This window comes from Chlamydotis macqueenii, chromosome 1, assembly GCF_036417535.1.
Source record: "Chlamydotis macqueenii isolate bChlMac1 chromosome 1, bChlMac1.mat, whole genome shotgun sequence".
Lineage (NCBI taxonomy): Eukaryota > Metazoa > Chordata > Aves > Otidiformes > Otididae > Chlamydotis > Chlamydotis macqueenii.
Genome location: NC_141556.1, coordinates 204004519 through 204147287, shown reverse-complemented (window position 1 = coordinate 204147287; position 142769 = coordinate 204004519). Strand labels below are relative to the sequence as shown.

The window sequence follows — 142769 nt, the reverse complement described above, 5'->3', positions numbered from 1 at the left end:
CCTTTGTGAAGAATTTTGCAGCACAACAGAGATAGGAACATCTCGTTCATGCCAGCGGCTCCCTGTAAGCTTGACTGGGTTCAGTTAAAGGTGTCTGTTTACCCAAGTCTCACCAAAGCACAAGGGAAATCTCTCCAGAGACTTTCTTGGTGTATCACCCTACGTGCAAGTGCTGCATTTGCCTACATGGCCACAGAAATTGTTGCAGGGGACGCAGCAGTAGGACTGCTCCAGTACTAACCAGAGTGACTGTGCTGATGTGGTGTTTGTTCTGAAAGCAGCAGAAAGTGAAACAAGGTCAAACTGTTCTTTCCACGCGCGCTGTTTAGATTGTGTTAAGTTAGTAATATGTTTACGTACTCCCAGTGCTTTGCATCTCTTTGATCTTTGCAATCGCACAACTTAGAGCACAAACAGAACAAGGCCTGCAGGAAATAATACTGCGTTGTGTGCCTTTGTTTGCAGCGAGCATGACCTCATGGGTTGTGTTTCAGATGGGTCTGCAACATAAGAACTTGGCTGTGTTGAGAGATGGGTACTGCAGAATCAAAATAGTAAAACCAGTTGCTCTGCTGTTTTCCAGTGGAATGCCCCACAAAGGACATGTGGGTATTTTAGGTAAACTTTGAATCAGAAGAAAAAAATAATCAAAGTACTTAACATCACAAATGCAATACTGTGGGATTCTAGGCTGTAAAAGAAACTTTGTCCTGCCTTTAGAAGGCAGCTTTTCTTCGATACCTCAAGGTAATTCTTAACACAGGCAATATGGTTCTTATAGCAGAGGTTCTTAGCAAAATTTTAGGGAATTTTCCTTCAAGCTGATGAAGCAAAGAAGCTCAACAGTGCCAGAAAAGCCCATAGCCCCAGAGTAGAAGACAGGTTTCTATTCTTCACCACCGAGATAAACTCCATATAAAGAAAAAGTGTCAGTTGGTCATGTCTCATCATGTTCTGGTTTTCAGGGGACACACCAAGATTTTCAATGACCTGATGCTCTACTCATCGTCCCCTACATTTCATTTGCCACCCTGGGGACATACTCTGGCAATGGAGAACGTGTTTGTGTCTGCACACAGCAAAGCACCTACAATCTCAGGGGCCGTGGGGAAGAGGAGGTTCCGGATCAGGACAGCGAGCCATTGCCTCTTGGAGCAAACAGCGACGCAGCAAGCTGCTCGGTGCCAGTGGCAGCCATCGTCACCCATCCTTGCCCAGGCTACTATGTATGTTGGTTAAAATGAAGTTATTTTCTTCATCTTGGAAGATGGTGTTCCCTATTCTCTTCAAAGTTTAGTAGAGAATTAATTTGCTCTCTGATGCATGGGTATCCAGAGTAAAACTTCAAAATAATGGGCTAAAGTGAACACAAGAGACTTGACCTATGAAGTAAAGAACAACTTTCCTTAATCCTCAGCCCATCTTTGGAGATAAAAGTGCCCTGAAGAGTGACACATGTACTAGCTAAGGAAACTCACTGCTAGTCATGTCCTTCTCTTATAGGAAGAGTGGGGCTTCCAGCTCAAAAGCTACTACCAATTTTAGATAAGACAACATTGAACAAGAAGAATCACAGACTCCTTGGTAGCCCATACCAGGTCCCAAAGACCATTCTGGACATTTTGAGTTAAAATCAGCATCTTGGATTTTATCCATGACTTGAAACGGTCAGTGTCTCCTAGAACAGAGGGAGCAAAGACACAGGTGAAATTCAATTACAGAAGTGAAGTTCAGCCCCATGGAGTCACCTCAGTTAAGTTTGGGGACCACCCTAGATCTCAATAGACCTGTATTTCAAATAGTTGGCCTTATTTGGGAGCAGTTTTCTGGCCTGGCTATGTATTACCTTCTGTTACTGTGAACCAGTCCCAGTGTAAGAGAAGCACAGATAACTGAGAAAAAGTCTGCATAGAAAAAGGCACAATTGGAAAAATGCCTAGGTACACCGAACACTCCTCTTTCTCTAGGAGCAGGCCAGGCAATCGTGATACTTTTGGTTTGTTATGTACTTATATTACAAGTGACAGCTGAGTCCCATCAGTTTGCTACAGGGACTAAATTGTCACTTTTGCTTCTGGTTCCTTTCCAGAAATGAGGTCGGTTATCTCCATCCTCACCACGCCAAGGCATTCCCAGGTGGCCCTCACCCAAGGCCAGGACTCACCTGAACACTGAATCCTTTGTTCCACTGCTGGAACAGGACAAGGAACCAATAATCAGATTATATTCACTGACAACCTGTTTTCCTTAGAACATGCCCGGAGAGACTGAGATCAACAGGTTTTACAACTGATTTTTTTTTTTCCCCAAATCTTCATCTAGCGATCAATGTTTTTGGTGTAATTAAAGTGCTAAGCTCCTAATGGAGACAACCATATATGCAGTTAACTGCATGAGTGTTTGTCTCTAAATAGGGTACAAGTCCATGAATACACAGAAATATTGATTTCCGTTGTTTGGAAAACACTTTGCTTGTGGACTAGCAGCAGAATTGCTTTTCTTCTCACTTGTCGTAACCGTGAGGACAGCTGGAGTGTGCATACTCTCAAAACTGAATGGTTCCTATTAAAAGCCAAGCAATATGGCTCATTTCCTCTGTGGGTATTGAAATATGCACTTTACTTGCTTATCAGTTCTCTAGTGGTATAGCTGGTATCTTGTATTTTGCAGTCCTTTATGTTATCTCTGTGTTAAGAGTTATAAATGAACAAAGGACTTGTCTAGGGCTGCCTGTGCCTCACCTCTGTTAACAACATAATGATTGCATGTGTCAAAGAAGAATCCACTCAGACTTCCTGAAAGCTAAAATAAGAAAGAAAATGTCATATTAATAGCAGCCTTTCAGTACTGAGCTCAACTTGTTCAGTCATCCTTAAAAGCCCAACAAGCAGAGATGAGCATGGTGGCAGGCTGTGGATGCTGTCAGATTGGAGTCATTTGGGTTTCAGGAGGTGAGGAGCTGACTTCCAACCTCAGATTGTAAATTCCACACTGCTAGCACCTGCCAGAGCTGTAACTGTACCAAGATGACCCAGAGGTCTCAGGTTTCAGACATTTTGGACTCAGTAGAGAACAGCTCAAACTCAGCCCCCGAACTGGCATGTCCTTAATGTGCAGTGTGTGGTCTGGGGCTTTGTGCAGCACGGCGATGCTACGCATCCCTGTGGTCCAGCCTGATGTCCTCTGTGCCTACAGGTGTACAGATAGGATGCAGGTAGTGGAGTCCAAAATTGCTGCTCATAATGAAACCCTTGATGTTTCGGCTACAAGGAGTGGATGGGATTAGGTAAGAGCATGAGGTTCAGCAGGCTTTTGCAAGTGCAGAAGGGAGAGTGCAACAGCTTGGCGTCCTGCAAATAGTAATTAATGTCTGTAGGTAGCTGAGGACAGGCAGGGGAAGCGGGTTTAGCCTCTTCCCTCTCTTTATTGATTTCCTCTCTTTGAGCTTGCTGCTTTAGCTGAAGCATTGTGTATTGAACATCTGCTTTGTTGCCTCTTTCATGTCACTGCTTTTACACTCTCTTGGCTTTGGGGCATTAGAGCTTTCGGTGAAGAGCAAAGTAAAGCTGGGCTTTGATGTTCTTCTTCTGCATTGTTTCTTTAGTGTCCCATATCTATAGCTAGAGTGTGATAGTCCAGATGGGAGGATGGAATGAACACTCACATGTATTAGCAGAAGATGGCAGCAGAGCCAACCCTGCTTCCCTGCTTCTCCCTTGTACAGCAGAAGCCAGATCCAGACAGATAAAGCAAGAACAATATGAGTTAGGATGGTATTAATATATAAAAATTACAGTCCTAACTCACTGTCTTATATTACAGTCATAGAATCATAGAATCATAGAATGGTTAGGGTTGGAAGGGACCTTCAAAGGCCATCTAGTCCAACCCCCCTGCAAGGAGCAGGGACATCTCTCAGGTTGCTCAGAGCCCAGTCCAACCTGGCCTTGAACGTTTCCAGGGATGGGGCATCAACTGCCACCCCTCTGGGCAACCTGTGCCAGTGTTCCATCCTCCTTGTAAAAAACTAGACACTGACATTATGAAAAGGTCCATCCTACATTCCTCTAACTGCAAAAAAAAAAAAAAAGAAAAAAAAAGAAAATAGCTGTATTAATCTGGGGGAGACTTGCTCTTCTTGTAACTCTTGAAAGACATTACTATACTGACTATACAAAGAATGCTGTGTTTTGTCTATGCTGCACAAAAATGTATATGAAGAATGGATATTTCTCACCCTTTAGCATAACTTATCCATGCCCCTCTAGCCAGTTATATTTAGGATGAGATGAATCATGGCCTGTTCCTGCCCAGTGACTATAAAAGGAGCCTAAAATTACCATCTCAGATGCAGGTATCTTTTGTAACCATTTTTGTTGTCCTACTCTGCCTAAATTTAGTTTCACAGTTACACTTGGTTAGAAAAAACTGTTTGTAAACCTGAAGGCATCAAATCTGTTATGTCAAAACTAAACACAAAATTAATTTATTTTATATAATAAAATATAAACTGGAGAGTATTAAAAAAATGTGGGTGATAAACTAACCCACCCAAAGATCTCCAGAGTCGTGATTTCCTGAGGTGGATGCTCTGGGAGCTCTTGTGTGCAGTGGGTGGTCTGTGGGTAGCGAGGCTGTCCCTGCCCTTCATCTTGCCTGTGGTGAGCCTTTCCACTCCCAGGAGAAAAACCAGCATTTCTCAGACTCTCTTCTTCTGACCTATGTTAGACATCTGTGCTAGAGTGAGCTGAAGTTGCTTGGAGGGCTCATCTCCATCCCTCAGGGCTCCCCTCGCAGTCGGGGACCACTGCGGAGACAAGGTATCTGCAGCATCAGCATCCCTCTGCGGCGCGATAGACGGGGCTGCGTCCTGAAGGAGCTCACGTGGGGGGAAAAACACAAAGTGAAACATAGAATCATAGGATGATATTGAGGTGGTGCTGGCAGAAGGGCATGCGCCATCCAGCACAGATGTGGCCGGTTGTTATTTGTGGTTTCATGGATAAATGAATAGCCTCTTGCAAGATCACTGCAGAGGTGCAGAACCAGTGGCTGCTGGGGCTTTGCAGCCTGAGAAAGGAGCTTCCAGCAGGGCCGACCACAGGGGAGCATCAAAGCTGACGCCAAAATGTGAGCGTGCAACCAGCCACCCTGCTCCGCTTACACAAATTAGTGGTCACCTACGTTCTAATCTCATTTGGGCAGGAACCATCTCTTTTGTTCTCTGTCTTGTTCTCTGCTTTTTTCTGAGATTGATAGCAGAGATAATAATGCCTTTATTAAAACATATTACAAGATTGGTGTAAGGTATTTTCTGAATGAAGATAGGCATATCATGAGTGTTAGACACAGAATGATATAAATAAATTAATTTCAATGTGTATAAAAATAAAACACTGTTTTTGTTTTGTAAAATAATTTATTTTGTAAAATAATTTGTATTTTACATTTTTGAAAAAAAAGAATTAAGAGATTATAATGCCATACTCGTCATTAAGCTGACTGGGACAAGGTTAATAAGGTTGATTTTGTGTTCTCATGCTGTGTACTCTGCTGGCCAAATGAAAAGCAATTAACTAAAACAAACCTTCAGATTTGCTGTTCGTTTTGCAAAACTAGGAAAAACAGAAGACTGCAATACTATCTGCATCTAAACTTTGTTGATCCCACTGGACCCCTTAAGAATGAATAATTTTAGGCTTTTCTCCCTATTTCCATTTTCTCCATGCACTTTCTCCACACTGCAGGAGAGATTTGATTCGTGATGCCAGAGAGGGGGAGGAAGGTTCACTGTAAGGTTCAAGATTTGGAACAAATACCAGAAAGATGATATCAGATGTGAGAGATCATGAAACAGGTAGAATAACTTTTTTTTTTTTTCAATTGCATTACGCTGTTTTTCTGAGATCTGATTTGGACAATGGCTGAGCACTGGAAGGAGGAGACCTCGCTGGCTTTGCTGTGAGTGGTTCGTAATACTGAACCTTTAAATGAGCACTTGGAAAGACAAAAGCATGCTTGTGCAAAGTGCTCGTCTCTGGTTTTAGGTAGTTATTACCTCTGAGAGGGTGTGCAGAGCATGTGTAGGAGTTTCCCTCTGCCAAGAGAATATTTTGAGATGTCTGGGTTTTGACATCTCAATTTTCTTTGCATGCTTCAACTCCTTGGCTTCGCTTCCTGACGAGACAGTTCTGCCAAGCATTTGCAATCTTTTGGATTCAAAGGGATTGGTAAATCGAACTTGGGTGAAATCCTGCTAAAAGACAAATAGTCAAGGAGGCTTTCTACTTTTTTGAGCAAACACTCTTTGTATTTTTAAAATACAAATTTAAATACAATTTAAAAAAAATCCCACAGCTACATGTTGTCTTGGCCTTCTCCTAGCATTGCTCAGAACTGAGAACGAGGTACCAGGATTATTCAGACACACAGCACCAAAGTGGTCCCCCGTGCATCACCCGCCTCTCCCTGGCAAACACCAAGCACTTCCCAAATTCAAGAGGCACTTCACACTTTTAGCCCATCAGCAACCTCTTTGCTCCTTAAAAGCAGCATCTTAAAAGCAGGGGGGATGATAAATAGCTCTTTAGAGATGGTCCGAAGGTCTGAAGAAAGACGTTACTTTCCGCTGCTGCTGACATGCAGAGCGTTGCGCTCCTCTCACGGCTGCTCTCCCTCCTTTCCTCCAGCTTGCCTTCCTCTCAGCGCTGTGAATACCCATTTGTTCATCTCTCTTGTAAGAAATTTTAAATCTGCTCAAATTATTTGGTGATTTTTAGAAATACTGTGATTTTTTTCATATCAATATTGTGCAGGATGAAAATGTAGGGCCCATTGCTACCAGCAGCAGGAACCTGAAGGACATTTTGGTTTAGAGCTTTGCAGGAGGATATCTCTCAAAATCACTGTAGGGTGAAATGGGATCTTGTAAGGAAGCACATCAGGCTGGTTTCTGCTGCTTACTTTTCAGTGTGAGCTATTTGGACGGGGTGGTCCCTCTGCGCCTCTTCTATTCCCTCCTCAGGGGATTATGGCATCGTGCTTCGTGAGGGGTGCTGGCTGGTGTAATCCACTGCTACGTGAGGGATTTGCTGTAGGATGATGCTGAAATGCAAAGTAATATTTTTACTCCAGAGATGCTGTTATGTTTCAGCAAGCATGTTATGTTTGGGTCTATGAAAAATCAGTGCAGCACAACGATGTGCTGTACGTTACAATGAGCATCAGCTGGAATTTGACTTTTGTATTGCATAAGTTAAACCCCATTTCTCTGCTGTCTTTTAACAGTGTGACAATAAGCATTTTACAGCATCTGCCTCCTGTGACAGAGATTTGCAGGGCTCTTCGGATTTGCTTTCAGTGCAGTTGGTGAGGACCTCCCCGTGTTTTTGATTCGGAGTCTTGTTTCTATAGTCCATAGACCCCTGCAGGTCAGCTCAGTGTCCGTTTCTCATATTTACCTGTCATTTTAGAGTTAACTTTTTCTATTTCTTCACTTATTTTCACTATCATCTTCATAATTTCCATAAGATAATATATGCTTATAGTGGAAAATAAGTTTTTTGTTCTCACTTCAGGCATCTTGTATCTTCTTGTGCTTCACCAGAGAAGATACTGACAGCAAAGTCAATAAGAATGAAGATATTGTATCAATAATGTCCTAAAACTTTTTTTTTTTCATTTAAAACTGACTTCTGTAGTGGAATTGCAGGGAAAGTGGACACAAGCCGCTATGATTAAGGGTGGCTGAGGATGCTGCAGATGTATCAGTTCCATGTAATGACAGACTTAAAATTGGATTCAAGGTGCCTGCTGCTTGCTTCACTTTACAGCCTTGAGGAATTTCATGGAAAAGCTGAGCATTTGATGGAGTTACCCTTTTTCTGTCACAAAAAAAATCTAGAAACTTTTAAGGCAGCTGAGGTAGATAAATAGGCGTGCAATTTTGCACACATTTTGTATTTAAAAAAAAAAAAGACAACTCATCTGCATTGTGAGTGCCTTAAAAATTACATTTTCTGGGCCTGAGTGTGTCATGACGCTATTGGCCAAAATGCCCTGTCTGTCAAATCTCCTGTCCTGGCAAATTTTATAATGTGTCATTTTTTCCCCACTGTTCTTCCCCTTTCCAGAGCTGGCTGTGTTTTATAATAAATGGGCAAATTTTGAGTGTGCTTAATTAAATTAACTTTTTTCCTCTTTATGTTATAAGATAGACACATAAGCTTTAATTGTCAGGACTGTCTGTCTTGTGTTTTCATACATTTGAACATACCTCAGGGTATTTTTAAAAATAAAAAAGAATCTGCAAAGCTACAATAAATCAGAGGTCTATCTCATACTTCACTGTATCAGGTTGATATAGTTGCAGTGCGTGGCTGTTCTTGACAGGTTTGCAGGCCCTTCACTTGGGTGGCCTCTCCTCTGCAGGAGAAGACAACTGTCCCAGAGCTGTGGTGCAGGGCTTCCTGACACAGGTTTCTGGTCTGGAGGCACTGGTTAAGCTCCCTGTTTCCAGCAGCTCGCTGCTTCTCCTGCTTGCACGTGGACTTACTGAGGTTTCTGAGATACTTTGCTTCCTCACACATCCTCACGACATGGCAAGAGTAGCTCAGTAAATGGAATTAAAGGATACCACTCATCAATGACCTTGACTTGTGATTTTTTTTTGGCCCTAAGACACACTATGCAACTTCATAGATGCAGTTTTAAATTTAATCATTAATTAATCTCTTTTACATCTCTCTTTAGGATAATTTTGTTTAAATTTGAGCTGAGATACCCATTGATATTTAATGCATTGCCATCATTTTGGGCAGCGGTTTTCCAATTTTCAGTATCTTTTGATAATGGTATGTGGGAAGGTGTTGAAGAAATTCTCCAGATAGCAGATCGGAGAGAAATTATCCTCCCTCGGATCTGGTGGCAATTCTCTAACACAAGCCCATTTCTGTGTTTCCTTGTCTTTCTATTTATCTTCTTGCTCTTGCTATCTAGGAATTTGATATTCTTAATGAAACTGTAGAGTTTCAAAAGATTTTGCTCATTTTTTTCTTGCTTCAAATGAGCTTTATTGCTGAGTTTTATTTGAAAACAGACACACCCTCTCCCCCCCATACCAAACTCCAGCATTTTGTTACGGTATTTTGGATATTCCAGATTCTTGACAGAAATTCTTCTTCCCATCAGCAGTACCCCTAATGAAACGGAAAGAAATATAGAGAAAAAACTGATAGTGCAGCTGTTTTGTTGGTAAGAAAATTCAGGAAATCTGAATTTTGCTTACATGCTTGTTTCTGGAGATAATGATGTTCCATGTATTATAAGCACGACCAAGATTTTTAATGTTGGGATTGATGCACATGGAGACACATTAGCCAATGCATGACTATTTATTTATTTATTTATTTTTATTGCTGAGATGTGTATGATGAGTAAGGTTGGAAGGACCTTGTTGTTTTTGACATACGCTTGTCCAACTTAACAGTGATTTCACTGACCTACACAACCCACCTTACTTTTGGAAACTGCCTGGAGCATCCCAGACATCTGCAGGTGGCTCTTGGTCTGGCACAAGACTTTACAGGAGATCTGGTTCAGCAAGGGGAACCAGGTAGGATTGTCCTGTCCTTAAATGCAACCGAGGTCCACTGAAGTGCTTGGATCAGCTGCCCGCACTGGTGGCATCCTGTATCCTGACTGAGTGCTCTAGGGGGACCCTACCTGATTGACAGCTACTGCTTCAGAAAGCTGCATGCGTCCCGTGGATCTTATATTTGATCAACCCAGTAGAGTTTTGGAGGCTCCTGGGCATCTCAAACAGCACTTGGTGCCTGAAACAAGTCTTGAATTTCTCCTGCTGCCAGTTAAGCCAATTGACTTTTTTCCTTTTTTCCTGTGGATGTGGAAAGAAATTTTCTTCTGCCTTTTACGTATTTAATGATCATGGTCGTATCTTCTCCGTACCAGATAAATCCTATGTTTGAGATTACTTTCAATAACAGTTAAAAACATATCATGTTTTAGGACTAGGACTTGTAAAACATTTTGAGGATGAAAATGCTGTGTGTATGAAATATTATCAACATTTTCTATTGCGTTAGATCATCTGTGTAGTCAAGCAGCACTCAAAAATCTTCCCACTGTCTCAAAGTTTTATTAGGATGAAAAACTTTTTTAACAGCAGAAGTAGAGTGGAAATACTATGACAGTGAGAATACTGGCTAATGTACTGAAGTGGTGAGGCACTGGCACTGGTTGCCCAGAGAAGCTGTGGGTGCCCCATCACTGGAAGTGTTCAAGACCAGGTTGGATGGGGCTCTGAGCAACCTGATGTAGTGGAAGGTGTCCCTGCCCATGGCAGAGGGTTAAACTAGATGATCTTTAAGGTCCCTTCCAACCTAAACCATTCCATGATTCTATGATTATAAAGACTTAGCTTTATGTTAGACATAAGAAGTACTAGACCCCATGTTTGGAAGTGAATGCAACACCAACAGTTTCACTGTGCCAATACACTTTTTAAGGTAGCAAAAAAAAAGTCCACCCCCATTTGAGTCACTGTATTTCACCCTCTACTGATGAACATAGTTTCAAATATCTAAGTATGCTGTCTATATGTAGTTATTATCACATACAACATTCTAGGAAAAATCTCAATTTATTTTTAATTTTATTCAAAGGACATTAGTCCTAGTACAGACAGAAATTTAAATATCTATCATAAGTGGCTTTTAAACCACTGATCTCAGTGTGATAAGCACAGTCAGCACACAGTAGTAAAATGTCACTTTTATCCATTTTTGCACTTGTGGATAAATTTAAGAACAGACAAATATTTACTCTTACAGCAGACATTTGTTTCTAATCACATTTTTTACATAATAGAGAACAAGATTTTCCCTGGTTTATCATGAAAAAGGAGATTAGCACAATGTTTCCCAGTTTATTATTAGTACCAAGATAATTGGTACTTATTCATTTCAATGAAGTCTCCTCTAACTTACACTGATAAAACAGGTCAGAATCCTGACCAAATGTGGACATAAAGTATAGCTGGCTAGTAAGATATATCTGATTATATAAAAAAAAGAATAAAGGCGTATTTGAATCTTCAGTGAAGATTTCTGTCTGTATAATGAGCTTTGCTGAGGAGATGATAAATCGAACTTTTGCTTAACAAGTACCTGTAAACACAGGGAGAGTGTGGACCGGCCACATGCTGACAGAGGAGACAGCTCACGGTGCTCCCCTGGCCTGGAAATGAGTAATTTTCTATAATTGGAGTTAAATATAGGAATCATCAAGCAACAGTTGCCAACTGCCAGATCTTTTTTTTTTTTCTGAGGAAGTACAGCCTTGTCTCCAATGCAGCTGGTTAAAATTTAGAAAAAATAATTTTTTTTTTTTTTTGCAACCTTCAGCTTACTTGTTGAGAGTTGCCGGACGGTTACCTGCTGACAGCTACAAACCTGCCTGCCAAGTGTTCAGAACGTTGTAGTTGATAACAACGTGGGGAAATGCCCATCTGGTACCTAGCAACATCATATCGCACCTCTTTCCAACAGGCGGGAGTTAATTTTTTATCTAAAACTTCATGAAGCAGCTGTGTTGATGCTTGTCTGGCTTTGTGTTTGTGATAAAACAGAAGGTGGTACTCCCCAGTTGTACATACATTTTGGACTCTTATACATACCAGGTTTCCAAAACCAGCATGCCTGTTGCCGTAAGCCATGCCAAACATAAAGCAGACAATTCTGTGAGCACTTGGATCCCCTCCCCAGTGCTAAAAGACCATGTTCCTACAAACATGTAAAGAGTGTCAGAAAAAGAAGTAGGATATAGATTACATGATGAAAATCCTCCAGAGGATGCAAATGCATTAGTCTAAGCAAACACTCTGGAGTCAGAGCACAAAATGAATGCTTTATATTATTCATGAGGTCTAAAGAGTGGTCCCTTCCAGCAATATCATCTACAAAATCTATAGGCTTCAGCCTGCAGCTCCTAATAAGCTGCTATGCAAGGGGATGGGTGTAGGGCAGGAAATCCTAGCCCCTGCCCGACTGTCCATGACTAAATCACACTGTGATGTCTAAAAATGCAAATTTCTACATGAATGCAAAATAGTTGGATAAATTGATGTATTGCCCAGAGAAGTTTCTGATGCCCCATCCCTGGAAACATTCAAGGTCGGGTTGGACGGGGCTCTGAGCAACCTGATCTGGTTGGAGATGTCCCTGCTCACTGCAGGAGGGTTGGACTAGATGACCTTCAAAGGTCCCTTCCAACCCAAACCATTCCATGATTCTACCTTTTTCAGAAATAGTGAGACCCAGGGTGCCCATGCATCGTATGAACTGAGGACTTTGGCTGCAACTGCGCTCAGTAAAGTCTGGGATAAGCAGAAAGAAGAGGGAGATGCACTGTTCTCCTGTGCTAATCCTGATGTGAACGGAAGCTGAATGTTAATTTTCCAAACTCAGGTTTGATTTTACTTTTTCTTATTGTAGCAAATTGTTCCGCATTCATGGGTTTACCGGCTTTTAAAAATCATTTTTGTTTCAATTATGTTTAACCCGTCTAATCCCTCTTAAAGTATTTGATTTTGTGTAGCACGTACTTAGGTTTGTATATAACCAGTACTTGTTCGTTGCAACAGACAGGAAAATGAAGACTACGGTAGTACAATACATGTCAAAATTAGATGAAAACTGAAAAAAAAAAAGGCCAGAGAGATGTAGTGCAGGTAAAAACAAGAGGTTTTAAGAGCTGTGCGACAAATCAGTTGTATGGAACAGGGAAAGTGGGAGTCTGGGGCTGGGACAGTGCTGTTTTATTTAAAAGTGATGCCCTTCTCACCTAGCTCTGGGCTGCCAAGCGCATGTGCCTCTCTGAGGAGCCGAGACATGACCGGGTCCCTAGATGGAGTTGTAACACTGCAGTTCTTGGTTACCTCTGACTGCTTCTTCTGCACACTGGAGGGACCAGCTGATAAAACAGGCGATATCGTAAGGATGTCTTGACTTTGGAGGGGTCACATCATGTTGGTAAATGCCACTCCATCTAACCAGGTACTACTGGGTTGTTTCTCTCAAGTAATAGAGTGAGTCTTTGGAAACCTAAGTTTGCTTATTTGCTAGCTGTTTCTTTCTGGATTTTGTTAGTGTGTACTTAAATTCTTGTCTCTTCTATCAAACATAATGCTTCTGCAGAAACAGGGGCTTGTTTACATTGGAGATCTCACCATGCAGCTTGTGTGCCAGATTTCTTTGAGTGGATAAGTTCTTCCAGCCAAGAAGTCTTGATAAGAGCAGAGAGTAAGTTCATAAACTGCATTTTCATAATAAAATTTCTATTTCTATGTGTCTCCACAGTCTGGGACTGCCTGACAAATGTTCCTTGTGGTAACACATCTGGGCTTTCAAACCCTGGGGAGAAAAGCCTGCTACTGGAGAAAGGTAGCTATGTCCTTGTCTCAGTTATAAAGGGAAAAAAAAGACATTCTTTGAATGATCGTAGGGGATTACTATTTAATGTTATACTGTTTGTATCTGCAGTATACATTCCTATGAACAGAAGTTCCTTTGCTGCAGGAGGTGACATTTCCATGCTGGTATTTAGCTATCAGCATCCTACCTAGGGAGGGCAACACTTTTTAATGTGAAATGATTAATCCATATCGGGAAATTTCATTGTAAGCTGTTGATGTGAGAGAGTCAGCTGTGTGCCGTAATAATAAGAAAGGAAGAAAGACTTGAACATAAATTCCTTGTAAGTAACAGGTATCAGAGCCATACTCCCTCAAACACCATGGTGAGCTGCCACAGGCTGTCAAGTATGGGTCTGAGGAAATCTTGTGGTCCCAAGCCACAGATGGAGAAGCTGAATGAGGTGGGAAGCCACTGCGTTGGTGCCATCAGAGCACCCTCTGCACTGCCAAAGCCCTTCCCATTCATCCTTCCCAACCCTGCTCCAGGGCGCACCTCCACCTTGCTATGCAAAATGGCTATTTTTTCTGCTTTTCCCAGCTATTATTAATGTATTCTAGCTTTCCTTTGGAAGAAGGGGCTTCCTTTCTATCATTTAATATTAATTACTTACATGGCTATAGGAAAATTGTTCCTGAGCTCTTAACAAACATTACATCTCTGTCAAACCTGTGTATCCGTCAACTCCTCACTCCTCATTCCAGACACAGAGTTGGGGTTATCGTAGAATCATGGAATGGATTGGGTTGGAAGGGACCTTCAAAGGTCATCTAGTCCAACCCCCCTGCAAGGAGCAGGGACATCTCCAACCAGATCAGGTTGCTCAGAGCCCCGTCCAACCTGGCCTTGAATGTTTCCACGGATGGGGGGCATCTACCATCTCTCTGGTCAACCTGTTCCAGTGTTCTACCATCCTCAGTGTAAATTTTTTTTTCCTTATATCAAGTCTGAATGTACCTCCCTCTATTTTAAAACAATTACTCTTTGTCCTTTCACAACAGGCCCTGCTAAACAGTTTCTCCCTGTCTTCCCTGTAGGCCCCCTTTAGGTTCTGGAAGACCACTATAAAGTCTCCCCGGAGTCTTCTCTTCTCCAAGCTGAATAACCCCAACTCTGTCAGCCTGTCCTCATAGGTTAGATGCTCCAGCCCTCTGGGTCATCTTTGTGGCCTCCTGTGGACCTGCTTGATCATGTCCATGTTTGAACAAGGTGTGTATGTCTGCAGAGCCTCAGTTTCCAGGGTCAGTGATCAAAGTGACTGCTGCCACTTCAGGAAGCTGCTGTTGGGCACACTACAGCATGCAGGTATTATTGCAGCATCCTTTATATACTCATTCTGGAAGCAATTTATTCCTTTTAAGAACAAGTTGCCCCCCAAAATAAGGGTTTTTTAAAAAAAGAAAACTGGCAGATTTTTTAATATTACAGTTAATAGGTATGGTATCACGCTGGTGACTGGTCCTCATCTTGGAAAATGAGAAGCAAATTGATATTTGCAATCAGTGCACAGCTGAGTGTGTTCACTGCACATGTTTTTGCTCAGATGACAAGCGCCTGAGCGCCAGGTGGCATTCCCATGGGCAAGGCAGCAGCACGTGAATTTGGATGCGCAGCTGGGGTTGCTGCCTTTTATCAACTCCGGCACCCGTTTGCACTGGGTTTGAAGCAAATGCAGCCTGACTTCTGGCCCTTGGGGAGGAGAGACGAAGAAGGACGCGAGTGTTGACAGCTCAGAGATCGGAAGCCTTAAGGCAGTTATTTTGGACACTGGTAGTGGCACAACTACAAGGGAGGGGGGCTGCATTCTGCCCTGCAACCTGCGCTGGAGGCTTTGCTCCCATACTTAAATGGTGACTGGTACTTGGAACGAGCTGGTTGAAAGCTATATGAGGCATATTTGTGCAAGATGCAATAGTTTCTTTATTTTTTAAGGTACATGTGAAGAGGCTGTGGAGGGAGCGGGGTGGAAGTGCAGTAGGTGTAGGGGTGGCAGCTTGGGCAACACCACGTCCTGCTGCACATCTTCTAATGATTTATACTTGCTTTCCTACCCCCTCCACCCCAGAACTGGGCTAAATTAAGTGTGCTCTGTTTGCTCCCCAGTCTGGTAGTGTTGCCATCATGAGGGTCTCACCTTCGACTCATTTGAACCTGGTAGGATTTGGCCTGGAGCTGAGTCACAGGTTTATTCAGCACAGTCCGTTTAGGCAGATATCTTCAGCCCTGTTATAAGAATCTGATTTTCCAGCTGTCATCTTGTAGGAAAAAGAAGTTTGCAGGACAACTAAGTTAGTTAGACTTCATAAATTCTTCCCATTTTGTGGGAAAAACTGCATAGATGTTTAAAAAAGTCAAAAACCCTTAAGCACAAGGAGATGCGTGGAAGAGCAGCACTGCTGCATCACCTCTGTGCCTCCTGGGGAGGGACAGGGGTGCTGTGGAATTTATAGGTGGATCTAGTTATAATATTGCTTGAATGATAACACTGAAGGCATCTGAGACTACCAACATGAGGGAGAGTGTGTCCTAGGAAGGGACATGTGCCAGGGGCCAGCAGGGAGTGTCACCCCCAGGAGTACCTGGCCAGGGACACTGTCCTCCTGCGCAAGTAGGAGGTCCAAGTCCAAGACAACCTCTTCCTCTGCAAGCTGGATGCTGGAAATATTTTAGCATTTTCTTCACACAGATCTCAGAGATGTGGTCATCTGCCAAGTGATGCAGTACCATAACCGGTGCGAGGTGCCTGTTCCCTGGGGTCACCATGTGTCCTGCTCGTGCTTTGGCACTGCAGATCTTGAAACCAGAAGGGGCTGCAGGTGGGGTGAAGTAGCTGACATGAGAGAATTAACTTTTCTCATTCATCAATAGATTAGAAATTAATTCTATTTATTGGTCATTTAAGGGCGGATCAGCCATACATAAAAATGTTTCTTCATCTTCAGAAATAAGTGGGTGCTTAGTTATTTAGACAATGCATTGTACATTTTGTCAGTGTATTAGTAATAGGAAAAGTTTGCCCCTATGTATATCAACATTAAATCTTTCTTTACTGTTTTTCTCCCTATCTTCAACACACACACACAAAAAATTGTCAGCACTGTAGAAGTTCAAACACCGGTATAATTGGGTCACACCATTTGATTTGAAGTGACTCGTCACTGCGAAGCCTCATTATTGAAATCTGTCCATTTGGCTTGACTTCTGTGCATGGAGATGTCAGGGGCCGACTCCAGTAGGAGCCAGATTCCCACCTCGGTCATAGCCATGAAGCCAATTATTTTCTTCAAGCTCCTAACAGCACACAGGGATTGTGCAAGGTGTGGGAAATGGCAACAGGCATTATAAAAATTGCAGTGTATAAAATGTAATAATTCATTAGCAGTTCATCAAAACCAGTTTATCACTAAATCACTCCAAATTTAAATATGTTATTTCACAGTTCACATCACTCATGCTGATGAAAGCCGGTAAAGACCATGTCAACACAGAAGGCTGGGTAATGGGGTTGGTGGCCCACCCTAATTCCAGCATCATGAGGTAAGCCTTTGCTAACACTGCCACTATTATCGCCGTGTCTGCCTTCCCTATTAGGGCAGTCTGAGGTTTAATTTCTACTTGGACCGCCTCAGACAAATCAGGTCATCACTGAACTGGAAGACTGCAAAATCCTTGCTGGTAACACTGGCAGCTGACCCAAACTTCAGGACATGGGTAAAAGAGGAGGGAGGACAGCCTGCGGGTGCTGAATGGCCCAAATTACCTCTAGTCGTGGCCATATTCTTGCTGAAGAGCAGAAAATGGTGACTCATCTGATCAGACAGCGTGGGGCTTCTCTCCTGCCCGAAAGACTGAAGACTGAGAGTCAACTTTGATCCCTGGAGCTGTGTATTTGAGGAACAAATGCAATTATGGACTTTCCAGTGTATCAGATAAAGTCTCAGCAGAATCCAGTAGCTAAAGTCAAAGCTAGATGGGTTCAGGAGAGAGATCGCTGTTAATCATTAATAAATCATTTTAATAAGATATTTGATTTAAAAAAAATTGCAGCAGGTCCTGATCAGTCCTCTACTATGAGCCATCTTTAAATCAAATATTTATTTGACAGATATGATCTGCCTTAAAGGAGAACATGTTCAGGTGAGTCCCTTGCCCACCCTGATGCAAGCTCAGGTGATCGAATGGGTGAACCTGAGCACCCAGCACTAGACTTGTCCCCTGGACCAATGCCACCCAGGGAAGGCACGTAAAGCTGAGCTCGGGAGCCTGGCACAAAACCGCAGCTTTGTCTCTGATGCTGTGTTTAGTCACTTGGGCAGAGTTTCAGCAAAATACTGGGTTTTGCTGTAAGAGAATAAATACTTCCGTCATCAAAAAGCAGCTTAAATTACACTTAGTTCCCATGACCTGGTCGCATGGACAGTCTAGCCTTCCATGCTTCACTTTCTATAACCGTCAGACACATACGGTGACTCACTGAAATGCAGCATTTCATTATTCAACTCTATAATTCACAAAATGTGAAGCACTTTTGATGAAAGCTGCATATGAACACGTTGCAACTAATTGACAGTCACAGGCTTAACCTATTATTTCAAATAATGAAAACTTAATGTGAGTTCACAGTAGAAAATGTACACACTTTGTCCTCTGCATGTTTAACCAGCACTCACAGTGTACTCCACTTTGCAGAGCAATTTTCATCATGAGGTTTAAATGCATTTAAATATTAACTAATTGCCTGCCTAGCATTTTCATGAGAAGGATGGGCGCTAGTAAGGTAATTGTTTGATTTTAAGAGCACCTGGTGAGGACCAGCAGTACACTGAGCATAATTCCTGAAGCTAACACTGGTGTCTGCAGCCCTGGGCACCATCTTTTCAAGAGATTTTTTATTTAGAAAAATGTATTTACATTTTCATCCACCTGGCGTTGGCTATTGGCACAATAATTGCCAGCTAACAGTTGTCAGGGTGCTGCCAGCTGAGGTGTGAATGGGTATGGAGAAGCACAGATGGATAAATACAGCCATGAGAAATGACTCATCTGAAAGTTGTGGGAGCCAGGAATAGAGCCCTAACTGGGAATCAGACCTCCCAGACCCCCTGTTCTGTACGCTACATATCACCGCCTTCCATGCTGGTGGAGAAATGTAAAAACTTTTTCTTCTTTTAATCTACAAACAAATCCCATCATTGTTGCTGAGCAGTGGGAAGTGATTTATAATAAATTGAGAGCATGGCATCACCTGAAGTGATGAGAATGTCTATAATGTCTTATGTAAGAGTGGATAATCTCACATAGGTTATACACCCATTCTGTTCTTTATACTGGTAGTAAAATCAGCCAGAGATGGCCATGGGTGTTGAGGTTCCTCAGCTGGTAAACATCACGGCAGGATTCAGCACAGGGACAGGTACCTGAGATTTCTTCTTTTCTTTTTCACAGTCTAGGAGCCTGAGCAGGTTCAGTGCTTACCTGCTCTCTGAGGTTTTTTTTTTCCCAGAAAAAAAAAATACAAAAACATGAATGTTTTAATGTCTCTTATTTCTATAAGGAAATGGGATGTAGCGAGACACTGCCTAGTTTTATATTGGTGGATGTCTTTCACCTCTCAAGCCCAACAAATTGCTTAGATGCATTCGCAGTGAAGGGTCACAGTGTCACACACGTCCAGTGTCTCTATCTCTGCTGTTAGCTCCATGTTCACCTCCCCATCTCCTGACACATAGCTCAGAGACTTCTATGAGATGTGTGGTTGCTGTCTGCTCCACCATTAGACAGTGAAGAAGACTTTGCAGGTCCAGGAAGGTAAGCAGATCTTACAAGGACTGAGCTCATCTTCTTGTTGCTCAGCTCGTGCAGTGGCTGCGTAGGGATCTTAGGGCAGGAGAGCATGCTAGGGCTTAGCTGTTTCAAGAGCATCCTTAGGTGAGATAAATCTGAGCTTAAGTTCCTTTATATTTAGGAAATATATGTAAGTACCTGGGTATGTGCAGTTTTGTCTTCTCCGTTGTTCCAAGACCCAAAGTGTCACAGCTGTGGTTTGGGACAAACACATCCCTTGGTTCCTTGCATGTACCCTGAATGGCAAGGAGGGATTTACATCACAGTGAACAAATATTTGGCATCTGCATCCAGCCCAGTGAAGAGGGCCAAGCTAAGGGGGAGTAAGGCTGTTCAGAGGGTATCTGCCATCACTCAGCATTTTGTGAAGAAATTCAACTCAAAACTAAGCCGTATACCTGGACTAAATGAAGAAATACATAACTATTTTTAGCATTTCTCCATCTATTAAAACTTGCCTTGCCTTCACTATGTTACAGAAAATCAGACATTTTTAAAATTAGAGACGTATATTAAAATTCCAATATGGAACTTGCTGACAGAGTCATTACTTACATTGCAAAGGATGCATAGCAATCCATGTTAACTTTTTTATTGCTTTAGGATGATTTCAGCTCATTAAAAATAGAAGACATTGCATATAGACCAATTTCACCGGTGTAGTCTTAGATTTTAAAAGTAATTCCTAATATGTCCCTCCTGGAAAAGAAAAATACAACTGTATAATTTCTTTTAAAAAGTAATTCACATAAATCTGATTCCCCAGTTTCTTACAGCAGTTCTGTGTTGGTGCCAACACAATTTTAGAGGCAATATCCTGGAGCAAAGTGTAGTAATAACCTTAATGGCCAAGAAAATGTGTTAAATAGGCATTGCAACAGATAATACATTCTGAAGTCATACATAGAAGAAGTCTGCATTTAGATATTTCATAAGATACAAAATAGAATTGAAGGTGTCCTGGACAAGAAAGACTTCCCTAGAATGTAAACAAGAGGGTTTAATCCTCAAGTGCACGAAATGCTCTTCCACCTCTGTCAGCGCGGGTTCAGCAGGTGCGAGCAGTGCTGCCTGCGCAGAGGCTCCTTTCCGATCCCCACGGGGTCCAGGGGAGCCTCGGGGGAGCTGAGCAAGATGCAGCTTTCTCCATGAGGTTCCTGGTAAATAGGAGGGTTCATCTAGAGTATGGGATGGGATGCTTTGCCCAGGCTGGCATAGGACACAGGGAAGCCTTTCCCTTTCCAGAGCTGCCCTGAGGTCCTCAGGGGCATGGGGGACATTGCCAGGCACTGCAAAGTCTTCCTGAATAGCTTGTGGCTGCTGAAAAATTAATAAATGTGTTTGTGGCCTGAACCTGTTGTTAGTGTGTCTGTGTCAGGACTGCTGGTTGTGAAGAGCCTCACTGGCAGTTGCAGGAGAGGGACTAACAGCTCGTGTCTGCTCTTTCTCTGCTAGAATTTCAAGGTGAAAGCCTTGGTGAGGGCTGACTGGAAGTGTGGCTTTGGAGCCTGGACCGTCTGGGACCACTCCTTCTGGAACAAGACAGAGCCTGTATAAACAAATATTTAAATATATTTACATATCTGCACACAGCACACACACACATGCACTTTGATAAAGAAAAAATTACAAAAACGTAAATAGTTGGTCTCAATTGTCTTGAAAGATGACTAAATGTAGGAGGCATCACAGCAGGCATCCCACCACAGCGTCTCAGTGTGCATCGCCAGACATCCCACCAGTGTGCCTCAGCAGGCAGGAGAGCAGGCATCTCACCAGAAATCACTCCACATCATCTCACCAGGACATCGCAGCAAGCATCACAGCAAGAACCACAACAAGATGGAGCTTTGCTGCCAGCCCTGCTTTTTGGCTGGGTGGGGCAGACAGAGGAGGAAGGCAGGGCCCTGGTGCAGGCAGAAGCAGGTGGTGCAGGTCACTCCTGGAGTGGCCTGAGCAGGATGAGGAAGGGCTCAGGGAGAAGAGCAGCAGCCTTCAGGAACATGAAATTGTTGTGTTGGTGGAAAGAAGAGTACCTTCTCCCTGGCTGATTTTTAAGGAGCCTTACACAGGTTTAATCCGAAAATGGTTAAAAACATTACTTTCCTTCCACCAAGTATATATATCATGTCCCCAAAAATAGTTTTTATAGTGAAATCAAACCTCTGGCTGAACATACAGAATATCACCTTGGGCAGCCCATGCCCACCAGCAATGGGGAGGGCAATCCTGTGACAGCACTGTACAGGAATGGTCTTTCCCTGGGGCTTGTCTCTCAGAAAAAAAAAAAAACCAAAAACCAAAAAAAAACCAGTGATGCAGATAAGAATTGACCATCTACTTCCTTCAGCTGCTTTTTTCACAGGGGCTGGTTGGCCTGTGAGCACCCTGTCCCCACGAGTAAGGGGGATGGAGCAGCCACGGGGAGCCAAGCCTGGAGCTGCCCGGCCAGCTTCTCTGTCTAGTGAAGGGAATGACTTCATACCGTAAAAATGATTTTCAGAAATCTTGCTGGAATCTCAAGGCTGCCAATATAATCTTGCTCCAACTCTCTCTTGCATTAGAGAGGGGAAAATATTTGGGTTTATATTTTAAATGAGGAATAATCTGTTCTCTGAACTAGGACAGCTGAGGACTTTGTGTGCCTGGTGTAGCACAGCATCAGGAATTACATTTAAATTCACTTTCTGGTGTCCAGGAGCAAACCCCTCACTAATGCCCCAAGATGCGGGGTATAAATAAACCATGTCTTACTCTGCAGGCACGCACATTTAACTTCTGGGTTCTTTTTCAGGGTCACTTCTCCATTTATAGATTTTTTTTACTGTCTGTTTATAAGAGATTTCAAGTGATTATTTAAGAAATACATTTTCGTTGCATCCTAAGAGTATTTTTGCTGCATAATATGAACGTTGAATTACTAAAAATATATTATGCTTAACTTTTTTCTGAGCTCATTCTGCTCTTAATCTTGATACCGAGGTAATCCTGGTAAGGAAGCAGGCATTGGTACAGATGGTTTGGAAAATGAACCCTCATGTCGATACAGCCCAGTGCAGGAACAAATGAATACGTTAAAACGCACTGACATGTCAGCTGGAAATGGAGGAAATGCTCCAGGCCTTGCTCTGGGCTCAGCTTGTACAACTCAAGAGAGCAATTATACTCTTGCTGTCTCCCCATCATGATTACTTGAAGGAGGACTGTGCTCAGGCAGAGGCTGCAGCACAGATTTGGCTCCCAAAAGACGTAATTTGTTATGATGAACTAGGACTAAGCCTTTTTTACAAGGAGTTTATACAGTTGCAGTCCAGCCTCGCTGGACACCAGTGAGTTTCTGTCCAAACTATTTCCACACGGAGAGCACAGTGCTTGGCTGTGCGAATACGGCTCTAAGTAACCCTCCTACTGTAGTTTGAATTTTATGCACTGTAAGCATTGCTTTTCAGGTGATGAGTCCAAGGAGCTAAAAAGATCAGGTCACACATTTCAAATGGCAAGATTTTGTGGATTTCCTATTTATATTTTGAATATTAGGCAGCTAACAAGTTGGTCATTTCATTTATAGATGGTTTGGCTAATGCTGGCATCCAGCGTTTGTCCAGCCCCACTGTTTTTGCAGCAGCCGTGTCCTGTGTTTGACAATGTCCCTGTGTTTTATCCACATGCTGGACCAAACTCTTTCCTCAGCTCTTACCCACAATGCGGCTATGGGAGAACTGAGCCATGTGTGGCTGTGAGTTTAAATACTGGCACTTGAACAGCTGATGTGCTCTTAAACAGTAAGAAAACTTTCTGGAAATTATTTTCAAGAAGGAAAAAAGATGGCACGAGTCTATTTATTTGAGAGCGGGGAGAACTGTCAAGGCCGAGGAATACCTGTCTTTACAAAAATATCAGTAAGAGATCTCTCAATATCCAAACTCAATTCAGTTCATAGTATCTTGCCATACCCAATTGGATCAGAAGTTCTTTAAATCAATGCAATGGGCTACTAAACATGTGTACTTCATGCAAAGGTGATACTTGCACCTGTGTACTTTCTTTTCAAATTATTTTCAAAAGAATTTTGTTCAAAATAACTAAATTAATTTCAGAATAAGAGTGAGTGGGAGTTTTAACAAGATAAAACTGGGTTTGACTCAATGTTTTCATTCCTTGATAACATTGCAGCATAATAATTTGTGGATCAAGGAAAGCTATGGGATCTCCAAGCATCAGTATTCTGTACATTTTTATTGAAAGAACCTACTTTTACAGCAAATGGCTAACTCACAGAGGTGGTGAGGACCAGGAGATGGATGTCACCTTGCAATATCTCACCTTGCATTTTTTCCGTGGCCTGAAGGCCTGTGTGTGGCTCTGGGCTCTGCCCTGGCAATCCCATGACAAGAGCTGGGTCCAGCAGCATCTGACTTCCAGGGACCCTCACTCCCGCCTGGATCGAGCCCTGCAGCACGTGGGCTGTTGGAGCTGCGTGCGTGCACGGGCATGGCAGCCGCTCTGCTTCCAACAGCACGTTTCCCCACGCGGTAAATTGGTTAATAACAGTAAAGTTTCAAAAGCCTTTTTTTTTTTAACCACAGAGAATAAATAAAGCAAAAAAACTGAATGTGAGGATTATTTTATTCAGGAGAGGTTTGAAACCAGTGTCTAATTTAGCCAATATACTTTGAATTATATATAGATTTAACATTTACTCTTCAGAAGCTTAAGGCTCCTTAAAAGGTCATATTTCATTTTATGTTAGAACATGCTGTGTTGGCTTTCTGCTCATGGCTTTTTGCACGTATGAGTGCTTAAGGTAAAATGTTTTCTACTTCCAAAAGCAGCAAGTGTACAGACACTTAATAAAAAAATGTTCTTTTCATACCCATTTCAGGTCAGTAGGAATTTTTTCTCTCTCTACAGAGCAGCAAGGTAGAGGAATTCAGGCTGATTTCTTCAGATTTCCATCTCAGATTCTCCAGAGAACAATGAATATCATAATAATGCAAAATTATTCTTCATGTTCAGCACCATTCCCAAAAGATTTGCCTGTCTAACTCATCACGCCGATCTCAGTTGCCCGCTTGTTTTTGTGAGTTCTGGGAAATCAAAACACAAACCAATTTTGCTTTAGCAATCGTAACTTCAATCAGACAAGAAACAAAGCGTGTGCAAGTCCTTCTCCCTCCCCCATCAGGTTTAGAAGAAGTGTGACTGAAGTTAATGGAGTAACATCTACTGGAGTAAGCCAGAAGAGAATGACATCCATGATATTTGCTCAAAATTTTACAAGAGTGGTCTGGTGACCCTGTTACACTGAGTATGGACCCAGCTATGTCATGGCAAAAGTTAAGATATAAACTGAAAGATATATCTACTTAAAAGTGCAACATTGCACTGGTTTCATTAAACTGGCACAACTCTGGGTGTGCACACCTCTGACAAGAGTGGCTGTAATGTGGTTTGAGGGTGCACACCAATTTTCAGTTTATTCAGATTTAAACGGGCCAAACAGTAGCACTTTGCCAGTACCTGAGCTGTTTTTGTTCAAGAGGGCCGAGGATGTCGGCACGCAGGGCCCCAGCAGATGCAGGAGGCTGCGCTCCTCTGAGCAGGGTGCTCGCCTGCGCCGTCTCTCTGAAGGAGGTCGTCTGTTTGCAGCCGAGCTACAAAGCTGCAGCTCCTGCATTTGAAGCAGCCCTTAATGAAGCTCCAGAGTAAAGTGGCAGGAAAAACCAGTACAGTCCCTGCAAACATGGAGCTGTAAAGCCAACGCTGAAGCTGAGAAACTGTGATGTGTCTCTGAACTGAAACCGAAATCACTGTGAAGTGACTTACAATCGTGTAAAGTGATGTGCAGTCGTGCAAGGAAAGGAATTGGAGAATGGAGGAGAGAAAATATGTGTGTGTAAGAGAGAAACAGCTATGCTACAGAAGGAGATGCTGTCTTCCACCCTATCCATCAGCAGCAGATGACTTCAGGTTTATTAAAATAAACAGCACCTTCTGCTAATTGCAGTCCGGAGAATAGCCATTGTCTCCTACTTGCTTCTTTAGAAGTTTGTGGATGACTCCACTGAAACGTGATATTTTGGTTTAATGGCAGGCAAAGGAACATTGTTTTTCTGTCACACCAGGTTGTAGGGAAGCGTTTCTCTCTGGAGCTGGCTGCTGCCTTGTGCAGATGCAGCTACCGTGTGGAGCATCCCTCTGCCATGTTCACCGACACATCGGCCCACCTGAACACAACAGCAAAAATAGTCTGGGGGAGTACCCCAGAGGAAAACACAGAGCATCTAAAACACCAGGAGAAAACAAAGTTTGCAGAACACTATCTTTTCCTGGGAAAACCCTCGCAGCTCATCAGCAGGCTTGACCTAGCAGGCACTGGAGGGGCACACACGCGCCTGATTTAGCTTTGTGAATATGTCAGTGGGCATGGGATGGAAACATACCCAAAGTTTAAGAAATTGAAAGAATTTAGAAGATCCCAACTTTAAAACACAAGTAATTTAAACCAAAGTTGCCTGTAGGTGCCCCAGCTCCAGCCCTCTAACTCCTGGAGCATAGGGACTGCGGGCAGTGACCTTCTGCTACCAGCTATGGCTCATCTCACCTGGTCATCTGGTGCTGATGTTAGTGCAGTGAGAGAGAGACGCAGCTTTTGAGAGTGATCCAGCACATCCCAAGTCAGGAATTCGGTGTGATTCATCTCCTCCTGAAAGTGGGCACCTCCGTTCAAGTGGGATGAATTTTACAGCTTAAATCAGGTGAAGTTAATCCCCTCCATGTGCCCCTTCCAGGTTAGAAAGCTTTGAAAGTAGTTTGCAGCTGTAGGTCCATTTTGCATGGGAATCGTCTCCCCTCTTTAGGACATTCAGAAATCAGATATCCAAGTCTGAAGTAGTTGCTTTAGGGTTTTTTTTTTGTCATCAGTGGAAAAGTATGGGCACCTCTGGAGGGTGAGTCATCCATTTTAGGAGAACTAGTAGGCCGGTTGGCTAAATCATCTTCTGGAAATCATAGAATCGTAGAATTATAGAATCGTTAGGGTTGGAAGGGACTTTCAAAGGTCATCTAGTCCAACCTCCCTGCAAGGAGCAGGGACATCTTCAACCAGATCAGGTTGCTCAGAGCCCCGTCCAACCTGGCCTTGAATGTTTCCATGGATGGGGCATCAACCGCCTCCCTGGGCAACCTGTGCCAGTGTTCTACCACCCTCAGTGTAAAGAATTTTTTCCTAATATCTAATCTGAATCTACCTTCCTCTGTTTTAAAACTCATTGTCTCATTGCTCATTGCCTTCTGTTAAGGCAAATCACTCTTAACAAAAACTGCTGAAAAATAAGAAAAAAAGACCTTTTGGGTATACAATATATACAATATTTTATGAGCTAAAAATACAGGGATTTTCTAGCAAGGGGAGGACCTGGGAGTGATTTGGTAGGTGCAGGTGCACTGCTGGAAGCACTCGACGGAAGTGCACTGGAGCCCAAAGCTGACTTACACATGTGCTGCACAAATAAAAACCCACAAGTTCTCTGATCTTGGATGAAATGATGAGTGTGACTCATAGAGCAGCCTCTGAGGATGGGACTTTAAACACTGTTAGGTCAGGTTATTTCACGGAGTGTCAGATGCACCTTCACGCCGCTGACAGCTGCGCTGAGATGTCTGCCTGGGAGATGGCTGTCGAGCCCTGGACCAACATGGAAGAAGCTGCTGAAGCTCACTTTGTGCTCCAGCATTCAGATTAAAAGAGCAAAGAGCTGCAGCAGACAGACTGATTTTCTCCACCAAAAGCACTGAGGTGGTCGATGGGAGGAGAAGCCGCCGTGCTGCGCCGTGTATAATTCATATTGCTGGTTACTCCAGGCTGAGCCTATGCTTGTGCACGCAGAGTAAGGAATTTATGTCAGTAAAAAAAGCAAAGTGGTTTTCTCTGAAATAGGTATTTCTGTATCTAAAGTACATTGGCATGTGGCATAACAATTGAGTTTTGTGCCCAAGTACTGTGTAGGTGAAGCTGGTGGGAGGTGTTGGTTGCCCTGTCGCTCAATAAATGCATTTTTGTTAGCTACACACTAACCCGTGTATAGTTAAAAACAGTGCATGTTCTAAGTTGATGGACGATGTGGTGTTAACTTGGCCAACATTTTCTTAGCTTTTTATTGTAAAATGGCGTGCAAAATCCATCTATAGCAATGAGAAATGATAGAGCACTGCACACAGAGCAGTAAGGAACTGTCGTCGTTAAGGCTGCGAATCCTTTATCCTCTTCAACATCTTGCTGGATGAAGGATTTTGCTGAATGAAGGGTTTGGGTTTGCTTTTGTACTGCTCAGCACAAGATTATTGAGACAGCCCTAGATATGCTTGTAACATCTTAAACCAAGGTAATTGTATTAGTTTGTCATAGAGCTCTGCAATTTCGTAATGGAAGAAGACAAATAAAAGGATATTTGTTTCTATTGACAGAAAATACATACTATAATCCTTTTGAAAAGCAGCACAGACTTTTTAGATGCAGACTACACATAGATGCAGTTAATTACACAGGCAATTTTCCTGCGAAGTTATGCTTCATTCATTTCTGAGTAATCCCTTTAATTTTAGTAGGCCTACACGTTAGAATAAAATTAAGCAGATGAATGTTTGCGTGTCACAGCCTTAGGGGGCCAGCATACACCAGCCAAAATGTATAATACAGCTCAGTGCTCTATACAGGGGTTACGACTGCTCTTTTAAAAATAGATTCCTGGGTTAGAAAAGGGGATGGGACTGAACTATTGAAACGAAAAGAGAACATAGGCCTAAAAACAAATGGACATAAACTACTCATGAATGTGTTAAGACTGGAAATGAGAAGAACATCTTTAACCATCAGAAAATGAGTTTTTAGAACATCTTTCTAATAGGAAAAAAAGGATAGAGAGGATGAAGCTGACTGTGTGATACACCTTGGTTGGTTTAGCGCAATCTCATGATGTGATTCCTTGTAGCAGACAGCAATGGAGTGTGATGACTCAGGAGCTCTGCTCCAGCCATCTTCTGGTTCTAGTGTAATGTAATGAGTACTTTTGATGTAAATAACCTCCATGGTTCTTCAGAAGTGCTTGCATCTGCACTAATCACCATCGAGCTCATTATGTTCAAGCACTTCAACAGGAAAGCTGTGAGGTAGAATCAGGTCCTCTTCTTTGGAGGTAATTGAGCCGGCGGAAATGATTGATGACCTTCAGTGACTGCAGCGGGAGGTGGGAAGATGAAGGCTCTTGCAGCATGTCCCTGAGGGTGAGCGGCATCAAAGAGAACATGTTAATCAAAGGAGAAACAAAAGAGGGCAGAAGAATGACTGACCTGAGAGCAACACTGTGCCTTGCTCGTTAGCTGGAAAGTCAAATTGCAGCAAATGTCCTCAGCAGTCACAGACTGTGGAAACCTGGGTGATGATGCACAGTGAAAGCTGGTTGTGAATGGTAAATTAATGTCTAGGTGCACAAGTAGCAATGCTGGAAAGAAAATGAAAGTAGTGGCATCTGATCCTTGAAGATGTCAAGTGTTTGTACTGCAAGAGAGAAACATGGTCTTTTCTGTGAAAAGTATTTGAATTTTGCAATAAGAACTGTTCCAGTTTTTTTTTTTTTTTTTTGAGAAACACATCATCCTTTGATGTGGTGAGCATATTATTTGCCTGTGCAGTGCTGATAAGGGCCCACCTGGGCTTGGCTGTGTGGGGAATGCCCTGAACTTGAGCCTTGAGCCATGGAGGACCTTCACAGGCTGAAGTTATGGTGATGATTTTCCTCAAGACAGAGAAATTTGGAAGTGCTGTCAGCAGCCCTTCCACACATCCAATCAATTTGATTAGAAATCTGAAAAAAAAATCATTATACTAATAATAAGCTCTACAACTTGTAGGGCAGATTATATTACTGTGTTCTTAGGAATCATTAGTGTCAGAAACAAGAGGCAGGACTTGAGGGCCATCAGACTGCTCAGCTCCACCACCTTTTGGTGTTAGCACGGTCTAGGGACAAGTACTGAGAAAGAATTAAGGTTTATCTTAGTCTGTCTTAGAATTAGTTGCTTCCTGTGGCTGCCGTTTCTCTGGCTGTTTGGTGGCTGCAGAGCTATTTCTTCAGGAAAACAAACAGATGGCTCCGTCCTCGCCCACTAAATGCTCCAGTCTCTATTATTCAGGTGCCACATGACCACAGCAAAACAAGGCAGTTGCTCATGAGAGATGGTATGCTCAGACACAGAGAGCTGCTGCTTCTGGTCATGTCAAACATGGGTGTCCCATGATCTCCATACTGAAGGTATGTGAAAATTCAAGGATATTATTGCAATAGCTTCCTGGGATGTTCCTCACAGAAGGAATAGAGAGGGCTTTTTATGAATTAACAAGGAATCAAGAAAAAAAAAATAAAGTGCCCACAAAAGAGACCATAAACTGTAGAAGTCACCTTCTGTAGGTACTGAGGTTGCCAAAACCAACCTGAATTGCAATTACACACGTACAGCTCCCACCCACCTCTACAAACAGCAGACAGGCTTGAGATTCAAAGACTCTTCTTGGATTGTGGAGTTTCCTCTTCATCTTTAGCGGGGAGCTGCCTCTTTTGTGACTGTTCCCTGTTCCTTTCCATTGGAGGTATACTCCTCTCAGGGCTGGGCTGGTCAGCGAGAGCTGCAGCATCGCCTGGAGAGGGGACATGGTGATTGCAGGCGGCTCTTGGGGTATCACCTCACCTCCCACATAGAACAGAATAGAATAGTTTAGGTTGGAAAAGACCTTTAAGGTCATCAAGTCCAACATCGCTGCCATGTAGGAGGCATCTCCATCACCCTGCTGCCTTCCACTCTGACCAGTGGAGCAGGAGCAGTGGCTCCATGGGGCTGTGTGATTTCAGGAGGGGTCCCCATGGCCTCATCATGAGCAAGCCCAGGGAGGCTGTTTGCTTTTGTGCCGCAGCAAAGCAAGGTGCACCTTGCTGGGGGATTATTTTTGAAGGGGTGACATGGCATAGCAGTGGGGCTGGTAAGGAAACTCCTGGCTCTGTCCCTTGGCTTGTGCTTGGGGTGGGAGGTGGTTGCAGGGTCTCTCTCCTGCCAGCCCGACGGTAGCTTTCCTCCAGACCGTTTTAGGACTGTGCTAATTCCCTAAATTTAACCAGTGATGTCAAAGGCTCATATTAGCTCCCGGCGCCGAGTCCTCTGCCCACACACACTGATGTGTGCCAGGAATAACTCCACCACCACGTAGGTCTGAATCCTGTCCCAAGCAATGCCACCTGATGCCCGTTTTCATAACACAGACCCCTGAGCCATCACTGCGCAGGTGGAGCAGCACCAGAGCTGGAGGGAAAGGAGACGCTGAGGCTGGGCAAACTCACTGCAGAAGAGCTGGGTACGGCTGGCAGGGTAAGGAGAGACCTCTCAAGGTAAGCTGGAAGCTGAGCAGTGTTATTTATTGATCCAGCAGTGCCCGCGGAGCAGGCGTGGGGACGGCTGTGTTTGGCTTGGCTGCTGAACTGACAAATTGGAGGAGGAAACAAATCTCACTCTGGTGTGGATTTAAATATATGTTATTCTTTTGTTGTTGTTTTTGTTGTTAAAGCTGTAAAGGAAAGAAAAGAAAGTTCTGTTCAAAACAAAATGTTGGAGGGGGCTGGAGATGACTGTTTCCACTTTGGGTGCTGGTAAAGGAAAACAAGGGAAACAAAGGGTTAAAAAATGCTGTGAGGGTGGCTGCCCCCCCAAACAGCCTCCTGCCCCCCTGCTTCCCTTCCTGCCCTTGAGAGGCAGCGGTGCAGCACCCCACCAGTGTTTGGGACATGGGCAAGCTCCCACCCAACCTCATCCCTGAGCTGCCCTGCGAGGTGGTGCCCAGAAAGGCTTTCCTAGGGAAAAGTGTCTGTTTTCGGACAGAATTTGACAACCACAGTGGGATGGCCTTCCTCATCCCATTACCTGGTGTGACCCTGCGTCTCCACTCGCCCCGCTGAAGCCTGTAGCCCTTCTCGTCTTCCAGAGCCAAGTGGCAGAAAGCAGCCGCAGCGTGGATGGTGCAGTCTTGGCTCAGGACACACAGACATCATGGGAAACGTGTGGAGAACATTCCCAGGGAGTAAAACAGCCTGAGCTTTGGCTAGGAAAAAACACATTTCTAGCTTTATCCTTTTTTTTCCCCAACTTATCAGGAGTTTATTGATTTTACTGGGCAAAGAGTTAGAGCCTGATATCTTAAACAGCATGTTAAGGATGTGGGAAGCTCAGGTCTGAGATCTGCCTTTGAAACAGGCCATCTGAGGTCCCACCATTGCCTTGCTCTAACCTCAATCTGCTGGCACCTTCCAGGTGGCTTTTCCACACACGGACTAAAAATTCCAGCCTGAGAAACTTTTCCTGGCAAAAGTTTTGTTGAAAGTGGTACATTCCTGCAATGAGAAAAAAAAATAAAAGAAATTTATTGCAGTTTTCCAGGGAAATATCAATTTCCCTGGCAACTGGGAGGCAGCAGGATGGGCGCAAGTGCCGCAGGAGCTGCTGCTGACCCCCTTGTTGGGTGGACAAAGCTCGTCCATGGGCAGGGAGCAGCCCTGGGGCCTCAGTGTGTCCTGGTCACTGCTGACATAAATGACCTTTGGAAAACGGTGGAGGCTGGGGTGCAGGCTCCAGTTCCTGGGAAAAAAAACAGCAGTGAAAACCTCACCGGCACAGCCCAAGCCGCAGACAGCCAAGAATGAGCTGTTATATCTTGCTCATGGGGGAAAAGATGTAGATTTGGTCTCCTTCAGTTCCCATCCAAGGCACATATGCAATATTTTATCCTTCATGAAAAAATGTTAGAGGAAAAGCCTAATTCTTGGCTTTTCAGATAACCCAAGCTGCATATCCAATATGGTTCACTGTCCCCGTAGAAGGGCAGAAGGTGGCTTTGCAGAGGACCCTGAGAATTTAAAGCTTATCCTTCATTTATGAGTGGTAGGAAAAAAAAAATATCCAAACCTCTGAAAAGAGTTTATGACCAAGTTGTCTCTGATTAGAGAATCACAGGGACCAAATCACAGGGAATTGACCATTATGGAGAGCAGCCTGGGAAAGCCACAGGAAAGGTGTTTAGTTTGTTGGCAGCATCACAAACAAGTTGGTGTTAAAGGAGACATCTTCTTGGCTTTTAAGAAGTATAGGGCAGTTATTGTGCATCATACAGTAAAACAGTAGAGCTATCCCCATACACTCACTTTGTTGCAACTGGGGAGATCTGGTCTGTCATCTCTTGAAGGCCACAGGGAGAACTTCACTGACTTGAGGAGGTCTCTGCTCCACATCAGGAGCTGTTTCCATTTGAGAAGTGCTACCCACTGATGTTGGATTGCTGATGAATTTTCCAGTAACGTGAATTAATTTTTTTCAGTGTGAAAGTAATAATTGGCTGTGTATTATCTCAAGGGATGATTAAATCACCCGGTGTCTCAGTCCCCAGGATGCAGTTGGACACATCCTGTTAGATGCTGTTCTTCCATAATTGACCAGAGCAGATTTTCTTTATGGTTGTTCCTCACCGATAGCTCATACCGGTTACACGGCATCACTGTGTTCATCAGAGTGTCCCGTGAATCACCAGACCGTGGGGCGGGTAATTGTTACTTTGGTTCCTTGCTGAGCGTTTAAATAACATGCGCAAATCAAAAGCCCCTTGTTGATAAAAAACACAAGTCTAAAGAATACTCAAGTGGTAACGTGAAGGGAGAAGAGGAGCTGGCGTGCTTCACATTTCAGCTGGAACAAATGCCATTGCAATGCTGATATTTTTACGGTGGAGACAGTTTTGTTTTCTTAAGCAGCAAGTAGACCTGGCTGGAAAACGGCATTTCTCTTTTATGAGATATTTAGAAGTTCCAGCTTTTAGTTTTGTTCTGATATGGAGCACGCCCAAGGTCTTTTCTATTTTTTCTCAAAGACTCAAGAGAGTGAGGCTGGGGCTTGGTGAGAGGGACTCACTTCCCACCATGCCACATCTGAGACTGGTGGGCTAGCCCTTGCTCAGCGTAATTAATGGTGGGGGCTTATGATTGCACCATCCTCATGCCCAGTGAGCAGCCCTGGCCACTCCCATGCCAGTGGGCAGAGGGGACCTTGCATCAGGCGAGGCTGAGACCTGAATGCATCCAGGTCCTCCTGCAATTAGAGGAGGAACCTGCAGAGGATGCGAGGCAGGAGGTGACCACAGCATTTCACTGCACAGTTTGGAGGGAAGGGTGAGCAGCCAGGAGAAAATCAGGATAAAGTGGCTGATGGATGCAATTTTTTTGATCCCAGCGGCAAGATTTTTTTAGCAGGACTGTTGTGATAGAACAAGGGGTAATGATTTGCAAAGAGGGTATATTTAAACTACACATAAGGAAAAAAATTTTTACACTAAGGGCGATGAGACACTGGCACAGGTTGCCCAGAGAGGTGGTAGATGCCCCATCCCTGGAAACATTCAAGGTCGGGTTGGACGGGGCTCTGAGCAACCTGATCTGGTTGGAGATGTCCCTGCTCCTTGCAGGAGGGGTTGGACTAGATGGCCTTTAAAGGTCCCTTCCAACCTAAACCGTTCCATAATTGTATGATTCCATGATTCATTATACAATTCTATGATTCTCTTAGAGAAAGGAGGAAGGAGATTTATTTCTGTTCTCACCACCACCACAGCAGGGCTTTCTCTCTCCCTTTTATGTGGTAGACATGAGCAAGCTTGTGGCTTACTGTCATCTTGAGGTCTCACTTGGTCTGCTCTGTAAATATCCCAGCCTACCCAAGGAAGACTTGAGTCTTCTCTCTTCCACCCATGTGAAACTATCAATGAGCATCCGTGTGTCTGTCCAACATGTGTGCTGCAAGGCCGGGTAGGTGTTTGGCCGGGCCCCGGGGGTCCCACACCAGCACCTCCCGAGCACCAGTGTCTTTCGCTGAGGGAGTGGGGGCTGGGTTGCTTGGCAGGTCCCCTCCCACAGCCTGGGGAGAGGCATGGCAGGATGCTGGCTGAACCAGGAGCGAGCATGGACTTGTCCTTGGATGGCGAAATATGGAACTAGGGGAGGGTCAGAGCTGTGTGTGGGTGAGCTGCGGGGAGCAAAGGTGCTGGGTTAACCCTGAGCTGAAGGAGGACAGATTTGAAGCCAGACCAGGTGCAGGATGCCATATCCCCTATATGCAGCCAAGTGAGGAGGGAGGATAAGGCATTGCTTTTTGGGGGAGTGCAGTGGTGCAAGCAGATGTTTGGCAGAAGACAGGTCCTGGTATGAGCACCTTCCACCCATCAGTTCAGAAGAACTGGTGAGTAGGACAAGTTGAGAGGGACAGGAGTTTTGACATGGGCACCTGGGTGCAAGGCTCAGGTGATGTGGCTGGAGGAGGGACAGGAGGCTGGTGATATCCAGCACCACCCCATGTCCCCAGCACAGAGTGGGAAGAGCTGAGAGAAACCCCCTTTGTGGCTAAACCCTTCTGCAGCAGTTGCAACGCTGTGCAATGACTGCTCATCGCTGCCTCGCCCCGTCTCACCCAGGAGCTTGGCTTGGGCTGCAACCGTCCACTCCGTTTGTCTGCCGGGCGGATCGGTGCCGCCGGCTGTAAATCTGCCAGGGAGCTCATGACTCACAGCGCAAGAGCTGTGGAGCGCTGTGAGTTACGCGGCGCCAGCTGCTCACCTTTCTGAAGGCGGTTTTGTCTCCCCAGGATGTTTGTGCAAGAGTGAATGTTCACTGTGCCTGTGCTGTGGCGGGACGACCGCAGACCCGCACAGACACGCCAGGAGGAGGGTAGGAGTGTGCTCCGTGTCAGCAGGCCTGGAAAAGCCATCAGGACTCCATGTCACTGTAATTACAAGCCTGCTATGTAGGACTGTTTGTGAAAAAACAAGCTTAATCTGAAGCCTCCATTGCACATACACCCGTCAGTTGACTTCTGTCCAAGTGGAGTGGTTTCTCCAAGTGTCTCCCACTACAGAGGTGGAGCCTTGGGCCATCCCTATCCTTGGGGTGCATCCTGGGACACTAGTACCCCAGAGGCTTGGTGGGACAGCTTTGACACTTGCAGGGCTGCTCGTGCTGCTTTGCAGCTGTGGTGGGTGAGCCTGCATGTGAGGATGGCCTTGGGACATCCCAGTACAGCCAGGGCTCCTCTCAGCTCCTCACATGCGCACAGGCGGTATCACAGCCCGAATCTTTCACCACCCCACACCCCAGCTGCTGCTGCAGAGAGCACCAGTTGGCACCATGCCGGTAGTCCCCAAAACGCCTCTTGGTAAGAGCTCAGATGATTTTTCCTTTGTGGTCAGAGCTGAGACCTGCCTCTGGAGGAGGTGTGGGGACGCAGGGTCTTTGAGGGTCTTTGCTCCCTGAGCCAGACCTGGTGCTGCCAGACCTGCTGGTTTCCTGGCACAGGCAGCCTGCAACCCACCTCATGCCTGGCAGTCTCCCAACCTGCTCACGTTGCACGAAGGTGCCAAGCATACCCAGATACTGTCGGAGGCATTATGCAATGCTGGTCAAAGCCAGGATGGGATGATAAAACTGAGCCCCAGCTGGAAAGAGCAAAGGCCACCCATCAGAGTTGGCTCAAAGGCTGCACGGTACGCTTCTCTGTTATTTAGTGCACATGGGTGCTTGAAGCCCTCCTGGACCTGGGAATGGGAGCTGTTTGCCTCCCAGGTACGAGGTTTTCTGTCTAACCTGGTGGCTGGAAGTCCTTCGCAGCTGAGCTCATAATTTTGAACTCACCTCCTGAGTACTATAAGCTGTCAAGAGAGATAATGGATGCTGCTGATCTTTTAGGAGATAGAGCAAAACCCAAGATCCATTTACATCTGCCTCAGGTGTGTGGACTGTCTATACACAAGTCATGCATGGGTTGGAGCTTCACTTCTGAGATGTCCTTGCCATAAGTGATCTGGGAAAACTGGCAACTCCAAGAAAACATTGCAGGGTGAGAACATCTGCTGGAGCCATTCGCTCCACGGCAAGCCCATATTCTTCCTTGAGAGAAGAAGGTGTAATCAAGACCCCTTCACTGTTTGCTCTCCCTTCTCAGCCTTCTCCCCTCCCTATGCTTGGCACAAGGGGCTTCTCTGGGAAGCTCACCTACGTGGTATCCCGTTCTCTCGTGGTATCTATTCCTCTTTTGAGACTGCCTGAGGTGGCATTTGATCATGGCAGAAATCCTTTTCCTGCTGTCACCTTTCCCCAGGTGCTTCTGACTCAACGGAAAACCCAGGAAGACACCCGCCATCCTTATCAAGATGTAACTAGCCCAGACACTGCCGCATCACATCATTTTTTCAGCCCGTATCACCGATGACTCAGTCTCCATTCAAACTACCTTTCCTCCTGGCCAGAGGCCACCCTGTAACCTGTGCAACCCACCGAGCCTCAGATCAGCTCTTCTAGTGCTGCGGCTGCTTTCCAGACTGTGCCACTCCTTCTTCTCAGGGCAAAACTGCCCAGGAAGGCAGGAACGAAAACCAACAGCCCAGCATCTCCGCTAGCTTTGACGTCTGGGACACAGGAATTAGCAAAACCTCTGTTCGAGGTGATCGCCTCACAAGGCCACTGCCAACCATCGAGGCATATACATGGCCAGTTGTTTTTTCATTTTGTTTTTTTTTTTTTTTCCCTCTGCTGTGCTTCCGTGGGTTACTTTCCCAGAGATAATTATATGACTCAGGAAGACGAACGCATACCTCGCATATTTGCGGGAACCATAATGCCGATAGGTGGTGTAGAGCATTTTGAAGCTCTTTGAACACACAAGAGCAGCTGAATTCCTGTGAATTTCCTACCCAAACCAAAGCAAGTCCAGGCAATGGCTGCATAGTTTTCGTGGAGCCCTTATCCAACAGAGGACAAACATCTCCTGGAGAAAGCTTTGGTCTTGCAGCACAGAGGCACGGATGCTTTTTGTCGCCAGAGAAATCTACGGGTGTTTTGTCAGGTAAGATTTACCATTTCTGTTTCACCCGTTTTTGAAAGACTTTGTCCAAACTGAGGATGGAGCAGAAAGATTTTCTACTATGAATGCAAAAAAAAAAAAGGCAGTCGGGTGTGTTCTGAGAGGTCATGGGAATAGCATAGAGAAATTACAATCTCTTAAATAGTTAAATGGGTAAAATAACCTGGCAGCTAATCGCCTGTGAGGATAACTGGAAAAAATGAAGTGTGGTGGTGTCTGGTATCGCTTGTTTAGCACAGACAGTTCCGCGAAAGGCACAAAGGGGGACTCAGCCTTTGTTTCAAGTGCTTTAACGATTTGAATTGCCGAGTTGCCATTCAATTTGTTGAATTTGGAAGAAAAACAGAGATGTAGGAAAGAGAAATTTTATTACATGCAGTAACTTGGAGGACCTTAGGGGTCTTAAAACCCACCTCAAATCAGAGTGACATCCGCACGCAGCATCTCCTGTACCCTCGGAGCGGTGGTCAGTGGCAGCAGCACCGCGAGGTGGCTCCTGGCGTGCTGCCGGGCCTGCAGTATGGCTTCTCCTTTGGGAGCTTTTTGGGGGTCACCTTTGCTCAGGAGTGGGTCAGGGCCTTGCTGCAATTAAAGCTAGTATTTTTAAAGGTTTTCAAGCTTTCTTTCTGGTTCCTGGCTGTCTGTGTAGATGTGCGTCCTTAGCTAGGGATAAGCTGTTCAAATGAAACAATGACATGTAATTAGGGATGTATTTATTGATTTGCCTTCTACCTTTATATCTAAATGGACATAGAGGATATAGAGGAGCTTCTAGCTCCTGTCCCCATTAGTGCAAGTGCCTTGAACCTACCCACCTGCCAATACGTCTCCTGAGACCAGGTTTGGACAGGTCCTCCAAAAGGGCTTCGAAATGCAGAGAGCTTATCGGAAATGCCTTGGGGTCCCTGCGCAATGCTGGGAGCCTGCCCCCAAGCCCCTTCCCTCTCTGGCCATCCTCACAGCCCTGAACCAAGGCAGGGGCATGGCAGCTGTGCTTTCAGGAAGGCTCCATTTGGAGGAGATCCTGTGTTTCCTGGCTCCTGAATGTTTTTGTTTGCTGGGGTGAGGGGAGCGATACGACTTGCAGCTTGTCCTGACGTGTCTGCTGTATGTAAACCCACAGCTTTTATAAAAAGGGCTCCTGTCTTGGGGACTGTGGAGCCTTCAAGTGCTTCTTGGCTCTGGGCTTCTCCTTTATGTGTTGTAAGATCAGATTAATGATGTATTAGTTTAAGATAACTGCCGTGAGATCATGTAATTAACTTGTGATCGTACTCTGTGCCAGTTGGCTGAAACTTGCCACTTTTAAAAAACCTCTTTCAGACCAGCTACAAATAGAGCTTTTTGAATGATGACATTAACAAATAACTCATTAGTCAGCTTTTGGGCTAATTAAGGGAGAGCATGTCCAAGGCAGTAAAGAACAGCAGCGAGTGATTAAAGGCAGTAGTCAGGCTGAACTCTGCGGTACAGGGGAAGCAATTTATCACCTTGTGCCCTTCGCTGTGGCCGTCGTGCTTCCATTTACATGGGTTTGCGATGTCCTTCTCCCAAGGCCTGATCCTGCCCTGCTCAGCTCCGTAAGGCCCAGTCAGACCTCGTTCCCGCTCGCTTTGCCCTTGGGCAGATGAATAGCTGCGGAAAGGTGGGTGCAGAAAGGCGACGCCTTCGCAGGGCAGCGATACCTGCCCAAGAGCAGCTGCTGCTTGCCCAGGCAATGCGACTTTGCCTTGACACTGCTCCTACATTTGGCATACATGGTCTTTTTGACACGTAAAAGTTTTGGTCCAAGAGAAACTGAGGGTCAGGGGATGCTTTAACTTCTCTGGACTTATTGGGAGCGGGAAGAATCTGGGTTACCGTGTATGCACGTAAGGATGTATATACTATTTTGGTGAGGCACCTGGGGTTGTTTAGTCTGAAGAAAAGGAGGCTGAGGGGAGACCTCATTGCTCTCTACAGCTACCTGAACAGAGGTTGTTGTGAGGTGAGTGCTGGTCTCTTCTCCCAGGTAACAAGTGATAGGACAAGAGGAAATGGCCTCAAGTTGCATCAGGTGAGGTTTAGAATGGATATCAGGAAAAAATTCTTCACTGAAAGGGTTGTCAAGCATTGGAACAGGCTGCGCAGGGAAGTGGTTGAGTCACCATCCCTGGAGGTATTTAAAAGAGATGTAGATGTGGTGCTTAGGGACATGGTTTAGTGGTGGTGTTGGCAATCATAGATTAATGGTTGGACTTGATCTTAAAGGTCTTTTCCAACAAAAAAAAAAATCTATGATTCTACGATTAAGCACAAAGCGCTCCTGGGTGCTGCTTTGGGAGCTCGGACCAGCAAGGTGGTGTGTGGTTATCACCAGCCCCAGGTGATGACCAGCTCTAGCTGTTCACCAGCCCTAGCAATGCCCAGGTCAGATTGGACTGAGCATCTCATGAAACTGTGCCCTCACGAAACTGTGCCCTCCTTAATTCCTCATGGAGGGGAGGAGAAGTAGCTGAGTCTGCATCTTCTGTAAGATGCCACTGACTTTTACCCCCAGTCAAGTAGGTGGATGCAGTTAGAGCTCTGAAGTTGAACTGTATGCAAGGAGATGTGATAGCTCAGAGATATGGGAGATCCTTCATAAGCATCTGCATCTCCACTTAGCAGCACCTGGTTTTGGTGAAGCACACGGATAGAGCCAATTTTGAGGGTAGTGCTTGGGCAAACGCTGCTGGCTTCATCTTGTCCTTCAGATCAAGCCTCTGCGTGCTAGAGTGTTTAGGGTTTGACACTTTAATCTCTTGTCTGTCTGGGTTAGTCTCAGGTCATTTACTTTTATTCTCCTGCTGTTCTGGCTGTAGGAATTCATACAGTTTATGGTACTAAAAAAAAATCCCCGTGCAGCTGCTGAGCGAGTGCCCAGAGAGGCTGCGTGGCAGATTATCTTAAACTGGAAATGCTCCAGAAGCAGAGCTTAACTGGTGCTTGTCCTCTGACAACCACTTCTTGTAGATTAGAGGATTGTTAAATATTGCTGAAATGGTCATTCCAGTGTTATTGTATTTTATTCTGCAGTTTGGAAGAGATTTGCAGGTTAGGCGGGAAATGGACAGTGGTTTGTGATCTGTGTGGGTGTTATAGTGAAAGCTGTGAAGTGAAAGGGGTCTTTACTCACCCTCCTCCCCATTATTTTTTATTTTGTACCAGTATATGACATATAGCAGGAATGTCAAGTCTTTCCTCCTCTTGTTTTGCTGAGAGAACCGGTGGAAGCTGTAGGTGTATAAAAGGAGCTCCCCCTGCCTTAAGTGAGAACTGAACACAGGACCTGAGTGCAGGCACTTTGGAAAAATCTGATATTTTATTTGTCTTCTTCTTAAAAGATGGCGATAATAGGCATTGACTGCAACAAGGTCGAGAGCTTCATGTACCTGGAACATAAATCCCAGCCCTTGTGAGGCACCAGTGATGCCTCTTTCACCAGCTTTGCACTGTAGGAAGTCCGTTATATGAACATTAACACAGCTACTGGGCCCTGGTCCGTATTCATACCCACCCCTTTCCCTCCCGTCCCATCCTGCTGAGCGGCCACAACAGAGGATGGGTACCGTGGATGTTCTGCAGTGACACAGGGACCACAAACCCATAAGTGATTCTGCAATGCTGGCCAGGAGGACCTTAGGACCTTTTCTGGCACCAAGCTCTGCTCTGCTCTCACACGAAGGCATGGATGCGCTTAGGCTTCAGCAATGACTGAGGTTCGTGATCTTTTAGGTTTTTCTCATTGCTGGTATTTTTGTCCCTAATAAATTTTGGCTTTTTTTTTTCTCTAATATTGATTGGAGCTTGCGCATTGGTAAAGCCAGAAGTTTTACATTTGTGATTAAACTTTGGTGTGAGGGGAGGACTTATGTCAGGACTCGTGTCTATAAGATTTTGTGTCTATACGATTTCGTGTCTATATGATGCTGAACAGAGGGAGACAGTGTTCAAAGAGCTGAGGTCCAGAGTTTGCTTTTTTTTCTTCTCTCAGAGAAATGAGTGAATATGGAAAAGTCATTTTATCTTCTACACTGCGTTGATAAATTGCCTTTTCATTTTTTCTCTCTTATACTTGTCTTGAACTTGCAGACAAACCTCTCCCTTGGCAGGTGGAAAGAATAAATTGCCAGCAGTACACATGGACAAGATGCCTTTCAGTAGTGGAGCTGTACAAATAATAGGTTTTTCATTTCAGTGGCTGAATGGAAAAATTGAAAATACTTTTTGTTTTGGGTCACCCGCTAAAGGAGAATGTTTCTTTTCTTCTTTGATTTCTTTTTGTAAGCATTACATGAGACATTCTGGTTTGAGATTATTTAGTGCTTTTCATAACTTAAAAAAAGGAGAAAAAAAAGAAAAGAAAAAGCAAGCTAGGTCACTTTCAAACCAAAAATGTCATTTGAAAGGACAACAAAAAACTTGATTTTTTGAATGTCAAAATGGAGCCTTGCAGCTTTTCTCAGAACTTTCTTCTTCTCTTTCAGCTAAAATTCATTACATATTCAACCCAAATTCACCCAGAGTCTTGGTACCTATTAATTGCCCTTCAGGTGAATTTGCCACATCAAAAAACCCCAGTTAAGCTCCGTCTGGACGCGGCAGTGACCTGTCCTGTTTGCTGCTCAGCAAACACATATGTACAAGTATTTAATTCTGCTTTATTAGGGTGTTAAACAAGAGATCACATGAAATGGCCTCTCGCAGGTCTGGCTGGCCAGGGGAGCACCGGCACAGCCATGATTCACCCTGATGAGACACGGCAGCGTGCTGGGGCAGGGGCTGGGACTGGGCCATGCCGGGAGCCAACGGGGCAATGCGCCAACGTGGGGCTGCTGCCCCTGCCCGCAGCCCCCCAGATCCGGCATCTGCCCTGATGAGATGATGGCTGGAGTGTGCCCGTGTTTGTGAAATGTGGTGGTGTGGCTCAGCCATGCTTTGTTTCCGCATGAGAACAGGGCTCATCCATCTCTTTCTTTGCTTGGTTTCCTAAGGAGATGGTGCTGGAGTGATGGTGTCCCTCCATCGTCACCTGTCCATCCCTCCCAGGAGAGCCCTGAATTCAGGGCCCAGGCAGCATTAAATTCCAATAAGTGCCTACGAATGATGATTAAGAAAATCAATGGCTAAGTAGAGAGGCATGTCTCGTACGACTGCCAGTGTGGGTGGTCCTAGGGGACTCACTCCAATGTGAAACTGGCTTCATCAATGCCATTTGGGTTCTGCGTTTACCTCAGACAACATTAGGGGAAGTCCTTGTTGTCACCTCCTCTTCAGCATCCTCCCACAGAGGCAAAAGAACTCTGCACTGCCTTTTTGTTGCATCCCAACACTGTCGTGTGCTTCCTTAATAAATCAGCAGTTGTTGATGCTGGCAGGACTCCATTCCCTCCCAAATCCATGTAATCCTGAAAATATGGGGATGGATGAAATGCCCCTAAGTGCCTACCTCACCAGGGATGAACAGGTCTAAAGGGTCAGGGAAACTGCAGCAGCAAACCTGTAGGTAGCACCCAGTGGCAGATAGATAGGAAAATAGTTCAGTGTCTGCACCAGAAAGTGAGTTTTTGGGGTTAGGAGCTCCAGCTTTAGCTGATCAATAATCTCCATCATCCCTAGAATCTCACAGCCGCAGCTCTAGGGCCAGGGCAGCTGTGAGAGCTGAGGAGCTGGTAACGGCACGGCTCGTAATGCACAATTGATACCTCCCAGACTGTAACTCCTGTCCATGGAGGGGCTGGGACGCGGGACCGAGGGTCAGCACCCCTGCCCACTCCCCTGGCCAGCCAGGATCCCGGGGTGTAGTCAGGCTGGGCACACCGAGCCAGGGCACTTGTCTCCGATGGATGCCTTCATGGCCTGTCACCCTGCTCAGAGACAAAACCCCATCCCTGCAAATGCAGTGAGGAATTGGGAATCTTTCAGCACTGGTCAGACTGACAACAGAAAATAGAAGAGGTCCAAGCATCAGAGGCCCTTTAACACAGCAGGGAGACTTGTCGATGCGATAAGTTGAGACTTGGCAGAGTCAGCTACTCCTTGGTCAAATAGTCCTCTGTGAGCCATGTGATTTTTTTCTTTCTTTTTTCTTTCTTTTTTTTTTTCCTGAAATATTGACTAGACTGATTTTCTTCTGCTGATTTTCTTCTCAGTAGCTGGCCATGGTGTAGACCATGACAGGCACTCAGAGTATCTTCTGGTTATTCCCCAGAGAGCGGCAGGTGGCATTGTGAGCAGATCTTTGATGCTGCAGATCAGAGATGGACCCTGCTGAAAACTGGAAGCTGGATGAAGCCAACTGGTTGTCCCATGGTGGGATCCATTCATTTGCCAGTGTGAAAGGAGGTAGGACATGATTGCTGGTTTTTAATCTGCCCAGTGAACACGCTGGGAGCCTTTCTGATGTGCTGCTGCTCTTCACGGTGCTCGCAGTGGTCCTGGGGGTTTTGCTGGGCTATGTCCAGAGCAAGGCAGCACCCAGTATGGAGGTGGGAAAGGTCCAATCCAAGCTGTGGTGTCTTGGCAGGAGCTGGCAGACTGACACAGGCACTCAACCTGTGGTTTGTCTTCCTTCTCTGGACTGGCTTTTTGCCAAAAAGCCCCACAACACCCATCTTTTGGCAAGTTAAGATACGTCTTGTGCTAGATGTAACCACCCTCATTCTCCACAATGACTCTGCAGATGACAGTGGCTGGGGAGGAGAGAGGCAGAGAGCTGGGAAAACACCCCCTCCTCTCTTCAATTATATTTGCATGGGACAATTCAGGGTGGCTCCTAGGAGACACTCTGTCCCAGCAGTGACAGGAAGGCTGAGTGCTGTCCCCACTGGGGCTCCCTGTGCAGGACCACTCAAGGTTTCAGCCCACTTTACCACAACACAAGTCCTCCCAGCCCAAGGCTGGGGTCCATTGCTCCCCAGAAATCGCCAGTCTCAGGAAAGTGTTCAGGACAGATACAACGGGAAATAGCTGGCAGAGCTATTTCCTCTGTCGATTCATCCCTACCTAATTTCCAGCCAGTTGCTGTAGTTTGCTTTTTAATCCCTGTTCGAATGTTTGTCAGAAGCAGCCACGTGTGCTCCCTGCTCTTCCCCAGCTCACCCTTGTCACCAGACGTCCCTGTCCCCCAGGCCAGCACAAGCTGCCCCTCTTTGGCAAAGCTCCTTCTTGGGCTGGGACATGCTGTGCCCCGGACTAAAACCAAAACAAACCCACAGCCTTCCAGATGACAGCACCTTGGGAACGGAAACGTTTTGCTTTGGTAAAATGCTTTCCTTATCTCCATCTGTTTCCCTCAGCTTCCCGTTGATAGCCCAGATGCCTGGGGAAGGGGACAGTCCAAGATGTGACATTGCCTCCTCTTTCTGTGAGAGCTAACCTCCTTAGATAAGGAGGTTTTGCTTTTGAACCCAGCAGCCCTGAGTCCCCAGCCAAGCATCACTGGGTGGCATCCTTATGGCAGCACATCTGCTGCTTCTGCAGGTACCCAGCCCAGGGTGGCTCCAAGAGGGGTGCTTGCTGCAGTCTGTCCTTTCTCCCCTTGAGGACAATCTCTGCTTCTGTTATTTTTTTCTAAAATCTTCACCACATGTGTGGTCTGTTACTGTTTGTAGATTGGGTTATACTGCTGGGTTTGGGATCCCACTGTGTTTGGGTCTGTGCTGCCGAGGAGGGCAGAGTGGCTGCCGTCAGGATTTTATAAAAATCCAAAACAGTTAAATGTGGATATATACTGGCCTTTGGTTTTGTACGCAGCCCATTGCTGTCCTAAATTAGTGTCTTACAGTCCTTCGTAACTGATGGGGCTAACAACATTTTATAATGGGGGGCAAGATCTCTTAGAAATGTCACAGGTACGAATTACTACATGGTGCCATGCACTTGCCCTTCTTAAACAACCTCCTTGAACCTCTTAGGAGCAGTCCAGATTCCAGACCAAAAGGTTTTTTAGTCTAGCCCATGCATTGAACAAATGCCATGAACCTGAAAGGAAAAGAACCCAAAAACAGACAGGGAAAAAACCACTCGCTGCAAATTTTTTTAATTAATTTCTAAAATTGCATTGAGTTTCTACAATTTAGCAGCTTTTTGACATTGAAAGAAATGTTTGAAAATAAAGAAATCCCCACTGACTCCAAGGCACAAGTGGCATTTACCACTTGGCCACACGCTCCTGTGTGGCTGCAGGTCCTTCTGGCAGCGAGGGATCCCTGCGCGCTGTGCTCTGCAGCTGAGAGCAGGCGAGGATGGGTGGGCTCATAGTGGGATTGGGTTTGGGGTCCAAAATAATCTCCCATGAGCTTTTGGTGAGAGATGCCACCAGCTCAGGGGTTTCCAGAGCCCATGAGCTAACCTGCCACAGGCACTGAGTACAGGAATACTATTATCGGATGACTCAAGGGTTTGCTCAGCCTCTGAAAAATCCCAGCCAGAGCACTTTCCTGCTCCTGCTGGTTAAACCTACCCCATCTGCTGTTGGAGGAGATCACAGCATGCAGGAAAGCTTTGCTGTGGGCAGGATGCTCCTGGCCGTGCCCTGAGCACTGGGTGAGCTGGGGAAAGGGAGCAGAGAGCCATGGCACAGCCGAAACGGGGAGCGTGGCTGGGGGATCCCAGCATGGGCAGAGACGGAGCAGCAGAGCTCCTGCTCTTCAGCAACGCTGGAGGGGGACAAGGGTTCGTCCTGCCGAGTCTCTATCTTGAGCTGGCTCCAAGGATTTTCAGTAACAGCTGGATTTAAAAAAAATAAATAAATCACAACACACATGTAAAGGCTGTTGGGGTGAAGTGGAAGCCAGCTGAGCAGGGGCTTCTCTGCAGTGTGATTAAACCAGTGTTTCACCCCAGCTCTCCACACCTCCCTCTCCAGCTGACCTTTCCCAGCATTTGTTCTTCTTCCCTCAGACAATGAGCTCTCCGAAGGTGCCCCAGCCCTCTTTGCTCTGGATCAGCTGGGTAAGTCCATGCGTGATACATTTTCCTCTTCTTTTTTGTCACATGTAGAGTAATGAGGGGATGACTTAAAACACAGGGCAGCTGCTGAATGTTTTCCACTGCATAAATTCATCATAATCCGTGCATCCTTTCTATGTTGCTTTTGAATGCCCATCCATCTGAGGGGTGGGACAGCTCAACGCTAGATGTGTTTAGAACCTTTCTGTATTAAATTGGTGCGGATTTTTTCCCCCTGGGAGAGAAGCTGTCACCTTTCTGGTGCAGAGCACTCTCAGATGCTGCTGCTTCTTGGCTGGGCGTTAGAGGTTCAGCTCGCAGCAGGCACTGGAGCTTCTGTGACTTTCTGGTATCTTGCAACCCAATGAAGGGTTAGAAGTAGAAGCAGAAGTAGAAGAGTGTAAAGTGAGAATGAAGAATAAGACACCCAGGGAGAAAGCAACCTCAAATGGGCGTGGGAAGCTGAAGTCTTCAGAGGCTGAATCCATGGGGGAGCCCTATCTGGCAGTGATCTCCCATCAATTCCAGGGCCAAGGTCAAAAAAAGACGGGTTGCTCAGGAGGAGTTAGATGTGCACAAGGTAAGGTGGGGACGAGGAGCTGAGCTGCATGCTGGGAAGCTTCTGAAGGTGGTCTGACATGCAGGGAAAGGGGAAATCAAGCCCTCAGCCTGTCCTGAGAAAATGGGGGAAGGCTCGGAGCATGCAGGAAAGTGCGAATTAGATGTGTTTGGAGTGATGTTGGTCTGTGCACCTTGCCTTGCTCTCCAGGAGCACAGTGGGACAGCCCCCACACACTGCAATGCCCATCATCTTACGTGACCGAGCATCGACCCTTCCTCCCAAGGAAAAGGCACCCTGCTCTTCACTTCAGGGCAGTGAATTTTCCATCCTTGGAGATATTCAAAAGCTGTCTGGGCATGCCTCGGGCAACCAGCTCTACGTGGCCCTGCTTGAGCAGAGGGGTTGGATCAGGTGACCTCCAGAGATCCCTGCCGACCTCAACCAGTCTGTGACTCTGCGACGTCCCCACTGCTCTAGAACCCACCTCATACCCTGTAAGAACGCTCTGCATGCATGCACCAGGCTGCTCACTACATGCAGCACTGGCGGAAGCTTGGGGTAGGAGGGTAAAAATTGCAGGTTCCCAGAATGGTGATTTTTATAATGTGTAACTATATCTACTGTAAACCTCTGCTGCCAAGAGCCAGGATGTTGAAAAAAATCCTCTAAATACAAAAATATCTATATAAACTGTACGGTACCTCGCTGGCGCTAGAAGGGGTGGCTGGGCAGGCAGCTCTCCTCACTGGCAGTCTCATACAATCGATGGTGTTTTAAAGGAGTCCTTGTGAGCTCTCTCCACTTGGTGTCAGGATGGAGGCTGCTCTGATGTGCCTTCACCCAGAGGAGCGTCTAAGAGGGGATAAAGCCAAGAGCCTCACCTTGGCTGCCTCATTCATTACTCGATTGTTGTTAAAACAAGTCAAATAACTTTAAAATGCATTTTCAGTGACACAGCTTCCACCAGCTCCTTTTCTTCTTGATCTTCCTCATCTTATCCCTTGACTGGTGCCTTCCTTCAGTGGCACATGCTCGTTTCTCCTAACCTTGGCAAACTCTCCAAATCTTAGTAAACACATTCAGTGACAAAGAACAGGCCCCTCTCCCAAATAACAAGATTTGGTTGGGTTTAGTTGAGTAGCAAAGGAATGCATTAGAAGCTAGACAGATGTTTTAAATGTGCAAAATGAGGCTCGTTGTCACCCCTGGTCAAGGGGCAGGACCCTGGACAGGCAGGGATCAGGGCTGTAACATGGGACAATCAGCTTCCTGACATCCTCCTGGTGTTAATGGGGAAATAGTCCATGCCAGTGTGATCCATTGCCTCCTGGGGTGGCGGTTGGCATCTCCCAGGGCTTCTGCACAGCCCCATTCCCAGCCAAGGGGCAGCAGGAGCTCCTCGAACATCGCTTTCCTCTGCACCACAGTATTAGACATCCCTCAGTCTGGAAAAGATTGTTCAAACCAGTGCTTGTATCACCTTACCTTTCCACTCTGCTTTCCAAACACAGCACAAGACATGATTGCTCCATCTGAGGTAGTCAAGACAGACAAAGGATGTGAGATAGCGGAACAAGTAATGGAAAACTGATCTCTCCTCTTGCCTCCCTCCCAGCTGCTGAGTCTTCAGCTGGATCAGTCTCCTGACCTGAGTCATGTGCAGCTGTATGGTCTGCGGTACCAGGCAAGCAAGGGGGTAAGAGCAAGCACATGTTGGAGAGAGAGAGAACAAGACCATCCCAGTTAGCAGCTCAGATTTAAGCTGTGTTGAAGTGATCACGTAATCAGAGCCTGAGAATACCAGGTCAAAAATACTGAGACCTGGTCAAACCACCCACCTGAGCAGCAGGAGTTATTAGCAGAGGAGCAAAGGATAAAGCACATCCTGAGACAAAGCATCAATACCGTAACAAAGCATCATCACCATAAAAATCACAGAAAAGCAGGTCTAAGCAGGACTTCAAGAGGTCAGCTGCACCTCTCTGCTGCCTGAAGGCAGGACTAGCACCTCCTGTTCACCCAGCATCCCACATGGAAGAACAACTTGTCCTGGCAGCCTTCCCAGGCGACCCACCCCCGTGCTTCACTGCACTGGGAGGGTTTTCTTGGTGTCTAATTAAATTTCTGTAATTTAAGCTAATTATGTAGGCATAAGCAGGGAAAAGCCCTTCCACAGGTCAAACTGAGAGTTTCTTGTCCTCTGTGTGGGGTCTGGAGGAGGATCCCAATGGAGTACCACGGTTTGTATCCTTTTTTTTCCTGCTCATCAAGTCTGCCTTGACCTCTAGTCCTGCATCCAGGTTTCTGGCAGCTTGTCCCAGCCTGCTGTCAACTGCAGACATAAAAAGCCATGCTTGGATTTTGAGTCATTCATGGAAATGCTGATCAGTACCAGATTTATGAGAGGTTTTTTGTGTCACCTCAAACCATGAGTAACTAACCTCCAAGAAGGGTTTTGACCAGTCAAGCAGCCGTCTTTTCATATTTTCTTCTAGTCTAGGTGTCCCTCTCTTGCTTATACACAGTATCATAGAATCATAGAATGTTTTGGCTTGGAAGAGACCTTAAAGATCACCTAGGTCCAACATCCTTGCCATGGGCAGGGACACCTTCCACTAGACCAGGTTGCTCAAAGCCCAATCCAATCTCATTGTGTATCACAAGCCTTACTTATACGCCAACATATAGAGCATCTGCACTTCCTCCTCATCTACAAGGTTTATTATCTCATTGCAAAAGATTAGATGAGTCTGACCAGCTTCATTCTTGCTGAATCTGCGCTGGCTATTACTCATATCCTCCTTTTCTACATGTTTGCAAAGTCTTTGGTCATCCAGTGCTTCCAAGGATGGAATTAACAATGATTGGGAAATCACTTCCTAACTCTTCTTTCTGTCCTTGTTTTAAAGATTGGTGCTCAGCTTGCTATACCCGGCCTTTGGAAACCTCTGTGGTATGCTGCTGTGTAAGTCAGTGCCTTGCTCACCTGTACGTTGAGCATTGAGCACATTTCTGTGGTTCCCTAGAGCAGTACCAGGCAAGTGAGGCAAAGGTGACCGAGGGACAGAGCAGCTTCTATGAAAGCAGACACTGAGTAAACTACAACTCGGTGATGTGGAAAAGAGATGCTTGAAGTAGGATATGATACAATAATTACGAATGGCATAGAAATAAATAAGTGCAAGAGAGACATGGACATACTGGAGACAGTCCAGCAAAGGGCCACAAAGATGATGAAGGGGCTGGAGCATCTCTCCTGTGAGAAGAGGCTGAGAGAGCTGGGTCTCATCAGCCTGGAGAAGAGAAGGCTCTGAGGGATCTCATCAATGTCTATAAATACTTCTAGCAAGGTTATAAAGAAGTCAGAATCAGGATCTTTTCCGTGGTGCCCAGTGACAGGACCAGAGGCAATGGGCACAAACAAAAACACAGAGGGTTCCCTCTGAACATCAGGAAACACTTTTGTACTGTGAGGGTGACTGAACACAGGCACAGGTTGCCTAGGAAGGTTGTGGACTCTCCATTTTTAAAGATATTCAAAAGCTGTCTGGACGTCATCCTGGGCAGCTGGCCCTACGTGGCCCTGCTTGAGCAGGGGAGTTGGATCAGATGACCTCCAGAGGCCCTTTCTGACCTCAACCTGTGTGAGATTCTGTGAAAAAGGAAAGGCTTAAAACAGCCCAAAGGAAGTATGCCTTCACACAGCACACAATTACATTGTACAGCTCACTGCTGCAGGATGTCCAGGGTGCCAAAAGTATGAATGGGCTCAAAAACTGATTAGAAAACATCATGGAAGAAAGATCTATGAAGTGCTCTCAAATCTGATGATGCAGCCACAACCTCCGTCTCCGGAAGGGAAACGGGATCACGTACGAGAGGAAATGGCATTGGTACTTGTACCATTGCTTGTATTTTCTCTGCAATCTCATCTACCGGAGGCTGCGTCAGAGAGAGGACACCAGGGGCTCTTAAACTTTGGTGTAATCCAATGTGGTCCTTCTTGTCTTTCCTTAGGTCCACAGTAACTAGCCAGAAGAGAAAAACAAACCAAACCCACACCTCCTTTTCCTTTCCATTCTTCATCTGTCTCTCCTCTCCCACAGCTTTGGCTGCTGGATTTCAGCAGATATGAATCAGACGGTGACTGTTGTGTTCCTTTTGTTCTGTAAATTATTAAAACAGAACATCTCACACTTGCTTTGTGGCCCAGCAGAGGAATGCTCCATTGTCTCCTTGGCAAGTCCGGAGGTGGAATTTCTGGCTGTGGAGAAAGTGAGGTCAGGGAGAGAGAAACTCTCCAAACGGGGAACATGTGCAGATTGCTTTGCTGCCTCTCTCCTATGCCTGCATGTCTTCTCCCTGTCTTCCATTCCCTCATCCCTCCCCTTTTTTCCACCTCCTTCCTGCTTCACTGGCAATTTTTATGCTTGCTGCTTTAAGATGATTTAGCTGGATACCAGAAAAAAGAAAGACGACTGGTTGAAAAATGCAAAGTGAAAGCCCCCAGCCCAGAACGCCTCTGGTAAGCTAATGAAAATGTGATGAAATGGAAAAATAAATTGGGAGTGGGTGGGGTATGAAGCCCACCTTGCCAAAATCAAGATGGAAGTGCTTCTGTAGGAGATGCAGTATCTCAGTGGAAACCCCCAGGATCCGTGCCTCACAGTTCCTGACAGCCGACCAGAGGAGGGATTAGCTGGCTGTGCTATTTATACCTGCACCCTGGGCGGGAGGAGGCTCTTGCAGGAAACGCTGCTTTTGTGACACTGTCTGCCGGGGGAATAAATACACCTGGGAAAGAAATCCCATTGGATAAATAAAAAGGGAAGGAAAGAAAAAGCCCTCGTCCTTGCCCTGTTTGTTCCCACTGCTTCGTAGCCATCCAGCTGTTCTTTTTCCTTCTTGTCCTGACCTCATCTCGTACTGGAGTGAATCCAGAGAGTGAGTGCTCTGCTTAGCCCTCTTCTGCCAGAAACCAAACAGGTCAAGTTATTAGAGAGAAATGAGAGCTCTTTGGCAGAAGTGGAAAAACAGATGTGTGGAGATATTTCTGCTGCCTCTAAATACAATGCTGCCTGTTAAGCGCATATCAGAGGGGACCTGATAAAAATGCACAGTTGTCACTGTGGAAATCTTAACAGTGGCTATTAATTTATCAGGATGGGGTTCTTCAGGGCTCCCTGAGTTGCTGAGCTCACTGCCTGCCTGGTAGCAAGATTGCTTAAAAACCTTCTGCAGATGTGCTTTAGAAAGTGCTGCTTCAGTGCTGCAAGAGGATTTGCTTCTGCTCGGTAGTTAGAGATGCTTGGGGGATGCTAAGGATGGGTAGAAAGGTCTCTGCAGTGCAGGCGAAGCCTGTGACTGTCAAGAAGAGGTAGGATTATCTCCACCTGAGACAACGGTAAGGGCATCTTTCGTGTCAAAGGCTTTGTGGCTTTTATTTATTTAACTTACCTGGGTTAAGGTTTCTATACAGTGTATTCTGATTTCTTGGTTCAGCTCTTGCTGTGGTCTCAACATCACACGGCAGTTTATTCATGCCATCCCAGGTGGTGGTGGGCTCTGGTGTCACAGGCAGTGGTGTTAACGGGGCTGTAACTCTCCGGCTGCCCATCGCCTGTCATTAAAAGCAGCAGCGACAGCAAGAAGTGAAACTGTGTGCAGGCATTTGGGATTGCCGCAGTGTCAGGCGGAGCAGGACAATTATTTGTTTGCTTGCAGTGTTAGGAATCTGTGGGATTACACGCATGGGTGGGTGCAAATGCAATGAGCGTTAAAACCTGGGTGCATTTATGGGTTGGGATGGCCGCATCCCTTCTGTAGGGCCTTGGTGGTCCAGCCCCAGATCTGGCAGCAGCAACCGCTCAGAGCTGCCCAGCCGTGGGGGATTCAGGATGGCGCAGGGATGCTGAGTGATCAGGGGCTGCTAATGGCTGAGCCAGGGAGGCGCCTGGAAATGCATCTCCCTTCCCATGCAGCTCATCAAAATGCTTGAGAAATCCGTAAGAGGTGTTTATTTTTCCACGGCAGGGTACAACAGACATGTGCTTCCAGCCCATGGATGGTGTGTGTCTCCTGGATCTGCAGCTACCAGGGAGAAATGAGAAGGAGGCAGTGAAGTGAGATGGCACTGGCAGCTTTGCTCTGCTGACCTGACAGCTTGAGTTGCGGTGGCACTTGGCCCCGGCCAAGCAGGGTAGGACCAAAAGGGGTGTAAGGATGAACTTCTCTCCTTCCCCATATTAACTGAAGGAACAACATTAAACACATAAACAAATTAATAAATAAAAATATAAAAATAATGGAGCTATTCCCAAATTGGAAGAACAATATATTTTAAAATATGAATAAATATATACTCCCTCTCCAACCTGCCACCCTTTGTGGCCACTTAGTTTATCAAATCAAAATGGAGTTGAGCAGGAAAAAGATTTTGAAAATCACATGGAAACACACACCAGAAAATGAATAATGTGGGAGAAAAGAGAAATGACACTTTTACCTAGGCAGAAAGAAAGGCTCTTTTCCTTGGAAATGTAACAGCACAGTTCATGAGGTCCTTGCAATACTACTGAAAGACAAGACAGCAGATAAACATTTTTTTTGATATATAGAATCATAGAATAGTTTGGGTTGGAAGGGACCTTTAAAGATCATCCAGTCCAACCCCCTCTGCAAGAAGCAGGGTCATCTCCAACCAGATCAGGTAGCTCAGAGCCCTGTCCAACCTGGCCTTGAACGTTTCCAGGGATGGGGCATCCACCACCTCTCTGGGCAACCTGTGCCAGTGTTCCACCACCCTCACTGTAAAAAAAATTTTCCTAATATCTAATCTGAATCTACCTCCCTCTATTTTGAAACCATTACCCTTAATCCTGTCACAACAGGCCCTACTGAAGAGTTTCTCCCCATCTTTCCTGTAGGCCCCCTGTAGGTGCCGGGAGGCCGCTATAAGGTCTCCTCGGAGCCTTCTCTTCTCCAGGCTGAACAGCCCCAACTCTCTCAGCCTGTATGCTACGTGCGTTGGCAGAGAGGCACTTGAGCTGGGCCTCTGAAGAAGCCGAATTGCTGGCTGGAGTGGCTGGAATTCCCTTCAGCTGCATTTTAAGTGCTCTTGTACTTACCTGCGATCCTTCCCCAGCTTCTGGGCACCTCTTGCTGGCACTGGTGCCACAGTGACAGTAGTGGGATGGATTGTGGTTCCCCTCCCCAGCAATGCTAGTTTATCAAATCAATAATCAAATCAAATCAATAATCAATATCAATGAAATTGTATTTGTTCCTTTAGCACCAAAATAACCACTGATCATCACAAAGAAGTAGGTAAAAGGGGAGCATAGACTGTGGGGCCAGAATGAGAAATAAAACAAGCCCTTCGACAGGTTGGGGTCTGCTTGGCTGTGGGTAGTACAGCCAGATCACGCTGGAATTGCCCAGTCCCCCATGTGAAGCAGAATAGTCAAAATAATGTGTCCCATTTTGCCTAACCAAATGGTAAAGTTAGAGCATGACAAAATGCAGCGCTTGAATTCCCATTTTGGACTGGGCTCGGCAAGCAGTGCCCTCATCCAACTTCATCCGCCGCTGTGAACAGGCCCCTAACAAGCAGAGGGCAAAATTTCACCTTTATTTACAGGCGAGCAGGTTCATGGTTCACCTAAGCCTATAAGAGAGCCAACATTTATCTCTGGGAGATGTAGAAGAGGGTAGCTATACAAGCTGAAAAACCAAAGGCCAGTTGCTCCAGGGTACTGAGGTCTCTAACTCTACCTATTGTCAAGGTTCCCCGTGATTTTGCAGAGGATTTAGCATTTAAAACCTGAATTTGGGCCTGACTTGCTCTGAGATACTCAGGGCATCTTCGGGAAGCAAGGGAACTGAACATCCCTCTCTTGTCCAAGCCTGGTACCCTAACCACCAGTCACTGGTTTTTCCCCTGAGGAGGCTAAATTGTGTGCCAAGGATGTGGCAATTCCCTTGCCTGCCCCGGAACAGCAGAAGGTTTGCAATTCTCTGCTCTCCTGCTTGACAACACTGAGCAAAGCCGGGTTTTGCGATTCAAAAAAGCAATGCCTCAGACTGCTGCAATTTACGGCACGCTCCCAACGCCTGGAGCTATCGGAACTCCCCGTGGCACCCGTCCAGCCCCGCAGTGATGGCACCGGGCGGGCTCCTGTCCTGTTGGGCCGCGTTGCACTGGGCGTGTTCCTCTTCAGCCTGTCACTGCATTTCCACCTGCTTTTACTCCTTTGGTGTGGTATTTCAGGGGGCAGGAGCCACCACTGGTCCCTTTGGGGCCTGAAAATCTTGTCTGAATGTTGAGAGCTGGGAGAAATAAGTGCAAATGGGAAGGATAATCCTGGCATCATTGGGATCTTGCTAGAATGAAGGAGGTTCGAGCAATGAGATGGGGAGTGTGCTGGCAGGGCCAGTCATCCGAAAAGAGGTCCGCCCTGTGGGGCAGTGCTGGGAAAAGGATGCAGAGGGTCTGCTGAACCCAATTTGTACCCACACGGCCCCGAGGAGGGGAATGAAGTGTGGCGCAAACACCCGAGGGAGAAGATCTCCCATGCTGTCCCCCGTGCCAGCCCCTGGCAGCAGGGCCGGGGAGACACAGCGGTGCCTCCAGCCCTTGTGAAAACGCATCCCATGGAGCTGGCCTGCCGAACCCCAGAGAAACCTCAAGCTGACGAGTGTCCTGTGTTCACGCTAGCACAGCACTCCATGCCGGCATCAGCTGTAAATCCCTCGACATCAAAGCAGACATGCATCCTCTGCTCGTGGGAAAACATGCGACGAAGCGGGAGAGCAGCAGGGGAAAAGGGCTGCACCGAAGAATGGGAAGCCGCATTTAAGAACGCGGGGGATGCCTCAGCCCCATACCAGCTGGCACAGGGGAAGCAGCTGGAGCCCTGGGAGGATGCCTGGGGCTAATCCACAGGCTTGGGACTCGGTGTAGCTCCTATCCACTGTCCTGCGACGCTCGGGGTGGGATTTGGGGAGCCTGTGTTGGTATCTAGGATGGGCTTTAGGTCCAAGCAGCCCCAGGCATGAGGTAGGGAGGCTGCACAGCTTCGCTCCCGGCCCCACGCAGATGCCGTCGGTGGCTCCGTTTGGGGCTGCAGAGATCCAGCAGCACCCACTGCTCAGCCCGGGGCGGGGGGCGGCCACGGAGGGGCGTGGCCCTCCTGGGCCCGCCCACCGTCATTCACGCCCCGCCCTCATCGTCCGGTCCCGCCCCTCCCGCTGTCCCCGCCCCGCCCCGGCCGGCGGAGCGCGCTGGGGGCGGCGGGGAGCGGCGCGGATGGCCAGGGTGCTGCCGGGGGCGGCGGGGCGCGGAGCCGGAGGTAACGGCGGCGGGGGATAGAGGGGGTCTGTGCACACGCGTGTCCGTGAGCACGCGTGGAAGCGCCTGTGCCTTTGTCCACGTGTGTACCGGGGGGGGGATGTACGGGAGTGCTGGTCGCGGTGCGAGCTGTCCCTGTTCGTACCCACCCCTCCGGGGAGCGGGCGCTGCGTGGGACGGAGCGGGCTCGGCGCTCCCCGGGGGGACGTGCCCTGCCGCTGCCCCGGGAGCTGACCCGCTGCCCCCCCGGCTCCCGCACGCAGCACACCCGGCTGCCCCCGGGGCTGCGTGGAAGCCCCACCCGGCGTGGGAGCGGGGGCGAGTTTCTTCTCCCCTCGCCCCGCTGCACCGTTAGGGCCGAGCAAGCCCGGCCCGGCCCGGCCTCTCCCCCTTCACCCTGAACCCTCCCCGACTTCTTTTGCGATTTTTTTTCCACTCGGGAAAGGCAGAAACCCCGCGGGGCGTGCGGGCTCCTCGCCGTTTGTTTTGACGGGGGGACGCGGCGGGGGGAGCCGGCTCGGGCTGTCCCGGGGCGGAGCGGAGCGAACGGCCGGCATCGCCGGGGAAATGGTTCCCGCTGGGCCCGGGGGGGGGCCGCCCTCTGTTTCCGCAGCGGCGCTGGCAGCGTCCCCGCGGTGTCACCGCCCGGCCCGGCGGAACCGGAGGCCTCGGAGGGGCCCCGTCGGCGAGGGTGCGGGGGGGGAGGCCTCCCCCGTGCTGGTTAGGGGGGTGGCGAGGGGGAACTTTTGTATTTAACCTGCCTGCCCCGTGCAGGGGGAAGAGAGAGAAACTCCTGTTCGAAGGTGGGGGGGTGGGGGGGGAATGATTGAAATAGGAGAAAAGAAAAAAAAAGTAAAAAAACCGCGTGAATTTCACTCGAATCCTCCAGCCAGGTTTAGTGATTCATAGTTTTAAACACAGGAAGGTCGCTGCGTCGTCTTTTTCCTCTTTCGATGGAAAGAGGGGAGTTTTTTTGGGTTTTTTTAGGTGGTTTTTTTTTTTTTTTTTGGTTGGTTTTTTCCTCTTTCCTGGTGCTGTGTGAACGTCCCGGGAGCAGCCGCGGGGAGAGCAGGATCTGGCTGCTAGGGCACCCCAAGGCCCGTGTCGGGCACCCGCTCAGCTGAGGTTCTGTCTTTTATTTTCTGTAAAAATAAGGCGAAAAAGCCTTCTGAGAGCAGGGTGGCTGGGAAGGTGAGTAGTCCCCTGGTTTTTCCTGTGCGCAGCTGGCTGGCAGTGCTGTTCCCGCTCACAGGTGTGCGTGGAGATCTGTATTTGCATTAATATATTTTTAGATAGATATATTTACATACATGCAGAGATTAATAAAAATGTATGTAGATATATGTTTATATATTGTTATATATTTGCATATATGTAGAGATATATGACTACAAATATATTATGTCTAAATACAAGATGTACTACATATACATGTGTATTTTTATATGTGTGTATGTATAAAATATATATATTTTTATGTATGTAATCATTGCTAGTGGCCAAAAAAACTCTTACCAGGGTCCTGCAAACACCTTCTCAAGAAATGCCTGAGTGGTGAGGGCATGGGATGTGAGCCCATGGTGCATGCCGAGAGGCCATGTCCCCATCCCAGCCTTCCTCATCCCCAGCCCCGACTGGAGCAGTGGTGTCAGGGGATGAATTCGAGGGTGGGGGCTGGTTTTAGGTTGTTAAATAGGGAGGGATTTACCTCCACCAGCATTGCTGGGGTTGGGACTCCCCAGTTTTCCCAGGTTGTGTGGGGCTGGTGGGAGCATCATCACCTGCATGTCCATCCTCCTCCTCCTCCTCCTCTGTCCTGGTGTCCATCACTCCCCTTTGCCAGCATTTGGCAGGGGCAGCTTTGCTTTCCCTTTTCTTTTGGAAACCCCTCAGCAGCAGGAGGAGGGCAGCTTTGACCCGAACAAGCACGTGCTGCCCCTCTGGAGCCCCAACGCCCACGGCATTGATGGTTATTCTCATTTTTTTCATGTCTCATGAAATTTTTAATTTCCATGTGTCTGCGGCATCGCAGACGGGCGTAAGGGCAGTTTCTGGGGTCCTGGCCCCACACAGTGATCTGGACCAAACCCTCTGCACACCGATGTCCTGGATGGAGGGACCGATGCACTGAGACAGCTCCAGGGCTCCTCGCAAGAGCTCCTCTGGCACAGAGCTAAAGGCATTGCGTCTCTCCAGCGCAAACACTCTGAAGTGGGTTTGTGAGGATCCCAGCAGCAGCACAGGGAGGGACGTGCATAGGGCTGCCCGTAGGATGGGACTCTGAGGATGCCTGTGGAGGTTTCAGGGTGATGTGGAGGTGTCACTGCGGACCATGGCAGCTTTCCTGCGGGAAGTGAAAGCCTGATGATCCCCAGTGCCTCTCTTTTTTTTTTTTTTTTTTTTTTAATTTAAAACACTGATAGGCATATAACTCACTTTAAAGGCCAGATCTGGTATAAATGTTGCTCAGTGCTAAGGTGAGTATGTGCCTTGTGCAGCCTCCTGGTCCTGGAAACTATTAGGAGGACGGCTGCATACTCGGGTTTTCGCACAGAGACTATCTGCTAATGTAATAGTCCCAGTGGAAACTTTAGTGCTCGGGAATATTTTGCGGATTTGGGAAAAATCCCGGGAGGATTTTTGGTTTCATACAGCAATTGCTTTTTGGCAGCTTTGGGATAGATGTAGTCTGGTTCCCATTTGCGTCCTAAATTTTTAAATGGAGCAGCCTGCCTTCAGCTCAGGGCAGAAGTAGAAATAAATGGAAGTAGACAGAAAATAATAGTAATAGCAACAAAAACAACATCACCTCTATAAACAAAAGTTGTTAGGGCAACTTTTCTATTGAAATGTTGCATTTAGGAAGTGTAGCTGTTGTTTTTTTTTTTTTTGGTCCTTTAAGTGACTTTTTCAGTAGGTAGGATGCTGCTGTGGGTGTAAATCTGGAGCAGATCTGTAGAAGCTGGTGAAATCGCTCCAGATTTGGACCAGTGTACATGACAGCTGAGTTTTGCCTCACGGTAAGGTGCATCCTGTGTGTGGCAGCAGGTCCTGCAGCGTTTGCCAGCTCTCGGTGGCCTTGACCAGCCCCGGCGTGTCCCGCTGCGGTGCGTGGCTGTGCCTTTCCCCACGCCTGTCTCTTGAAGCTGTAGCGGGTTCTTCTTGCACAAGCCAGGTGATGACGGCTGGCAAGTGTAGAGGCAGCGCCTGTCAAGGAGCAGGGTGATCCGTAGGAAGATGCCACATCTCAGGAAAACATAGTGTGGGATTAAATAATCGAGCAATACTTGGGATTATCTGCTCTGACCGTATTGCTTAGCACAAATAAAAATGTGCTTTAGACAATAGTAACTCCAGTGATCAAGGCTCAGACTGGAAAATAATGGAATTATGTTATTACTTTAATTAAATTAAATTAATAATTTAATGAGGTAAAATGCTTTTAGTGAAATTCAGTCTCCATTTAGTGAAATTCAGTCTCCTAAACCAACTGAAGTCATTAAAAACCTGTTATTCCTCTGCCCTTCCTCCTCGACGTGTGTGTTGTGAGCAGGTATTTCAGCAAAGTCCCTGCCAGGCTGGGGGACGGCACGCGGGTCCCCCGAGGTGCCTGGAGGACAGGAGGCACCCGGGTCCCCCCCAGGGACCTGATCCGGGCTCCTGCATCCCGCAGAGGTGGGGAGATTATTCTCAGAGGCACTCCCCCCCAGGATGGCTACCGAGGGTGGGCAGGGGGTCCCTGCCCGTGGCATGTCCCGTCCCCTGGTACATGTCCCCCTGCCTGTGACTCACATTGGTTTTGGGCTGTTTTCAAGGTAATGGCTTCATGCTGTCGGCTGTTACCATGATTTTCCCTCTTCTAAATCTGAGCTCAGCCATCTGGGAGCAGGAACTAAAGGCAATTATCTTGTTAGCCTTTCTGTGTATAATACCTTTATTACATTTCTACCTTTTAAAAGTGGCTGAATATAAATTGCGTGTAATGATTTAAGAACAGAAGGCGCATAATTTTAATATATATTCTAGTGGGAAGAAGGTTTAATTTCTTTTTCCTTTAGACGTGACATTTAAGAATAATGCAAAGGCTCCGCTCCGTGTAGGGTTATCATGAGCAGTTCTTCACATGGATCGAATGAAACACTGTGGATCCTTAGCCTATGGTTTGTTGCCTGTATTAAAGAAAAATGCAAAAGCTCTAGAAATGTGAAGATCCATACGATAGAGTTCAATGCCTGCATTTTCAGTTAGAGAGTACTGTACAGTCTTTGTACTATTTTTGTTCTGTCCTTATCCCAGGCTCCTTTGTACGCTGCAAGTTTGTGGGAATGACTCAGGGAGAAAGCTATTTAACCTAAAGGACACCACTGGCAAAAAAAAATAGATGGATAAAGAGCGATGTCAGTGACTGCAAGTGGGAACCGAGAAGAATATTTGTGTGTGTCTGAGGAAGGGGATTCTGATACCTCCTCCAAGTGGGGGAAAAAAATTTCCTCTTCTTCGGATGGTGTTTATTCATTTCAAGAAGGGAGTTTTATAGTATGGTTGCTTGAAGTAACAAGGAACTAGACTGAATGATCCACAGTCCTAGGTTCTATTTCACTTCTGGTTAATTAATGGAAGGGCTTAAATATCCAAGTGACACGGATCGTGCTAGTGCTTTTCTGTAACGTGATCTATTTTAAAGGCAGTAAGTACAGCAAAGTTAATCATAGCTTGAACTCCTGCTTTGTGAGTGTCTTGTCTGTATGTTGTAGCTGGTTGATTTATGATATTTTTTTTTTCCCCCAGTGGAAAAAAAAAATCCTTCCCTAAGAATTTGCATGATGAATTTTTATCCTGGAGTTTTTTTTATGGCATGGAAATCAGAATTTACAGGGTAGTGAAAATGTCTGCAGACTCTTCGCTGTGCTGACAAGCGACGCGGCTGTAAGAGAAGCGTCGTATCACTCGCGAGCTCCATGTCACCCTTTGTATTTCACTCTTTTACCAAGAGTTTCTTCCCTTCCTTTTGGCTCTGAATAATACTTACCCTTTTATCTTGGAGCAGCAGTGCTGACATGAGTCGTCATTGTGCCACTGGCTCTTTAATCAGTGTAGAAATTTCAATTATTGATTCAATTCTTTGAATAAATTTAGGCTGACTGCGTGTTGTAGACTCATTGTTATAACTGCGGAGGCAGATGTGTAGCTCATAATGTACAGAGGCCTTGAAAATGCACATATTTGTACAAAGCCTAGCACAGCCACCTAAGGAATATGCATCCCTTCCTCCGTCGGGTTGGTGCCCAGGTAACTGCTCGGCGCCTGGACCTGCAGTGAAAATACTCTGCCTGCATCCTGCCTCTCCTCATGGGTTAGCTTGGGAAGGGGGGAAAAAAACCAGTGGATTATTCTAAAATTATAAAACTTGTAAGCATCCAAGATGAAAGAGCTGTGATGGGCACCGTTTGCCCCCACACGCCCACGCATCTGATTTCCATTGGGAAGGCGGGCAGACACGGGCATCCGTGGGGGATCTCCCAGGCAGGCTTGGCTACGCGCTTTCCGGTATCCATCTGATCTCATGCCAGGTTCGGGAGCCGCTTTCAAGGCGCCTTTGCTTTCCTCGTAGCTTTTTTGCTCGTCCGCTTTGTTTTTTGCTGAGGGGAAGTGTATATGAAAATAAGCGCGTGGGGCTAAAGTTTCCCAGAAAGCGTTCATCCCTGTAGGCAGTTAGATTTGGATGTGTTAGCACGATTCCTGGGGAGGGATGGGGTTTGGCTGCCTCCATCGCCTTTTCTCGTTAGTCTTGCTAGTGCTTTCTTGGACGAGGCGCTTTTTGGAGAGTAAAATGATGATGTCTGAGCTGGAAGGCTCCAGGAGCTCTTCTCGAGCAAGGGAATAGCACAGTGTGGATCCCAGAGCTAGTACTGAGATGAGGATTTCTTTCCTCGGAGCAGGGAGCTGTGGAGGGGGAGCTTGGTCCGGTGAATCCTGCCAGGCACAGGGGTGAGGCTTCTCCCGGCTCAGATGCGGTAGATCCGCGGCTTTCATGTGGGAAACAAGAGGTGCTGCTCGTTACATGGGTTGGATTTCAGTCCTGCAAGATGTTGCTCTGCTCCCGTGAAAGTACTCTTGGTGCTGCTTGTTCGGTCCTCGCGGGGCTCGGGAGCCCTGGCAGCGGATGTGAGGTTCCCAAGCAGAATTATGGGGTGGGGGGGTGAGTTGGCCACCCTAGAAGTGACCTGGGAAACCTGCACATCAACCGAGGAGCTGCTGATGGGAAACAAGCACCAACGTGTGTCTGAACCCCTGCTCTTCGTCGGAGCTGGGGCTGCAAAGGAGTCCCGGTGCCACTGGAGAGGAGCTGCTGGTGGTACCAAGAGTATCCTTTGCAACGCTGTTGGAAGTGGCGTCTCCTTTTCGTGGGTCAACCAAGAAACAAGACAGGCAAGTTAATTTTTTTTCTGAGCCCAACGAAACTCAAACCTGCCTTCCAGCCTTGGGAGAGCAGCACAGGTGTGTGGCTGGGGTACGGTGATGTCCCCTCTCAAATCTGGGCTGATGCTTAGGAGAGAAAGTGAGGTTCACGGGCCGGGATGCACACGGGGTGTCCAGCCTCGATGGAGGGTCCCTGCAACCTGTTAGAGGGTCTGATGGGTCCACCGTGGGGAATTCATGGCACGACCTTTGGGCAGCCCCTGGGACCCTGGAGTGCTTCAAACATCCTTCCGTTATTTCCCTTAAATTATTATTTTCCTTTCTTGTTGATGTGAGATTTTTATGCAGTGACAGAGCAGGGAAAATGTTTTAAATGTGGAATAAGGTATTTATACTCCTTTCTGGCTTGGCTGTGAGACAGAGGGATAGATGTGGGCTTGGAAACGATGTCATTTCTGTTCTGTCATTTTTGGACCTCCCTTACAAACCGTGGCAGAGTTTATAGGAAAGTGTAAAGCCGCCTTACTTACTTTTCATTTCAGATGATTGCTTTGGATGGTATTTGAAACGTCTCGGTCTCTTTCAAACCACTCGTTCAGGTACAAATTGGGAGAGGATTTTTTTGGAGGACAACTCTGTGTTTTTGCTTGGCTGGGTGGCTTTTGGGTGGCAGAGGAGGAGCTGTGTGTGCTGCAGAGCGGTACCTGGGCAGGCAGTGGGATGCGATGCGGAAACTCATCACCTGGGCGTTGCCTCGAGGTGCTGCCTCTAAATAGCAGCAAACTGTCTGTGCTCAACAGGCTTTTTTTGGTCTTCTACTAAAAACAAGAGTAGTAGTACAATCTGGCTGTAAGAAAATAATCATCTCTGACTATTTTTTTGAGGAGGAAATTTGCTTCTTGAGGTTGCTGTTATTGCTCTAAAACTGTGGCTTTCCTGTAATGTCACAGCAGTGAGCTTCCTACGAGGTTTTGCTTTAGATCCTTTTCAAAACCAGACTGAAACCACATCAGAAAAAGGAAACATTTAAGTGTTGCTCTTCTGTCTCTGGATCCTTGCTGACTGTCTGGTGTTAATCTTAGCAAATGATTCATTGAAATAGTTCTGAATCTTCAAATGAATTGCAGTGCTGTGTAGTAACCCTCCAGGATAATACATCTGCTTCTGTATGGTGTAATGTGTATTTATATATTGAAAAAAAAAAAAAGAAAACAAACAAATTGATGTCAGGCAATCACTCAGATGTGGGAGAGTCAGTAGTGGTGCAGCAATGAAGGCATGGAGCAGCTGCCCAGTTCAGCAAGGACTGAACTGGGCTGGAAATGTAGTTGTGTCCTACAGAGTTGGCTATAAGAGACACCAGATAGATGGCAATTGAAGGGGTGATGTCTACAGACTGGGTTTTGCTGGGGCAAAGGGGGCTGGGCTGGCTTTGGGAGGGGGAGAGGAGGAGGCACAGCACAGCTGGTAGCTGACCGTGGACACCTACAGAGGGATGGGGTCGGCTCTTCTCGGCAGTGACAAAATGTGAGGCAGCAGCCATGGTTTGTGGCTTGGGAGGTTTGGGCTGGATGTGGGTAAAAAGCCCTTTCCTGAGGACACATCCTTGGTGATCTCCATCCTAGGTTGCCCTCAACCAGCTATGGCCCCTGGGCACTGCTGCCCTTACACAAGGATTCAGTTTTAGAGGTGGAAATTGCTTTTTTGGATGAGCATTGTAGAAGAACGGGGAGGTTTGGGGAAGGAGCAGGTGCCCGACTGTCTGCAGAGCTGGGCGTAGCAAACCCTTTCCCCCTGGAGAGGGGGGTTGGGATTTGAGAGGCTCCAGTAATAGCGAGGAGGGAAAGAATAAAGGCTCGTGCCTTGCTCCGAATGGCTTGTGAAGTTTCACTAAGCTTTCAGGTGTTGTGTTATCGCCTGTAATCTGCATTGTGGCCATGTGCCAGTCAGTGATCTTTCAGCAACTGTTATCTGTTGTACACATAAACTGACTTTCTGCGCCAGTTACGGCTGACATTTTATGAAAACCTACCGTGAATGAACATAAAACATCGTTACATCATTTTAACATCATAAAACATCATTCCATTGTTTTATGATGGTAAAACATCAACATGGGTACAGCAAAGTGCAACAATGCGTGCCCAGGTCAGAGCTACTTTCAACTCCAGTATAACAGAGATTGGAATCTGAGCAGTTTGGCAGACACTGGGATTTGCTGTTTCTGATTTTAGTACAATATTCTTTTGCCGTGACCACAGCCCCCAAAAACAAGTGGTTAGGTGAGAATTTATCCTCTTATTACACAAAAAAACCAAGTCCCTATTTTCCGTTTTGCATCTTGGAAAATTTGAAACCATGGCCAAGGGTGCCTACAGACTCAAACCATGGAAGGCGAGCGAACAATTTTACTAACAGTTTATTTCTTTTAAATTCTGTTTGGTGAGTGGTGACGCCGAGCTGGTAGTTGCTGCCTGTTCAGGTCACCTAATGCTTGAAACCTTCTGACTTCCTTCGGTGTGTAGATTTTCTTTGTCTTACCCCAGTCCACTTTTTATTTGTAAAACAAGCCTGGGCTCAAAACTCCCTTGTTACATACAGAATTCCCGATTCCAAGGCAAGACCGTGTGTGTGGAGCAGCAGCAAAGGGTGTCTGTAATGTTATTCTGCACCTGAATAGAGCAATAATGTTGGAAATTGTGGTTCTTGAGATTTTTGTTGGGTCTATATCAGCATCAGCACAAATTTCAGACCAGTCTACCATGCTCATTTTCACAAACATATTTGGCTTAGATCTACTCAAGTGAGCAATCTTTCCCTCTTGCTCTCTAAATATAGATAACTGCCATGCACATTCATGCGTACTGTGAATGGTAAAGTGATGAATTCATTAACATGTCGCAGAAATGCCTGTTGCCTCTCCTCTGGGCATGGAAGAAAATAGTATCTGCATCTTCATGCCTGTAGAGAGGACAGGCTGTACCCTGACCCCCAGTACCCCGCTGCTGCCTTGTTCTGTGCAGGGGCACGGGGTTAGCGATGATCTGTGCATAAGGAGGAGAGCAAAGCAACCTTGCCGTGTGATGTATGCCAGTGAGCACGCAGTTAGCCGAGCGCAAACCAAGCGGTCAGGGTTAATAAGTCCAGATCATCCATGAATTATGGTTTTTCTTGCAGAGCTCGTGGTCCCTGTGCTCATGGGCTTCCTGCCCCACTGGGATGGATGGATGGATGCTCCACTGGTGCCACTGTAAGCCCTCCACCCCCTGCTCAAGCAATCCCTCTGCAGTGGCCAGTGCTGGAGGTCGATGGCCATTCCCTTAGTCTAAAACCCATGGCAAGCGTTGGTGTAAATGTTGAGTAATTCTGCTGCGTCCCCACTGCACCAGGGGGATGCTCATCTCCAGGGTTTGGACCTCAAAGAGCCTTCTATTTACAAAAATGAGGTAGTACTCAGAAAAATAAGTAGGAAGTGGAAAATCGTAGAATCATAGAACAGGCCAGGTTGGAAGGGACCTCAAAAGATCATCTGGTCCAGCCTTTTGTGGGAAGGGGAGCCTACATGAGATTTTCTAGTGTCCTGTCCAGTTGCAGCTAGAAAATCAGCAGTGATGGGGACTCTACCGTGTCATTGAGGAGGTTGTTCCAGTGAATTGTTGTTCTCACTGTAAAAAATTTGTTTCTTCTGTCAAGATAAAACCTCTTTCAGTGCAACTTGCACCTGTTGCCCCTTATCTTCTCCATATAGCTTCTTGTGAAGAGAGAGCTTCTGTCCTCTTTGCAGCTGCACTTTAAGTACTGGAACACTGTGATGAGGTTCCCCCTCTGATACTTCTACAGGGAGAAAAGCTCTAACTCCTTCAGTTTTTCCTCATAGGACAGGTTAGGTTCTACAGCCCCTTGATCATCTTTGTGGCCCTCATTTGGACCTTCTCCAGCCTGTCTCTGTCTTTCTTGAATTGTGGGGTCAAGCCAGTGTCACTCCTGTCTTAACACTGCTGTGATGCATTTTGTATGAGCTTGTTAAAACAGGCACGGCTGGAGAAAGCCACCCTTGAGAGCAGATTAAGGATGAGCCTGCCAGAAGAACTTGTTCCTGCTCACTGCTTTTGGAAGGGGCTGGGAGACTAGTCCAGCCATCGATGTCTGTGGGTGCTGGAGTTGGGGCGTGCGACTCCTGTGCGGTCGGTCTGCCGGACACGTTCCCATGGCCCTCCAGCTACATCCTCTCCTTACCATATTATGAACATCTGGACAAAGTGATTTATAAACTCTCTCCCTTGATAGCATTGACTGTATTTTATGTCTCAGTAATTTTCTGTGTTACTGAACGATTATTCATGAGCGGATTTTGTGGTAAAGCCTTTCCCAGACTTTAGCCTTATTGAGCGTGTGCCTGGGTCCTCGCCTATCCTTCTTTCCTTCTTTTTACCCACTCCTGCTTTCAGTTTTATGCTGTTGGCTTAATGTCCCAGGGCTGTGCCTTGATTTGTGAACTTGTCACTGTCAGCTCTTACAAGCTGGGATGTGTCAGCCTTACTTTGTAGCTGGACTGGGGACATTGAAAGCCAGGCTGGGTCGGTGCATGGAATGTGACTTGGTGGCTGCCTCTTGTTCCTCAGAGCAAATGTGTTATTTGTGTGGTGAGGACAGCAGAGGTGGTTGGCTCAGTGGCCTTAGCAGGGCTTCTCAGGTACCTAACCATGCTCAAGAAAGCTTTTTGGACTTCTGTCGTAAGTCATGGCTTTATATTGTGTCATTAAAGTGATTTAATTACCGACATCCCTTTCTTCTTTCTTGCAGGCTCCACATCTGTTTGTTACAAGCCTACCAGCCCAGTTCAGGTACTGGAAGACGGTGGCTTTCTTTACCAGGATCACCAGTTCGTTGGGAGGCATGAAGTTTCTCCTCTAACAGCTGAAGCAATCAGTGCCAAAGAAAAAGCTGGTAAGTGGGTGGCCACACTTCCATACAAACCCACTGCATTTACTTCCAGGTTTTTCCCAAAGCATAAATTGAGCAGTTTAGAGCATTTACAAATAATATTTGCAGAGTTGAAGGCCAGCTTCTCATCCTCGGTAGAGTCAGAGGAGAGTCGCCTTTGACTTGAGTGTTATGACTCACCAACATTTGTCACCTGTGCTTGTGGAGAACACAACGTTTCCACTTGTCCTTCAGGACATGGTTGCTCTTCACTGCACAGCTGGACCCAGGTCCATAGCTTTTTGCTGATGGAGCGGAACTGTGGATACCCTGTGGAAGGCTCACTGTGGTCAATCCTGTTGGACCTCAGCAGGAGGCAACTGAAGTACTTCTCCCAGATGTAAGGATGCTGACAGATGTCTAGTGCAGGGGTGAAACTGTAGTGTATGATGAAGAGCTGCCTTGACAATGTAGCATTGGCTTTTTCTGCTTTCTCTAGGCTTATCTCAGGCATAGTCTAACAACCTAGGCTGTGAATTTTCTGGTATGTTAGGGAGATTTTATAGCATGTTTTCAAAAATGTCCAGTATGCCGAGGCTTCTGTGTGTTGCGGTAACACAAATGGAGCAGTAAGAGTTTGCTGTAGCTGTGGGGGCACGTGAAGTAGACGGATACTTGGCTGTTGTGCAGTGAGGTAGATGGAGATACGTGTGTCTGTGTATCTTAGTGGCCCAAAGACCGGGCTGGGGAGCTGACAGACCCTCTGGAAGCTGGTGGCCTGGCTGCAATCCCAGTGAGTCAGGCTGGCAGGCAGATAATGTTGTCTCAGGGAAAGCAAGAGAGGTGTATCTCATAGGGCAGGCATGAGTGAAATGTCCTGGGAATCTTCTGTCTCCCTTGAGCTCCACAATCGTCTTTAAGCCTTTATCACAAAAAAGTTAGTGGAAATTACCTATTCTCGTAGTCAAGAGTGGAAGGCTTTTCTTCCCCTCAGACATCCAAGTTGTATTTGAGTTATCCCACAGCATGTGTAGTAACTGATGAAACCTCAGGGAAATACCAGACCTCGAGAGAAAGTTTACTTTTTAACTACTTTCAAATGTCAAAAAAATGAATGTGAGTCCTTCTGACGAACTCCTTTGAGAATTGGAAACAGCAGGAGAGAGAGAGAAAGTTGCCAAGAATGACCTCAGAAAACTGAACTGGAAACAACACCTCCTTCTTGCCTAGGACATGGGAGGACTCTGTCCAGAGCAGGGGGCTTATTCTCACTTTTGTCCACACTGGGCTCTTTCAGGAGCACCCCTCTGGGCTCAGACACTCTTCAGGCAGATGTCTTGCACTGCTTTTAGGGTGAGTGTGGGAGGAGGGCTCCAGGAGTGGGGAATCCTGTCCTCCCAGCCATGGTAATATGCCATTCGATGCTTAGCTCCAGGCAAGCTCCGCTGTGTATATGGTGCAAAAATGGTACTGTTGCCTCTAAATTACTGCAGTAGCCTGTGTTAGGGTTGTGTAGCTGATCCATCTGTGCTCTTTTTAAAATGCTGACATTACATCTATAACTGTAATGCCTTCCTTGTACTCACCCAGCAAAATTACAACAGTTAGTGTTGGCTCCCTTAGAAATAACATTATTGGCCAGAAGGGAAATTGCTGTTTTAGGGGAAGATGCCAGAGCACAGATTCCTCTTTAATTACACTTTTAGAACCCTTTTATTTTCACCGTCGATTCAGAGGTTTTTTGTGACACATTCTGCATTCTATTTTATCATGGCAAGCAGTGCACTTCAGAGGGGATTTGGTTCATCTAACTTTGGCCATCAAAAATACAGCATCTTGTTTCATATCACCAGGCAGGCTGCCTATGTAAGCCATGCAAGGCATCTCCAGATGGGGAGGTCAAACCCTGGAACAGGCTTCCTAAAGAGGTGGTTGATGCCCCAAGCCTGTCAATGCTTGAGGTATTTGGACAGTGCCCTCAATAACATGCTTTAGCTTTTGATCAGCCCTGAGTTGGTCAGGCAGTTGGAGTAGATTATCATTGTAGGTCCCTTCCAACTGAAATATTCTGTTCTGTTCTGCTCTACTCTACTCTATTCTGTTTGTATTTTTGAAAAGACCAAATTTCCCTGTGGCATCACCTGTCCCTCTGTTGACTTGCGAGGAGGTGCATGGTTATGAGGCACATGGAGTATTATGGAGGGGAAGGCTGGAGAGGGGATGGGGATGTATTTTTAGGGGTCCTTGCAGACAGAATTAGGGATGAGCTGGGATGGAGGAATGTGCAGGGAGCAGTGCCCTGCCTCCTTTGGCTGCTTTCAGCCATGTCTCTGGCAGCGCACTGCCCTTGGGGCGCGTCCTGGGCACTGGCTCACAGCCGTGGGGTGTAGCAGGGGAAAAAAAATGGGGGAGATCAAACCTCTTGGGCAGCAGAGCTAATGGCCACCTCTCTCTCTCCCTGCCCAGCCGAGGAGGCCCTCTGCACCCTACGCCCACCCAGCTTCCGCCGGGTCCCAGAGGCGGAGATGCGAGGGGCGGAGGAGGTGGCAGCCGGCACCGTCCTGCAGCGCCTGATCCAGGAGCGGCTGAGGTATGGCAACCCCAGCGAGAACATGAACCTGCTGGCCATACAGCACCAGACGACGGGCAGCGCCGGCCCCTCCAACAGCACTGCCAGCACTCTCTCTTCCGCAGAAAACCTCGCGCCCGAAGAGCCGCCAATGGTCCAGCCGTCGGGGCGGCAGGAACCGCAGGGGCAGGAGCACCAAGGGGACGGTGCTGCCATGGAGAAGCAGCCCCGGGCCCCGCAGCCCCCGCACGGCACCGAGGAGCTCCCCACCTATGAGGAGGCCAAGGCCCAGTCTCAGTTTTTCCGAGGCCAGCCGCTGGCCACTGCTGCCACGCCGGGTTTTTATGGCGCATCCGGACAGAAGTCCAGGACAGAGGGGAGGCCGACGGTGAATCGGGCCAACAGCGGGCAGGCGCATAAGGACGAGGCACTGAAGGAGCTGAAGCAGGGCCACGTCCGCTCGCTGAGCGAGAGGATCATGCAGCTCTCGCTGGAGAGGAACGGGGCCAAGCAGCACCCCCCGGCCCCAGGGAGCGGGAAGGGCTTCAAGGCAGCCCCGCCGCCCGGCAAAGCCACGGATCCCCGGGGCCCGCCGCCGGAGTACCCCTACAAAGGCAAGGCGGCGGCCCCCAGCAGCAAAACGCAGGAGCATGGGCTCTTCTATGGCGAGCAGCCGGCGCAGGACGTCCTCAAGGCCTCGTACGCCGCCCCCCAGCCTGCCCGGGCGGAGGTGGCCCTCGTCCGCTACCAGCCACCTCCCGAGTATGGGGTTAGCAGGTAATCGCCGTCGGGGGGGATGGCTTTGCCAGAGGGGCCTGATCCTGCCCTTGCTGGAGAAGCTGGCTTCTGTGGGGCTTGGGCCTCGTGTAAACGTGGCTCCTGTGAGCTTCAGCCTGAGGCACGTGGCAGGGGCATCACAGCTCCAAGATGGCACCCGTGTCTCTGAGAGGGCTGTATAAAGCATATATGCCACTTGTGCCCTACTTAAATCTTCCCAAGAGAGCTCACGTGGGGCTTTCACGGTACTGGGCCCCTCATGCCGGGCCTTCCCACAAGCAGGGGTTTATTCCAAGCGCATTAAAAATAATCCAGAGCATTTACTCGCTGCGAGCTGATCCCTGTGAGCAGTGCGGGTCCTGCCCAGAGCCCAGGCAGGTCTGCTGCCTTCAGAGGCGAGCCCGTGCGTTGAGGGCTCCCTTTTCTTTGCTGTGCCTAAATACAAGTGTTTCTCTGTCTTATCCCTATCTCTTTGACTGCCCAGACAGTATTTTGCTGGATTTGGAAGGCAGGTGTTGTCTGGTGGTGTTGTGGGTGGTTTTCATTTTGTAAGCTGCCTCATTAGGTCTTTTCTGACCTCAGAGTCCCCAGAGGTTTTGACAGCATCGACTTAAGTTGCATGCGCTTATTTTGCCACAGCGCAGGCACAGAGAAAAGATGATGCAGCTGACCCAGCTCTTCCTTTCCAAAATTTGTAAGGCATGAAATCAGGGGTTGAGTGCTCTGCCTTTTGGTGTTTGCAAAAGTGACAGGTTTTGTGTCAAGATGGGGAGGAACTTGGCGCATAGCTTTGATGAATATTTCAAGGCAGCTGTGACAAGCAGAGGCCCTGCGCTGAGTGCCTCTGGCCTTCCTCCAGCTATGCATGTGTTTTGATTACCAGCCTACCACTGTGCGACGTTTGTGCAATTTTTTTTCAGACCAAGATGATATTTTTAAGAGCTCAGTGAAAATCTCTGTTTATGCTAAGAAACAGCTATACAAACTCCAGGGCAACAGGGTTGAGGTGGGGCTGTGCTCTGCCACAGCCGTTCGTGGTGCTAACAAACATCTCCAGCACCAAGCAGATTCATCCCCACAGAAAAGGAGCTGATTTGGGTTTTTTTTTATTCTTGGAAAATGCTGATTCCGTACCCACAGAGTCTGTTCTGCTGAGTCCGTGTAAGTGAGCAGACCTGGGTGCTGCATGCAGTGCTGCAGCTAACTGGGAACGGCACTGGTGTTGATTGGAAAACCCTTTGCGACTGGTTTCAAAACCTTGTCCAGGTGCCTGACCAGCAAGGTTAATGCTGAGAAACCTCTTGGTTTCAGTGCAACCTTCCACACTGTCAGTGCAGGCCAGCCCACAGCCCTATCCCAAGGTGCTGCTGAATCACTCCCGAAGCTGTGAGTAGAGACCCCTTGACGGTGGTCATTTCTCATTCCTGGTAAAGCAGCATGGTTTAACCCCCAAATCACACTGCAAAGGGGATGCCTGCTACCCCTGTGTACTGTTTTCTTTGCATGACGGTGGAGAAATGTCCCTCCTGGCAGGTTCAGGGGCGCCAGTGGGATGTGTTGTGCAGCAGAGGACTGGCAGCATGGCAGAGCAGAGCCGCTGCTGTCTGCAGACTTATTACAAATTTTTGAGTGGTGTCTTTCTTGCAGCTCAGCAAGGGTCTGAATACCTCTCTGCATATATTCCTGCTGGCTACTCCAGCATGCATTCCCGGGAATAGGTTAGGAGGTTGGCATAGCTGGGGGATGTTTCACCGCAGCTAGGTTTGGTCTAAGGCATATGGTCTCTCTTGTGGTTCCTCTAAGGCAATTCTGGGTCCTGGTGTACAGACAGGAATTTTCCGGTCCTTCTTAGCTCCTTTCACATGGTGCCTGGATTTTGGGGGATGTTTCCTGCGTACATGTTCCTGCTGTGTACATTTCAGGTGGTAATTAGCACTAGCAAGACAGTTGCTCACTTGCAGACTGTATCTTGTGCTGTGGCTTTGCACCGTGCCAGCGGCTGGGGGGACATTTGGCTGTGCAGGAGATGTCAGACAGCAAGCCTCTGGATCTCAGCAGAGGAGTGATCCTCATCCTCATTTCAGGCTTCTTTCAATGTTATTTTTTGATAGAGGAATGTCAACCTTTCATTTTGCTTGGGAGCGCTGAAATATTCCCCGCTGGCATTATCTGGATTTGTTCTTAATTGATGTGAACTGATTTGGTTTCTTGTCCTGTGCCGTATCCCACCTTATAACTGGGCCCATGGGCTGCAGGACCCCCTTGTGGTTCTCTTACCCAGGAAGGTTTGAGTGACAAAAGCTTTTAGGAAGTGGCTGTAATCCCTGTGTGCTCATCACTTGCCATTTCTCTGTCTGCAGCAGCTGTGTTCTGGTGCATCCCTGCGCACATCTTGGGCTGTGTCTCAGGGTGGGCTTGCCCAGGTCTGGAATGAGTGTGGTTAAAATGCAATTTCACAAAATGTTCCCTGCCCCAAATATTCCTTTTTGTGGAGGGGGTTAAGTCAGGTTACCTTTCCGGGGATGTCAGCCCCATCTTTGCTAGAGGACTTGTCTGGGAGGCAGCCCCTGAGCGCTGCTGGGGGAGAGCTGGGGGCTGTGTTACATTGCTGGGTTGCTCTCAACTGCAAATCTTCCTGTGCCTCTGCTCCTCCTCGCTGCTTCTCCCCTTACCTGCGCTCTGGGGAGGCTCACAGCCAGCCGTCTGACTGGGATGGAGGACCTTGATAAGAGAGGTCGAGGTAGGGAACTGCCCAGTTTCATAAGGCTGATGGAAGAGTAGAGTTTGGACAGGCTCTTTTTTCTGTTAGAGGAGGAACTGAGGTGAGAAATTCCAGCTTTCATCTCACCAGGAGGGCCTGGGAAAGAAGCTAATGGAAACAGAGCTTTGCCCGTGGTCAAATGGGAATCTCATATATCCCAGCATCTCCTTCCCTTTGTCCTGGCCATATCTGTTCCCCAGCCCAGCCATCCTGTTGTCCTCTGGACCAAGACTGTGCAAAAGGATTTTGCCCTCCAGAAAAGAGAGAAGCACAGAGCTGCATTGATCCGGAGGAAACACCCACAGATACCAGGGATGGAAAAGACCTGTAAGGTCACCGATCCCTCACTGCCCTCGAGTCCTTGTGTGATGAGGGAAATGTGACTGGAAATCCACAAATACTGACAGGGAGCTGTTGAAGGAGATGGGATAAGTGCAGCTGCTGTTTAACTTGCTTTTTTGGTTTGGCCTTTTTTTTTTTTTTTGTGGCTGGTTTTAAAGGGAACATTGCCTTTATAATCACTGTGGTGAAATCTCACAACTTTACTGTAAATTTCAAAATATTTGATATTGTCCTGAAAACCTCCTAGAGCCATATGATGCTGTGATAATCTCAGCATTTATATAAATTAGACTTGGTGACCTCTGTTTTATGGACATCACAATTGCAGAGCAGAGCTTGAACCCTGACACTTAAAAGGCAAAAAAACCCAGAAGGCAAATAAAAAGGAACCAATATTCATTCCTGTTTTAAAATATCAGTATTTTAAAGCCAGTTGCTGATGCTTGGGGCCCTGACTCATGACTTCTGAATGCTTTAAGTTGGCCAAGTGCAATAATCTTTAGAAAACCTTTCCTTTCCTAGATGTGCAGCTATTCCTGAATGGTGTCTTTGCCAATTTTCTTTAGGTGCATGCTCAGAGAGTAACATCTTGTCAGGTAAAAGGACTTGGAAAGAATCTTATTTGGTCTTTTGCACAACGGTGTGAATTAATTCCAGTTTGCAAAACATTCAGTCCTGGTGTTTATAATGCTCTCCGTCTGGAGAATCCATCACAGCCTTTACAGACTTGTTCCACTAGCTAATTGCCATCTCTGGCACAGATCTGCATCTTCGTTTTAGCCTGTGTTTTCTAGTTACCAGTTGGGATTTTGCAATATCTCTGTCAGATACAGTGATGTATCTGACTGTGCTATCGGTCCTTTAATGCGTTTAACAGATGGAGCCTGGAGCCCCATAATTGTTTCACTGTTGTCAGAACCCCTTTTTTGGCTGTGGAAAGCCAACCTGGACACGGTTGCAGTACCAGCTGAACCAGAGGCTAATCAGATATTATATCACCTCTGCAATGCGACTCAGTGTTCCTCGTTTATGTAGCTCATTAACACGTGCTGTTTCAGACGTTGGCACCCCAGGAGCTCCCCATCCAGCTTGTTATCCAGTCAGGCATGTGAGGGTAATCACATAGCATTTCCCAGCCGTTTACTGTAGCTTGCTGTGTTTATTCCTGGGGAGATGAGCTTGGACCTGCTCAAGTGCATATTATTTTTCCGTGCCCTGCTTAAGCAGTGATCCGCATCGCTCCATGCAATGAATCCTCTTCATTACTCCCAGTGGCCCTTGTCACATCCTGGTGTCTTTTATTCAGAATGATTTCTTTCTCCACACTGTTAATAAAAAGTGTGTATAATGCAAATGAAGCCTTGAACTGGAAACATCACTGCTTTGTGAGGGGACTCCATTCGTGGTTACATGCAGAAGTTAATCATGCGGGCACCTTTTAATTCTGATTTAATCCATGCATTTTAAAAGGCAGCATGCAACTAAAGAAGAAATTTGGGCTGTTTTTAAAGATATCCCAGTTTTTTATTTGTTTCATACAATTCCACCCTGCCTGGATGTAGAAGCCTATATTTAACTGCTGGAATAGTGGGTGGCTTCTCTGGTTATTTGTGTATTAACCCTGCCCCCATTACCACTGTTTTCAGACAACTTGTTGGTATTTATTCATTCAACCTCATGTCTGTGGCCTTTGAGGGGACTACAAGGAGCTCCTTTACCTCCCGGAGACACCTCAGGCAGGCGGGCGTGCTGGCAGTGTGGCCCAGCCGAGGGATGTCACTGCCAAGCTGCCTTCTGCTGGTGTTTCTTTGTGAGGATGGCCCAAGCGCAAGAGTGGGTCAGAGACCGCGCTTCCAGCTGACGTGGATGCCGGCAGCCCTGCAGAAGAGCTTTGTATCCTCTCCTGGTCTAATCTGCCTTTTGTTAAAATAAATGGAAGAGAAATTAAGCTGTTCACATAGCTTGGATGATGCCCATGTCCTTTCTCCTTACTCGTGTTATTATCCTGGTTGGTTCCTCTAGGAACGCAGAGGTTGAGGAGGCACCTTTTCCTTTCCTGAAAATCAGCTGGGCTTTAGAAAAAGAATATTTATTCTGAGTGTGGATTGTGTGAAGAATACGATATCCTCTCCCTCTTTTAACTATGGAGGATATGTTTAATACAGCATATGTGTATTTTCAGACGATAATTTTTCCCTGCAAATCTTGATGTAATCAGCCCCTGAGAAGCCAAGCCACCTCTTTCCAGCACTAACAAACAAACATCACTAACAAAATAGTGAAATTTGGAAATGTGAGTCCAAGTCTGCAGAATGGTTTTTGAACTAAACCTTTGTGTTTAAACGATGCTGCAACTGTTGCTGATTCCATACACCAGATGCCATGAGGGCTGCATCTTAGCTATGGAAAGTCTTCTCCCATTTCTGGTTTTATCAGCATTTAATGATGGGTCTATAATAGTGCATCGTGACCATCAGATTGGGCTTACTGACTTTCCTAGAATCCTGTATTTTTCCCGCATGATGACAGCACTGATTCCTCTGTGTTGTTCACAGCTGCAAAGAGTAGCATTTGAAGTCTGCTTCATGACTGCAGAAATCATAGCTGAAGTCAGGTAGACACTCTGAGGATAGTACCCAGACTCAAAGCTCCCGATCAATGGACAAGAATAAGCACCTTTCACACAGTTTTTACTCTCCTTGTAAGGTTAAAGCCTAAGGAACTTCAAAAATCTGCACCCCAGAAATGGCTCTTTACTGACTCAGCTGGAGCATCCACAGTAGATGTGTGAAGTTGTGAGATGAAGTCCCTTGGGAGAGTCTTCAAGAGATGAAGTAGATCAGTCTGCCCTAGGGGCAGAGGAAGGCAAAGCATTCAGAGAAAGATGAGCTAAATAGATTAGAGGAGGACATTTTAATTATGGATGTAAATGCTATGGTGTGCTGGAAACAAAAACCTTCCTCCACTGGCCACTCTTCATCCCCACATAGAGGAGAGCTGCGCTGTACTTGTAGCAGGGCAGTGGTGAACTTTCCAGAACATTTACAGACATTTTCATTTCATTAGTTCCTTATATGGCCCTACTTTATTGAGCAATAGCTCTTCTGCATTTACGATTTCCTGGTGGTCAACAGTAAGTGGACTTCATCATTAATTGTCCTTTCAGGGTATCTTATTCCTTCATAAAGCTATGAATTCCCCCGCAGATTCCTTTATATTGGTCATTCATGCTCCTAGGGGTTCCAGTATAGGAGGTGTATGAAGACCATGCCAAAATCTGGGGGCTTGGGTGGCCTTGCTGAATTCTGCAGTGCAGTCTGGTGACCCTGGCATGCCTTTGAAAGGCTCGCTGCCTGCATGGTGCTCCCTGTTCTAAAAGCTAGTTTCCTTAGTTTTTTCTTTTTTTTTTTTTTTTTCTTCTTTGCATTGCATTGCAGAAGTGTATAGGAGCTCTACTTCTGAAGTAATGTAAACAGAAAAATATGTTTTCAATAGAAATGTAGCTACAGTGTTGCAGAGCAATCCAAAAGTCATAATGTCCCACAGTTTCATATTTCTAAGAAGGATGATTTTTGATGAAAATGTGTTTGGCTGGAAGATTTTTAACCTACTCTAATGCAGAGTAAGATCAACATTTAAAATACAGTAGAAGCATTTTGAAAATGTCATTCTTCACTAAGTCTGAAGGAGCTCAGGATAATCCTGATTGCTTCGTTCCTCTGGAGCTTTACGTGAACGGTTGGATGTGAACTAAGCCGATGTTATAACTCTCCTATTTCTACAAATGTCGATTTGTTAGTATGAATCGTTGTGTTGATTTTATTGCATATGCACTTGGGATTTTGCAGTAGGCTTAGTCAGAATTAAATTGGGACAGATTAAGCAAGTAAAAGGAAAGTCAGAAACATGTTCATTATGTTGAACAGACGCGCTTCAAGAGATGTAATGTTGGTTTTGCCGGTTTAGTTTCCAAGCTGGAAAACACTTTGGAGAATCTCTCCTATGGCCTCTGCTATTGAGACTCTGCTGCCTGGCTGCTGCTGCAGGGTGTAAATCTTCAGTAGCTGAACAAGTGGTTTGTAGTTCAAGAAAATGGAGATCCCGGAGAGCTCTCCTCCCTCTGCAGTGTAAAGGTAGACAGACCAAAGTGCATGAGAAAAGGTTAAATGGATGGGAGGCTGAGATTTCCCAAAAGTACAGTGTCAGGAGTTCCTGCAAGTGTTTAAAGGATGTGTCTATGACCAAAGAATGTGCTGCTTCATTGTGAAAAAGAAAAATTGCTATATCTCCACTGATTTAGATAATAATTTAGTTTATTAATCTAAGCTATTCCCATAAAGACGTGAGAAAATCTGTACCTGCAGCAAATCTGTGTTGTGATAGTGGTATAACTGTGTAGAGATAGCTGAGCTTTTACTTGCATAAAATCAGCTGTGGCCTTTATTTTGGTAAAGACAAACTCACACTTAGCTCAATTAATTGCTGTAGTAAAACACACAAGTGCAGGCTGGCTGCGTTTACACACACTTGTGGAGCATCTTTTGCATTATGAGTGACATCCATTGCTCCCCCGCTTGTGATGTTCTTTATTGTTCAGATTTTCAAGCAAAAAAATATTCCAGTTCTGTGAAGGGCAGGGGGTCCCTTGTTGGTACACACTGCACCAAAAGAAAAGGGCGCTGTGGGGCTGATGTGCCCATGATGGGCTACTCTTGCAATTTGCAGAGCAACTCAGCGCTGGGCTTGCTGGCTTGCATGGCCTCACCAGGTACTGTTAGGAGACTTGATTTTGGTCTCAGGAAGGTAAAACTAATCCCCGAGGTTAGTGTGACCCCCTAGGGCATCCTGCTGTGGGGTCCCAGCAGCAGGCCGAAGTGGTGAGGCTGGAGAGGCTGTAAACTCCAAAGGCTGGTGAGCAGGGAGCAGCATCTTAACCCAATGCCAGTGTCCCAGAGCTCTGGGGCTACCTTGGGCCCACCACTTTAGGAGGATTTCAGGGGAAGTTTTGACTGCTGCTTTTTGCAGCCCTGGCCTTTGCTGAGCACTGTCTGAAGGCCACAGTGCAGATACACCAGCCAGAAAGTGAGTTTCGGGGTGAGAGTGCACGCTCCTTTCCTTTCTAATGACAAATGCAGGAGAGCAAGGCAGCCTAACATCCTGAATTAAAATGATACAGTCCCTGTTGGAATACCTGCCGTCCTGCTAAGGCGATGTCTAGCACCAGAGCAAATCACTGCAGTCAGTACAGGGAAGGAGCTGTGGTAGCATCCTCTCCTCTGGCGGAGTGGGATGATTTTTGGCTCCAGTTAGTGTGGCATTTGGTGAGGGGTGTTTTTGTGTAGCCGCTGCAGTTTCCTTTTTCCTGTTTCTCTCTGCTGATGCATTTCTGCTATGGTGTGCACTGTGCAGGCACAGGGATGGATTAGCGGGGCCAGCATGGGCAGAACCCATCTCATGACCAATACTATTTAATATCTTTATCAATGACATGGACAGTGGGATAGAATGCATCCTCAGAAAGTTTGCTGATGACACCAAGCTGTGTGGTGCCGTCGACACACTGGTGGGGAGGGATGCCATCCAGAGGGACCTTCACAGGCTGGAGAGATGGACCCGTGCCAACCTCGTGAAGTTCAACCAGGCCGAGTGCAAGGTCCTGCATCTGGGTCGTGGCAATCCCAAGCACAGATACAGACTGGGTGGAGAATGGATCGAGAGAAGCCCTGAGGAGAGGGACTTGGGAGTGCTGGTGGACGAGAAGCTCAACATGAGCTGGCAATGTGCTCTTGCAGCCCAGAAGGCCAACCGCATCCTGGGCTGCATCAAGAGGAGTGTGACAGCAGGTCGAGGGAGGTGATTCTCCCCCTCTGCTCTGCTCTGGTGAGACCCCACCTGGAGTACTGTGTCCAGCTCTGGGGACCTCAATGTAAGAAGCATATGGACCAGTTGGAGAGGGTCCGGAGGAAGGCCACAAAGATGATCAGAGGGCTGGAGCACCTTTCCTATGAGGACAGGCTGAGAGAGTTGGGGCTGTTCAGCCTGGAGAAGAGAAGGCTCCAGGAAGACCTTGTTGCAACCTTCAGTACCTAAAGGGGACTTATAAGAAAGAGAGAGAGACATTTTACCAGAGTCTGTGGTGATAGGACAAGGGGTAACAGTTTTAAACTAACAGACAGTAGGTTTAGATTTTATTTATGGAGTTGTTTGGGTTTTTTTATCATGCAGATAGTGAGACACTGGAACAGGTTGCCCAGAGAAGTTGTGGAGGCCTTATCCCTGGAAGTGTTCAAGCTCAGGGTGGATAGGACTTTGAGCAACCTGGTCTAGTGAAAGATGTCCCTGCTAATGGCAGGGAGGTTGGCCTGGATGATCTTTAAAGGTCCCTTCCAACTCAAACCATTCTATGATTCTATGAATTACAGTATGTTTTGTGGGCCATATGTGAAGTATCACACAGCATCTTCTTGCCTTCCTGTCCTCTGGAAACTTTTATTCACTTTCAGTAGATGTTTAGCTCCTCAGTCATTAGGCTGCACCTCTGTTGGAGAAGTCAAATGCCTGGGGCTGAGAGCAAACACTCCTGGCCCTGGGAGCTGCCTGTGGGGAATGGCCTCTCCACTGTGCTCCTAAGCTACCTCCAAAGTAAACATCTACTTTACCAGAGGAGACACAGCCGTAGGGTATGTCCATGCTGTGCAGGTGAGAGCCACCTCAAGGCCAAGGTGAGCTCAGCATAGACTTTCCCGATGCCAGCTGCACAAAGCTTGGCTGGGATCTTCCTCCTGAGGACGCCAAGATTGGACCAGCATCTGTGCTGCTGGGCAGGTTAGCAGTGTGCTTGTGTTTGGGAATGGGCTCATCGCTGGTGTACGCTCCATTCCAGTACCTTTCTGTGCCATGCCATGATGAATGTCTCAGGCAAAGCACGAGAGCCAGGATGGGAGTGCAGAGCTGTGTGTGCGCTGCATCTAGGGGGCTGCAGAGGCCCTGTTTGCTTTTCCTCTGGTTTGGACAGAGGATACAGCTGAATTGCTGGCTTCCCTTGTCATTGTGTGGCTTGGTGGGGACAAACTTGTCAGTGCAGCGCTGTTTGCTTCTAGGGCTGAGCTTTAAAATTGCCTTCGCTTTTCATCTTTTTCTGCTGTGGTTGAAGGCAGTGGTGGGTTATTGTCAGTAGAATTAGGCCAATGCTGAGAGCTTTTGAAAACCCTGCTTTGAGAAGCTGTGTAGGTGCTGAAGACAACGGTAATCATATTTGTTATGTATTTATATAGTGCAAAATAAGCTGTCCAAAAAATAGCATTCATGGATCTTTGAGGCCAAGTGGGGTAAATACTGTTCGTTAGGTCTCCTGCCTCGTGTAGGGTACAGAAATAAAGGCAGCAATAGCTACAGCAAGCCTAATAGCTTATGGTTAACCTAAAACACAACTTTCAGAAGGTGCTTGATTGTAGATTTCAAGCGGTGTCCAGCAGCCAGCTTGTTTTCCAGCCAAGCTGGGCTCTGACACAGATGTCCCACATGGTCTGGGTTGAGTTTCTTAGACAAGTGCGGTGTAGAAATTTCACAACTTTGGCGTCTGGGCTGAGGAGTGGCTGAGTCTGTGCGCAGCAAGGCTCTGCGTGGGGCCGCTCACCCTGGCTGAGGCTCCGAGGCTGCCCATGTGGTGGATGGAGGGATGGAGATGGGTCCCGTACAGATAAGCTTTGAGATGCTCCCTCTCTGAATTTCCCCCTTTTGAAACAAGGGCAGTCTCCCTTATCAAGCTCACAGGGCTGAAATGAAGGACAGAAGTGAGGGATTCCAGTCCCACCTACCCACCAGCCAGAGCATTACCCTCACTGCGAAGATGTCTTCCTGGGTTATCCTCTAGCCATTGCAAATCGTGACTTAGGTGAATTAGAGCCACCTGCCATCAGAAGCCTAGCCCACAAGCAGGTCTGCTGCCAGCTCGCTGCTTATCCTTCCCCGACACGAGCCTGGTGGGTGATGGATGCTGTTAGTCAGGGAGTGACACAATGAGGTCTCACACTGGAAGATGGCTTTCGTGGCTCGCCGTGATTGACCGGGGCTGCTCCCCCAGCAGCTCCGCAGCAGCCCTTCCCTTTGCCGCTTGCTAAAACCACTCGAGGATGCTGCTTCGCTCACATCACTTCCTTTCACCTCCCAGTTCGGCCGATCAGCCGGTCTCGCTCCAGGCAGAGAGCGGTGTTCGAAGGGTAAGTAATGCAGCCCTTGTGTTTCCTTCAAGCCCGCTGGCTTATGCTTCTCAGCGGTGGGGTTTGTGGCAAGGGGGGCCGGGAGAGACTGGCTGACTGCTGAAATATTAGCTGCGCACCTAGGCAAAAATGCCGTTTTCGAGTCAATGCTTCCTTTATCCGTTCATGCTGGATGTATACATCACTGTCAAGAGCAGGCGAGGAGACAATTTACCCGGTCCCTGCTGAGATTGTTGGTATTTAGGAGTGACTAAGGACCGGAATCACAACCGTACGGTTATAGCCCTGTTAATAAACCGTGCAGTCATTAGGTGAAAGCTCCTGCGCGCATTTCAAGGGCATGCAGCTCTTAACACTTCCCTCCGTGTGCTTCCTCGCAGCCGACAATGCCAGCCGCCCTTCCCGCCGCTACCGGCCCAGCAGCACAGCCCCATGTCCTCGCAGGCCACTGCCGCCGCCGGTCCTCTGCTCCCGGGAGCCTTGCCACCACTGCCAGCCCCCACCGCTGCCCAGCCGCCGACACCAACACCGCCAGGTCAGCAGCTGACGCCCGATGCCTTCGCCATCGTGGAGCGGGCGCAGCAGATGGTGGAGATGCTCTCTGAGGAGAACCACGTGCTGCGGCAGGAGCTGGAGGGGTACTACGAGAAGGCAGACAAGCTGCAGAAGGTATGTGGAGAGGTGGGGATGGGGCAACTGTCTTCATACTCCTGCATTTGGTTCCCCCAAACTGTTCTTTGTAGTCATGTCACTGCAATGGGGACACACCAGTGCCACCTCTAACCATTACCTCTCCATGATGGTCTCTCAGAAGTGTAATCCTGTGCCCCATGGCCTGTGGGCTCCTGTGCCTTAAGAGCAAAATGAGGCAGCTCATCTCGTATTTCTCACTTGGGAACTTTCCCCTTCCATCCTTCTGTGCTGGACACACCAGAGCTTTCCCTGGAAGTCTCCCATGGGCAGAGTCTGCTCCTGGTGCAGCTGGGTCCTGCACCATCTGCATGGGCAGTAGAGCTGCAGGTGAGGAGCGTTTGAAGAGCATGGCCACATCTGTCCTTAGTGGTCTTGCCCACCACGATACGCTTGCATGGCACTCCGCTGTCTTTGGAAGTGTAACAGCTGTTGATGGGGTTGTCTGTTATTTGGAAATGCATTAACTTTGTTGTCTCAGAGGCTTTCAGTTACTGCTCGATACGTGTGTAAAAGCTGCTGTTAGACACCCACATATCGGTTCAAAAAGCACTGTCCTTTTATCTGAAAGAGCTATTCAGTAGAGGTTTTGCTAAAAAAACCTTTTGCAAAGAGATCCTGCACCCTCTTTTCTGTATGTGGGCTGATATTTTTAGTGGAGAAGGGTGATGTCTTGTGCACCACCTGGGGTAACAGGATGAAGATTCAAATCAAAAGAAGTAGAAGTTGCTTAAAAATGAGAGCTCACTGAAGGCAATGCAGAGATGCTCCCCGAGATGTGTTGGCTTTGGGTCCTAAGTGTCCAGACCAAATGAGTTATTTAGGATCCTCCATTGTTATTTCATTTATGTCTTCCCACCACTTGTACACAAATGGGCTTCAGCTGCAGGTCTTTCCTTTTTGAATTTAGGAGCCTGAATAGGAGCTCAGTTTTTTCTGTACTGTGTGGGATCAGGGTGTTCTTGGAGACACCCTTCACAGGAGAAGAGGCAGCTCTGAAAGACCCTGTCCCAGCCTCAGCTTTGAGAAAAATCTGTGACAATCTATTCACACAGGTTAGAAAAAAAGACCTGTTGTTTTGTAAATGCTGTCTTCTTTTCAGCCTCCTCCTCTGTAACTGGATGAGTTGACTTTATTCATAGAATTTCCTAAACTTAGTTGAGAAATTTTTGCAGCAACATTCACTGTTTATGAAGATGTCTGCAAAGATTTTAACGCTGACTTCCCTGTGGCCTTCATGGGCAAAATGAAATATTCCAGCTATTAATTTTACAAAAGCTTCGTTGTTCTGTAAAAGGTATTTGAGTGCAATGCCCTAAAAATATTCTGATTTCCTCTTACACTCTTGGAAACAGCTCGCTCTCTTTATCTTGGATGCCCTGCAAGTTGATTGCATCAGACACCAACAGAAAGGTATTCAAGCACTGGCTGAAGTCTCACTTCAGTCAACAGAGCGTGGACTCGAGTCCCATTGACTTTGGGGGAATGAAAGCGGAGTATTAAAGGAAAATACATGCTGAAGTGCATTCTTTCTTCAGGAAAATGTCCTGAACCAAAGCCTTTACACACAGTATCTCTCCCATACTGTTTTTTCTGTGTTTGAACACAAGGACAGGGCAAGTCTTCCTTTGTTCCCACAGTTTCAGCTGAACATCACCTCTGAAAACGTGACTGAGTTAAATTACATACTTTGGGTGTGAAAACTCTTCACTCTTGTTGGAAGTGGAAGAGTCACAAGAAGTACTTCTTGTTTGTGTGTAACAAGTTTATTCTAGGTAGGACCACCCTCCCATCACTTTTATTTATTACAGTATAGGAGAAGAAACTAGAGAAAATCAGCTTGACATAGAGGGCTCCCTGGGCATTTGTATGAACGGATCAACCCTGAGGGCTGTCAAATTCTCGGTCGTGTCTGGATAGACTTTTTTGCAGAGAGGTACAAGGTGGTGATTACTCCCTGTGCTGTTTGATGAGTTGTTTGGTTTTCTTACCTAAAAAGAGTTGTGAGGGAAAGAGGGGTTGTACACATTTTATTTTGAGCTTTTATTTTTGCAAAAGCAAAGCATTACTTTTTTTTTTTTTTCTTTTCTTTCCCTGTTGTTTTTCGTTGGGTGGTGTTACCCTGAAGTTTAATTCCCAGGCTGGGGTGACTCTTCCCTGTGCCACATGTGTGGGTTGTTTGAGTGGGTCGGCTCTATGAGCTACCACGCAGAGAAGAGACTGAACTTTTTTCATCTCTATAGAAGAAGAGGAAGGAAATCCCAGAGCTACTGAGAAACGCCAACACAATTTATGGCTGTTCTTCTGCTCTTCTTTAATTTTGTTCAGTGCTGATAGAGGTTCTTGCTTTTCCTGCAGCAAATCTTTGCCTCTGGAGCTGGAGGAGACCTGCATGGTGGTGTGTTTTGGGAAATAATGGCAGATTACAGGGCAGAGCAGAGCCTTTGCGGTAACCAGCAGCATTGAGCAGGACTGTTGGGCTATTGAAACCACCTGCCGTGTTGGTAAATCTGCTTTGCTGTGGTAGAAGCTTTCTGGAGCAGGAGTCTTCTCCTGCGGATAGCAACTCACCTGGGAGAAGGGAGGCACAGGAACTGGTGGCTGTCAGGGCACTCAGCTGAGCACAGTGTCTAGTTGGGATCATGTAGTTAAGAATTCAAGAAAGTGCTTTAAAAATTATTTTTGCTAAGCCAAACCTTCCTTTCAAGGAGAGAGAAGTTCAATCTGCTTAAATGGTGAAGGAGAGCAATGCAAGGTAGCTTGAATATAGCCTCTAACTACTTATAGGAAGATAAAACTTCTACTAGTGGAGGTTACACTGATATAAAGAAAAAGCTATAACAGAATCAAGTAGCTGAAGCTATGCTGTTATTGGAGTAACTAATTGACATGTCATTTCGATTCTGGAAAATTCATGTGAAACGTTTTCTCAAAAAAGTTCAGACTTTTTGATGAGACTTTGTGCAAGTTTGCCTTGCCATGCATGTGAGGAAAAATAAAACCCATTGACTTTTCTTGAACCACAGTAAGATTTAGTCTGAATTTCAAAATCCAAAAATTTGGATTTATGCAGCATTCCTCCAAGCGTGCTGTCCTTTTGGTGGGAACATGCTTGGTGTCTGGCCATGCATCAGCAGGGTGGGGAAGAAGGACCTACTTTTCTGGATTTTAGGAAAAAAACGGGGCTTCCCGGAGCTCCTGCCTTAAAAAAAAAAAAAACAAAAAAGAAAATCAGAGTAATCTGACTGAGTCTGTAGTTCACCCAAGAAGGAGTGTCACAGCCGGTTCAACAGATCTTCTTGGAGCTGTGGAGAATTGTCAGCTGAGAACTAATCTACATTTGGTACCTTTTCATATCATCCATATAGGGAGTGGCTTTTATGTGTGTGAAATACCTGTGAGCTGTTAAACCACCACGGATGTGAGGCAGGTGATGTCATACCCAGCAGGGGACTAATCCAAAGCTCCTGGTGTCATGGGGCCCACACCGTGGCTTTGCACATCACCGCCTGTTTCAGCTTTTGTGCCTGAGCAAGCTGAAAGCAGAAATCAGGGAAGGTAACCAGGTTTCCCCATCACGGCTCTGCCGGGCTTTCCTTGGTCCGTGGTTTGGAGGTCCCATGTGCCCATGGGCTGTATTCAGACAGAGTGGCTCTGGTGTAATGGAAAGCGCAGGTCCAGGCTGCTGGAGCCTGGCTGCAGGTCCCTACGCAGGCAGCGAGGTGATAGTTCCAGTATCCCTGGAGCTTTTATTCTGCAAGTGCTGCAACTGGGAAATTACACCTAAAGCTTAACGAGCCCTGGAGAGAGACCTACCTCCACAGCAGGTGGAGGTACGATCGTGCTCTGGCTTCACAAATCACTAATCTGTCCCACCCGCGATTCAGGAGGCTAAAAAAGTGCCAGATTTAGAAAGGTATGTGAGAGGCTATATATATCTCTTGGTTTTCCAGCCTGTGCACATTATCAAGCTTTTCTCCACAAACACAAGAGCTAGGCATGCAGGAGCAGATTTCCACATCCGTGTTGAGCATTCCTGCAGCCATGAATTCAGCAAAGCACTTAACAAGACGTTAGCTTATTAGAAGAGCTGGATGGGATTGACTTGAACAGCAAAACTCTGCCTGGGACTATCCTCCTCTCAGTTTTTTGGGTTCGCATCTTAAGACGCAAGTTCACTGCGAAGGGCCTCCTCTGCATCCTTTGCCTGCAGTTTTCTAGATTTCAAGGAGACTAAGTTAAGAAGATTGAAAACTCAAAACAATTGGTTTGGTCTGTTATGGGTTCTTTTTGTATAGAGCAGTCTTTGGTCAAGGATGGAAAGGGGTGGACCACAACGGATTAAGACTGACATGAGGTCAGAGCTGAGCCTAAAGTATTTCTGGTAACACGCAGAGCTTAGAGCTCAGTTTTGGATCAAGGATCTGGCAGAATAATAAATCTTCCCTTCTAAACCCTTTATAGGAAAGAATTCAGTCCACACAAATACACCAGGAAGGCAACCAAGCAGTTAGGTCAAGCCCAGCGCATCCTGAGCTCATTTGGGAGCTGCCAGCAGGTGTTGTGGCATGGCAAGTGCTCAACGCGGCATTTGCAGGGGTCCAGCAATTGCTCCCCGCTGCAAGAGCCTCCAGCACCACTGAGGCTTTGTGCCATCCTGCACTGGGGAGACTGGTCATTATAGAGCTGGTGGCTGGTGTGGCACTTGGCACGGGCATTGTCCTGACACCTGCACCCCTCCGAAATGCACTGGGCAGGTGCTGGGATGAGATGCTTTCCTGTTGGGCTTAATGGGAGCTCTCTGTCCTTTCAGTTTGAAATAGAGATTCAGAGGATTTCAGAAGCTTATGAGGGCCTGGTCAAGACCACCACTAAGAGGGAGTCTCTGGACAAAGCGATGAGAAACAAACTGGAAGGAGAAATTAGGAGACTGCATGACTTCAACAGGGATCTCCGTGGTACGTTATGCTTACTTTTGTGGGTTTTTTTTTCTCCAGTTGACATGGTGTTCCACTTCTCACAGCCTCCAGAGTGGTGGGCTTTAAAGGAGTGGGTTCACACATGTTTTAGGTAAACTTCTTGAGAAATCAGAGCCTGCTCATTGGTATAAGAAAAAACTGCTGTTACCTCCCTGCTTGCAAAGAAACCCTCTGGCAAAATATGAGAGTCAGCATCAGATGGTGCCTTTGACTATGACTTTGAACTCTTATCTGTCCAGGTGCTTGATGGCATGATATGTCTTTGGGCAGTGACATGCCTTCTGCAAGCTGGCTCATGCTTTTTACAATAGTGTTGAGGGGGCTGGATGGTCTTTTTGGAGGAGGAGGGCACCTGAAGGCAGCACCTTTCCAGGGAAATCTGTCCTGTGCTGCAGAAAATTCCATTCCCAGGGCATCACCAAGGATTAGTGTCACCAGGCTGGGAGCCACCTTCCCCTAGGGCGTCTCGCTGCACCAAGGGCTGCACTCCACTGCGGAAAGGCACCCAGCCCTTTGCAAACCTGAGTAATTCAGATTGCAAATGCCTTGAGCGTTTTGGGCAGTGTGAGAGATGAACTGCCTGGACATGTCAGCCATGGATGGCAGAGGCTTTTCCCCTGGTTTCTGCAGATATGAACGACACAGCTTCATGGAGGAGGTCAAAGGCCTCATCTTTTATGTATATGTCAGTCTCCATTTTAATGTCCTTCTTCAGAGAGTCTATTTATACTGCTCTGCTGGCATGCATCTTATTTTCTTGGTTGGCCTACAATTTTATATACATATATTTATACTTAAAGTATTTCCTGTTTTTTGCAGAACGGCTAGAGACAGCCAATAGGCAGCTGGCCAGCAGAGACTTCGATGGGCACGAGGATAAGTCAACAGAGGGCCTTTATGTCACTCAGAGTGAGTACTGTGCTAATCTGATTCAAATGTGCACATATATATACACACACATATATATGCTGGAGTGGAGGTGAATAGTTTGCTATTAATTTTTATTGTCCTTATGGCTTGGTTTTACTCAGCTAATTCATCACATACCCTTATTTAAGCTGCAGACTGGATTATTTAGGCTGTGTTTATTTTTCTCTTTGAGCACCAGAACCAGGCAGTGGGAGTTAATGGTAACACAACTTATCTTATTTTTGATAAATATTTATCTGAAATTGTGATGTATTGCTTGGATCATCTCTGGAGAAGCATGCTTTTTAGAGAAGCCGGATTCTTCTCTTGGCTGGGATAAGCCCAGAGCAAACTCTGCTGACTTGTGGTCACTGATAGTGGTTGACTAACAGGAGGCAGAGCAGAGCCGGACCCTTCTTTTTGCGAAGGGTGGAAATGAGAAAGATTTTACAACGTCTACTGCTATGAAAAACATCCATTCCTGTCAAGTTTTAGGCTCCCGTAATGACTGAGCACAGTGCTGCAGCGTTCCCCTGCTGTGAGCTGATGGCTCCACATGACCAGCCAAACCAAAACTCAAGCAACTGAATGCTGCACAACAGTGCATGGGTTCTCGTGTATCCTGAGCATCTTCGGCACGCTTCGAGAAGCGCTTGACCACCTGGGAGCTGTGCAGTACCTTGTGGGCTCAAATCCCATTGAAGCTAAGTGCTGCGTACAACTGATCCTTCTGTTTTATTTATTGCACCAAGAGCTTCCTTGGAAGATGACCTGCAACTGGAAATCCTTAGGTGGAGAACTGACCACCTCTTTTAGCAGTGTGGTGTTTGATACAACTCAGTGTGCCTCACTGCCAGTCCTGCAATGCCCACCAGCTGCTCCAAATGCAGGAGAGCCTTCTCCTGGCTCCCACCAACAGTGATGATGCCAACACAGAAACTTTGCTGATAATTTGATGTTCACAAACCAAAAGAGAATTTAATGATCTTTTCTGTTACTGTGTTAGCTTTGTCGTGTTAGCAGGTGCCACAAGGGTCTGTAGATACTGCTGCGAGTCCAAGGGGAGGATCTGTTAAGAAAATAGCATTGCTATTGTTGTGTGAGTCTTGTCATCCTTGGGAAGAGTTCATACAGGGTAAGCTACACAGTGCAAATTGCAGACTGGAGTCTGCTGTCTTCTTATAGAGACAGCCTGGCAGTGTTCCTATGTACTGGTAGCTACAAGGGGGAGTTAAAACCCCAGGATGGACTCAATTTGAGTCATTTTCCAGTAGATAAACATGCTGTGTGCTTCTACTGATAAATATCCAGCAATAAAACTTTGCACTGTGCTCTCAGCATATTACTGCTGTCAATTCACAGCTTATGAACAAATATAGCTTTTTGGATCCTATCACATAAGATGGGCTGGGTGCTTGGAGTGTCTCCTGGCTAGGCCAGAGAGCTAAATGTTACCAATGCGATGCAGAGTGCTTCCAGGAATAGAAAAATGGGCACATGTAAAGCAAGTCCTCTTCAGTCGTGTTCTTTGGGCAGCTGGAACATATGCAGTAGTGACCTTGATATCAGGGTGTCAGCTTAAAACACCCCTCTGAGAACCCATAAAGGGTTTTTTTTGGAAATCCTTTGTCAGTGACTGCATTTGTACGCTGACGTGTTTGTGTCTAACCCAGGGGCAGACAGAGCATGGCTGGAGTTCTACCCCACTGCCAGCCTGGGGGTTTTGCAAGCACAGTCTGTATCCTCCTCATGTTTTTTGATGGGATGCTCAGGCAGAAAACTGAGGGGAGAAGGGGAGCAACTCGTTTTAGCTGCCATGTATACAGTTGTCTACGGAGACTGAAATAGTCATTTTTAGAAGAGGAAAAAATGGTGTCTACATGCGCTCCCATCAGCTGCTGCAATTTTGTCGTGAAACTTGTATTTGTTTTTTTTCGTGAGATTGTTAGCTTATTAATTCAGATTAGTAAATGCAAATCTTTCTTAGTTTTCATTAGGAAAGCAAAAGCAGATTTCTAGTCCTTCCGTTTATGGAAAGCAGCCTGAAAACATGACTCTTAATATCTCCAACCCAAGTTATGTAAAAAGGCTCCAACATCAGCAGATTCCTAGAAGTTATCATTTTTAAGCCAGTCTCATGATGAGATGAAGAAGGAAAGATAAAACTCATGAGATTTTTTTAGCACTCATCCTTGGTAATACTGCAAATGCAGAATTAATACTGTGGTAAAACTTCAATAATAGGAAAAACTTCCTGAAAAAGAAGTCTGGCAAGGCAGGGCATGCAAGGATCATTTCTCAGTTCCTTGCAGTGCTCTCCATTAGCAGTGCAACAGTGCAGAGCAGTCGTGTGCTCTGAGATGCAGACCAGAAGTGACAAAAACTCTTATTCTTTGTAATAATAAAAGGCAAAGCCAGGCTGCATGCCTCAAAGTATTAAGGACTAGGCATTTGTGCCTGAGAAAAATGCTACTGTTGTATCGAGGGTAGGAGGGAACTCACAGCCTGTTAGTTTCATGATATTTATGTGATGTTTTGTCAGTGAAAAGGTTCTTTTAAGAAAAGACATGAAGCAGCAACCAATGAAAGCATATGGGCCCATACAGCAAGAGAAGAGGCAGGCAGGAGGAGGCTGAGAGATGCTGTGCAAAGGGAGAGGCAGGAAGACTGAGGATGGTTTCACAGAAACGTAGAATCATAGAATCATTGTGGTTGGGAAGGACCTTTAAGATCACCGAGTCCAACCGTCAACGCAACACCACCATGCTTACTAAACCATGTCCTGAAGTGCCACGTCTACATATTTTTTGAACACCTCCAGGGATGGTGACTCCACCACTTCCCTGGACAGCCTGTTCCAATGCTTGACCACTCTTTCAGTAAAGAAATTTTTCCTAATATCCAATCTAAACCTCCCCTGCTGCAACTTGAGGCCATTTGCTCTCATCCTATTGCTAGTTACTTGGGAGAAGAGACCACCACCCGCCTCCCTGCAAGTTCCTTTCAGGTAGCTGTAGGGAGCAATAAGGTCTGCTCTCAGCCTCCTCTTCTCCAGACTAAACAATCCCAGTTTCTTCAGCCACTCCTCATAAGACTTGTGCTCCAGACCCTTCACCAGCTTTCAAGGGCGTAGGGCAAAGAGAAAGTTTATGATACAGCATATCACAGGAAAAAAAATTGTTTTGGTGGAGTCTGAGAATTTTGAGTGTTTTTCTGGGATTTCTGAACTTCCAGACACTCTGTCAGAGCAGGAGTTCTTCCAAGGGGCTGTTTTTTCAGGTGTTTGAGACAGATCAAGGTCTGTGCCCCAGCCGTGTGGCTCTGCACCCATTGCTGGGGATCTGTAGACAGTTTTGGCAGTGTGTTGGTAGAGCTTTGTTGCTTTGTGTGACCGTGCAGTGGATGTGCCACGTGTGACTTGTGCATGTATCTCTGTCCCAGATATCCCAGGCAAAGAAAGATTCCCATCGAATGAATCCAGGCAAAGAAAATGCTCCCAGTAAATGTTTTTGAGGGTGGAATTTTGCCATTCGGTATTAAGACAGGAAATAATTAGAGCAGAGGCAGAAGTTTCAGGGGTGAGTGAAAGAGAGCTCCTCGCCCTCTCATTTCACAGCCATGAGCTGCATGTGGGGAGTTGGGGAGCTGCTGCCCTCCTGCACCCAGAGCCAAGGGCATCTGTGCAGGGAGCAGCATCATGGAAGAAAGTGTTGCATAGAAAAATGTTCTACATGACTTCCTCCTGCCCTCCAAAGGGAAAGGAAGGGGGAAATATGATTTCAGTTTTCAACTTGTGAAGGTCAAATTCTCCCCTGACTTGTACTTCGTGACATGCACACATGGAAGTGTCCTAACTGTGAATCAGACCGTGCTTAAGCTGCCTGCGATACTTTGTAGAGTAAGGAAAGCCATCACGAGTTTCAGTGGAGATTCGGTGACTTCCTCTGACAACAGAGCATCGAACGTTTCTGCATCCCTGCTTGGATCAGTGAGCACAGTAACCATGTACAGAACCATTTATTAAGTACATTACAGTTTATCATAATTATTAATGCCAGAGCAGAATCCCTGTTAATCACCACATGAGAAAATGGACTCAGGGAATCAAGCATGGCCTCCTGCATTTTCTCAGCCTTTTCTTGGTGCTGGTGTGGTCCAAACTCCAGAGAGCTCTTGGAAATGTGCCATTTGTGAGCAAAACTGCAAGAGGAGAAGTTTGCAGTGAGCTGTGTTAGCGTTTGGCTGGGATGCAGAGTTAATGTAGCTGCTCCTCATGAAGTGCACAGAGTGGATCTGTGCTGTCTGTAATGTGGTGTTTAGTTACGAGTGGCTTTGAGGGCAGACATTCAACTGATAAAGGTAAATGGTACATTAGAAACATATTTATTGTGTTTCTTTCAAGACTAATCAGATCAAAACTTTAAGTGTGAGGTCTGTGTGAAAAGCTGGGAGTCACATCTGAGCGTAGTGAAGGGATTGCAGGAATTGAGTGTATTTTTCTGTCCGGTGTTTCTGCTTCAAAGCAAGGTCAAGACTGTCTGCTCTTAGTGTACCTTCCCAGCTTGACAAGTCAAGAAGCCTGTTTGTGAAGGACTGAAGCAGGCTCTTTGCTTTATCTCTTCTTTCTTCTGCCCAACCAGAGTATAAGTGTAATGTCCTCAGTGTGTTGAGGTACAGTAGTCAGGGGCAGTGGGCGGAAAGCTGTGAGATTACAACTGTAAACTGCAACAGAGAAACCTTTTGGGAACTGTTCAGTAATGGGATGTGGCAGTGACCCACCAGAAAATAGAAATAATTATTAGATGGAATCTGCTTGGTAAAAAACATGTGCCTAGGCAGAAAGTCCATGCAGAGTTAGCACAGTAAAATAGAATTTTTAGACTTTAAGGATACCTTGTATGTACTTGAAGAGAATTTAAGGTATCTTCAACAAAGTCCTTCTTTACTGAAATTTAATTAATTTAATGGAATATAGGAAGGTACTTATAAAATGTACCTCCAGCACTTTGCAGGGAGAAGCTGATGTGGAGAAATGTTGAGAGCTCTAAAGTAAATTTTTATTGCCAGTTTTCTAGTAGGTTCAGCGGTTATTTTGTGTGCAGCATAATCTTGTCCTCTTTGGCGGGGAGTAGAAAAAGTAATGCAGCATGGCAAGCTGAATGCTTTGAGTTCCCTCGATAAAACTTGAAAGTGAAGGTCCCAAGTCCTGTTTTGCTGCGTGCTGTCTTCATGTGTAATATGAAACGTGGGTTTCAAATCTGGAGCAGAGCAAATGTGGTCCTAGCATGAGATGATGGAGTGCTACAGGGTTGAAGTAGCATTCATCTTCCAGCTTCCTCACCCTCTAATGAAATCAGCTGCTTGATAATTTCCCCAGATGTACAGTTTTGTACAATAGGTATTAATGTTCCTTCTGGTCAATCTGATTGAAGTAAGTGTATTTGCATTGAAGGAAGAGGTCTGCGTATCCAATATAATATTCCTTGCTGATGTGGGAAGATTAAGGCCATGTTATACTGAGACAGCTTGTGGTGGCAGTCGGTGGCACGGTGTGTGCAGCGCTTGCTGGGCCTTGCTCGTGGGCTTTGCAGAGGCCAGTGTGCCAGTGTTGCTCCCAGAGTTCCTTTTTGTGAGGTGGTGAATTCCTCCTTGTAGGATAAATGGGAAGATGGCTGGGTGGGTTTGGGCTTACCTCATCTACTTGTGCCTTGTTCCACATGGCTCAGCTTGTATGCATCTCACCTCGCTGCAGGCACCTACCGGTAGTGTGTAGGTTAAACCTGTTCTCATCCCACATGTAGTTAGGGAAGAATAAGGCCCTTCTGGGGGTAGTTCAGGTCTGAAATGGGCTGGTTTTGGCCATGTGAAGTTTCCTGGCCCTCCTGGACGGGGGAGGTGGATGGTGGGGCTTCCATCTTGGGTGGGATGGGCTAGATATCAGGGGCAGATTTTCCATGTTTCGTTGGTTTTGGAGGAACTTTTCACTTCAGTTAAAAAATAATGAATTCTGTAATGCTGTATCTAAAAGATAAAAAAAGAAAACAACATTTAATTGATGCCAAATTAATTTTTGGAGGAAATTTTCCTTCCTGGAGGCTTTGCAAGTGCTCTATTTTTGTTGTCATTCAGAATGAAGGCCAGATTTTGAAATCTCAGATTTCACTGAATGAAGCCTCCATCCCCTGCTCTCTCCAATCATTTACTGTTTACAATCTGATGTTGAGGATCCAGTGATTGGCACGCAATGCTCGTGTTCCCTGAAATGGCTTCTCAGCACTGTCAGGGCAGAGGTGGATGGAGCCAGGCATTTTCCCAGGCAGGTTGCCAGCGAAGTCAATGGTAGGCCTGCAATTTGTTGCTGAAGAAAAAGATGTGAGCAAAGCTGACTGAACTGTTTGGTTTTTTTTTTTAACATCATTGTAAATCTTATTCGAAAAAGGGATGATTTTACGGAACAGAGGTTGCCTACAGGTTTTAGTCTAGCTCCTGATGTGTTGAGGTGCTTACCAGAAGGGGAGCACTGATCGCTGGACCCTTAGATCATGCAGGACTGGAAGGTCACCCAGGGCCCCTGCAGGTTTTAAATGCCTCCCTTGGCCTCCTTTTCTCTGCATGGCCAGAGAAAGCCTGTTCAGATGCCTCCTATCTTATTCTTCCTCGTTGCTTTCCCCTCTTTCTATTTTCAGGCTGCTCAGCACAGATCTATGTTTATTATTTGGCTTCTTCACATATTCTGTATCTCGTGATCTCCATCCTTGCAAATAAAATGGAGGAGGCACAGCACAGCCCACATCCACAGGGCTGAGGTTTCTTGCTCATTAGAGAAAGGCAGCAGCATCCAAGCTGGCAGCTGTAAACGGTCCTTGATGTAGGCTGTTCTCAGGCAGGGCCTGGATGTTGTATGGAAAAGGAGTAGCTGGTGCAAGCCAAAATTTTGCTGGGGAACATGCTAATAGTTCAGCAGAATGGACAATTATGAGCAACACTCAGGGCCACAAGCTCTGCTAGTGCAGGCACAGCCTAAGCTGCCCCTCATCCTGCTGTCATTCACGTAAGGCTGGGCACTGAGGGGCTGAGCCTTGGCAGTAGAAACTCCTTGCCTGCTGTGTCTCAGCACTGTGTTGTAATGGCTGCACTCACTGCTGCTTCATGTAATTTTTATGCTTCACGTAATTCCTCCTAGAAAGGGAAATGGCAGCTTACCTCCAGTGTGTGGCCCAGGGCCTGAGAGCTGTCCTCCAAGAGTGACTCTCGTCTTTCTTCCAGACAAAGAGCATTTGAAGGAGAAGGAGAAGTTGGAGATGGAGCTGGCAGCTGTGCGCTCTGCCAATGAGGACCAGCGGAGGCACATTGAAATCCTCGACCAGGCCCTAAACAACGCGCAAGCCAAGGTCATCAAACTGGAAGAGGAGGTGAGGCATGGACAATGTTTTGGGCTCTGAGCATAGCAGTGGCTAATGGTTAGGGCTTTCTCCATCCAAGTCCTGAATCTCTTCTGGCCATGCTGTGGCAGGTCTTCCTGCTCCCCTTGCACCGAGCCTCTTACAGGGAAAATGCATAGTTACACAATACTGAGCCAAACAAGCAAGGAAAGGAGACCACAACCATAGATGTTTTCAGAGCAGAGCCTTCAGCATGTAACCAGGAGCTGGTAGCTGAGGTAATGGTAGGACTTAACAGAAGTATCGACTAGAAAAGCTGACTACTGACTGACTTAGGGCTGCCGTGCAAACAAGGGATGTTGGTGCATCCCATTTCTCCCCAAAGAATGCCAGGAGGCTTTTGAGATCTGCACAACAGCACAGCAGTGCAGGGATTGGAAACTTCACATCTAAAAAGTGGTCTTAAAAGATCTGGCTGATCTGGCTGGAAGCAGACCATCCAGAATTCAGAGGTACAAAGAGCCAGAGGTTTTGTTTGAGAGCTGAAAAAACTCGTACCATGAGACCCAGGAAGTGCCATCTGTGCAAATCTCCCAACAGGTTTGTAAGCAATGGCTTTATAAACCTGATAGTGAAAATAGGTGTTCAGATAGGAAGAGAAGTCTCGGGAACAAAGGGCTCTTCAAACTGACAGACAAATACAGAACAGCATCTAGTAGGTGGAAGCTGAAGCTAGACAAATTTGAAGTGTAAATAATGCTCAGTTTTAACTATAACTAAGAGTGATGTTGTGAGGTCTCTAAGTGTCGATTTATTATGTTCCTTAAGGACCTTCAGTCAGGAAGTGTGGATTTAGTAACTAGATGAAAGTTTGCATTCTGGCAGATCAGGCAAGACTGTCAAAACAGGCCTTTTCGGCCTTAAAATCTCTGTCCATGGGACCAATAAAGAGGATATTTTATGTGGAATAAAAGAAGTGTAGTCTTTACTCTTTGAGCAGGCAGGTGATTGATGAGGGGAAGGTCACTGGTGAACCTCTACCCTAGCAGGCTTGGTAGAGGTTCAGGCTCTGCCACAGACTGCTGGCATGATCTTGGGTAGGTCTGTTCCCCTTCGGTGCCTCATTTCCCACCTGCACCCTCCCCTCCACAGGAGCCCACTGGGTGCATGGATGCAAGGGGTCTTGTGAGGAGCAGGGAAGATCTTTTCCCAAGTACCTGCAAGTAACTTAAGTGCAGTTCATTGTCTTGGAAAGATGAAGGGTGAATTGACCTCGCTGGTATTTGGATGGTTTTTATCAGGATGTCCAGCACAACAACCCCATGTTAGGCTAACTAAGTTACTAATAGTAACTAATAGTCTGGATGATTTAAGGTACCATATTTTAGCGCTAAAAGCATTGCTATTTTCTTGCTGACAATTAGACCATTCTGACTTCCTTTTTAGAAACATTTAAAAACTCCATTGGTGGGTATGCTCAGCAGCAGGAAGAGGATCACATTAAGTCTAACTGCTCCTTCGTTTGTTAGACTAAGGCCTGCTCACTGTCCCAGTGTATTTGGGGTGGTCCTTTTGGGGCAGCTGCAGGAGCTGGTGTACCTTTAATCTCTACGTAATTCACTTGACGCTGTTTGCCTTAAAGGCAACCAGAGGTTTTCTATTTGCATTTCATTACGAAGTGGCTGAAGAAAGGAACATTTTTAGGTGGTAACAGCTGCTCCTGCAGTTGCGGCATCGTGCAGGGGATGGAAAGAAATATGTGTAGCTCCAGCCTGCTCCGCAGACTGTCAGCATGGTGTTGGCAGGTAACATTGACTTGCTGAATACACACTGGAGAAGGCAGCAGAAACATAAATGCAGATTTCCAGGCAGGTGGTGTAAGAAGCTACTTTGTGCCTGCTGGTTTGTAGTAAATATGTTTGCAGCCTTCGGGCTCTCTCTCTAAGACCTTTGCAGTTGCCAGTTCCTCATCTAGACCTCCAACAGAAATGTGCCTCTGCTGGGGATTGGAGCTAGGATCCTGGATTGACTGGTGGAGCTGAGGAGAGGGCGAATGTTCCCCTCTAGAGAGCTGCTAGTCTTCTTCCCAGGGCATGGTTAGATGTTATGGATCAGGTAACCTCCTGCCTAGGGCATGGTGGATGTTACAGAGCTGGTAACCTCATGCCTGGAGCATGGTAGATGTTATGGAGGTGGTAACCACCTGCCCAACATAAGGTGGATATTATGGAGCTGATAATGTTATGGAGGTGGTAAGCTCTTGCATAGGGCATGGTAGGTCTCAGAGGTGACAACATATGAGGGTGATGCAATGGTATTTGCCAGAGTTTGTCTGTCAGAGCCCTCAGCCTGAACAAACTCACATTGACCTGGTAGTGCTTAACTGATTTTTCTTTCTAGAGGGAGTTCAGATGGGGATTTTATCCCAGCTGCCATGTTTTAATTGTTCAAGGCAGTGTCATGCAGCTCGAGTGAAGTACAGTTGATCTGTGGCTGCTGACATGTGCCCAAGCTTCTGTGCTCCCTTTCCCTTGCTTTTGTCCTGTTTCTTCACTAAATCAGAGCACATTTTCAACAGTCTCCAGTGTTTCTAGACCTCAATTTGACACACATGCAGCAGATACTGTTGAAGTTTTGAACCTTCATCTTAAACCAGAGATTTTTACTATAATTTGGAATATCGAAGGAAGCACAAAATCAATCAGATGGAAATGACTATTATTATTAACAGAGCTCTACCTCATGCACTGCTTTGTAAATCCACCCAGATTTCTTCTACCACCAGAATGTAGTTAAGTTTAAAAGCCTTTTAAGTCAAGGCTTGAGAAATAAGCTAAGTTGAATTAACATAAGATAGTGTACCGTGTTAATCTATGTTATCCCAAGTGCCTGCTAGTAGAAGGATTTAATTAAAAAATGTGTAGGTGTTATTATCACTGCATGTCATTTAGGAGACTGCTGCTGGAATTGTGTGTCTGGTCTGTGCTTTGGATAGAAGATTGAATAACTGTAGAGGATTCAGAAAACAACTGTAGAATTTATTTGGGGCCCAGAAGCTGTTTTTGCTGTGAACAATTAAAGTGAAGAGGTGGCTGAGCTCCAGTCCATGTACATGAAGATGAAGAAGGGATTGCTGTCAGCCAGATTAAACATTGCTCTTTAACGTAAGAAGAAATAATGAGATGCAGTGTTTGGGGGCTGAAGCTGAGCAAATGAGGCTAGAAATAAAGAGTTCAATCAATTAACACTGAAAGAACCAACTTAAGGTGATAGTGGATTCTCCATCTCTTACAGTCTTTACCTCAAATCTCATATCTATAGAAAAGATGCTCCATAGCTCAAACTGGAGTTATGTTTCTAGTGCAGTTATTTTTACAAGAGCCACTCATCTTTAGTCAGATTTATTTGCTTGGATCATCGCCTTTTAGCCTTAGCTCTTCTTCATCTTTATTTTCCTAATCCCTGTGACAAGGACAGTGTTCAGGCAAGTTTGCTGATCTTGTGAATATGTGAATTGTTTCATTAAATGCTTCTTGCTCCAGTAGATCACAATTTGGAAACAGAACAAGAAGTAATTTGCTTAAATTGCGTAAGAGAAAGCCAGATTAGGCATTAGGGTAAAAGTTTTCTGGCAGTAAAAGAAAATAAGCTGTGAAGTAGTTTGTAGGGGGAGGTTGTGGAGTCCCTGCCCTTGGAGGGTTTTATAGACAGATTATACAGACATGTGCCAGGTTTTAGATAAAGCTGATCCTACCTTGCAGCGGGAGGATGGACTGGTACCTTTCCAGGTGTGATCCAGCTTTTTTTATTTTGAATCTGTATGCCTGTGAGGTAGTGGAGCTCAGTATCACTGCAGTCCCCCTCCCTTATGGATGCATAGTGCACTGAAAAGCGCGTTAATTTAAATGACAACATTTTGTACTTCATTTTTTAAATATGTGGGTGAATTTTTTGCTTATGAATCTAGAAGCAGGATAGAAAAGTCAGAATTGGCTCAAGAACCTTCTTGTAAATGTACGAATGTGGGAACTGTCTTGTTGCATATCTCCAACGAAATTGTTTTCTAAGATGGTGGACGCATGTGCATCGCCTCACCCACACAGGCAGAGGTGCACTCACGCGTGAGCGTGTGAACCCTGGAGCTTAGATGGCTGCTGCAAAGCCAAATTCTGGCTGCTGTGACATAGGTGGACCCTCTAGCATGTGGTAGGATGTAGGGGAGCAAATGAGGGCTGCTATCAAGCAGGGAGCCTGTGGGAGCCCCCTTCCCCTCTCTGATTCGTGCTGGTGGGGCTGGGAGATGGCACAGGCACCTTCCTACTGCCAAAATAGCACATTCAGCAAGAAGGCAGCGCTGTGTCTGTCTTGCCAAGTCGTGAGCTCCCGAGGAATGCAATCTTCATGCTCCTGCCAGAGACTAGTGGGGATTATAATCTCATTAATTTTCATGGAAAGCCCCGGGAGCCGTGAGTGTTAGCCCAGATTACAGCAGGGCTAGGGAGGTTGTGCTGCCAGTCATCAGCTCTGGCCGGGGAGATTTGTTTAGGCCAAGGTTTGCTTTTGCTGTGAAGAAGCCCATATTTCCCCACTTCACCTGTAGCATGGGTGGATTTAGGGTGACAAGAGGAATTTCAAGCAAAAGTGATTTTATTATCATTGTAACCAGTGGGAGGGGACCTAGGTGAATCCAGCCTTGCACAATTTAAAAAAAAAAAAACACCTTCTTTGCAGCATGGGAGTCCTGGGCTAAGCAGAGGACTCTGGGTGAAGGGGAGCCTCACGGAGCCGGAGGGACCCAGTGCTGGTGTTTATTTGCTCCGTGTGCCCAGGAACAAGATAGCAAACTTCTTGCTACATCTCCTAGATATTTAGACACAGATATTTTGTGGCTATAGCTCCTATGTCATAACCCAAGTTGCAGTTAATTTCAGTAGTGATTTAAGCACTTAGAAAAGAGGTGAGCACTAGGATACCATTTTGGCCCTGGCCTTGCCAGCTCACAGCCTCTCTTATTTATCTCGTTCCCCAGTGTCGACTGGGGTTAATGCATTTTTCTGCTTTCTGAAAAACTTCAGGTCTCAAACAAGTATACAAATAAATGAAGGAGACTAGAAGTCCTAAAGAGGATCTTAGTGACTGTGGCAAAGACATTGAGCATCCCTCATTAGCCCCCTGGTTGCAGATGGGGTCCGACTGAGGCTTGGTAAAATCTGCATGATCCAGTGTTCAGACTGATTCACCCTCCCTTTCTGAGTCAGGGAGTTAAGTTGAGAGTGTTTTGGGGTCTTTTGGGGTTCATTGAGGTCCCTTTTGGGGTTTGCAGCTTCAGTTTGTGTGCACTGTTGCTTTCTCTGCTACAAGACAGATATCTTTAGAAAGGTAAATTTGTTCATGTTTGTGAAGAGAAAAGTAATGACAAAAGGTTGGGGGAGAAGAGGGGAACTGGATTTCCCCAAGGCTGAGACTGCAGCCTGTGGGGTGAGCAGGCAGACCCTACTGCCACAGCCCCACAGATGAGTTTTCGGGTCAGCGTTCATGCTCCCCAGTGACAAGAACTGCTTATGGGCACCCAGGTGTGCCTGGCCCCTGTGAGCTTGCCTCTTCTCGGTGCCAGATTTTGGCTGAGGCTCAGGTTTCAGCACAGGCTTTGATTCCCTGCCCAGTGCAGCTGATGTGCAGTGTGCCCTTCGTCTGTGGCGTCCTTTCCCCGAGGGCTCTCAAGTGTGCCGGCTCCTGCCATGAGTCCTGATTGTAGTACCCTGTGGTGTCACTGAGTGCTTAGTGGCATGGTAGGAGGCCAGAAGAAGTGGGGATAGCTGCTAAGCACCCTCAACATCTGTGGTTCACTTGCAAATTCCTTTTGGGGTATGCTACTTGAGCAATCTCTGGTCACAAAACCCTGTATTGCAAAATCCTCGTATCATGTTTAGCCCTTCAGTAGTTGTATTATATACATAAGGAGGGCCTGGCTTTAGCTGGCAGCACATCTATAGATCAGCGTGGCCAAGGCCGTGAGCAGGATAGAGCAGATGGAGCGCTTCTGATTGCTGGCACTCTGCTTGTTCTACCTGCGTTGGACAAGGGTTGAAAAATGGAGACTCTGTTTGGGTGCAGACAATGTGCCGAGTGTCACCAGTTGATAAAACCTACCAGTGTTCTCCCTAGCTGAGGCCAGCCTGTGTGCTTGCCCAAAGTGTATCCACCAACATGACAGCTTTTGCTCAGAAGTGGCCAGGGGATTTCATGGGTACCAGATCCCCAGTGCTGGAAAGATCTGGACAGCGTACCCTCTGAAAGGGGTAGAGCAGCCCCAGCGATGCCCACTGTGCCCTTTCCCTGCCCATCAAAGGGGCACCATCCTTCCCCTAGAGAAACTCTGCGAAGCAAATGGTCAAAGCCATGCTTGCACCCAATGTGCACCTGCAAGTCTCTGGGGGTCCCCGTAGCCCAGGACGGGTGTGTGGTGCTCCTCAGCACTGCTGACCCCCTGTCTCCCACAGCTGCGCAGGAAGCAGGCCTATGTGGAGAAGGTGGAGAAGCTGCAGCAGGCACTGACGCAGCTGCAGGCAGCCTGCGAGAAGAGAGAGCAGATGGAGCGGCGGCTGCGCACGCGCCTGGAGCGGGAGCTGGACTCTCTGCGGATGCAGCAGGTAAGGACGGGGTGGTCTGTGTGAGATCCCAGCACGGACCGACCCTTCAGCATTGCTTTTAAAGAGGGATGGTCACTTGCAGCCCCCCCCAGGCACCACCTTGCTTTTGGGTTCAGGTTGTTGGACTTTCCACCTAAGCCTTTCCTTTGGATGGGATTGTGGATACTCCGTCATTAGAAGTGTTCAAGGTGAGGTTGGATGAGGCTTTGAGCCGCCTGATCTCGTGGAAGATGTCCCTGCCCATGGCAGGGGGATTGGATTTAGATAATCTGCAGGTCCCTTCCAACCCAAACCACTCTTATGATTCTAACTCCTGATTTTCAGCAGAGGAGGGGGGAGCTTGCAGTGGGGCTGCTGGACACAGCTGAGCTCTGCCTGCTGCAGGGCTGGGAGGTCCTGGCTCCCCTGCCCAAGGGCAGGCAGGGATTTGCCCCTACACGACCCCCACATATGGCAGGGAAAAGCGTCGTTCCAGGATTCTCTCCAGCAATCACAGGCTGTGTAAGATCAGCTCCACACCAAAGGAGGAGAGGAAAGGTGCAGTACATGTGGGCGTGAGAGTTAGCCCACAGATTTTGGCTGATCTTCTGTTGACAAAGCAAGATGGGATGATGTGGTTTTATGTGGGAGCAGGGGCTCAGGTAGTATTCATTCTGGACAAAGATGATGTACTCTGTTCACAGAAACCTCTGTGCATAACTGACCTGGAGACAAATCATAGAATCATTTAATATCTCCAGTTGGAAAGGACCCATAAGGTTCATCGAGTCCAATGGTGTCATGATCTTCAGACAAGAAATTATTTCAAATCAGTCCAGTCTAGACTGTCTACAAGTGTAGTCTTGCATTTCTGTCCCTTTGTTTTTTTGGCAGCCCTGTGTCCTCAGAGGGATAGTGTTATGCTTGTATTTTATGCATAGTTATTCCTTTGGGTAGGTAACCTGGTCGCTCACATTCTGCTTCATCCCCAAGTTCCAAAGTTCAGTCATCTGTGAAAATGGGAGAGCATGGGAAGGTTGCAGGGAGGATTTCCAGGTTACAGCCAGCACTGAGTGCTGACTACATGGGCGCTGGCAAGCAGATGTACTGGGTGTATCAGACCACCACTTGGGGAAAAAACAGCAACATAAGCAAAGCATGATGCTCTTGTAACTCTTGAAGGGCTCACTCATATCTCTGTCAAGATATGCGTCTGCTGTAATAACCCTTCCTTATTTATGAGCCTTTAGTGGAGACCAAAGCAGCTGTGCTGCCAGAAAGCAGAGGGCTCTGATCCTGCTGGCAGGATGCAGCTGGGAAGTAGCTTTATGGGCAATATCAGCAGTTCCCAGAGTAACAAGGTGGCTAGACCTGAGAGCATCTCCTTCTCGCTTGCCACCCCAGGGCAGGGCAGGTTCCTGAGCCATCGCTGTCACTGCTGCTCCCTGGAGACCCTTCCCATCCATCTTGGCTCTTCCTTGCTGCTGTATAAGTATGTTAAGTCTTTCTTGCCCTGTCCACTGTAGGCTTGCTGTTCCTGTCTTCTTCCAGTAACTCTTCTCACTTGCCCCTTAGCCTGCTCTCCTCCAATTTAAAAAAGAGATTGTGTGGGGCATGACGTGCTAATGCTGGTGCAAATGAAAGAACATTTGAGAAAATACAATTAAAATTCAAGTGAAGACAAATCTAAAACTAGAAGAGGTTTTATTCTCTGGGCTGGAATACAGGGACAAATTGATAAATTAAGTAACTGGGATGGACTGTCGACAGAGTTCTTATCTTGGGAGTTCAGGCTACATCTGCTGATTTTGGAAGAAAATTCCTCTGTAACTTACAGATTGCTTCATTTTTAGTGGTTTTTTTTTTTTTTGGCACTGTAATCAGCAACTGCATTTTGGGTTGTTGTAGTTCTCAAATGCCTAAATGAATTCCCTTTAACACACCTCACCTGTCAGCTTTGAAGGAGACTTTAGGGTATTTTTTAGTATTTGCACTTTCTGTTTTATGAGCCACAACCCTGCAATGAATCATGTTGCTTCAAAATGCCCCAACTTTTTACTTCAGAGCTGTCTTCTCTGAGTTATCAAAGTTATATCTACTGAAATATTTTCTAATTGCAGAGAAAAAAAAAAAGAGCTTTTTTTTCCTTTTTACTGGAGTCAACAGAAGGAGACAGCGAGCCAGAGTCTCTTCTGTTCCTGGCTTGTTGGTAACCGAGTCCAAATGGCAAATCTTCATTATCACTGATGCATGAGCTAGGACCAAAAAAAAAAAAAAAATCCATTTCACTTAGTGTTGTAGGCCGATTGTGCAGGGCTGGTAGAGGTATTGACTGAGAATGAAGACAAAAGGCACCTGCAATGTCCCAAGATGCCATTTACAGACCAGATTTTGCTTCCAAAGTTTTACCTTCCCGCCAAGGATTTGACAATATTTGAAATGTAAGTGCTGATTTTTGCAGAGCAGAATTGGCAGCTATCGCTCTTAAGGGCTGCTCCATACTGCGCTTTCAGAAAGCAGCTTCCAGACGTTGTTACCGCACCAAGGGCAAGGGCTGCAGCCCACCCCTGGCATCTCTAGATTCCCGTAAGCAGGAGCTTTGTGCCTAGAAGGAGGAAATGTGGTTTGGAAAATGGAAACGGCTGCTGCAGCCCTTGCTCTGGTGTACTGGTGGTGTGCCAGGGAACCGCTTTGCCAGTGGAAGTTTGTGGTGTAGCACAAATGAGAAGCTGGTGCTCCCAAGGCACGGTTTCCCCTTTAACACAGTACTGTGCACTGTGGAGTGTAATGAATCTCTTGCATTTGTTATTGAAAAAAAAATTTACTTCTACTGACTTCTCCCAGAGCTTTGTGCCTCTCGCCTGGGTGTTGGTTCATCCCACCCAACCTCTGCTGAGCCAAGGGCTGGATATCCATCCTCCTCCGCTCTCCTCTAGCAGTGAAAGGAGCTCAGGGCAGCTACCTATGCCGCTTAGGTGCCTTAATTAAGTGCCTGTAACTGAGTGGGATAAATCCTGCCAGGGTAAGTGCTTTCCTCACAGTGTAGATGCAAAGGGTTACACACCCACTGCTGCTTGTTAGCATCCTGAGGGAGTCACTCTGCAGCACCCAGGAACGTCAGGACGTAAAGTTACCTGTTGCACCACAGAAAGCATCTCCTGAGGGCACATGAGAACTAATGTGCCAGGACAGACAGGCGTAAATCCGTGTCCAGGATATTTTCCCAGCTGCTGTTTTAAATGGGTTACATGTGGCTAGGTTATGTGTTGCTTTTTTTTGTGCTTTTATGTATAATAATAATACAGGCAGTGATAACTGCCTGTCCATACTGAGCACTGCCCAGCCATAGGATGAAGTCCCAGATAGAAGAATATCTTTTAAAGCTTCACTGCTGCTTTTTCCTAACAGTTTTTTTCCTGCCTTTTCCCTTGATTTGGAATATCTCATGAAATCCTTGCACATCCAGGGAGCAGCTGGCTCCCTGCTTCCGTCAGCATGGTTCAGAGAAGCGTGTGATGGGGTTGCACACATTGTCAACCTGCATGTCCTCTGGGAACAGAAGGCTTTTAGCCTGGGGTTTCCACCCACCCTGGGGATATCAAAAGACATGGGGATGTCTTTGTGTGCTCCAGAGAAGAAGTGGGGGAAAAGGGGGCTGGCAGCTCCTGTACTTGGCAAGGGGTAAAGATCTCCTGCTGTTTCCACTGGCAGAGGCAGGGCAGCTACCAGGCAAGCAGCCTCCCGGAGCACAATGCCCCAGCCCTGATGGAGCTGGTGCGGGAGAAGGAGGAGAGGATCCTGGCCCTGGAAGCCGACATGACCAAGTGGGAGCAGAAGTACCTGGAGGAGAGTACAATCCGGCACTTTGCCATGAATGCCGCAGCCACAGCTGCAACGGAGAGGTAAGATGGCCTTGCTGCAAGCAGGCAGCTCTCTTCACCACGGAAAGCATGGGGGAGTAATAAGGAATGGATATTTTCTTAAGGCTGGCTTTTACTTGCCTTTCCCCCCTGAGTTGCGCCGCTGGAGTTAATGCGCCTCTCCGTGGTGTCATGCCAGTGAGATACAATAGTTGGTTAAGACAGGATTTACCCTTCTGACCAGGTCCAAAAGTTTACCAAATCCAGGCACTAAACTCAAGCAATGGCCTCAACTGCAAAGTGTTGGGCTGCTAAATTACGCAGCGTAGGTAAGGCCACTCCTCCCCATCTCACCGAAGGAGCGAGCAGGGCCTGTTGGTATATGGCTGCATCCATCCCACGTTCTGCAATGTGGCTGTTTAACCTAGTTTTAAAAACCTGTAACACGGGAAATTTTGTGGCTTAAGTCCCCTCTTTCATCACTTCATTAAGCTTCAAATTAAAAAGATTCTCTTGATAGCTAACGTAAACCTCTTTACTGCAAATTACCTCAATTGATTCTTGTCCTTCCCAGGTGTACATGATGAACAACAGATCACTGTCGACGTTGTAACAGCCCTGTAAATATTGGAAGACAGATATCCCCTATTGTATCTCCCCTGGCCTGAACTAACTAACTTCCTTCAGCCATTCCTCACGTGTCCTGCTGTAAACCTTTTCCCGTTCCCACTGCATTTGTCTAGACTGTCTCCAGTTTGTCTGTGTCAAGTGTGGTGCCCAAAAGCACAAAAGGCACCGCAGTGAGGCTTTCCAGCCGTGAGGAGAATGGGGTAATTAACTTCTCACCCCAGTTTCTTAGAAGCCAAATCTCCTGGAAACATCCTAAAATGAGATTTCCCTTTGAAATGTGGTTAAGTGCATGACTCAGGATGATCCTTTTCTTTTGCACTCCAGTCTAGGCAGCAATTCCTGTGCTTTTTTTCATCTTCCAAAGTGTACAGTTTGTTTCTTGTTTACAGTGTAGTCTTGTTGATTTGGGACCATTTCCTTGGTGAGTCTGACTCTGTCCTTCAGGATGGTTGTTAGCCTTGTGGGGGCTGCCCACAATTTCAGCATGCTCTCTGTTCCATCAGCCCAGTTAATTAAAGGCGCTAATGACTAAATCCAAGCCAAGAGTAGCCTGCAGCAAGATGACTCAATGCCAGATAGCCATCCACTTGACAGGCAACCGTTGCTAGCTTGCTCTTCGAACGTGGGTTTGGGATTTTCTTTGCAAGTGCCAGTCTCACTTGCAAACGCCACCTTTGCGGTCTCAGGAGCCCAACTCACCGTATTGAACCGCTTTGCCAGGGACACCTCGGCCCCGAGCCACTCACGCAACGGCAGCTACGGCGAGAGCGCATTGGAGGTGCGGGGCTGGCAAGAGGAGGAGGAGATCGTGCAAGCCAACCGGCGCTGCCAGGACATGGAATACACGTAAGGGGCTGTTGTGCCGTACCTGCTTGCTGTGGGGTTTGGGCTAGGTTCACATAAACCAAAGTGCCCTTCTGTTCTTTCATGCATGCCTGGAAAGGATGGGTTTAGCTTCACTTCTACTTAGTTTTGTTCTTCAGCATTAAAACAGGAATTAAAGAGTTGCTGTCATTAGATAACTTCCTCCCTACCTTCCTGTTATACCTTCTCTGTGCCAGCCTCTGACCTTCTTACAAAACAGAGACTGTTCCACTATTAAAAGTAGATTGGCATGCAAGGAAACTGAATGCTTGTTTAATCTCAGTGAAAATCCCCCTCTGGAAACAAGAGCGTCTGATGATAAAAGCTGAAGTTGTAATCCCACTCCTACATAATCAGCGACACAACAGCTTGCCTTTGCCTTGCTCTTTGCTCCTTGCCAGCTAATTGCTTTTCTAGATGCGCTAGGTTTCCAGCATCCAAGTTGTGTGGTGGTCACTTTGGCATTTAGGAACAAACCTGCAAAATTTAGCACCACAAGCGCTGCTAGAAAAGATGCATTTACAAGTAGTAGAAGATACAAAATAAAGTTTTTTGGGCACAGACAGTCAGCGAGAGTAACATTCATTGTTGCAGGTACTTCTCCATTTTCAGCACACAAGCAGACATGTGGCTGTGTAGCTCAATAAGCGTTAGACGTGAGCAGTATTTTAAATCCAAACCTTTTTCGTAGTGAAAATGAGTAAAAATCCCTTGAGAAAGTTTGTGTATTTCTCTAGGTTTTTACTGAAAAACTATTTAAAATCTGTTCTTCAGTGTTGACTTCCCCGCAAAAACACCAGTCTGCAGACACTTTTGTAAAAAGGTGTATTTGTTGCTTGCGGAAAATATCGATGACTGTTTTTCCTTGGCTTGGTTTTTGTTTTCCAGTCACAGATGCAAGCTAATCCTGCTTCCAGTGAAGTAATGGAGTTTTGCCATTGGCTTCATTAAAGATAAATTAGGATCTTGTGTTTTCATTGCAAATTAGACATCTGATTATGAAAACTAACACCAACATGAAGTTACTAGCTATGTGCCTTGTACATACAGGTTTTCCAGATGAGGCATTTTAGCTTTCACTGCTTCACAAATTGCAGCTGCACTGGACTGTATATGGTACATCACAGTCAAGCTATAGTCATCTGCCTCTCTTCTTGTACATGTACAATTTTTTTTTTTTTTTTTATGTGGTTTTGTAGTCTTTCAGTATGATTTGGTATTAATCATTCCTGGAGAAAAGTCTCAGATAACCCTATTTTTTTGTGATTTGAGAGCCTTCAGGGTCTGTATGAGAGAAGTTGCGAGTTTTGCTTGGCTCTGCACAGTGTGCCAATCGTTTCTGCAGCAGTGAGGGAGAAGCAAGAGACCAGCCCAGCTGTTAGAGAAACCGAAGGGAACCTTTCCACTCGCTTCAGCAGGTCTTTACTTCAGCTGGTGACAGACCTGAATCACAGTGTTAACTCAGCCTGCCAAAGGAGAGTTTCCAGATTTGGCCCCTATATATTATGGGGGTGCAAATTGCCTATGTGTTTGTATTCTGGTGAAGATAGCAGTCTGCAGTCCAGTCAGGATACTGCCCTCATTGCTCCTGCTGGGTTGCTAAAGCCACAGCGATAGATAAGTTCAATTAAAGAGTTTTGGCTTAGTAGCTAGAAACACTGCCTGTTTCAAAGTGCATAGTTATCCTCGGAGGAACTGGTGGGAGCTGCCTTGTCTGAGTCACTCAAAACTGGCGGGGACAGAGCAGCAGGGCACAGATCTGGGGACCCATCCTGCTACCCTAGCATGGGGAGATCTGCCCATATAAACACTTCTTCCATTCCTTTAAGCAAGGCATTCATATTTTGACAGAATAAAGAATCTCCATGCAAAAATAATTGAGAAGGATGCCATGATCAAGGTCCTTCAGCAACGGTCACGGAAGGACCCTGGAAAAGCCGACAGCGCCAGCCTGCGACCAGCTCGGTCCGTCCCCTCCATCGCTGCTGCTACGGGCACGCATTCGCGTCAGACCTCACTCACCAGCAACCAGATAGCTGAGGAGAAGAAGGAAGAGAAGATCTGGAAGGGAAGCATAGGTGAGCTCAGTTTTTGCTTAAACTTTGGCTCATCTATCACTTTGTCCTAATCCTTCTGCTTGAGCTTAGCGAAAGTATCCCTGGGCGTGGCACACATTGCCCCAGTGGCTCATTTCCAAAGCACTTTCTGTGGGAAAAATGTATGTCCTTGCGCTAAAGTAAAAAATTAGTCATTTTTTAACCTTGTACCATTGTATCTTAATCGTATCTTTAATCATAGAATGGTTAGGGTTGGAAGGGACCTTCAAAGGTCATCTAGTCCAGCCCCTGCAAGGAGCAGGGACATCTCCAACCAGCTCAGGTTGCTCAGAGCCTCATCCAACCTGGCCTTGAATGTTTCCAGGGGTGGGGCATCTACCACCTCTCTGGGCAACCTGTCCCAGTGCTTCACCAATCTCATCATAAAAAAAAAATGTTCCTTATGTCTAGTCTAAAACTTTTATTTTTACCTTAAAACCATTACCCCTTGTCCTATTGCTACAGACCTTGTTAAAAAGCCTGTTCCTGTCTTTCTTATAAGACCCCTTTAAGTACTGGAAGGCTGCAATAAGGTCTCCCCAGAGCCTTCTCTTCTCCAGGTTGAACAACCCCAACTCTCTCAGCCTTTCTTCATAGGACAGGTGCTCCAGCCCTCTGGTCATTTTTGTGACACTCCTCTTGACTTGCTCCAACAGATCCATGTCTTTCCTGTGCTGAGGGAGTACTCCAGGTGAGGCCTCCTGAGAGCAGAGTAGAGGGGCAGAATCACCTCCCTTAACCTGCTGGCCACGCTTCTTTTGATGCAGCCTGGGATACAATTGGCCTTCTGGGCTGTGAGCGCATATTGATGGCTCAAGTCCAACTTTTCATCCACCAGTATCCCCAAGTCCTTCTCTGCGGGGCTGCTCTCCATCCCTTCATCCCCAGCCTGTATTGATGCTGGAGGTTGCCCTGACCCACGTGCAGGACTTTGCACTTGATCTTGTTATTCATGATATTCACATGGACCCACTTCTGAAGCTTGTCCAGGTCCCTCTGGATGGTATCCTGTCCCTCAGACATGTCAACCACACCACTCAGCTTAGTGTCACTTGCAAACTTGCTGAGGGTGCACTCCATCCCACTGTCTGTCACTGATGAAGATATTAAACAGTACTGGTCCCAGTATGGACCCCTGAGGGACACTACTTGTCACCAACCTCCATCTGGACATCGAGTCGTTGACTACTACCTTCTGGATGTGACCATCCAACCGATTTCTCATCCACCAAACAGTCAGGGACAGGAGGTACGAAGGTGCGTGGGCCTGTGCTGGCGATACCACTGGGACAGGCCTGTAGAAGGGGGTGCAAGAAAGGACAGCTGCTCTCAAAAGGCTGGTTTTGTAGGAAAGTGCCAAGTGGGTGTCAGAAGAAGAGCAACAGGTAGATGTCAAGGGGAAAAGCTAAGCCAAACTAAAGAGCTGGAGACATCCAGACTAGTGCCTTTTAGCTCTGGGGTGGGACGGGGGGACAGCACCTAAGTTTGAGCTGGGATGTGACTGACCACCACGTGTTTTCAGGGCTGCTCTTGGGGAAGGAGCACCAAGACCACACATCGGGACCCTCGCTGCCTCCTCCGCTGCCCTCCTTGTCCTGCATGACCATCCCGGCACCAGCGGTCTCCCACACAAAGACGGGCAGCAAAGACAGCAGCACCCAGACAGACAAAAGCACCGAGCTCTTCTGGCCCACCGCCGCCTCCTTCCCCGGCCGTGGACGTCTGGGTACCACCCCATCGCACAGCCCTGCCCCACGGCCGCCTGGGACACGAGTGGCTGCTGACAAACTAGGTAAGCTCTGCCAGATCCCTACATCAGTGCAAAACACCAGCACCCCCAGGGCTGTCAGCAGGTCCCCAGAGACACCTCGGTAGTGATGGAGCGGGGTGATGCCTTCACAGTTTGTAGTGTGGTGGGGAGATTTCTTCAGGGAAAGTAAAATTGTAGGGAGAGAACTTTCCAAGGTTACTCGGTCTGGCTTTGCAGAGCTTCGTGTTCAGCAGCTTCTGTAAAGATCCGCTTGCCCGCAGCAGGCAGAGTTTCTAACTAATGCAATTATTCATGCTGCCGAAGATAAAATTCCAGAGTTTTACACCTTGAAAACAGTCCACACCTGCTCACATACTCAGACCCTTCTCTTATGTTCAACTTAAAACGTGTTTGGTGAGGGCACCATTTTCTCCCTAATTTGTAAAGGAAATCTGAGGGGAAATAGTAAGGAGAAAGTGGAGATTTGGGGGAGTGGGTAAAGAAATACAATTTTAATTATTTTTGTAAGCTGGAAACTGCTGGTTTGCCGCCCTAGCAAGGGAGACATTTATGCACACATTATTTTGAAGAGGCCAGTTTCCTACACATTCATCTTGTCTCAAAAGCAAGCCTTCCCTCTGAAAATGTGCTATATATCATTAATAGGACTGAATATCACTGATTCCTTGAAACTCTGGCTTATTGTATTTTCGGCAATCCAGATTGGGATTTATTTCCAGGTACTCTTAAAATAGCCTTCCAAGAAGCTATTCCTGCTTGTAAGAAATGAAAGTCCTTCTTCTCCCTGAATTTGACTTTCGAGAACTGTGGTGATGAAGATAAACACCTAACAATATCTATCAAACATTGTGATAATTGGCTATGTCCATTCTCTTAGCCCACCCCACTGGCAAAATCTACATTTTAGATGAAAACACCTGCCTGGTGATTTGTGTGTTGCCTTCATGGTGTTTTAAGCTCCTAAGTTTTTTACCTGATGCAGAATAGGAGCATACATGTGGAGAGCTGCCATGGATCAGATGACAAGTAGTAACTCGGTAAAGTGATGTAGACCTTTCACAAATGGCTGTTTCTCTCTAGGGCCACAGCTAAAGAGGTATTTTAGTCCATATCTCTTAAATACCATCTTTACGCCTGCCCTTGGGGTCTGTGGACACCAACACACCTACTGTCATTGCGCAGGGAATTCAATATGACATGTGCTTGGCCTCGTCATCAAATCTGGCTTTCAGTATGTGGAACATACAGTTAAGATGTGCTCCACCAGCACCCCCAAAAAATAGTTTTATATTTGCTTTGAACAATTTGCTGTTGAATTTGAGCTGAAGATGAGCTTTCCCTTCTCGTTACAGAGAACTCAAGCCACGGGAAGCTGCCCGAGAGCAAAGGGAGAGTGAGCAGCTTGCTCCACAAGCCTGAGTTTCCAGATATGGACATGATGGAAGTCCTCATCTGAGCAGAGGATGGTGTCTCTGGGGTTTTATGTGCATATAGCCAGGTCCAAGATGGTCCTTGGTGTGCTAACCTCAAAAACTAACCCTCAAGAGTTTGAAGAAAGTTAAAGAAAGTTTGTGCCCAAAAATGAAGCTTAAGTCTGATACGTTGAGACTTTGGACCAGGTGAGAAGTCAAGAGCATTGAAGAGGAGCGATGTAATGAACGTCTGGGATTTTCTGAGCAGAAAGGGGCGTTGAAAACTGAATGTGGCGCGAGAAGGGGATCTTTGAGGGAAAAGGAAACTGCATTTTCTCATGTAAAGAGAAGGTAGTGAAGTTACAAACTGGGTGCAAACTGCTACTCTGTTTTTCTGCCTCTCTGCAACCAGGACAGGGAGTGAAATCCTGGCTCTTTTGAGACCAGATGGAGTTTCTGAGTAACCAAGGAGAAACTTGCATCTTCAACAGTATCAATTCATTTCTCAGAAGTATTCACTGCTTAATTTCAACAAATAATTGGTCCGTAGATGTACACGGCAGGTTCTTGTAAGTATTTGTTTGAAGTGGTGTGGTGTGATTTTCCTGGGCAGGCAGGTCAGGTGCCTCTTTCCTGGCTGGACAAGTGTTGCTCTTGGAGCTGGATTTACAGTGCAAATATTCGTGCCTTGCAACCTCAGAGCTTGCTGATACTTCTTTTTTTGGTACAAGCAGTTGTTGGCTGGAATTCCCATGGAGGATGAAAGTAGAAGGGGGAAGGAGGACCCTGCTGCAGCAATCCTTTTTTTAAGGATGGGAAAGTTTCAGGAGGGAAATTCAGAGAATCCCACCAGCTCCCCGAAGGGCTGTGAAGTGCAGAAGCTCATTCAGGGGTTGCGTGGGTGCATTTCCAGTGGGTTAAGCTGGGCTTGCATGTGAGATCAGAAGATGCCTCTAACTGTACACTGGTTCATAGTAGTAGAAGAATCAGTGTGTTTGTGGTAAGAACAGAATTTTTCCTTATTTTCAATGCCTATAGTCAAATCCTATCTTCCTTGAGCGTACAAACTTGTCATTCAAGCTGACATGGGACTGGGCATTAAGGGGTGTAGGATCAGGCCGAGAAGGGTTTAACTGCAAAGCAAAGCATAAGCATCGTATGTTTTCTGTGCTGAGCTGCAGTTTCTTTTCACCTTGTTTTACCCAGAATGGAGCAATTCCCATTTTCAGTTTGGTCTCTGATTTCTGTAAGAGGTAGTGACTGTCTTTGTTAGACAGTCAACTCACCAGCAGTGTTAATCATGGCATACCATTTGCTTCATGCATTGCACATGCTGATCAGGAAATTTTACTCTTGGAGGTATTTTTGCATTGACTGTGTTGTTCCTGAACCTTGTGGTACACCGTAATGACATTAGGAAGAATTTGGCTTTGGGAAAAAGGGTGATGGGATTTTATGTGAAGCTGCCTAGAATAGAAAATTGATGGGTGCTGGAAGTAGCTGTGTGCTCAGGGCTGGCTCAGGGTCACCCCTTCCTGTAGGTATCCGATCAGAGTCCTTGATTGTGAAAACACCAGGCACTTTAAACTCTGCTTTCGCTGAAAACTGAGATCCTTGCAACCTCAATGCCAGCAGGGGCCAGAGCGCTGCGCTCAATACTGCCTGACTGATATGTTTTCTTTAAAAACAAAATTGCTCTGTTAAATCTATGCACTTATTTTTGTGTGTACATAGAATTAGACATACAGCGGTGTCACCCTCTTTCTGATTTTTGCACTTGTTAAATGAAGTAGTGTTAGGTTGGTTGTGCAGGCAAGTGAACTGTGTGTTTCGAGTATTAGCGGCTTTGCATTGTGCAACCAAATGTGTAAAACCCTTGGAAGATGTTACGTGGCTTAATATATGCCTGTAAAATAATTTTATTTTTTTCTCTAATGTTAATTTAAAGGTTGTAAGTGTTTGCATAAAAGCTGGGCCCACGCACGGCAGCAGCGCTGACCCACCTCTGTGGCCCTTCCTGAAATGTCTGTGGTGGGAGTGGGGCAGGAAGAAGACAAAGCAAGGGAATACAACTAAAATGATGGTGAATATTTAATTTCATCATTTTTATCCAACAAATAAGGATACCCAGGTGCTTGGAAGTCCCTAAGCATTCTATTCCTGGCTGTATTATTTCTTTTGATGAAACTATTTAATAATTGGTGTACAGGCAGACAGCTAGGCATCCAGCAGAAACAGTGTTGGATCAGCGTGTGTGATGTGGCTTTCAGTTGTGTTTGGTAGTGGCACAACTCAGCTTCTCCAAGTCAGCTAGAGTGCAGTACTCCTCCTCCTCCTCCTAGACACCGCAGTCCCTCCAGTTTCTGATATCCCAATGCTGCCCCAGATTCATGGTCACATGTAGGAAACCATTTGTTAGAGACTATGGTGTAGGCAACTCTCACTTGCTTTTGGAGTCCCAGCTCAAATAAACCCAGAAGTCCATTCTCCTCAGTTACGTTGAACTCAAGAGATGTTATTTTTCCTGGAGGGAAGGTCTGGAGGACCAGCGGGTCTGCCCCCAGCCCGAGCACTAGCAGGACTTGCGTGGAACACTACCGCTGTAAGTCAGCCCCTCTCAGCAGAGCGGTGCAACTCCGTTTGTGCTAGTTTTCCCAGCTCTTTGAACTGTTTGTGTTTTGGGAAACTGTGCTGTAGCCGTTCCAGGTGATGTTGGTAACTAGTTGTAAGATACTGTCATTTTTTATTGTCGTTGGTTGTATAGAGAAGTTGGTGTACAGTGTTGTACAGCTGGAGGGTTATTTGTACATAGGGGGGAAATGAAGAACGTTGTGTCACCCACAGCAAATATTGATATTGTTGGTCAGCCAAAGATTTCTTATTCTTTGCTGTTTAAACTTGTGCCTTAATATTGTATATAATAAATGTATAAACATGTTTCTTTTCTCACTTTTCCAGTGTGAATATATTCAGTCCCCAAGAAGGAAGGTCTTTTTAAACAGTTCTCTAAGTTTTGCACACAACGTGCTAAGACTAAGAAGTGATACCTTGGGGACTTAAAGGTTGCATCTCCTCTGGTTTTCATAGCTGTTAATGAACGGCCCCACAGCAGGTGCCGTTGGTAGGTGTATGTGGGCACAAAATCAGTGAGTCTGCAAAGGAGAGGATCAAACTGAGAGCTTTGCCAAGCAAAAAGAGCAGGGTTTTAACAAGATCATCTTCACCTGAAGGAAATGAGGGTGGAAACTTAACGAGACCCTGGTGAAGATCTGAGGATCCTTCAGCCCTACATTCCCACTAAGCATAACGCTCCCATTGATTTTTGTTGTTCTTGTTGTTCTTGAGGGTCTGGGGCTTCTTTATTTGATAGGTGTTGGATCAGTGTGAGTGAGATACTTAAATTCTTCGTAGATCTAGAGATTCTTGAATTACAATAACGTCCTCAGTAAGGAATAAAGATCAGATCCAATTCCAAGCTGTTTTGCGGGCAAGGGGAGTACTCCAGCCCAGTGGAAATACTGCTTGTATGTTTGCTTACACAACTGAAATAAACTGGGGGAGGGGAGAAAAAGTTACCCAAGTATCTGGCTTTGAGCAAGGGAAGTTTGCTCAGCAGGCTTTCACATGCTCTTGAAAGTGTCTGTTAGAAAATTCCTGAATCAGGTCCCAGGGAGCTGCAGGCATGAAAGGCATGAAAGCCACTAAGGGCATCTCTGCCCTATGGGCTGTCCTCTCCCTGGCCCAACCTCCTCTCTCCAAATCCTTGCACATTTAAAAAAAAACCAACCTGCCCTGGGCAGGAGTGTGTCAGCAAAGACCCAGGGGTTTTGCAGAAACTTGAGCAGCGGTTTTCTTCACCAGCACCTGGTGTTCCCCGCGTGAGCCCGGGTCGGCCTGACCCACCTGATAACTCCATCTTCAAGACATGGCAGCTGGAAGTATTTTTAGTGCCCTGGCTCTTTACGACCATGAATAAAAATTTGGTGACTGCTGAGATTGTGGCTTTTTGGCTTTCTTCAAGTAAAGATTTGACAGTAAGATTTGGGGCTTAGCTTGTTTTTTCAAGGCCGAATGAAATTAACAGAGGCAAAACCAGTGTTGTGGCGGGGAAAGCCTTGTGGCCAGCTGTGTTCAGGTATGACAAGGCAGGATTTTGTCTCATTTTTGGGATATATGCCTTCACCACAGATGCTCCAACCAAAAAACAAGAACATCACTGCAATGCCCTCTCCAAGTACATTTAGCATATTAACCTCAGGGAAAAACAGAGCACAAAGAGGCAAACCTCAGAGGCGATTTTTTTAAACATTAAAATCCCTGATCACTGAGTGTTCCCAAAAGTATGTACTGGACAGGTCTCCTTACTTACCGTGTGCAGGGAGAGAGCTCAGAACAGCTAAAAATATAACAAAATTGCCATTTAAAGGTATTAAAAAATTGTGAGTCAAATCCCACCCAAAATGGTGAGACGTTTTGGGGATTCACTTGGATTCAGAGCACTATACAGCTGCGACATCTCTTCTGCTCTGGTTTGTTACCATACTCAGGGCTTTCTCTTCCCTGTGTTGTAGCAACAAGCATACAAACAGCAGTGAGGGTGTGTTCTTGGGGAAAAGCTGTGACTTCTTGCGTTGTTAAATGCCTCTCGGAGCTGGACTTACAGCACACTGCAGTGAAACATGCGCAAAGTGCAGACATCCCTTACCGGCAGGAAGGATGCTGCCACGTGTCCGCTCACCCCTGGGATCCCCAGTCTGGGATCTGGATGCAACCCAACCAACCCAGCTGGGTTTGAGCATCTTGTTGTGTTCGTGGACCACCCTTAGCCAGGTTTTTGGGTACCCTGCAGCAGATGAGCTTCTCGCCCAAAAGTGGACATCATGGGGGTGGGGGAGCCCTGGGGTCAGTGGTACCTGGCGGGGTCTGTGCCAGGCTGCTCTTCCTGGCTGTTGGCCTGCAGTGAGAGACCTTGAGGACTTGAGAGATGGTCTGCACATGGACCTCGAGCCCGGTCTTCTTACAGGGCTATAGCTCTTATTACAGAGATCACAGTAATTTGGGAAACACTCCTCCTTACCCCCATGGTGCAGGAGTGCTGTTCCAACGGCAGCATGGGAGGAAAAGCAAAGCGCAGGGACATGCCCGCAGTTGGTGCTGAGCTGCCTCCTGTGCTGGCACTGTACTGGGATGCTGGGCATGAACCCCCCTTTGAATTCCAGTACTAAAACTGGTGGACCCAGTAGTCCCTCAAGCCTGAAGGTAACATCCCCCCTTTACACACAGCCCAAAGTAAATGTCTCAGATCAGTGGGGAAAACGAGGTGCAATATGCAGAAGTGCGATACCTGCCTGAAAGCCGGATAAAACACGAGCAGCTGTCATCGTCCCCGCCGTGATTAATGCTCATCCAGACCTTAAGCCGTGGCTTCACAGCCTTGTAAAACCAAGCGAGAGCACCCGGCATTCCTGAGCTATAAAAGGCCCAGGAATTCATTGACTCGAAGTCTGAAAGACCACAAGCTATTTTCTTTCATACCGATCGCTTCAGCTTTAGATTAATAAAATATCAGCACGCATATTTTCCGGAGTAACCCTGTGTGGCCCTGCTGCAGCCTGGACCTTGATCCTTGGCCAGTGCCCTCCACTTTGACGCAAAGCAGGGCAGCGATGAGAGACAAGACCCAGGCCTGCATCGGCCCCCCATCTTGCAAGGGTCTGAGGACCCATGGCAAAGCTCAGTGCTGGACAGGAGCTTGTGTTTTCCCGGGCAGCACTGTGAGAGGCAGCCAGCAAGCTAAAAGCTTGGTGATGGCAGTGCCACCACCTCTCCTAGGAGGTCAGACCCATGCCTGGCCAGTGTGATGGCTTTACTGGCTGCTTGGTGGCCTCTGACTCCCCATTCATGCCCCAGCTGCTGCCTGCGTGGCCTGGGAGCACCCTCAGGCCCCTGCAGAAGTGGGATGGGAGGCCAGTGACCCTCCAGGCACGTGAAGCCTCCCATGGGACAGCTGGGCTTGGGGCGAGGACGGAGGACTGTGCCAACATCCCCCCGGCAGTCCCCAGCCTGGGACTTGATCAACCCAGGCAGAAGAAATTCCGCTGGGAGGAAGCGCAGGGAGGAAGAAGGGTGTCACAGGGCGTGAGGAGAGGGAGGTCCCCTCCCTTGGCTCGGCTATTCAGGGTATTTTGAACACCACTCTTTGTGGTAGGCTCGCTCTTATAATTGCATTGTGATTTATTGTGCAAAAAAAATGCTGCTCAGGTGATGAATCCCACCTGAATTCATAGCACACCCAGAAACAAGCAAGCCAAGCACCAAATCCAATGGTTTTCTGCTCCTATTGGAGGACCGGTCACCACCTTGACTTTGCTCGGATGCTGTCTATGCCTTGAGCCCATCAAGGCAGCGGTGGGACCTGATGACCTCGTGGGGAACATGGAGCACCCAAACTGGCTGCCCCGGGGTCGTCGGAGGAGCCGGATCAGCACATCAGCAGGTGCAGGTCCCGGCTGCGGGAAGCCTCTCCCCTCCTTGCTGCTGGGTGAAGCAGGATGCAGGGATGGGAACTCGCAGGGCCTGTGGGTCCGGCCACCTCTTCCAGGGGCTGGAGAAGGGCCGGTGGACGAGACACGCTTGCCCCACGCCTACAGGGAGCTCCTGCTGTGGGGGTTTGGCCCTAGGCAGGTGTGGGGTGAAGTCTGTCAGAGAGCCAAAGCCATCACCTGGGCTTTCCCTGCCTCTCTGCTCCATCCCTCTCACTCTTCTGCCTCTCACGTCTTTTTCTGACTCAGCCCTGCCAGAAACAGGCAGGGAAAGCCCAGGCATTCAGGTCCTCATGTGCCACCATTTCCCCAGGTTTCCCTGTTTAGTTTTAAGACTGAACAGCTGGGAGGAAGGGGCTGCCCTGCCCCCATTTAGGTGTTTGTACAGTGCCTTGCACAGTGGGGCCGTGTGTGGCGGCCCAAAAGCACTGTCTCAAGCTGTAAATAATAATAATAATAATAATAATATTTATTATTATTATTATCTGCATACCAGCTTGGTGCACCTCACCTTTTAAAAAGAAATTGTTGTATGAGTTCCCTGACCCTAAATCTGGCTCAGAAGTAAGAGCCCGTTCACTTAGGTGTTAACGAGAGCCTTGCCACCACCACAGGGCTTTTTTTAGATGGATGAGCCTTTATTTTCAGATGCCATGAGCTCGTTATCGTGTTACCCAGATGGCTGTGTGTGCGCTGGCTCCTCTCCCGCCCGCGAGGCCCTGCAGCCTCACCCGACCCTGGCTGGGACTGCACCAGCAGCCTCCCTCATCCCCGTCCCCATCCACCATCAACAGGTCCCGGGTGCAGGGCTCCAGCGGCCACGGGCCAACTCCTGGGCAAAGCCAGCCGGCAGCAAGGGGTCTGCCCGTGTGCCCAAGCAGCACTGGAGCCGCTCAGCCCTGCTGCCCAATCCTGACCGCTCTGCCCTGGGACTTAAACTGGGAAGGCTCTGGGATGGGAGTCACAGGCATTCTGTGTTTGTGCAGCACGCAGCATGGTGGGGTTCTGGCGCGAAAGGTGGCTCCAGCCTGAAATGGTGATGGTGATGTCATAGTAATATGATAATAGCAATAAGTAGAGAAAGAGATAGAGGAATAAGAATAAGTAAAAGAATAAGAATAGGAACTGGAATTGTAACAGGAACAAGAAAATAATAAGAATAGGAATAAGAATAAAAGAATAAGAATAAAAAATTCAGTTCATCACAGGGAAAATTAAGAAGAATAAGAATAAGAATAAGAAATTTGTTCACCACAGGTGGCAAAAGAAGGGTTTGAAGGTGCAGAATTTTATTCCAGAGTGTGCTGCGTGTTCATGCAGGGGGAAAATTGTCTGTTATCCACCTGTGACCACTGGCTGTGGCCAGGCCAGCTCAAATTTAGGCCTTGCCAGACAAAAATCTCCGCCTGAGCATGGGGTTTGAGTGTGTATGGAGAAAACAGAATGATGTGCTCACAGGAGCGGGGCTGCCTTTGAAAACTCTTTATTTTATTACACAGCCTCCGGGCATGTAAATCCTCCTTGCTTCATCATTCAGTAACTGCGTCAGTCCCAAACCAGCTACTGCAGGCTGGGTTCCTTTTGGTTTTAGAGAGAAATTTCATACACCTCTCTAGAGCAAACACTTCCCAGCTCTTGGCAGCCTTCGCCCGGCACATGTCGGCTTTCTCCTTGGATCCTTCACTAGCGGCAAGCATTTTCCCATGTGAAAAATGCACTTGAAGTCCTAAGTAGAAGAGATTTTTTTTGGATGCACAGACTCTCCCCCAGCTCACTGGGGAGGGGAACACCATTTCAAGGCCTGTCCCAGGAGCAGCTCCAGCATCGTGCTGCTGCTGACATCCGTTGGTGGGGTCCCAGAGCCCCTTGGCAGCACTGTTCTATGATCATGTGCAAAAATCATGATCCATGGCTTGTCCCTCTTGATCCCGTGGAGGTGGCATGGAAGGACACAGCAGCCCTGGAGTTGCTCAGCCACTGGCCAGCCCAAGGGAATCCCCTCAGCAATCTCCTCCTCACTCTACCAGCTCCGTGTGTCCCCTGTTCCAGCTCATGGGACTATCACAGAAGCACTGTGGAGTCTCCACTCATCACCAGATGCATTTTTGGGGACTGCAGGTGTTCCATCTTGTGCCGGTGAAACATCTCTGTCAGACCCTTTCAGTCTCTCTCTTCTAAACCTTGCCTCCCAGACCCATGAAGCAAATTGTTCTCAGTCATATTAATGTTTGTTTGGGCCCCAAGTTAGTGTTACGCCATGTAGCTGTAAAGAGAAGAGCTGTGTTTGGGAAAAAGGCCAGAGGAATCATTGCTGGTGTGGTGGAGGCAGAGCAGATTACTGCAGGCTTCAAGCCATGGGACAGATATGGTCTAAGAACCTGATGTTATCTCCAGAAAGCTAACAGAAGAGAAGGAAAAGAGGGCGAAACAGTCATTTATTGAGCTTTGCAATCATGGTGTGAGAACCACTGGCAAGAGATTGATAGCGTGTAGAGTTCCTCCTAAATCACCAGCAGATACCAACTTGTTGCAGCAGTAGAGTAGCTATTTGACACGCCGTTTGTACTCAGGTCTCAAAGGATTTAGCCTTCCATGACCTCAAAGCTCCTAAAATACGACTGTCCCTGTGGACTGGGGGGATTACAAAGCTTCAAAAGGTGAGAGCAATGGAGAGGCAAATGAGGAGGCCAGAAAACGAGTGGAGAGAGAAGCTAGATTGGAGTAATCTTTGGCCTTGAGATTGATGATAGGGCCCAAGTTCCAACCAAGAACCTACAGGCACTTCCAAGTGACACCTTTATTAGGGATCTAAGGTAAAGTGGGGTCTAATGAGCATGGATTTGACTGAGACTCCTGGTGAAGGAAAGGGGAAGTCAAAAGAATAATTTTCAAAGGGGTTGACTTTGTGTCAAGCAAACCAGCTGTTTCTCACAGCAGCTTCCAGGGTGAGTCTGCAGAAGATCAGGTAAACAGCTGAGTCCATCTGAGGAAGCGTGTGGAAACTGATGGGTGGGACAGAGACTCGGCAGCAGGAATGGAGAGCATTAGGCGGACCTTGCAGTGGCCCTGCAGAAACACGGCCTAATGAGAGCACTAGCCTGGGAGAGAGGAATCACATCCTTCGGGGCTTTGGCTAGGAAGTATCTGGGAGGTGTCAGCAGTGATAGGAAGGAGACAGGAGCATCCAAAGGCCGTACAAGGGTAGTGCTGGCACTTTCCTCTGTATCACTAGGGACAGATGTGGCTATGGACAGGGATTTCCATGCTGTCGTCAAAGGGCTGATACTGTCCAGCATGGGAGCGGTGTCTTTAATGAAGACCTTAACTTCCCATCACACTGCTAGTAATTATGAGATGCAGCCACTCCTGGACACAACAGTCTGGTTTCTTCACTGAAGTGTCATTAATCCAACAAGAGGGAAGAATTTTTTGCTTAGGTTTGATAAGAAGTAAGGACATTATGAAGGAATTTGTCATAGAAAATATCTTGGACTGAATGCCCTCGCGGTATTTCAATTTAAATTAACAATAAGGAGAAGTTAGCTTGCTGCTAACTTCTTCAAAGGGGAAATTTTGAGAAATTAAGAGAATTAATCAGGGAAATCCACTGAACTCACAACAATCTGGAATGCAATCCCAAGCAAGAGCAGAAACCTCTCAGGGGAAAGGCCAAAACCTTAACTGGATGAAGAATTACCACAAAAAGAATATTAGGAATAGCCACAAGCCTGCAATGGATGGAAAAAGGGATTGACCAGCAAAGAGAGATTCATGTTAAAGGTCAGGCAGTGCAGGGGTAATGTAAGAATTGCCGAAGTCAGACTGTGTTAGATCTTGCAAAGGAAATTAAAACAACTAGCAAAATGTTCACGAGTCATAAATTAGAAAAGAAGAAAAAAAATGTGGCTTCTGTATGCTGAGGGTGTGGCGGAGTCTAATGATACTAAAATCTCATGAGGTGGCTGTTTGGTGTCAGGCTTTGGGAAGAAAGGGGATGCTCAATCTCATGCCAAACTGAAGATGGATGGACATCAGGATATGGAAACCACCACATCTAAAGGGGGAAGAAAGCTCAAAGAGCTGCGTGCACGCAAATTGGAGGAACTGGCCCAGCTCCACCCCGGAGTCAGGGAAGAAATGGCCGTGAAATTGCAAGTTCAGCAGCAAGTGTTTGAAATTAATCTATGGCGGTTTAGAAGCGGTGCTGGAAAATAGTAATTTCAGAAAGGCAAGAAAGATGCCCTGGGCAACTACAGCTCTGCTTGTCTACAGTAGGTCTGCCAAACGAAGTTCTTGCCAGAGAATTCTGCAAGCTTTCCTTAATAACTGATTTTCTAGGCAAAGGAGAGACATTCTGTCACATTTTGCTGGACTTCAGCACTTTTGTTTATGGTGTCCCATGTGAAATTATTAGTTAAAGTGGGGAAGACAATACCTGGTGGAAGGAAACCGTGAGATGGGCAGCAAATGGACTACGGGAGATACCAGTGCTCTGTCTCACCAAAGGTTTTCTCAGGCTGCAGCGAGATAAATCCTGGTGATCCTCAAAGATCAGTCTCGGGGATCATTTAATATTTCTGGCAATGCCAGTGGCACAAGAAATAACAGGCTAATGAATCTGTGGTAACATAAACATGTCGTAGTTTTCACCAAAACAATTCAAAAGGATTTGCATGTCATTTTGGAGGAACTGAACAATGCTGTGGAGGTGAGCAGTAGAAATGGCGTGAAATTTAATAGGACAAAAAGCCTGAATTCATGGATAACAGCAATGTACCCTAGCAGAGAGGAATATATGTATGTAACGGTTTCCAGTGCTGAAGAGAGATGATGATGCTGAGCCATTGGCACGATGGTGTTCTGGAAAACCCAAGTACCCTCCAAGGAGTATCAAGCACTTAACAGCAGCCTCCTGCTTCCAGAGGAAACAGACACGAAGCACGGAAACATGGCACATCCATGTTTGAGGGCAAATGAGTCTAAACTGGGACAGGTCCCAGTCTGAGTGAAGCAATGCACAGCACGCCAAAAGAGAGGAGAAAGCAGAGGCTTGGCATTTCCAGCTTACAGGACAGGGGCTGGATGGATGCTCTTTCCTTCTCTTAGAGTGTGACTGGGGAAGGTTGGAGAGATGTTGAATTTCTAGACCACCCTTGGGATGAGGCCCTGCAGCTGCGGTTTCATTTCCTTCTGTGTCCAATTTCCCACCCCAGCCTGCTCTGGGAGGGTCAGAAGTAATCTTCAGGGATGAGTCTGTTCCCATCAGCAGAGCATCTGCATATTCCCCAATTTATCCTGCCATCTCTATGTTACGTAGCAGGAACCAAAGCCCAGAGATAATGAACCAAGTTGCGCAGGAAATTTGAGATTGCATGGACTTGAAGCGTACCCCCAGCTACCACCTTGTATCGTACTGAACCCCGAGGTTTCTGCTGCGCTTCTCGCATGAGCCAGCTGCCCAAGCTGTCACAGCGATGCTGGGGGATGCACCATGCTTGGACCATGTGGTGCTTGGCTCAGCCCCAGGAAGTCCTGGTAACAGGAGCTGCTTCGCTGCCACTGCTCCCCAATGGAGAAGCAGCCAGGAGCATCCTCTGCCGCAGCAACCGGGATTTCATTTAAGTGTCTCTTTTCATCTCATTTCTAGTAGGAAGAGTCAGAAGGAACCTCTGGGATTTACTGCTCTTAGAGAAAACACCATGGGAGCATGTTTTCTCCCAGTCTTTCCAGCTGTAAATACCCTGTCTCCCTCCTGAGACCATCCTGGCCATGATGTCCTTGGGCTTGGGAGGGGACCTGGCAGTGAATAATAGAGTGTGGATCTCCAGCAGGGAACTGACACAATGGAAACCAGCCCTAGAAGTATGGAAACCATCAAAAAGCTGTTTAAATTGAATTGTTTTTTCCTCCCTTACGTGAAATGAGAATGTGTTGAACAACCAAACCTTCGGGTGCCCATTTCCACCCTCACTGGGTGGACACTGCCACAGTGGTCAACAGGTCGTGGGGCGGTGGAGCAGGAGATGGTGCCCTGAAGATTTAGGTCCTTTCCTGGACTTCTTCCAGAAGGCTCTGAGGGAATTTGGGCAAAATGTGCTGCCAACCAGAAGTCCCAGGAAATCTGTGAATTGGTGCAATGTCTTCTGACCCTACCTGGGAAGCCTGATCCCCTTGAGCATTAGGGAGGGGAGAGCAAGAGCCACGTGTGAGCCACATCCTTCTTCTAAGGAAGAGTAACCTCAACCTCAGAGAGGAAAGAAAATGGCTTGAAGGTCAAGAGTCAACAGGAAAAAGATCAAAAATTAAAGCTTATGAGCCTGAAGTCCATCCCCCAATCACTGGGCATTCTTCCTCAAAAAAAATATCTTATTCTGAAACCAATTATTAATTGTTAATTATTATTTGTCAGCTCACCATGGTCTGGACCCAGAACCTGCAAGAAGGCACCTCTCTCACCACACACCTAGACCACTGAGCCATGGCCTTTGGTGAGCTCCCTGAAATGCTAAATAGCAATGAGAACCAACAGTACAGTGAAACAACTGCAACAGGGTTGCCCAGAAACCAAGATATCCAATGCCATGAGTCACTTCTGCACAGCTCAGCCCATCCGAAGACACTTTCTGCCAAAAACCTCTGATTTGCATGTCAGGCAGCAATGGTCATGAGCTGGTGAGCAGGAACCTTGCCGAGCAGCACCGTCCCCGGAGAGCGGCAGCGTATCACACAGCCTGAGCATCAGTGACACGCTGCACTGTCCAACTGCCCCAGACACTTTTTCCAGGAAAAAGGATTCCCTACGGATGCAGCAGGCCTCTTCCCACCAGATCCCTGCCAAGAAAAGCAGTTGTTTTAGCAAGAGGAGAGGAAGCAGATCTGCCGTGATCGCAGTCCTTTTGCCCTAGACTGCTGTGCCCTGAGGCTTGTGGACGTGTGTTTGAATGGCACGCCGCTGCATCCCTAACCAAAAATAGTTGCTGCAAGGCCCCCAAAGCTATAAATAATAGTAATAGCAATAATAATAATATCAATAATAATGGTAGTAGTATCAACCATTCTTACACATCCACCAGCAAACCTGTCCATTTGTCACAGCTTGCTTTTTTTCAACCAGGAGATGTTGCTATGGGCAACACGGCAATGAGATCCGCTGTCTGGCAGAGCAGAATTGAAAAGGGAGTTGCAAATGCGTCATGATGTGTAACATTTCCTCAGAAAAAAATCCACCCAGAGATCACTGAGCACTTCCCCAAGGCAAAGGGACCCACCTCTGTGGCACCCTGAAGAGACAGCTGCCTGCCTTCCCCAGGGAGGGAGGTGCTCAGAGCCAGACCCTCAAATCTCCTGGGAGATGCAAAATTGGTCCTGGCTCCTGCTAGCATGTCCATAGGCCTCAGGGCAGCCAGCAAGGCTGGAAGCAAGCCCACCGCTTAAGTGGATTTGCTTTCTGTCCTTGAGGCCAGCCCAAATCACCTCCCCAGCTCACCAGGGAGCTGGAGTGGGGATCAGCCCTTCAGCTTATTTCAGGCTGTGGATAAACCACAAACCTTTAATTTTTCACCCATAAAGCCACAAAAACAATCCCTGAAGAGGAGTTGGAGGGTTCTGGAGAGGTCCCGGGTTTGGGACCCTCCTTTTCACTCTCAGCACCATTACCCTTTGTGTCGCCCAGCCACCGCGTGCCAGGCACAGCCCAGGGCACCTTGTCCCAGCAAGATCTCCACGATGCACAAAGTACCTCTGCACCGAAGGAGCAGGCAGGTACCTAACCACCAGCTGGGTGCAAATGCTAAAACAGCCCCCTAAAAAAAGCAAGCGAGGCAGGTAAGCTGCAACCCTGGTTTCCCACAGTGCGATATTATTCACCCGCTGGCCCTCTCCAATGTGGGGAGCTCCAGCCAGCTCTGCCAGGGTGATGGGGATGTGGCTGTATGGGAAAGAGCAAACCTGAGAGCAGTGGCATCCGCAGCGCCCGTCCCCCTCCTGCTGGGTCACACAGCCATCCCCCTGCATCCCAAACACACGTCTTCACCTGGCACAGCCACCAAGGATGACTCATGTCCTAAGCCCACCTGGCAGGATCTGTCCACCTCATAGCGCTGGTCCAGCCTTGCTATTTTGGTCAGGAAATATGGTGGGAAGTAGGTGCTGAACATGACCTGGGTGGTTCACATCTCCCCAGGTCCAGGAGCACCAGGACATGTCAGCGTTTGGCCAAGCTATTAAAATGGTCCGATGAAGCGTGCTCTGGAGGAGCAGGAGGTGAGGACTGCAGCAGGGCCAGCACAAAGCGAGTGGCCACGGGGGCTGCGGGAGGTGAGGGAGGTTGAGGGTTTGAGAGAAGCCAAGCCCTCAGCCCACACAGCGGGCACGGAGGGAGGAGGAGGAGTAAGATGCAAGAGCAGTACTGCTGTGGAGCCTTTGGTTTAATGGTGGCAAGCCATTAGTTATGACCTCATAATCATGAGAGGGCTTTCTTGCTCGCTGGCCGCTGCTACACTACCCATGACTTTTGCTAAATATTTTCCAATGCTCTAAATGTACAAGGTGATTCTGGAAATGCAGTGCCAAAAATAGGAGTGCTGGATGCTCACAAAGACCGAATCAAGGTCCTGAAGGCTGGACTCAGATGTGGAGTATGGCCACTGCTGCATGAGATGGTGCCTTCCCACTGATGATGCTGAGCAAGAGCATCCCAGCACAGGGAGATGCTATTCCTGGAGCTGGGATGGAGCTGTCCTCTGTGGGCAGGGAGGGACTTTGGTGTGGGATGGGGTTTGAGGGAGGAGAGGTCTGCCTCTGGCAGAGCCAGGGTGATTCCTGGGTGAGATTCCAGGGCTGCCAGGAACCCCTTTGGCTCCAAACCCAGCTTGTTTCCAAAAGCCAACAAAACAAATATTTCCTCAAGTTTAGGTGGCTCAAGGCAGGATGCTTGGCTCCAGATCCTGATCAAAGGGAAGCGGGGAGAGGAAATTAGGTGAGAAAAGAGCTTTTCTTTGTCATGGGGAGATAACGGTAAGGTTTTGCATGGGGCATTAGCCAGTGCAATGGGGCAATGGTTGCCCTGCTCGCTGCCTGTCCAGCCCTCAGCCATCCTGGGGCTGAGAAAAGTACTGGAACTGGTCAGTCTTATATAAATAACAGCTTTTGCACTTTTCTTCTGGTTTTCCAAGGAAAGAGGGTTCTATTCCTGGAAAAGATACTGACTTAATAGAAATGACCTTCATGTAAAACAACTTCTATGTAAACGAAGATTATTCTAAATATTATTAAAATATTAGTCTGTGTTATCATAACCCAATGTTTTTCATAAACACCAGCCAGCAGTTTTGATAGAAGCTGAAAGCTTGCTTCTTTTTTGTCTCCTGGAGATGGGTTTTCTTTGACCCTTCTGAACCAACGAGTCGAAATGTTTTGCTTGACTCAATGTTTTATTTTCCCTCAAACTTCTAAAATAGTTGGAGGCGAGTGGAAAGGGAGCAGGGTGCTGTAGCCTTGCCTCAGTCACGTTTGAGCCATTTGCTCAATCATTTTAAGAGGAAAACACAAGCAAAAGATACTGTTTAAACAAAGCACAGAAAAATCTGATGCTGCCCTTTGTTGCTAATGAGAGTTGTCCCCTGCCAGATAAACACTGCTTGTCAGAGAAGAGTCAAAAATGCAGTGTGTAAATTGAGCGGGGACAAGAAAACATATAGTTCAGATTACAGGAGCTTGTTTTCATTTTTTTCTCTCGGGATCTCTGGCCTTGCCTTGACCCCTTGCGCTGTGTCTTACAGCCTGGAAGATGTAAGAGCCCCCTGGGCTGGAACAACAAAGAGGCTGGTGCTGGAGGTATCTCTGATGGGCAAACGAGGTTATTTTGTCTTCACCGTGACCTCTGTGTCGTACTAAGGTAGCATAAAAAGATGGTGAAGCTGCAGCTCAGCGAGCCCGAGGCTTGGCTTTGGGATCTGAATGTTTCAAAACAAGGGAAAATATTGAGGTGTTTTCATGAGCATTGGGCTCCTTACACCTGCCTGGCATTGAGGAGAAGGGGTGACGTTGTGTTTCCATGCAGGCTTTTGCCCTCCCAGCTGCCCCTCGGTGAGTCCTGCTCATGGTGGGAACCAGCTTTTGGCTAATGGAAACCCAGTGGGTAGCCCTGGGTGAAAACACTTCGAGAACAAGCAAGGTTTTGGCATGACAATGAACATATGGACTTGGGGGAATACAAACACCACAGCCAGAAACATGTTAAAATGTCATAAATAAGCATCCAGGAGAAAATAAAAGAGAAGGCTTCAAGGCAGCTTCTTGAAAATGAGTTTTCCTGATGGGTGGGGAGCCAGGGTCTGCAGGGCTGGTTGCAGTGTGCTGGGTTTCCTCACCACCACTGTACCCATGCTGGAGGGCTTCGGCTTGTGGTGTCCCCCAGGGACTGGCATTGTCCCCTGTGGTACAGGGTGTTCTGGAAAGCAGCTTGGTCGACCTCTCCTCTCGATGCTGAAGTGATGACTCAGAGGTCTCTGGGGATAGGAGCATAGCTGCACTGTCTGTTCTCCCTCCATATTCCTCTTTTTGGGTGTTGTCTTCCGCTCTCCAGCCCTGCAAAAGCTCCTTAGTTCCCCTAAAGGCAACTCAGCGAAGCCAAGGAGACTATAGGCGGCATGTTTGAGGGGGAGCTCTCCTCCTTCCCCAGAGGTGCAGTACTTGAAGCTCTCACGAGTCCAGAGGAGGACCATGAAGATGATCAGAAGGCTGGAGCACCTCGCCTGTGAAGAACAGCTGAGAGAATTGGGGCCTCAGCCTGGAGAGGAGGAGGCTCCAGGGAGAGAAGTAAAATCCGGGAGTAGAAAACAAGCCCTGGACTCATTCCTTTGCTGGCAGAAGTTGGCATAGCTGAAGACCCAGTGCTGGTGCCATAGCATCCTTTATGTGCCCCACCATGTCCTCATGTCCCCTCTGTTTCTGCTGCATCGGCAAAGAAAACTCACAGGGAGTTTTTGACTTGCTGATAAATCTCTTTTCTCAGGAAGAGCAGCTGCTGTGTTAGTCCCATCATGATGCCATTCTGCACCAACCCATCCCTCCGGAGCCCAGCTTGCCACCTCTGATTTGCAGCTGTTGCTCTCAGACACTTGGTGATTTCACTGTCCCTGCGGCTGGCGGGGGCGGCTCATCCCACCAGACTCCCTGCACTCAGCAGGAAAAGATGTGGCTGACTCTTAGGATGTTCAAGATATTCCAAAAAAAGTCTTTGGTTTATTGTTATTTCCACTTAGAAAACACAGTTCACTAAAAAAAAAAAAGAATTCCAAATATTTAGAAACTTCTTGGTTTTGTTCTTCCGTTTACAGCAACAAAGACCAAGAATAACTGCACCACAGCCAGCGGTGTAACGCTGGGATAAAACCAGAGCCGTGCCAGTCACCAGATTAATGTCTTAGAGCACTGGTTTTTGAGCATCCTGGGACAGAAATTAGATCTTCAAAAGCTCCCAGCTCCTTTGCAGGCGCTTCTTAACCGGCCACAGTTTCAGCCGTTGCTCAGCACTTTCCCGCAGATGCTGAGTGCTTTGGAAAACCTATTGACAGGCCCCTGAACTGGTTGTCAAAAGAGCAATGATCTGTGCTGAGACTCTGAAACTCATCCTTTGCGGCAGCTGAAACAAGTTCTGCTGAGCTGTCAGGGCAGACAAATGAGTCCATCTGGTCCTCATTAGTGAGTTATCACCTCTTTGGCTAGGGCACGTTACAGGAGTGGGAAGAGCTGCTGTCTGTTACTCTGCTCATCTTTCCTGCTCATCCATCACACTTCTTCCAATCTCCTGATCTCTTCTCTTCACTTCATTTCACCATTTTATTATTTTTTTTCTTTACTTTTCTACATCTGCTAGTTCTGCACTGTGTCTGTCTCCAGCTGAGTGCAGTCCAAATGCCCTCCAGGTCTTCTGTCAAGTCCCTCCTCGCGTTCCCTGGTACCAAGACGCCTCACGGCATCTCTCCGTTTTCTTGCAACATGCTCGCTGCAGTTCTCAGATTTGATATTCTTGGCAAAGAACAACTATCAGGGGAAAAAAAAAAAGGATGAAATTAAATAACGAACCCACTCCAAACTAAGAAATGCCAAAGAGGAGCCAGCCAGCCAGCCAGGCTGCAGCAGTATGGAAAGGAAAGGCTTTGTCCATAAACACTCCCATCTGCAACCAGCAGCTGTTATTAGCTTTCTATTAAAAGGAAGAGTAAAATTAGAAATACATTTCTGAGACAGACCACTGCTAATTGGCCAAAAATGTTGCCTTTGACAACGTGTAATTTTAATAAAGTCTTAACACCAAAGGCTGTAACTCCCCATTCTCAGTCTAGATCCAGCCACGCCCCTGTGCTCTGCAGTTACAGCTGAGCTAACAGGCAGCTCAGCAGACAGAGGTATGTCCCAAGCTTTGTCCTCCTGCAGGAGTTTGACCTGGAAAGCAGAAATCCAGATGGGCTACTGCCACCCCAGGCAAGTCCCAGAGCGTGGCTGCGTCCCCCCACTGCGACCACTGCCTACTGTGGAAGTGTGGCACATCCACTGACTATGCCAGCATCCACCCTTCTGCACCAGGGACTGTAATGGCTTCATCTCACTTCAGTGCTCTACCCAGACCAGCAGAAGACATGGCTGCCCAGGTCCTGCCCCAGGACCACGGGTGGCGGACAGCCTCCAGACCCCATGGGTGCATAAGCCATGAACTTACCCAAAGGACCAATGCTAAGCGCTTCTCCCTCTATACCCTGCCTCCAGCAGTATTAATCCAGACCTCCTGCACATCTGTTGTGACCACCAAGGCTATCAGATGCTCTAAGTCTTTCACTTGTTCCCTGAGGTCCAGCACTGCAGGGTAAAGGTGCACCCCCTTCAGCAGGAAGAGAGCCGGGCAGAGCGAGGATGCCAGCCCCATCCGGGGTTTGGATTGGAAGGGTTTACATGCCTGAGCTGCTCCTGCAAATTCACACAAACTGCAGCAGAGCCAAAAACCCAACCCTGCTTTCCTCACATCTCAGAGTGGGGCTTAAATCCTTGCTTCACCCCCTCAGCTTCATGCCTCCACAAATAACATAGTCCTGCGGTGTGAGTTTGTCACAGGGCACTGTCCTGGGTTAGTGGCTGGAAACAGGCTCCGGGAGTCCTGGTTCCATCCCCTGCTCTAACGCCTACGTAACACCATCTCACTTTTACTCTTTATTGGCACAGATGGCAGAAAGGGGTATTGCATAAAGAAGGCCTTTAATTTGCTCTTTTTAAAATTCTTTGGCTCTGGAATTTTCTAAAATTATTCCTTCTCTCACTGTCTGCATTGAAAGAGAGAATATGCATTTTTTAAAAGGCGGTGTTTGAAAAGCAACTATAAATTAAAGGAGGAGGTGGGCATAAACCATATATAGATTTCAACATCTATGAATAATTTCTAAGGCTTTCAGAAAACATGATTCATTGTCGTTACCATCAGCTTCCCTGTACCTCCAACTGAAATTAATTCAACCCTAAAAGTTTTAAACTGGAAAGATGCTCCAGTGAAGTATCATCTTCTAAAATAAATCACAGCGTTCACTGTCTTTGCTGCACTGCCCAAAACATGTCTCGCAGTGAGAGATGTGATGAATTAATCCGTTGCTAGCAGGAGCAGGTTTTGCTGGGAAAAGGTGATTTAACAGAGTCCTTGAAGAGGTGCAAGTGACCATTCACTGCATTAGAAGAAAAAAACTCCACAGGACCCCAACATCTGGTGTTGACAACCTCTGTTAATCCCTGACTTCAGAGCAGCCTCCAGCTGCAGGACCTCTACTGCGCAAGGGAGGAGGTCGAGATCATCACACGTTAAGCTTGAGGGCTGAGAAACAGCACACAGGAGTATCAGCCTTTGCAACCTGGGTCATGAATTAGGCTACATGACTGGTTTTGTTCAAGCCCCTTGTCATTCTGTTCTCAAAGGGACTGTGACACCTTTGTGATATTAGTCTGCATCAGAAGGACAAATTCAGCAAAAACATTCACAGAACTCTGAATCGTACTGGTCTCACTGGGGCTCCTAACTGGGGCACACAAGCATAGGACATCTAGGGTGCATGCACACCAGAGGGGGGATTCATGGGGATTCCAATCAAACAGACTTTTCTTTCAGAAAGTGAATTTCTCCTGCAGTGAGAATGTCCAGCAGTTCAGTGTCAGGATTCCATCATCCACCCAAGCGACAGTTCAGGAATTACTGCTTCAGCAGAGCGTACCATCGACGCGCTGCACCAATCCCAACAACTCGTGTGCCACCAAGTCCACCTGGGCCATCCCAAAGGATGGAGATCAACCCCTGGGGACCCCACTTGAAAGCAAGCAGACAAACAGGCAGATCTGTCCTCCACCCTTATCCAGCGTGAACTTACAACTTGTTCTCTCAGTGCTGTAAAAAGAATCTTTCTCCACTGGAGGAAGACCAGCTGCTGGAAATCACATCCACTGGAAATAACTTGGTTCAAAAATAAAGAAGGAGCAGATCTGCCTGGCAGCATCCAGCCAGGATGCCAGCCCCATCCGGGGTTTGGATTGGAAGGGTTTACATGCCTGCAGCAGGCAGGTACTGAGGGGAAAAGGGCTCAGCCCTCAGCTCCCAAACACAATTTTTTTTTGTGGGACTGAACAGTCTGTGTCCATCCTGCCCTTCACCCAAACTTCTGAGCATTTAGGTTCTTCAGAATACAGCCTCTGTTTGCATAAAACCTGTCATAACAGATCTCCGCTGTCAGCCATAAAATTATATTATAGTGCAATTCAGAAATAATCTTCTTTTCCTACCCAGATGCTACTGATTTCAACAGAGAGCAAGCAGACTTACCCGTTTTCTCGGGTTCATTTTCCTACCTCCTGTAGAACGCCGCTTCCCTCCACTTCAGAAGGTATTTCTTAGGCTTGGTGGCAAACTGCGATTTGGATTAGGAGATACAGTTTGTTTAGATCTAGATGACTCTTCCTTCTGGTTAGAGGTGCACGAGGAACACTAGAATTCCCAGCAATTTTGTTTCTGTGATGTTTTTTTAAATCACCAAGCTGCAGTTCCCACTTGAAAGATCAAATTTTGGTAAGATCAGTGACATTAAGCTTCTGCTCCTGAACTGCTGGTCAGAGGCTACAAAGGGGAAAAACTACCTCATCTGCACATACACGCTTTTATCGTGTCCCTTAGGTATATTCCAGCTCTTTGAACTGAAGAAATTTAAAAGCTAGACATAGTCACTATTTAATTTTCAATCTTATTTCCCTGCCAGTCACAGTATCACAGTCATTCTTCTTGAGTTACATCCCATGATACATCCCCCTTGGGAAAGAAACGTAAGTCAAGTCTGAAATTAATAAAAGCCAACCTGTATGATCTCAGTCAAAGGAAGAAAGCAGCGCAACGGTAAAATGCGTTTGTGACTGAACAGCAAAAGAATTCAGGGGCTTTTAAAAATGTATTTAAAATTAGTGACTTGGACACCTATGGAAACATCGTTCTTCTTTCTGCTTATCCCCAATTCAAACAAAGAGCTCCGAGGAGCCCTTCTTAGGAAACGTGACTTTTCCAAATGTGCCTATTTACGCTCTGCTTGAACCATATCTTGGGGGACATAAAGTAGGGTAACGAGGCTGTATTTGCTTTTATGGCTAAATATGACAATACGTCTGCCCAGGGAAAAGTAGCTGAACTTTATTTCTTTGGAAAAAAAAGCATCCCCAGATTTTTCTTATTGAGCAAGACAAAATTTGGCAGGAAGTTTTGTTCTGGACCAACAACTAACTAAATTTCATTCTAAAAGCTGACAGGAGATGGAAGGAGGACTTCCACAGATGGAAACATTTCTGTGGGTATTTTCTTTCCCTCCCCTTGAATCTGTATTGCAGAGCACTAGGCACTGGGAAAGAAATAGAATCAGAGAAGCCCCTACATGTGATTCTGACTTTCCTTAGAAGAGAATTAAGGCTTCAGGCTCCAAGCAGCCATGACTGCAGATATGAATAAACACTTGAGCCTGAAGCACTTTTTAAACTTCAGCACATCCCTTCAAGGCTGGAATCCTACAGATCTTCCTTTGAAGTGAAGCGCTTCAAGGCAACATCCCCCATCCGTCTGATGGTTTAACCCTGTGCTCAGATCTCGCCTCCAGCACGGAAGACTTCAAGGTATTTGTAGTTGTGGGAAAAAGCAGAGGGAAATTTCAGCAGCTCGATGGGAACCCATACGTGCAGGGCTGAAAGGAGACACCAGGCTGTGACCACACGAGGCACCAGCTGGGCTGCCCATGAGGCACTCAGAGGTAAACAGAGCAAGTACCAGATCACCTCTGCCCCAGGATTGTATTTCAAACAAAACCCAAGTTAACAGAGGAACTGGAACTCACCAAAAAGGCTTTTATTTTAATAAATATAAAAACCTCCTTCCAGGCATTCATAGGATGCCTCCATGGTACCTATGACTATGTGAAATCTTCAAAAACACACATCATAATTTTGCTGGTTGCAATATGAAGCCTTTAATATTCAGCCATTTACTCCAGGAAGACAAATAGATGCTAAATATTTCAGAACCTTGTATACACACAGCACAATTATTTCCAGCTGCAGGACTATCATTAAGCTTTATCCCTCATACTATTAATCTCTTTAGAGCCATAAAACATATTCCAAGACAAATTTTGAAAGACAAGGCTTTTTAATAAAAAACTTAGAGGTTTAACTATTAGTCCCTATGGAAAACAGATCCTGGTTTTCAGTTCCAATGTTGCACTGAAAAAAAGTGTATATAAAGCAAGGGGCTTTGTGTCAAATCCCCAGTTACAGTGAGTTCAGGTGTTGCTTGCAAAAACACAGGATTAAACAATCCCGATTGCTAGGAACTGTAAAATATTGCATTCCTTGACGTGCCGAATGTTAACTTTCTTCCACTTCGTCTCCTGGGAACAGCTGCTTTGCCAGCTCCACTGCCTTTGTTGAAAGTTATTTGTCATACTGAGCAGAGGTTCTTGGAAAAAAATAACGCTGGGAGCAGAGGTATTCAACATCACAGTCTGATTTTTTTAGGAACTCACTGTTGCACTGCAGTTTTACAAAAACAGATGATCTGCTTGTCTCAGATGAGTACAAGCAGCACAGTAGAAAATGAAACATCAATACAGCATCAGTACTGAAAGCACAGGGCTCTTCCTGACAAAAAGCGCAGAGCACTTTGCAGTTTTCCAGTACCAGTGAAGAAAATTCGATAGTTAATGATGCAAAACCCACCAAGAGATAAGGTTTGAGATTCCTTAGTTATCAAATTGTGCTTGTGTATTGCTGAGCCCTCAGCCTGTGGGTCAGCTTACACTGCAGGAGGCCAAAATACAAAAGCTTTGAGGGGGGAGGTTGGACATAGGATCTGCAAATTCTGTGGCACAGCTGAACAACAATGCCATCAAAAACCCTCAAATACAGCTGCAGCCTGGAGCTATATGGCCCCTACAGCGCTTCCTCCAGAACCAGGCTGGGAGAGCTAGCAGAAAAAAATGACTGAGTATGCCTTACGCATTATGCAAAAGTTTCAGAAAGGGACGTTCCTCCAGGTGTGGAGAACAATTGCCTGCATAGCTGAAGAAGAGCTCGACCAACCCTGGCCATCTGACATCTTAAAAGTATTATTTTTGCTAATAAAAGAATTACATTACTTCAAGAATACAAATAACGGCATTAAGCACTTATGATTTCCATGAAGGTGTTGAACTGGGTTTTCAGCTATGTCTCCCCCTCTGCAGTGAAACCGTACGCTCACTCGCTCACTTTGGCGCAGCGATTATATCTCGTAACACTGTGAGACCACTGTATTTTTTGTTATTGCCATGACAACTGTGCTGTGAGGTCAGACCTAAAGCAGCAGCTGGCTTCTCCACTGCCAGACTCTGACAAGTTCAGCTCTTAACTTTTTTCCTTCTAAACACGATGCCTATACACCAAGATTTTAGTAGCTTTAATTTAAAGAGAGAATTACAAACTATACCCATTTTTCTCATGTTCACCCGTTTCTCATTTTTCATCAGACCTATGGACGTTGGCTACCTGGACTTCTCTAAGGCCTTGGACACAGGCCCCCACTACATCCTTCTCCCTGAACTGGAGAGAGATGGATTCGAGGGGGGGACTGTTTGGTGGATGAGGAATTGGTTGGATGGTCACATCCAGAGGGTAGTGGTCAACGGCTCGATGTCCAGATGGAGGTTGGTGACAAGTGGTGTCCCTCAGGGGTCCATACTGGGACCAGTATTGTTTAATATCTTCATCAGTGACAGTGGGATGGAGTGCACCCTCAGCAAGTTTGCAGGTGACACCAAGCTGAGTGGTGCAGTTGACACGCCTGATGGATGGGATGCAATCCAGAGGGATATGGACAAGCTTCAGAAGTGGGCCCATGCGAACCTCATGAGGTTCAATAAGATCAAGTGCAAGGTCCTGCACGTGGGTCGGGGCAATCCCCAGTATCAATACAGGCTAAGGATGAGGGGATGGAGAGCAGCTCTGTGGAGGACTTGGGGGTACTGGTGAGTGAAAGCTGGACATGAGTTGTCAATGTGCACTCGCAGCCCAGAAAGCCAACTGCAGCCTGGGCTGCATCAAAAGAAGCGTGGTCAGCAGGTTGAGGGAGGTGATTCTCCCCCTCTACTCCACTCTGGTGAGAACCCACCTGCAGTACCATGTCCAGGTTTGGGGTCCCCAGTACAGGAAAGACACAGATCTGCTGGAGTGGGTCCAGAGAAGGGCCACAAAAACGATCAGAGGGCTGGAGCACCTCTGCTGTGAAAAAAGGCCTGGAGTTGTTCAGCCTGGAGAAGGCTCCATGGAGACCTTATCGCATTCTTTCAGTACTTAAAGAGGGCCTATAAGAAAGATGGGGATAAACTTTTTAGCACAACTTGTAGTGATAGGACAAGCGGTAATGGCTTTAAACTAAAAGAGGGTAGGTCCAGACTAGATATAAGGAAGAAATTTTTTATGATGAGGGTGGTAAAGCACTGGCACAGGTTGCCCAGAGAGGTGGTGGATGTCCCATCCCTGGAAACATTCAAGGCCAGGTTGAATGGGGCTTTGAGCAACCTCATCTGGTCGGAGATGTCCCTGCTCCTTGCAGGGGGTTGGACTAGATGGCCTTTAAAGGTCCCTTCCAACCCAAACCATTCTAGGATTCTATGATATTCCTCCAGTACCCGTAGGAGCTCACATGGCCTTAACCATGCTGAAAATTTTGCTTCCAAGTAAATACGAACATTAGCTCCTGGCATTGGCATGCTATGCACGGCTCAATGAAAGGGTGGAAAACAGAGCTAAAGCTAATGAAAGCTTTTACAGAACACCAGAGTCATGCCCATCAAAGATCTAAACCACTGTGTTCTACATTTACTCTCTTAAAAAGAAAATCAGATATATTTTCAAATTAAGAACTTGAAAATAATATTACTACAAACCAGTGTCTGAAAGAATGAACTAGACTGAGCATAACATAGGCAAGGAAAAGGGTGAGAATTTACATAAACACAGCTGAGTTCTGCCACTGCAGCCTTCTAGGTAGGGAGATAACTGTACTACATTTTTCATGTTAGGTTCCTAGCCAGTGCAGCACTTGACCAAGATTTCAAATGCAACTGAGATGGCAGAAGAGGGGGAAAAAAAAAACCCAAACCTGCACAACTGAGATATTTTCCAGTCATTCATATTTTGTAGTCCTATTAAGTGTTAAAATGGACACGTGATATGTAAACAAAGCGTACTATGGTATCTTGAGGAGATCACTCATTTAATAAAAACACTCACTTGCAACTTTCTGACAACACTATTACTGAACCACAGAGCCTGAGCCTTGAGGCCACGTGGTTTTGGCTGAGGGACTGAGCACTGCAACTGTTTTCCGAGGAAAAAATATTCACGGTTCCACAGAGCTTTTCTCTCAACGTTCCCCCAGGCATTACATGGTATCGCCCCAAAAGTGCTGAGCCAAGAGAGCCCAGAAAGCAGGGCTGCTAAGAACTTGGAGCTACCCCACCCAACCATAATTTGGTTGATAGTAAAAAGAAACAAAAAGGGAAGATTATTAATAGCTAGTTTGAAACTTAGTTAAGAGGAAGTAAGTCCATTTTACTATAGAAAGTACAGCTCTTCTATGCTGCTTATCATCCTCGGCTAGTTCCCATCTTCAATAATACTGACACTTATATAAGGTTGCCTCAGTTACAAACCACTATCACTACAAATACGGGTTGTTTTGGAAAGCAATTTAAACAAATTGAAGTATTTATTGCAAACCAGCTTCTCTCTCCTACCATTTACAAGAAGGTCAGTAAAAGTAAACACACATGAACAGAAAAAAATTCATGAAACACAAACTGATTTAATTCAAACTGAAAGGAAAATATACTCAAGGGATAAAAACTCCAGATACATAGCAATTATTAATTATGAAGCTGTTGATGGTCTTGGAAAAGGATTTGGGAATTCATGACCAAGTACTCAGCCTTGAATACTGAGAGAGAGGGAGGGAACAACCATGACCTTCCAAGTCCTTCAGCACCACCGCACATAAAACTGTACTACTTGATATATTTTTCCATGAACTTTTTGTGAAATTCTGATCGCAGTGTATCATTCACAAATCTTTTGTCCTTTTTTGACTCGTCTATCCCCTTGGCACAATTCTTGAAGACAACATCATCGTCCCATCTGAAAACAAAATTTTTTAACTTCAGTAAGTTTGCATTATAGGTGCAATTCACAAAAATATATAAACGAGGTTTGGCCCTCCTATTTAAATGTACTAAGATCAGCTTGTCATTAGGATTAGAGTTTAGTCTCTAAGAAAAAAAGGTCTATTTTTCTAATCCAAGCCATCTCCTACATGCTCCCGAGCCAGAAGTGAGATGAATATCAGTAGATCAAAGGTTATTGTCTTTACAGATCATTTGAACAGAGCAGAAAACACTAATCTAATCCGCCATAATTTTGACGAACACAAACTGGAATATCTGCAAACAAGAATTGTAATTCTAGTTACACTAAAAAAAATCCCAAAGGAACAAAAACCCCAAACCAGCTACATTTTAAAAGAGAGCATAACATCAAATTTCTTGAGGAACTTTGGGTCCTGTTACTTTTTTTATCATTATGAACAATGTCAGACAAACACAATTCTCGATCTCTCTTTCTCTCTTTTTTAAACACAAAGTAACAGGATGATTTGTTCGCAGAAATGCAAAAGACAAGCACTGCACGCATCAGTATCCCAATTCTACACTACATTGCTTGGGACAAGATCTGTGAAAGGAAATAAAAATCAACGGCAGCGAGGACGCTTTCAGACTGAGTAACGAGAGGGAGCAAAGGGACGGATATTACAGCGCAGACTGCACAGTACCTCCTCTTCACTTTGAAGTTTGCTTGAGGCTGTGCAGGGCCGGTAAGGTTCAGCAGTGGGTTACCACTCAGAATATTCTCCATCCGAATTCTTTCTTCTTCAGCCTTTTGCTCTTGCTCCTGAGAACCAGAAATGGATACATTACTTTTCTGGGCCATTTTTCTCATCTAGTTGGCAGAGATAAACATTACGTATCTGCGAAGACCCACAAAGATAAGAGTTTTAATTCCTAGCTCAGACTTTTCAGAGCGTTTCAGACACGTATGAGTAGAATAAGGAATAAGGATAGAAGCAGAGATACTCTAAAGAGTTTAACATTGCTAAAAAATTGTCAATGTAACAACACTCGTATCTGCTCCACTTACCTCTGATGTTCCACCAAATACTCAGTTAGATTCTCGCTTTACCATTTACATACTTATTACATTAAAAACTGTATACAGATTAAAAAAATTTCTTTATCCTCATGAGAAAAGAGAATACATTATACAATACTCATTAGGTGGAAGAAACCTTACAGCATGTTGAAACTTCTCCATCATCTTCAGCAATCTGGTCGGGTTTTACAACTACAACTTCCCTAGGGACCAGTTAAAAAGAACATTGAGAAATTTAAGATGAAACTGAGCAGTGGCTGTCATAAGACTATTTAAGAGTTCCAATATTAAGAAGCAGAAAATTTTTCTTCTTGTACTGTCAAAAGCATGTAACTCAAGTCTAAGTGAAGCACTGCACTACAGGCAACACAAAGTAGATTTCACGGCCCACGCTTCCAAGCTGTATTAATATATTTAGTGACTTAAATGTTCACAGACTTCAAAACAAATACGTAATATTCATTTTACATCAACATATTTTTCCACAACCTTTCAAATGTGTTACAAGGACTGCTCTTTGATGAATGTACCAGAAGGAAAAAAAATTAAAAATTCTTTAATTTGGATTACTAACTAGGTCTTCTGCTCCCTGTATACTTAAGTATGGTCTGAAGACACTCGACTTTAAGAACGCACTGAAGTCTCATTAGCACTGCAGGAGACTCAAACCACGGCTTTTAAAAGTGATATAAACTAAACACAAAGAGATCATAAGTTTGGGTGTTTTTGTCCAAACTGCAGAAAATTCATGGCTGAGGGCTGCTACAGGATCCCAAAAGAGGAAATGTTTTTCTTAATGATAGCATTTACAAGGCTTAAGTGCTAAACTTGAACACTGATGCTAGCCAGAGTTTTCTAGCTTCAAACATTTAATCAATACTAAGTGATATATTACTAAAGCTATCTACAATTCATAACATTTTTCAAGTGGACTGATCAGGTATATGCAATATTCCTATAAACACCTCAACCCTCCTAGGAACAATA

At 46.6% G+C, this 142769-nt stretch overlaps 2 protein-coding genes and 1 long non-coding RNA gene across 6 annotated transcripts in view; 2 read left to right on the top strand and 1 right to left on the bottom strand.

Annotated features, from left to right (window-relative positions):
* The first annotated feature begins 30671 nt into the window (after positions 1 to 30671).
* LOC147602388 (uncharacterized) lies at positions 30672 to 53135 on the top strand. 3 transcript variants are annotated; one of them, XR_015257506.1, is made up of 5 exons: positions 30672 to 30769; positions 43558 to 43691; positions 46251 to 46301; positions 51304 to 51385; positions 51484 to 51652. It is a non-coding gene; the product is annotated as an uncharacterized LOC147602388 (long non-coding RNA). The 3 variants fall into 3 exon arrangements; XR_015257505.1 differs by lacking the exon at positions 30672 to 30769 and adding an exon at positions 37153 to 37307; XR_015257507.1 differs by lacking the exons at positions 30672 to 30769; positions 51304 to 51385; positions 51484 to 51652 and adding exons at positions 37153 to 37307; positions 52894 to 53135.
* Positions 53136 to 56142: 3007 nt separating this feature from the next.
* Positions 56143 to 116386, top strand: AMOTL1 (angiomotin like 1). Its single transcript, XM_086739629.1, has 13 exons — positions 56143 to 56210; positions 67433 to 67576; positions 70019 to 70898; positions 82601 to 82889; positions 87724 to 87868; positions 88709 to 88798; positions 96065 to 96210; positions 102681 to 102830; positions 106521 to 106711; positions 108020 to 108145; positions 110015 to 110241; positions 111782 to 112051; positions 113383 to 116386. The coding sequence occupies exons 1-13, from the start codon at positions 56168 to 56170 to the stop codon at positions 113484 to 113486; spliced, it is 2805 nt and encodes a 934-aa protein (XP_086595755.1). The 5' UTR covers positions 56143 to 56167; the 3' UTR covers positions 113487 to 116386.
* A 23979-nt stretch (positions 116387 to 140365) lies between these two features.
* The window catches only part of CWC15 (CWC15 spliceosome associated protein), a 15293-nt gene continuing 12889 nt past the window's right edge, over positions 140366 to 142769 (bottom strand). For both annotated transcript variants that reach the window (XM_086739628.1, XM_086739626.1), the window contains exons 6-7: positions 141406 to 141524; positions 140366 to 140714 (exon numbers count right to left, since the gene is read on the bottom strand). In XM_086739628.1, coding sequence (XP_086595754.1) covers positions 140585 to 140714; positions 141406 to 141524 — 249 coding nt within the window. In that variant the 3' untranslated portion in view covers positions 140366 to 140584. The remainder of the gene's footprint in view (positions 140715 to 141405; positions 141525 to 142769) is intronic.

Bases quoted from the DNA above. Each gene is read 5' to 3' on its own strand.
- AMOTL1 (XM_086739629.1), top strand. From the start codon at position 56,168: ATGGCCAGGGTGCTGCCGGGGGCGGCGGGGCGCGGAGCCGGAG. The intron at 56,211-67,432 runs GTAACGGCGGCG...TCTTTCTTGCAG, and splicing joins GGCGGGGCGCGGAGCCGGAG to GCTCCACATCTGTTTGTTAC. The intron at 108,146-110,014 runs GTAAGGGGCTGT...ATATTTTGACAG, and splicing joins TGCCAGGACATGGAATACAC to AATAAAGAATCTCCATGCAA.